The sequence below is a fragment of the Oreochromis aureus genome, linkage group 13 (genome assembly GCF_013358895.1).
Source record: "Oreochromis aureus strain Israel breed Guangdong linkage group 13, ZZ_aureus, whole genome shotgun sequence".
NCBI lineage: Eukaryota > Metazoa > Chordata > Actinopteri > Cichliformes > Cichlidae > Oreochromis > Oreochromis aureus.
The window spans coordinates 1,858,962-2,003,140 of record NC_052954.1 but is presented as its reverse complement, the minus strand read 5'-3'; the positions used below and the strand labels follow the sequence as shown (position 1 = coordinate 2,003,140).

General features: G+C 43.0%; 4 protein-coding genes across 13 annotated transcripts in view; 2 read left to right on the top strand and 2 right to left on the bottom strand.

The window, feature by feature from the left end:
* Positions 1–3,518, top strand: part of galm (galactose mutarotase) — a 9,726-nt gene extending 6,208 nt beyond the window's left edge. For all 5 annotated transcript variants that reach the window (XM_031742091.2, XM_031742094.2, XM_031742096.2 and 2 more), the window contains exons 7-9: positions 1,201–1,351; positions 1,470–1,644; positions 3,228–3,518. In XM_031742091.2, the coding sequence (XP_031597951.1) occupies positions 1,201–1,351; positions 1,470–1,644; positions 3,228–3,305 (404 nt within the window). In that variant the 3' untranslated portion in view covers positions 3,306–3,518. The remainder of the gene's footprint in view (positions 1–1,200; positions 1,352–1,469; positions 1,645–3,227) is intronic.
* A 36,860-nt stretch (positions 3,519–40,378) lies between these two features.
* On the top strand, positions 40,379–107,634 carry LOC116320351 (heterogeneous nuclear ribonucleoprotein L-like). 2 transcript variants are annotated; one of them, XM_031739942.2, is made up of 14 exons: positions 40,379–40,734; positions 63,399–63,517; positions 68,476–68,585; positions 68,697–68,824; positions 69,885–69,970; positions 73,714–73,810; positions 75,067–75,139; positions 87,339–87,410; positions 99,229–99,446; positions 100,371–100,492; positions 102,106–102,307; positions 102,844–102,901; positions 102,984–103,082; positions 104,749–107,634. In XM_031739942.2, the coding sequence occupies exons 1-14, from the start codon at positions 40,513–40,515 to the stop codon at positions 104,802–104,804; spliced, it is 1,662 nt and encodes a 553-aa protein (XP_031595802.1). In that variant the 5' UTR covers positions 40,379–40,512; the 3' UTR covers positions 104,805–107,634. The 2 variants fall into 2 exon arrangements, with proteins under 2 accessions (XP_031595802.1, XP_039477939.1); XM_039622005.1 differs by lacking the exons at positions 69,885–69,970; positions 73,714–73,810 and having other exon boundaries at positions 104,749–104,804.
* A 5,099-nt stretch (positions 107,635–112,733) lies between these two features.
* On the bottom strand, positions 112,734–126,475 carry hells (helicase, lymphoid specific). 4 transcript variants are annotated; one of them, XM_039622027.1, is made up of 23 exons: positions 126,059–126,475; positions 125,000–125,097; positions 124,620–124,738; positions 124,142–124,264; positions 124,010–124,051; positions 123,894–123,924; positions 122,820–122,881; positions 122,701–122,742; positions 122,361–122,588; positions 120,653–120,835; positions 120,364–120,507; positions 119,688–119,884; positions 118,905–118,998; positions 116,512–116,673; positions 115,904–116,046; positions 115,564–115,708; positions 115,354–115,437; positions 114,457–114,576; positions 114,182–114,298; positions 113,937–114,096; positions 113,725–113,821; positions 113,557–113,633; positions 112,734–113,315 (listed from the first exon to the last, which is right to left on the bottom strand). In XM_039622027.1, exons 1-23 carry the CDS (start codon positions 126,064–126,066, stop codon positions 113,227–113,229), a joined length of 2,565 nt encoding a protein of 854 aa, XP_039477961.1. In that variant the 5' UTR covers positions 126,067–126,475; the 3' UTR covers positions 112,734–113,226. The 4 variants fall into 4 exon arrangements, with proteins under 4 accessions (XP_039477961.1, XP_039477962.1, XP_031595814.1 ...); XM_039622028.1 differs by having other exon boundaries at positions 122,820–122,878; positions 126,059–126,474; XM_031739954.2 differs by having other exon boundaries at positions 123,894–123,927; positions 126,059–126,473.
* A 4,328-nt stretch (positions 126,476–130,803) lies between these two features.
* Positions 130,804–139,747, bottom strand: LOC116320375 (ras-related protein ORAB-1-like). 2 transcript variants are annotated; one of them, XM_031739982.2, is made up of 7 exons: positions 139,337–139,747; positions 134,645–134,717; positions 133,553–133,648; positions 132,917–133,012; positions 132,388–132,519; positions 131,629–131,877; positions 130,804–131,483 (listed from the first exon to the last, which is right to left on the bottom strand). In XM_031739982.2, exons 1-6 carry the CDS (start codon positions 139,348–139,350, stop codon positions 131,677–131,679), a joined length of 612 nt encoding a protein of 203 aa, XP_031595842.1. In that variant the 5' UTR covers positions 139,351–139,747; the 3' UTR covers positions 130,804–131,483; positions 131,629–131,676. The 2 variants fall into 2 exon arrangements, with proteins under 2 accessions (XP_031595842.1, XP_031595833.1); XM_031739973.2 differs by having other exon boundaries at positions 130,992–131,877; positions 139,337–139,746.
* Between the last annotated feature and the right edge of the window lie 4,432 nt (positions 139,748–144,179).

The window sequence follows — 144,179 nt, the reverse complement described above, 5'->3', positions numbered from 1 at the left end:
CTTGACTGCATGCTGAGGTGGCAGTTCGACACCTATGGGTTAGAGTGAGACAGGCAGAAAATCTCGGCTGAAATTTTTCTCTTTAACCTGCCTCTGTGACCAGTTTTCACCCTACAGTGATCATTTTACCCTCAAGATGTAGCTACATGTGTCTTCTTTTCAACAAGTGCTTCCTCAAAGCCCAGAGATGTATAACTTTTAAACTGGAGCCATTAGTTTCACTGGAATGCCATCCTCTGCTCCCATTTACTCCCTGTTTAATTTTTCCAACCAGTTTTAGAAAGAAAAAGACATCAGTTTTGAACTCGCTCTCCTGACCTCAGTTCAGCATAGAGCTATGTGCTGCATGGAATGTTACTGACATTAAAAGAACACTGTGCCTAATTGTTAGGTACACTTTTGTTCACTCTACAGCAACAAGCTATTTTGTACTACAGGGTGCAACGCTGCTCTCACAGACTGACAGAGAGAAAAGTGGGTCTTTTCTGATGTCATGCCTCCCTCACTTGAGTTTCATTTGTGGATTGGTTCGTCTGTGTCTCACCATAGTGTGGCTCTCGATGTTTGTGGCACACTCACAACTGTCCCATCTGGTACATGCAAGCTTGAATTTTTACAATCCCACTGCAGTCTCTCCAGAAATGGCAAATTCTAGTTGTTTTTCTCTTTAGTATGCAGGTGGTTAACTATATAAACCAAACCCACCGTTCCTGACCTAATGTGAAAGCCACATAAGGTTTGGAGGTCTTTGCCGATTGACTCTAGGACTCTTGGACTTGTTGTATGGGTGGCATTCTATCACAGTAATTCAGAGAGCTCCCAGAGGTCAGTGTGGGGATATGATGAATGATGATGAAGCTAAGATCCTGTGGGATTTTCAGATACAGACAGACAAGCTCCTGATGGAAACCAGAGCAGAGGAAAGTGCCTGTAGTGCCCGATGTAGCTAAGTAATGACAGCCGAGATCTCTTTCCAGAATGCGCAGTACTAGGAACAGCAAAGATACTGTGCAGAACTCTCACTAGCAAATGATTTAATTTGCTAAACTTGTTATTAATGGATTTTTTGTCATTTAATATATCTTAGTGCTCCAGTAAATAATTCATAACTGCAATAATTCACCTTTATAGAAATGATTGTGTGACATTATTTAACGTTCCTGATACGAAATCATGAATTAATTAGCTAACTAATAACAGGAGAGATCAGAGAGGTGAAAGGCACACCCTTTGACCTCAGAGAACCAGTTCTCATTGGCCCTCATCTGAAGGAACTTCAAGGCCCAGGGTTTGACCACAACTTCTGTTTGTCATCACCCAGAGAACCATGGACAGAGAAACGCGCTGCCAGGTTTGATACAGAAGTCGTTTTCTAAAACATAGACACATGTAACATCCACTGAAGTTAAGGAGGACAAATAAGTCTTACCTTATTTGTTTATTTATTTATTTATTTATTTATTTTAAAGAGTCTGTCACCCGGCAAGTGGGCGTGTCTTAGAGGTTTCTACTAACCAGCCAGGAGTCCAGTTCTACACTGCCAACTTCCTGGATGGCTCCATCGCAGGAAAGGGTGGTTGTAGGTACAGGAAGCACAGCTCCTTCTGTCTGGAGACGCAGAACTGGCCTGATGCTGTTAACCAGGTATGATGAATAGAAACTCAGTGTTGTTTTTTTTCTCTTGTAGATGGAAGTTAACCTTTGGTCAGTTCACTTTCTGGTCCATGGTCTTGTTAAACCGACATGGATAGGCATGTAACATATCATTCACCTTAATCTGCAGAGCTCTCTACAGACTCATCTGTCTGAGACTCTTTGATTGCTCCCATCTCCAGAATAGTTTTTAATTCCTTCACTCCTACTTTTCATTGACTTCTAAACTCTTGAATGCATTGTCACACCTTGGCAAGTCTCGGCATGATGCTATAGGTTTATATAGGTTTATGCATCCTGGTAGGGTAGACAGCAAAATGCTGTTGTGGCATACAAACATGCTCTCTTGGATGGTATAAGCTGGTCATCACAAATGAGCAAAATGCAATTGGCAATCTGGCACCTGAGGCCCCAACTTATCAGATACCAAAGTCATTCAGCAGGCTCCTCGGAGGAACGGGCTTTGCCTCTCCACACTTTTAGGAGGTTGAAATCTGTGTTGCTACACCTCTGTCAGAGAAGACAAGCTCATAATTATCACATGCATACATACATATAATCACTTTTCCCTGATTGCATCCATTGTCATGTATGATCTTTCAAAGTCTTCCTCAGAACTCGACCAGACCGTCTGTGTGGTCCTAACAGTTATCTAAACAGACTTAATTAACTATTAGTTTGTGTGTGACATGAATGAGGTACACTCTTTTGTCATTCCAGCTCTGAGGATAACCTGAAATAGTGTCCATTTAACTCCCTCTGCAGAAATGTTGTGTGGTTGCATTACTTAACATTAGGCCTGTGAACTACAGTTATATGGCTCAATGAGGTCTGTACCCATACGGACAAAGAGCACCTCCATTGATGACAGAAGGTGCACAGACGCTTAAAATGGCTGGCTGACAAAACAAAACAAAACAAAAGAAAGAAAACGGTGGCATTGAGGGTGGGCTAGACATTAGCAGCTCAGATCCCTTGAACACCTGACCAGTGCGTCCATGATCTGGTCCATACTTTTATCACATCCCATCTGACCACCAATTTGGTATAATGACCTGCCTGGAAATTAATTTCCTGCTTTTCTTTTCACCAACAACTGAGTAATATCTGATTGTAATTTCCTGATTTAATCCGTAAGTCTATCCTTAATCAATTGCTTATGTCTACATGGTGACCATTTTTTGTTTTTGTTTTTATTACTTGGTCAAAGACAAAGTGAAGACTGCTGAAACAACACTGTGGAAAGTATTCTTTGGGATGTGTTATAGGGAGTTGCAGAGCCTCCTGTCACACCGCTGATTCTTTCTATCTCTCATGCTGCAACTGAGCACATCTCTGATGGCTATGGTTGCACATCTACCCCACCAGTCCATCAAATCCTGGCCAATCTATACCCAAAATCAAACAGTATGCAAACAATCATTAACTGCTTACTGAACAGCAGTGAAAACAAGTTTCCTCGTTATTGTTTGGTTGTATTAAACAGACTAATGAGAATTCAAATACACTAAGAATGAGCTTGAGTACAAATTGTTTGTGTGTGTGTGTGTGTGTGTGTGTCTGTGTATATTCAGCCTTCATTTCCTGACTGCCTTCTGCATCCTGGAGAGAACTACCATCACATAACTCGCTACACCTTCACAACTGTCTGATCTGACAGACAGAAAAGAAGAAAATTTCATCATTTGCAGCAGAATGTTTCATTTCCTAAAAGTCTTAATTATGAATATAATTTTTGTTAACATTTTACAATATTTTGTTAAGCTTGAAAAAAACCTTCATAGTTCAACATGACCAAACTCTGTTATGATTTGATTTACGATGATGTGCCATACTTGTCATATTAAACACAATATTGATCAAGAGTTTTCTCTCGTGCTGGTGCTTTGTTTCAATGTGTTCTCTGAAGAGGCTGGCATCGTGGCTGGTTACCGCTGTCACCTCGCACCAAGAATGTCCTGTGTTTAAATTCACTGGTAGGCTGGTGCCGTTCTGTGTAGATGTATTAATGCAGACTCAGTCATCCAGGTTAGGAAATCCCAAAACGGTTGATTCTGTTCATCTGGACGTAGAGTTTTCAGTGGGAGAAACATTTCCTGACTCATCCAGGTGACTTCTTCAATCTCAGCTGACTGCAGGTTTCCCCAACCTTATGAACAGACAATTTGCATAATGACAGAAATCAGCACCAATAGTTAACGATGGGCTGCGAAGTCAGTTTGATTATTGATATGCAAATTGCTATTGATCAACAACAATTGATTAATGGCCATGAGTACCATTCACAGAGATTTGGGGAATGGCTGCAATCACAGTATTGTAAGATGTACCCTTAGGCCCCCTCCTCCATTCCCCTTTTGCGTAAATCGCCTTCTTGACTCTGCGCTCAAACCAGCATCCCTCCCTGTCCAGGATGTGTACACCCTCATCACTGAAAGAGTGTCCACTGGCCTGTAGGTGTAAATAGACTGCAGAGTCATTTGTGTCTAACCGTTTTTCCCCACTCGGCGACACACCCGCCAGGATCAAACTCTGGAGGGGAGTGACATACACAAGCCCCCACACGAAAACTGAGTAAAATAAAAGGTTTTATTGCCAACTTTTAACAGAAAACCGACAGGGCTGTTCAGCAGACCACTGGGAAACCAATTAACACATGTAAAGCAATAACACAAGCAAACATAAAAGCTAAGGGATAACTAAGGCAAGCTAGCATCACAAAACTCTAATCAGGCTAAGTTCAAGCATGCACTGAGGTTAACAAACAAAGTTCAGCGTTATGAACAAGTTCAACAAACAAAGTTCAAAGAGGGAGGCACAAAGGGCAAACTGCATGTTCAGTCCTAAGCAGCCACTGAGTGAAGGACCTCCAGCCTTTTGCAGCCACAAGTGAGCACGATCAGCCACTGATTGCCTCTTGAAGTATCACGGGATCCCCGGGCAGCCAATCGTCTGCATGGACTGTCACACTGCAATTTGCATAGAAGAGGGCCGGCACAGGTCTCAAAGTACCCAATCATCCACAAGTCCCAGCACACTTGGATTTGCATGAACAAAAAAAAGGCAGTCTCACTCCCTCCAAGGCCCAGGGCCGTAACACTGGTGATTCTGTTCTCAGACGTGAAGCTAGAGACACCACCAACCATAGTCAGTTGTCTTCCAGGGGCCAGAGCAGGCAACATTGAGGGAAATTTAAAACTGCTGGCTAAGGGTAAACGTAAATTAGAATTCACGTTGGCAGTAATGACACCCAGTTATGTCAGTCAAATGTCACTAAAATCAATATTGAATCGGTGTGTAACTTTGCCAAAACAATATCGGACTCGGTAGTTTTCTCTGGTCCCCTCCCCAATCAGACCAGGAGTGACATGTTTAGCCGCATGTTCTCCTTAAATTGTTGTGTCAGCTCTCAAACAGACAAAAAACAAACTAAAACCCAGCAACAAACAACTTAAACATAAAAAATCACAAAGAAAGAACAATACAGTATCCACATCTGAACCAAAGAGTAAAACAGTGAAATGTGGATTATTAAATATTAGGTCTCTCTCCTCCAAGTCTCTGTTAGTACATGACTTAATAATTGATCAACAAATCGATTTACTCTGCCTTACAGAAACCTGGTTGCAGCAGGATGAGTATGTTAGTTTAAATGAATCAACACCCCGAGTCATTCTAACTACCAGAAACCTCGAAGCACAGGCCGAGGGGCGGTGTGGCAGCAATTTTTCACACCAGCCTATTAATTAACGAAAGACCCAGACAGACTTTTAATTCATTTGAAAGCCTGATGCTTAGCCTCGTCCACCCCAGCTGTAAAACTCAGAAACCAGTCTTACTTGTTATCATCTATCGTCCACCTGGGCCTTACACAGAGTTTCTCTCTGATTTCTCAGACTTTTTATCTGATTTAGTGCTCAGCTCAGATAAAATAATTATTGTGGGTGATTTTAACATCCATGTAGATGCTAAAAATGACAGCCTCAACATCGCATTTAATCTGTTATTAGACTCAATTGGCTTCTCTCAAAATGTAAAAGAACCCACCCACCACTTTAATCACACTCTAGATCTTGTTTTAACATATGACATAGAAACTGAACATTTAACAGTGTTTCCTGAAAACCCTCTGCTGTCTGATCATTTCCTGATGACATTTACATTTACATATCAAACAAATATGTAAGACTGCTTTCTTCCATTTGCGCAACATCTCTAAAATTAGAAATATCCTGTCTCAGAGTGATGCTGAAAAACTAGTTCATGCATTTATTACTTCCAGGCTGGACTACTGTAATTCATTATTATCAGGATGTCCTAAAAACTCCCTGAAAAGCCTTCAGCTGATCCAAAATGCTGCAGCAAGAGTCCTGACAGGGACTAGAAAGAGAGAGCAGATTTCTCCTGTTTTGGCTTCCCTTCATTGGCTTCCTGTTAAATCCAGAATTCAAAATCCTGCTCCTCACATACAAGGTCTTAAATAATCAGGCCCCTTTGATAGCAAGATGGCAGCATGCACAGACGCAAGGCTCACTGTTTCTCACGTTCGGTGCTTTGTCTTTTACTTTTTCTACGTGCATATGTGAATTTGTGTTTTTTTATTATTATACATCGAGTAGAATCCACTTACAGTTGTCAGGACCTTCTGAGTTTGGGATTACGCTGTGCAAGGAACATTACGTCGGACTATCACCACTTTCACGGCATTCCTGAGGACATAATAAGAACTCCAGGGTCTCCGTGGTTGGTTCTTCCCAACGGCAAGCCAAAGAGGAAACATAAACAAAGGAGGCAAAAGCGTGGCTGCAGGGCGGGCCCGCTAGCATGGCTAAAGAAACAACCATTTAACCCACCGCTTCCGAGTATCTTCCTCTCCCACGTCAGGTCCTTAACCAACAAAATTGACGAACTGAGATTACAGATTGCAGTCAACAAGTGTGTACGGGACAGCAGCACTGTACTACTCAGAGAGATTTGGCTGCAGCCATCAATTCTAGACTCGGCTATTGAGCTAGCAGGCCGCATGGTCCACCTTCACGACAGGAACAGCCACTCCGATAATGTTACGCGCCCACTAAGAGGTCTAGGGGGTGTGAGTGTGGGGACCGGTAACAAATGGGTCTGGAACGGAATGAAAAGGAAACCAGACAGAGGTGTTCAGTACATAATATAGTTTTATTACAAATAATCTTAACCTAAAGAGGCGGCAACGCCGTTTTATCAATAATGCCAAAGAAACAAAGGAAGTGGTCGCAGCAACAAAGGAAAAAACTACTAGGAGACACTTCCGAGGCCCACGGGCCCGTCTACGCACTCAACTCCTCACCACGGGCACGACAAACACGCAAAGGAGCCTTTCCAATGCCTAGGAGAAATGGTGTAGAGCAGGGGTGTCGAAGTCCAGGCCTCGAGGGCCGGTGTCCTGCAGGTTTTAGATAACACCCTGGGTGAACACACCTGAATCAAATGAGTAGTTCATTACCAGGCCTCTGGAGAACTACAAGACATGTTGAGGAGGTAATTTAGCCATTTGAATCAGCTGTGTTGGATCAAGGTCACATCCAAAACCTGCAGGACACCGGCCCTCGAGGCCTGGACTTCGACACCTGTGGTGTAGAGCCACAGGGGAAAAACCACCTCACACACAGTTCATCCCCAGCTTATATAACCTCAGAGAGGTGATTGCTGACTGGGCCCAGGTATCAAACGAGGCCAATGAACAGCAGCTGTGTCCTGGAGAAAGAGAAGAGTGAGAGAGAGACAAAGGGGTAGGAGTGGCAAGAGAGGAGGAGGCGGAGAGAGCGGGCAAACACCTCACCCACACACTCCCACAGCCTCACAGGATGTAACAGGTAAGAACAAAGGAGGGGGTTTATGCTTCTACATCAATGACAGCTGTTGCAAAAACACAAAGACTGTAGACAGCCATTGTTCCCCGGATTTGGAATATTTGACTGTGAAGTGCAGACCCATTTACATACCTTGCAAGTTTACTATTGTCATGGTAACGGCCGTGTATGTACCACCCGATGCTAATGCTAACTCGGCCATGGAGGAGCTGCACAAGACAATAAGCAGTCAGCAGAACTCCCATCCTGATGCAGTGCACATCATAGCTGGAGACTTCAACCATGCTGACTTAAGGTCAGTATTCCCCAGATTTGAACAGCATATTAAATGTGCAACAAGGCGGAAAAACACACTGGATAAAACCTACAGCAACATCCAAAAAGGCTACAGAGCAACCCCTCTACCACATCCCTGCGGATCCCTGCATACACTCCCGTTAGGAGGAGAGCCCCCCCAGTCACAAAGACTGTGAAAACATGGCCAGAAGGTGCATCACATCAGCTTCAGGACTGTTTTGAAAACACAGACTGGACTGTGTTTGAACAGCAGGACCTCCAAGAGCACACAACATCAGTGTTCTCATATATTAACTTCTGTGTCAACAGTGTCACTGTGGACAAATGTCTCCGGGTGTATTCCAACCAGAAAGGATGACTAAAGAGGTCCAGGTCCTGCTGAAGCAACATGACGCCACTTTCAGATCCGGTGATGGTATGCAGTACAGTGCAGCCTTATGTATGAATTCTGGCTGTGGTTACTAACTTAGAACCGATTTTATGTGGTACACGGCGCTCAAAACTCTGTGAAAAAATGTTTTAGTATGACTTTGGTAAGCTACGAAGCCGCACCGCTTGATGGATTGTTTGAGCATTACGGCTACCATAGTCAGGAGCCTCATGGAGTAATCTGGGTCCAAAACTCTGTCAGCTTCAGGTCCCAAAGTCAATGAACACTGCGGCATCACTGAGAGTTAAAAACTGTCTAGATTCTTTCATCTTTAATAAAATGATCAGCGTTGCTGCTTTACCAGGTGTAACAATTAAGTTTAACATCCAGGCATCCATGAAAACAGAATTTATTAAATTTAATGAAGTTAGAAGTTAGCAGGAAGTTAGCTTTCTAGTTTCCACCTAAACATGATATAGCATATTCTGACAGAGGTTTCAGAAAAATTCAAACGTACAGCTCTGCTATCACTTCCAACATAAATGAAGACAGAAAACTAAACAGCAGTGACGTTTGTAGGGTTACTGAAGTTGGGCTAGCTGGTATATAATGATGTGCTACGTGATCGCTAGAGACACAGCTATGTTAGCATAACATACACACAGTGAAGCTGGAGGATGAACGCTAACTTTTTTCCACTCAATAAAAAATAACTTGAGGGTTCCCGATGGTTAGGGACAAATGCAATCGCATGGCAGGATGCTGTAAACGGACCAAACTTCAGTCAGGAGAACAACTGAGATAATCCATCCACAATGAGGCTAGTCATTAATATACTGCAACAACATGGGAATAGAGCAGCTGCCAGAGAATTCAACATTAATGAATCAATGGTACGGAAATGGAGGAAGATGCAGTTTTTGGCTTTCCCCATATTCCAAAACGTGTTTCGTGTCTTCGCTATTACTGTCGCCCGGCATGATTCGCAGATGATATTGCTTGCAGCTGCTGCTATGATGCTTTCGACCAAAATAGGTGCAGCTTGATGCGCTATCGCGGTAGAGCAGTATAGTCAAAATCTCTACCGTTGGCCAAATTCATATTGTTTCTACCATATACTCTTTATACCACCCACCCCTACCAGGGAGTTCAGCACTTAACCAACCAACTACAAACCTTACAATACTACGTTGACTGAGGGTGATGCGGCATTTGTGGAGGAGCTGAACCACTTCTTGCACGCTTTGAGGGAAGGGACCAGAGGCAGCAGCAGCAAAAACATCGAACAGCAGCAGCAGCCCAAGCCTCATGGTGCAGGAATATGAGATGAGGTGCACACTGAGGGCAGTGAACCCCAAGAAGGTCACCAGTCCAGATAGGGACCAGAAGGGTTCTAAAAGAATGTGCAGACCAGCTGGCTGGAGTCTTTACTAAGATCTTCAACACTTCACTGTCCCAGTCCTGCATGCCGCCGTGCCTAAAGCCAGTCAGAATTGTGCCACTGCCTAAGGGGACCGACATTAGAAGCCTCAACGACTACCGACCAGTTGCTCTAATACCTGTTATAATGAAGTGATTCGAGAAACTGGTCAGACGTCACATCATGTCCTGCCTGCCACCCATACTCGACCCGCTCCAGTTCACATACAGGGAGTGCAGAATTATTAGGCAAATGAGTATTTTGTCCACATCATCCTCTTCATGCATGTTGTCTTACTCCAAGCTGTATAGGCTCGAAAGCCCACTACCAATTAAGCATATTAGGTGATGTGCATCTCTGTAATGAGAAGGGGTGTGGTCTAATGACATCAACACCCTATATCAGGTGTGCATAATTATTAGGCAACTTCCTTTCCTTTGGGAAAATGGGTCAAAAGAAGGACTTGACAGGCTCAGAAAAGTCAAAAATAGTGAGATATCTTGCAGAGGGATGCAGCAGTCTTAAAATTGCAAAGCTTCTGAAGCGTGATCATCGAACAATCAAGCGTTTCATTCAAAATAGTCAACAGGGTGCAAGAAGCGTGTGGAAAAACCAAGGCGCAAAATAACTGCCCATGAACTGAGAAAAGTCAAGCGTGCAGCTGCCAAGATGCCACTTGCCACCAGTTTGGCCATATTTCAGAGCTGCAACATCACTGAGTGCCCAAAAGCACAAGGTGTGCAATACTCAGAGACATGGCCAAGGTAAGAAAGGCTGAAAGACGACCACCACTGAACAAGACACACAAGCTGAAACGTCAAGACTGGGCCAAGAAATATCTCAAGACTGATTTTTCTAAGGTTTTATGGACTGATGAAATGAGAGTGAGTCTTGATGGGCCAGATGGATGGGCCCGTGGCTGGATTGGTAAAGGGCAGAGAGCTCCAGTCCCACTCAGACGCCAGCAAGGTGGAGGTGGAGTACTGGTTTGGGCTGGTATCATCAAAGATGAGCTTGTGGGGCCTTTTCGGGTTGAGGATGGAGTCAAGCTCAACTCCCAGTCCTACTGCCAGTTTCTGGAAGACACCTTCTTCAAGCAGTGGTACAGGAAGAAGTCTGCATCCTTCAAGAAAAACATGATTTTCATGCAGGACAATGCTCCATCACACGCGTCCAAGTACTCCACAGCGTGGCTGGCAAGAAAGGGTATAAAAGAAGAAAAACTAATGACATGGCCTCCTTGTTCACCTGATCTGAACCCCATTGAGAACCTGTGGTCCATCATCAAATGTGAGATTTACAAGGAGGAAAACAGTACACCTCTCTGAACAGTGTCTGGGAGGCTGTGGTTGCTGCTGCACGCATAATATTGATGGTGAACAGATCAAAACACTGACAGAATCCATGGATGGCAGGCTTTTGAGTGTCCTTGCAAAGAAAGGTGGCTATATTGGTCGCTGATTTGTTTTTGTTTTGTTTTGAATGTCAGAAATGTATATTTGTGAATGTGGAGATGTTATATTGGTTTCACTGGTAAAATAAATAATTGAAATGGGTATATATTTGTTTTTGTTAAGTTGCCTAATAATTATGCACAGTAATAGTCACCTGCACACACAGATATCCCCTAAAATAGCTAAAACTAAAACAAACTAAAAACTACTTCCAAAAACATTCAGCTTTGATATTAATGAGTTTTTTGGGTTCATTGAGAACATGGTTGTTGTTCAATAATAAAATTATTCCTCAAAAATACAACTTGCCTAATAATTCTGCACTCCCTGTAACAGAGCTAACAACTGAAGATGCCATTGTTACAACACTCCACAGCACCATCTCTCGCCTGGAACAACTGGGCCGTTACACCAGGCTGCTCTTTGTTGGCATTAGCTCTGTTTTCAATACGATACTCCCGGACAGACTAATAGTTAAATTGCTGGATATCGGACTTCCTTCTACCACCTGCCGCTGGATCAGAGACTTCCTGTCAGACCGTGTACAGAGAGCTAGAGTGGGGCCTCATCTTTCCTCGGCCCTCAGCCTTAACACCGGCTCTCCACAAGGCTGTATACTGAGTCCCCTACTGTACACTCTGTACACACATGACTGTGTTAGTTCCCACCCAGACAAAGCAGTCAATAAGTCCACAGATGATACCACTGTGGTGGGGCTCATCTCTGGGGGAGACAAGATGGCGTACAGAGCTGAGGTTCATTGGCTGTCAGATTGGTGTGTAGATAACAACCTGGACCTCAACACCACCAAGACAAAATAGCTGGTAGTCAACCTCAGAAGGAGGAAGTCTGAGCTGCAGCATTTCAGCATCAACATGGAGTGTGTGGAAAGGGTCTCCAGTTTCAAGTTTCTGGGTGTACACATAGACCCAGACCTCCAATGGAGCCCAAACACCTCGGCTGTTTTGAAGAAGGCCCAACAGCTTCTCCACTTTCTGAGAATCCTCAGAAAAATGGACCTGAAGAAGGAGCTGCTGATCGTCTTCTACCACTGCTCCATTGAAAGTCTGCTGACATACTGTATCTGTGTGTGGTTCTCCAGCTGCACCACAGCACACAAAAAGGCACTCCAGAGGGTCATCAATATGGTGCAAAAAATCCCTGGACATCCTCTTCCCTCCCTGAAGGACCTGTACAGCACTCGCTGTCTCAATAGGGACAGCATCCTTGGGACTGTACACACCCAGGACACCGGGTGTTTAAGCTGCTGCCGTCTGGCAGGAGGTTCAGGCTGCTGAGGTCCCGAACAAACAGACTCAAGGACAGCTTTTACAACAGGGCAACAGCCCTAATCAATACAAACAGTTGACCTGATTGGCTACCTCCCTGGACCTCTTTTTAGGGGGTAACATCAATAACAATAATAATATTTATATTTATAACAAGGTGCAATAATAATCGATATGAAATAATAACAGTGTGCAATACACATACACTTATCCTTCATTTTATTACTAAGTTAAGTTACTGTGTCGTGTCGTGTTGCATTGTGTTGTTATGTACGTAGTTCCGACGTGGGACAGTTTTCAAATTTCATTGTACTGTTGTACTATTGTATGACTGCGCAATGACAATAAAGAGTTATCTTATCTTATCTTATCTTATCTTCTTATCTTAATGACCTTGTAGTACCATATCACCCTATTAGAGCACTTCGCTCTTGCACTGCAGGCCTACTTGTTGTTCCTAGAGTATTTAAAAGTAGAATGGGAGGCAGAGCCTTCAGTTTTCAGGCCCCTCTTCTGTGGAACCAGCTTCCAGTTTGGATTCAGGAGACAGACACTATCTCTACTTTCAAGATTAGCCTCACGTTGGCACTACGTACACTAGTACTCCCTTAGTTATGCTGCAATAGGTGTAGACTGCTGGGCGATTCCCATGATGCACTGTGTATTTCTTCTTCAGTCACCTTTCTCACTCACTATGTGTTAATAGACCTCTCTGCACTGAATCATACTTGTTATTCATCTCTATCTCTCTTCCACAGCATGTCTTTATCCTGTCTTCCTTCTCTCACCCCAACCGGTCACAGCAGATGGCCCCGCCCCTCCCTGAGCCTGGTTCTGACAGAGGTTTCTTCCGGTTAAAAGGAACCACATAATAAAAAAACACAAAACACTGAGTCACCTGACTCAGGACCACGACACTATCTTTCACAGGAGCTACAGTATCCAGAGTTGTACGTAGTGAGGAGGTAAAATTATTAACAAGATAATCGACCTCTGTTGGAGTAGCGTTCAGATAGCTGCTCTGCTCTATGTTGGTACAGGGCACTGAAGATGATAACAGTGGGTGGATTATATTCTTAAACTTAGTTACAGCACTTTCAGAAAGACATCTACTGTGATAAAGTCTACTCTCCACTGTTGTGTAATCAATTATTGTAAATGTGAATGTTATCAGGAAATGATCAGACAGCAGAGGGTTTTCAGGAAACACTGTTAAATGTTCAGTTTCTATGCCATATGTTAAAACAAGATCTAGAGTGTGATTAAAGTGGTGGGTGGGTTCTTTTACATTTTGAGAGAAGCCAATTGAGTCTAATAACAGATTAAATGTGATGTTGAGGCTGTCATTTTTAGCATCTGCATGATTGTTAAAATCACCCACAATAATTATTTTATCTGAGCTGAGCACTAAATCAGATAAAAAGTCTGAGAAATCAGAGAGAAACTCTGTGTAAGGCCCAGGTGGACGATAGATGGTAACGAATAAGACTGAATGAATGAATTAAAAGTCTGTCTTGGTCTTTGGTTGATTAATAGGCTGGTGTGAAAAATTGCTGCCACACCGCCCCCTCGGCCTGTGTTTCGAGGTTTCTGATCATTAGAATAACTCAGGTTAAGAGCCTTGGTGTCATCCTAGACAGCTCACTATCATATAAATCTCACATCAGTAATCTCACCCGTTCTGCCTCTTTCCATCTACGCAACTCAGATTACGTCCTTCTCTTCCCACTCAGTCTGCATCCATTCTTATTCATACTCTTGTTACTTCCTGCACTGACTATTGCAAATCTCTTTTGCATGGTCTTCTCCAAACATCCCTCCATCAGCTTCAACTGGTTCAAAACTCTGCTGCCCGGATTATTACCAGAAACCCCTCCTACTAGCACATATTCCCTATCCTTTGGGAACTTCACTGGCTCCCTGTGAAATTAGTATACAAGCTTCTGCTCACCTTCAAGGCCCTTCATAACCTTGCTCCTCCTTACCTTTCTGACCTGTTAAGCACTACCTCTTTTGCCCGCTCACTTTGATCTTCTTCTTCTATCCAACTTGCTGTGCCTTCTTTCTGCCTCACCACAATGGGAAGCAGACCTTTCAGTTGCTCTGCTCCCAGGCTGTGGAACTCTCTATCCCCGGATATAAGAAACACTGGTTTTCTCCCCCAGTTTAAATTTGAACTCAAACCTATCTGTTCAAGTCTGCATATTCACTGTGAACTTATTGTTTATTTTATCTTGTTTTTGATTGTTTTTGTTTTGTCATTTTTCTACTATGTATTTTACTCTATTTTTAGGTTTCCTTGGGTGTCTTAAAATGAACTTTTGAATAAAATTTATTATTATCCTATCTTATTTTATTATCTTATCTTTGTCTTAAAGGGCAGGATTAACTCTGTAAAAATGATGCTATTTCCAAAATTTTTATATGTATTTTAATGCCTTCCCATCCTGAGTCCCAAATCCTTTTGAAATCTTTTGTGGACTTATATGTAGATGGACAATTTGCACATTTTTCTCAACTATCTACCAAATTTGGCATTGCAGCTGCTCAGTTTTTACAGGTCAGACACTGTGTGCTGACTATGACAGTACAATTCCCCCCCAAAACCTCCAGAGGATATTTTTAATGGTCAAAACAACCTCTAGGGACACAATATCAGTTCTGTGCAATTTAATTTACAATTTACAATGTTCTTCAGTAGCTGCATCAAATCTAAACAAACAAGACCTTACTGTGATGTGTGATGAACTGTGGGATTCTGTCATTGACCAAGTTCATAATATATCAAGTGTGTGCTCGCTACACACTTGATATTATTCAATTTAAGATAGTGCATCGTGTGCACTGGACCAGGGCTAAGTCGGCGCGCATATATCCAGAGATGGGTCCAACCTGTAGAAGGTGTAGGGGTGCTCCTAGTGCATTGTAGTGGTCCTGTCCTTCATTGGCTAACTTTTGGAACTAACTATTGGCCAGATGAGTTAGCTTACTCAAGTGGAAATATTCTTCTATCCCTCGCATGCACAATGGGTAAAAGATATAATGACTTGTATGGATTTAGAAAAAAATTGATATACAGTTCTTGGACTAAAAAATTTTTTTATGAATTGTGGTCTCCTTTTCTGGACTTCTTTAAAAGGCCGACAACTATTGCCTCTCAGTAGCCAGCAGGGGCTTTGTTTTTTGTTTGTTTTTACATTATATATAATATAGTAAAGCATACTGTGACAATGTATAAGCTGACAGGCAGGAGAATACGAATTGGGAGAAAATAAATATAAATCTATAATAAAAGGAGCTGCACCAACCTCCTAGAAAATAGCTGAGGAGAGCCCAAGATGGGGTGGTCACCCAGCAGCCACGGTGCAGAAGCCACAGGGGGCTGCAGCGTTGGGCCCACAGGCTCTGCTGGCTACACCAGGACTGAGCCCCAGGCCCAGAGGCCCGAGGTCCAAGGGTCCTCCACACCCCGGAAGGGGCCTGATGGAGCCACGGGCACCAGGCCTCGCCAAGCAGCCACACACCCGAGCACCCAGCCCCTGACACTGAGAACCACCTATGTAATGATGGGTGAGGGCTGACACCAGTAGGTACCCCCGTTCCCTAGAATCCACCAGGGGGGGCCCGGGCCCACAGTAGCAGCACCACCGAGCCCTACAGAGCCCGGGGCGGCCTACCTGACCCCACTGCAGAGGAAAATTGTCACGGCCTGGAGGTTCAGCTGGTCGCTGATCAGCTGTTTCTCTCTCTATCTCTATCTCTCGCTCTCTCTCGCTCTCTCTCTCTCACCAGGGCGGAACTCATTACGGGTTCACGCCCTTGGCCCATGCCCTCGGAGGAAGAAACACCTGTGCCTCATCAGTGTGGATGGTATTTAAGTCAGGAAGCAATGGCTGTTCTTCGCTGGATCGTTGTGAGAATCGCGTCAGTGAAAATCAAGCGTCTAGCAAGTGTTTTTCCGTGTCGTTGTGTGTTTGAAACTAACAAGCGTTTCTTTGTGCGCAGACCCTCTGGACTGTTTCCCCTGGTGTTCCCTGAGCGGCGAGTGTTCGAGTGGATTCGTGTGTGGATTGTTTGGAGAGAGACGAGAGTGTTCACCTGGATTTCCCCCGGAGCCCTGCCCCTCTCACCTTTTGTATATAGTACTGCCCCGCACCTTTTGTATATAGTACTGCCCCGCACCTTTTGTATATAGTACTGCCCCGCACCTTTTGTATATAGTACTGCCCCGCACCTTTTGTATATACACTCGTTGGACATTGTACGTCAATAAATTCTCTTGTGTGCATCAATCCCTGGAGTCCAGCGCGTGAGTCCACCTTGTACACCGTGACAATAACGATCCAGCCCCATCATGGACTCAGCGGACTCAGCCCCCACCCAGCAGCCGGTCATCTCCACGGAAGCTATCTTGGATCGGCACGAACAAATGTTACAGCACATTAATCAGCAGCTGGCAGCACTAACTCAAGCCATCGCTCAACGGATACCGCTGGTATGCCCGCCCACTCCTTCTCCACCTGTCGCTTCACAGTTACCAGCTCATGAGCCCTCTGTGCCTGGGTCCTCCGCTACTTCAACATCTGCCCGTTCGGAGCCTCCGGAGCGGTCGCTGCCCGTACCGGAGCTATTCTCAGGTGAGTTCCGCAAGACTGCTACGGAGGACTTATGAGACCGATGAGGCTAAAATCGCTTTTTTCGTTCAGTTGTTAAGTGGTCAAGTATTAAATTGGGCGCAGGCTGTATTAAGAACTGACCCCGAAATAACCTATGCTGATTTTCTCGCTAAGTTTAAAAATGTCTTTGAGAGAGGCACCGGGGCCAAAGCAGCGGCTCACCGACTGCTTAATTTGAAGCAGGGAAGACGGAGCATGGCCGACTACTCAATTGAGTTTTGGACTCTGGCTGAGGAGACCGGGTGGAGGCAATCGGCACTAATAAGTACTCTGCTGAATAACCTGTGTGATGAGCTAAAAAGGGAGCTAGTAATGAGGGAATTGCCTGTGACTCTTTCTGATGTTATGACCCTGTGTGTAAAGGTGGATGAAAACATGCAAGCGCGTCGCGGCGCTAGAGACTACAACTCCCAGAAGCCTCTAGGACAAGAGGAGATGGCCTCTGGCGGAGGTACGGCTAGTGGAATGGGAAATCGGGACAGGAATTATGAAGACGAGGGTGAGCAACCCATGCAAATAGGACGCTCCAGATTGACGCCGGAGGAGCGACAGTGGCGTTGGAGAGCTGGTGAGTGCTTCTACTGTGGCCGTAAGGGCCATATGGCCGTTTCCTGTCCTAACCAGCCAAAAGACTGCGCCCGCCAGTAGAGGGGAGAGTACAGGTGGGCGAGGTTTCCTGTTCACCATCTCCTCCATGCTTGATGCTTGCTTGATTGATTCAGGTGCAGAGCAGAATTTCATTGATGAGTCACTCGCTCAAGAATTAAAGCTAAACACTAAACCACTACCACACTCACTCCAAGCCCTCAGTGGGCAGCGTCTTCCGGATATCACCCACATTACGGAGCCAATAGGGCTTTGGAGTTGACATCACGCCGCAATGCATTGTGGGAGCGCGGCGCCATTTTCGGGGTCTACAAATCAAAACAAACACACTGTGTTGGAACAACGACTACAAGAAAGATGCTTAAAAGCAGCTCAAAAGAGAATGGACTATATATAGACCGATTGCGTCCAGAGGCGAAGTGGCGGTACTTGCAGAAAATAGCGTGCATTGGAAATGTGGACCCGTATGAAATACGGCCGTGGAGTAGAAACTCTGAAGACCAACCGCTATTGACGTAGCCTGACATGTTTTCGTACCTTGTCTGTGGAGTCAGCGCATACAAGTCGTCATTCAAACAAAGGTAAGTCAGCTTGAGTACTGCGAGTGAAATGCGTTTGATTTTCCTCCAAACATTCAGATTAGTGCAGCATAAATTCATTCATGAGGGGAAATTACAGTGAGAACATGTGGAGGCTGTTAGATGGATAAAATAGTGAGTTCAGTGCATTGATGTGACATTGTCCTGAAGGATTTAGTTATTCTTTATGGTTAAAGAAATTGCACTGATTTATTCATATTTATTATAAATAATTCTAATTATACATCTTGCTTCAATATTTGTATCCTGTGTCACTAAAAATACATTTTATTTTAATTTTATATATTGATTAATGACCTGCAGAATCTCCTTATCATTTTAAGTGATTCATAATTGTCACTTTATGCTTTCTCCATCTCTAAAGTGATGACATCCTTGCATTACATACTTTAGGTTCATTTTCTGCAGGCAGGTTTCTGACAGAGAACAGGCTGATTTAGAATACAACATGCAGCGTTCTATAGATGGACACATAAAGAAATGAAAAATTACATGTATGTGCTAACTTTCTAAACACTGTTACATTTATGATAAAGTAGATAAAACACATTTGTGTCGGCCTTGGCTCATAGTTCTTGTCTTTAAATGAACTTTGTTTGTGTTTCAGGTACTGCACTCTCAAAGACTGAATGAACCAGCATTGCAGCCATGGGTCACTGTGAGCATCACAGGGAAGGTTGAAGCTGCCCACTGCACCTGTATGGCCGGAGTCGTGAAGACCTGCAGCCATGTCGCTGCTCTTCTGTTTAATGTAGAAGCAACACTGCGGATCTGTGGCACAAGGACTGTTACAGATGAACCTGCATACTGGGTTTTGCTGGGTAATGTGACCAAGATACAGCCAGAGGTTGGCCATAAGATAGACTTCTCCTCTTCAGCTGCCCAAAAAAAGGCTCTTGATCAAAACATAAACAGACCATCCGTATTGAAAGGTAAAAGGAGTCGTCCTCAAAAAAGAAAAATCCCACCTGCTACTGTGGAGGAGTTGTCACTGCTATTGGATACTTTGCTGGAGCACAGTAAAGCTGTGGGTTGTGGGAATGACCCATAATGTTTTATCTAGGGGTCTAGATTTATGCCTGAAGTGCACTGCCATGTAAATAATTTGCATTTACTGAATATGTACTGACTGAGTACCACTGTTCAAAAATTGAATAAAGAAACAAACAAATTTTTGCCTCTTTTGTTTTTTTTATTAAAACCACTTATAGAACATCTCATCAGTTACAGTGTAGAATCCATGTCATTTATAGTTTACAAATGACAAAATGTTTACACAAAATCATGACAGTGTTTACATGATATCACCCACTACTAACATTACTTTATTTACTGTATCTTTTGAAAAATTACCGCTATTTATACAGCACAAGACTTAAGAATATTTAACAGGAGCAAGTTTCATTTTTCCCTGGTTTTACTACCACACTGTTCACCAAACGCAGCAAACCTTCACCATCTTATCCTGAAGGGTCACCTCTTCACCCTCACATGGAAGAAGTAATCTGATTGGCATGGTGGTATGTTTGAAGCAGGTCCCTTGTGTAGCGCTGGAACCCAGTCACGATGTGTTTCATCCATTTCATAGGCTGGTTTGCTGCAATAATGCCAAATAATTAGCAACTCTATAAATAGAAGGTAGTTCTGCAAAATCACTCAGGATGTTTGTTCTAATTTGCTATGACCTCAGAGTGCATCGGAAATAAAACTAATAGGCTATAAAGAGTGATTTGAACATATTTAGAACTTACCGAAATGAAAATGTCTGGAGCACCAACAGATATTTGGAGATGGAAGAGAACTGGATATCAGCTCCTCTCACAGCTGCTATCCAGACTAGACGCCTTCGTTTGGTAACATCGATGCACGAGCTGCCTCATGTTGCTTCCAGGTTGGGAAAGAATGAAAAGATAAACCATTTTCAAGCTTATTCTCTTGCCGGTTGTGCGATCGAACATTGCAGCCGACCACACAGCAAGTACGAACCATGGCTGTTGTGTGTGCCTTCGCTCTTTTTTCACTTGCGCTTTGTTTTGACCCCGAAAATGGCGGATCAGGCCAAAATCCTTTCCACGCCCACTAACGTGACATCACGCTCCAAAGCCCTATATCATTAACCCTCTCTGGTAATCATTCTGAGACGTTGCAGTTGTTTGTGTTTGCGGCTCCTCTCACACCGCTAGTCTTAGGGTTGCCCTGGTTACGTCAACACAACCCAGTCCTGGATTGGAGGAAGGAAAGCATTCTGGGGTGAGGAGAGGAATGTCATATGTCTTGTCTAAAAGCCGCAACTCCACCCGCGAACCCTCAGAGTAACCCCCCACCATCGGAGCCACCCGATCTCTCGTCTGTGCCTTCAGTCTGTCACGATCTTAAGCAGGATTTTTGTAAAGATAGAGCACGTTCTCTTCCCCCTCACCAGCCATACGACTGCGGAATTGATCTTCTCCCAGGCGCCCCACTTCTTACCAGCTGATTATACAGTCTTTCACAGCCTGAACAGGACAGCATGGAAAAGTACATTAACGAGTCTCTCGCCGCAGGTCTGATTCGCTCGTCATCATTCCCTGTTGCGGCAGGTTTCTTTTTTGCTGCTAAGAAGGACAAGAGCCTACGGCCGTGCATAGATTATCAAGGCCTCAACAATATCACCATTAAAAACAAATACCCGCTACCGCTACTGACCTCAGCCTATGAACTGCTCCAGGGGCCACAGTTTTTACAAAGCTGGATCTGCGAAACGCGTACCATCTTGTTAGGATACGGGAGGGGGACGAATGGAAGATGGCTTTTAACACACACTTATGCCATTTTGAGTACCTCGTCATGCCATTTGGTCTAACCAATGCCCCAGCTGTGTTCCAGGCCTTTGTCAACGACGTGCTCCGAGATTTCCTTAACCACTTTGTGTTCGTCTATCTTGATGACATTCTCGTCTTTTCACGCTCCATCTTTGAACATGAACGTCTGGCTGGTTTTGCAACGTCTCCTTGAAAACCGTCTCTTCGTGAAAGGTGAGAAGTGTGAATTTCATGTGACCACTGTTTCGTTTCTGGGCTATATCATTGAACAGGGTAATCTCAGGCCCGACCAAGCTAAGGTTCAAGCTGTTATTAATTGGCCCGTCCCGTCAAACCGTAAGCAACTCCAAAGTTTCCTGGGTTTTGCTAATTTCTACAGACGTTTCATCCATGACTATAGTAAGCTAGCTCTCCCACTAACCCATCTCACGTCTCCTAAGGTTCCCTTCTGCTGGGAGGAGTCAGCACAAAAGGCTTTTAGCCTCCTGAAAAATCGTTTCGCCTCCGCACCCATCCTGGTTCAACCTGACCTCAGCCTGCAGTTTGTCGTGGAGGTGGATGCCTCGGACACAGGGGTGGGGGCCATTCTATCCCAGCAGCAGAAGGGTAAGCTTCATCCCTGTGCCTTCTACTCTCGCCGTCCCTCGTTTGCTGATCAAAATTATGATGTTGGGGACAGGGAACTGTTAGCCATTAAGCTTGCCCTAGAGGAATGGCGTCACTGGCTGGAGGGCGCTGCCCAGCCGTTTGTAGTTTGGACAGACCATAAAAATTTGGAATATATCCGGTCAGCGAAGTGGCTTAATACCCGACAGGCTAGGTGGGCCCTGTTTTTCACAAGATTTCAGTTTACTATAACCTACAGGCCAGGTTCCCGCAACACCAAACCCGACGCTCTCTCTTGCCAATTTACTGCCTCCGAGGAGACTGCTCAAGACTCTCCCATCATTCCCCCCTCGTGTGTCATTGGGGTCCTGATGTGGGAGGTCGAATCCGCCATTAGGGAGACCCAACGAACAGAACCAGACCCAGGAACGGGTCCTCCTGGACTACTCTTTGTGCCCTCCTCTGTCCGGTCACAGGTGCTACACTGGGAACACACAGCAAAATTCACGTGTCACCCGGGGGTCCACCGCACTGTCTCACTCCTTCAACGCTTCGCTTGGTGGCCCTCCCTCATCAAGGATGTTCGTGAGTACATAGCGGCCTGTCCAGTCTGCGCTCAGAACAAAGGTGTTAATCAGCCATCCTCTGGTCTCCTTCAGCCCCTGCCTACGCCAAGCCGCCCCTGGTCCCACATCGCTGTCGACTTTGTCACGGGTTTGCCACCTTCGTCAGGTAACTCTGTCATTCTGACTATCATTGATCGTTTTTCTAAAGCAGCTCACTTTGTTGCCCTTCCCAAGCTTCCCACGGCCCTGGAAACCGCCCAGCTCCTGACAAACCACGTCTTCCGCCTCCATGGAATTCCCGCGGATATAGTCTCGGACAGGGGTCCGCAATTCACGTCTCGCGGATGGAAGGAGTTTTGTTCCTCCCTGGGAGCTCAGGTCAGTCTTTCCTCTGGCTTTCATCCGTAGACTAACGGCCAAACGGAGCGAGCCAATCAGGAGCTTGAGGCGGCCCTCCGATGCATGGCGTCCACCCATCAGACCACCTGGAGCGAGCAGCTCCCTTGGATTGAGTACGCCCACAATAGCCTCACCTCCTCGGCCACCGGAGTGTCCCCTTTTGAGGCATCTCTGGGTTTCCAACCACCTCTGTTTCCGGCTGTAGAGGGTGAGCATTTCGTACCTTCTGTCCAGCAGCACATCTGGAGGTGTCGGCGCGCTTGGAGGGCCACACGGGCTGCCCTTCTCCGCACGGCTGAGCGGAACAAGCACCTGGCGGACCGCCATAGGACCCCGGCACCAGTTTACGCACGAAACGGACGAAAGGTTTGGCTGTCAACCAGATTCATTCCGCTTAGAGCTGAGTCAAAGAAACTGTCTCCTACCTTTATTGGTCCCTTTGTGATTGACTCTCTGGTGAACCCGGTGTCTGTCCGTCTTAAGCTGCCCCAGAACATGCGGATCCACAATGTCTTTCACGTCTCTCAGGTGAAACCCTGTCTTTCCAGCCCCCTGTGCCCACCCGGGTCATCAATGGCCATCCGGCCTTCACCATCTCACGCATCATGGATGTAAGGCGCAGGGGGCGTGGTTTAAGATAAGATAAGATAAGATAAGATGGCCTTTATTAGTCCCACAGGTGGGAAATTTGTTTTGTTACAGCAAAAGTGCAAAGTTATGTAGCAGAAATTAGAAAACACTGGAATGCAATAAAATAAAATAAAATAAAATAAAATAAAATACTATGTACAATAGAATAAAATAGAATAGAATAATATATACAATAGAATAAAATAGAAATACAAATACTATATACAACTGAGTAGGAAAATACAAAAACACAACTTCGTCAGAAGAAGAATTGCACATATAGCAGTCTTATTGCACATGTGTGGGTTTGTCTGTTTGATCAGCTGCAAAAGTCTTTATTGTGGAGTCTGACAGCAGTGGGGAGGAAAGACCTGCGAAATCTCTCCGTCCCACACCGTGTGGTGCCATGATCTCCACTGAAGGAGCTGCTCAGTGCCTTCACAGTCTCATGCATGGGGTGGGAGATGTTGTCCATCAGGGATGACAGCTTAGCCACCATTCTCCTGTCACTCACCACCTCCACTGGGTCCAGAGGGCCTCCCAGAACAGAGCTGGCCCTTCGGATCAGCCTGTTCAGTCTCTTCCTGTCCCCGGCGGAGATGTTGCCACCCCAGCAGACCACACCATAAAAGATGGCTGAGGCCACCACAGAGTCATAGAAGGTCTTCAGAGTGGGCCCTCCACTCCAAGCGACCTGAGTCTCCGCAGCAGGTACAGCCTGCTCTGCCCTTTCCTGTAGAGGGCGTCTGAGTTATGAGTCCAGTCCAGTTTGCTGTTCAGATGAACACCAAGGTACCTGTAGCTGTCCACAGCCTCAATGTCCATACCTTGGATGTTCAGTGGTTGCAGTGGAGGATGCTTGTGCCTGCGGAAGTCTACCACCAGCTCCCTGGTTTTACTGGCATTGATCTGGAGGTAGTTCAGCTGGCACCAGTCCACAAAGTCTTGAGTCAGTCCTCTGTACTCCTTGTCGTCCCCATCAGTGATGAGGCCGACTATAGCAGAGTCATCAGAGAACTTCTGCAGGAAGCACTGGGTGGAGTTGTGGGAGAAGTCTGCAGTGTAGATGGTGAAGAGGAACGGAGCCAGAACCGTTCCCTGTGGGGCCCCCGTACTGCAGACGACCCTGTCCGACACACAGCCCTGAGTCCTCACATACTGTGGTCGGTCGGTGAGGTAGTCCAGAATCCAGGTAGTGAGGTGATGGTCCACTCCAGAGTTCTCCAGCTTGTCCTTCAGAACCGAGGGAAGAATGGTGTTGAAGGCACTGGAGAAATCAAAGAACATGATTCTCACAGTGCTCCCAGCGGTCTCCAGGTGAGAGAGGGAACGATGTAGGAGATGAATGACGGCATCATCCGGCTCCAATGCCAGGCTGGTAGGCAAACTGAAGTGGGTCCAGTGATGAGCTCACAAGGGCGCGAAGCTGAGCCAGGACCAGCCGCTCCAGGGTCTTCATCAGGTGGGATGTCAGAGCTACCGGCCTGTAGCTGTTGAGGTCCTTGGGGCGTGAAGTCTTTGGCACTGGAACAACACAGGAAGTTTTTCAGAGCTGTGGGACTCTTCCCAGCCTCAGGCTCAGGTTGAAGAGGTGCTCCATCACCCCACACAGTTGGTCCGCGCAGGACCTGACGACCCTCGAGCTGATGCCATCTGGACCCGCTGCCTTCTTGGCTTTAATCCTCCTCAGTTCCCCTCCTAACCTGGGTGGTTGAGAGAGACAGGCTGGAGCCTTGTGTTGAGTGTGTATTGGATGCTGTTGTTGGGGTGGGAGGAGTGAGCAGGGTGAATAGAGGAGGTGTGAAGTGTCTGAGGTGTCAGAGGTGGAACAGCAGCAGTGGGGTGGGTGAGTCTGCAGCCGATGTTGGAGACTGCCTCATGGCTGAATCAAATCTGTTGAAGAAATGATTCAGTTCATTTGCCCACCTCACATCCCTCCCAGGCAGAGAGTTCTGATGTTTGTGGCCTGAGATGGTTCTGAGGCCTCTCCAGACTTCACCAACGTTATTTTGCTGAAGCTGGTTCTCCATCTTTTGCCTGTAGCTATCCTTCCCATTCCTTATCAGTCCCCTCAGCTCTCTCTGCACCCTTTTCAACTCCTCTTTGTCTCTGGATTTGAAGGCCCTCCTCTTCTGCTTGAGGACGGCTTTAATTTCTGGGGTAATCCAAGGTTTGTTGTTGGAGAAACACCGCACAGTCCTGGTAGGTACGGTATTATCCACACAGAAATTAATATAGTCAGTAATGCATGTAGTAAGGCTGTCGATGTCCTCTCCGTGGTCGTCACAGATCACCTCCCACACAGTGGACTCAAAACAATCCTTAAGAGCCTCCTCGCTCTCCTCCGACCATCTCTGTACTGTGCGGGTGGCTGGTGGCTCCCTGCGCACTAAGGGCTCATACACAGGGACAAGGTGCACCAGGTTGTGATCAGATCTGCCCAGGGGAGGGAGAGGTGATGAACTGTATGCCTCTTCAGCATTGGCATACAGTAAGTCCAGTGTTTTATTGTCTCTGGTTGTCTCTGGTTTGCAGTACCTGGTGGATTGGGAGGGCTACGGGATGGAGGAGTGGTCCTGGATCCCGCGTGCGGCCCTTCTGGACAGGAACATGGTGCGTATGGAGGACCACAAGAGCCACGCGCATCGAAATAAAAAAATTCAGTGTTTAATTAATGAATTGTAGTATAAAATCTGCATTTGTAAATTCATTTTTGAATTCCAATTTAATAAACTGATTTTTAAAATGCTTTTTAAGTCTTCATTTCAAAAAACATTTTCGAATTGCACTTTAATAAACTTCATTTCAAAAACCTTTTTTAAATTGCACTTTAATAAACTTCATTTCAAAATCCTTTTTCGAATTGCACTTTAATAAACTTCATTTCAAAATCCATTTCCCTTTCCTGTTCGCTCAGGGATTAACATGTGGATTAGCAGTTGGGTTAGGGTTAGGGTGGAGGAAGGTGCTGGTTTTCCAGTGTGTGCATCTAATGGCCTAAAGCTGACTCAGAGCTGTAACACCATCCATGGCTGCAGTATGGAACAGATGTGGGTGTGTCCTCATCTCCCAGAGGAGTCCAAATCGTCATCAAACAGCCCTACAGACACAAAAACGTGAAAATATAAACAACCAGACTATCAGCAGTGATTTAAGTACTTTAAGACCTCTGTGAAAATCATTTACAGTATATATCACAGAATTTAAGGCCTTTATAATCACAGAGCATACAGAGAAAAGTACTAAACTGATTCAATTTCAGCTTTCGTTTTTCATGATGTATATTGTATTAATTATTAAATTTCATTATCTGTATCTTTACCACACATTTGCCACACAGGTGTAGATACTATAGGTTCAGTGAATGCTTACATTGCACTGATTAGAATATACTGGACATTCAAAGCTAAGATTCAGCGCACTGTGTTAGAGGCTGGGATTTGATGAATTCATCATATATACAACCTTTGATCATCATTTATGTCCAGTTGAGAATGAATCTGTGCGCTCACATATTAAATGAACTGAAATCAGTAGTGTGATCTCCAGTCTTGATATAAGGAATGAGAGAACTGACAGGTGTTATTTTAATCAGCCTGTCTCAGTCGTTTTAACTCTAAGTACCATAGAGTAATGTGGTAACAGCTGGACTGACGAGTTTACTGTCAGCATTGTAATCGCTAGTTTAAAGGCTGTAGGTTGCAGCCATTGCTCTAACACCGTATAAATGTAACAGGCCTCAGTGCTGGTTCTAACAGTCTGAGCTGCTTCCAGCTTTATTTGTGAAGAGCACAGCAGCTTACAAAACACGTAGCTAGCTCGTACAGCTGCGACGTAAAACTTTCATTAGCTAAGATGATCTTAAAATAACGGGGCTACGTGAGGTGATGCTAGCGTTAGCCACGTTAGCACGTTACCTTCAACAGGTGGTCAGACTGAGTAAACGGGCACTCAGTCAGAGGTTGGGCTCTCCGTTTCGCTGCAGGGTCCCTTCATTCTTCACATATCCGTGTCAAGCCGAGTGTAAATCCCGAGGCTGAACGGCCTTTGTACAAGCACACACGCTTCTTAGCAGGGCGAAGCTATGAGCTAGAAAAATCCAGGCCAGTGTCTGTCCAACCAATCAGAGAGCTCCTTACATACCACGGTGTGGCTAATTTGAATAGCAGCAGGATTTTTAAAATGAAGTTGTTAATCCAACTGCTAATCCAACTGCTAATCCACATGTTAATCCGTGAGCGAACAGGAAAGGGAAATGGATTTTGAAATGCAGTTTATTAAAGTGGAATTCGAAAAAGGTTTTTGAAATGCAGTTTATTAAAGTGGAATTCGAAAAAGGTTTTTGAAATGCAGTTTATTAAACTGCAATTCGAAAATGTTTTTTGAAATGAAGACTGGAAAAGCATTTTAAAAATCAGTTTATTAAAATTAAGCACAGAATTTTTTATTTCGATGCGCGTGGCTCTTGTGGTCCTCCATAGGTGCGGGCGTTCCATGAGGCGCATCCTGAGAAGCCTGGGGGTTGCCGGGAGGCTCCCGTTGGGGGGGGGTACTGTCACGGCCTGGAGGTTCAGCTGGTCGCTGATCAGCTATTTCTCTCTCTCTCTCTCTCGCTCTCTCTCTCTCACCAGGGCGGAACTCATTACGGGTTCACGCCCTTGGCCCACGCCCTCGGAGGAAGAAACACCTGTGCCTCATCAGTGTGGATGGCATTTAAGCTAGGAAGCAATGGCTGTTCTTCACTGGATCGTTGTGAGAATCACGTCAGTGAAAGTCAAGCGTCTAGCAAGTGTTTTTCTGTGTCGTTGTGTGTTTGAAACTAACAAGCGTTTCTTTGTGCACAGACCCTCTGGACTGTTTCCCCTGGTGTTCCCTGAGCGGCGAGTATTCGAGTGGATTCGTGTGTGGATTGTTTGGAGAGAGACGAGAGTGTTCACCTGGATTTCCCCCGGAGCCTTGCCCCTCTCACCTATTGTATATAGCACTGCCCTGCACCTTTTGTATATACACTCGTTGGACATTGTACGTTAATAGAGACCTCCTGCAAGGATGTAACAACCTCCCCACCAGTTGAAGTTCTGCCAACGCACCAGACGCCCCCCAGGCCAGGGCTGGCGCCCCGCGCATGCAACCCACCCACAATCCAGGGACACACCAACTAGGACCCAAGCTCCTGAGGCCCAGCCAGAGCCCCGGCGCTGGCCCGGCGCACCCCCAGAACCCCAAGGCCTGCCCTGCACCCACCTAAGGGCAGTTAGGCTACCAGACCGGTAACCTAGCAGCACAGACCCTCCACCAGCCCTGCTGCACACCACCCAAGAGCCACCAGAGCCACATCCAGGTCACCTAGTGGCTGTAGCCACAGCTACAGCCACTAGGTGATAGAGCCATCACCTAGTGGCCCGAAGGCCAGGACACTCCACCATTGCCTGAGAGACATCCAACTTCCTCACCTTGAACAAGCATTGTGTGAAACAGGGGCCAAGCTAGGGAAGTGACCTGAGGATCCGTCCCCAAAGCCGTGGAGCCACCCCGCGCTGTCCACAATCAGGGGAGAGGGGTTGGCCACCTCTAGCATCCGAGATCTCTGTCCAGAAGAGCGCAATCCTAGGAATAGCAAAGATACTGCGCATGACCTTTGGTAGAGGACTTAAGCTTGAAGGGCACATATATATATTTGTGATGTGTTCGGTATCAAACGTACTGGTCATTTATTCTAATAGTTTTACATTTTAATTAATATCCAATGCAGCTAAATTGTTGTGACCAATATGTTCTGCGGCCATCTGCCACAGGATGGAGCATTGTTGTAGAGAAACAATTATTGTAAGTTCTTTTACATGCGTAAGAATAAGACATACAAACATACAAAGGGCAAAATGAGCTTTGTATGAGGGGTGGATGAGCTTTTCAATAGGGTGAGGAGTTCAGTCATTAAGGAGGGGCTGCTCCTCCACATTGAAAGCATCCAGCTGTACAGTTAATTTCAAATTCTGGTTAATAGTGATTTTGCTGCAGACATCCTCATTACATTTATGATTTGAAGTCTGGATGTAAGGTGTGAATGCAGAAAAACGCTAAATTAACTGAAAGCATACCTTTAATGCAAATGAATGCGAATGCAAAGTCCATGAAGAAAAATGCAAAGAATCCAAACAACTTACTAAGCATGAGTAGGCCAACGTACAATGAAACAAAGACTCACAGGAAGATGGCAGTATGTATACACATGAGGGAAATTAGAAGTAGATAGGCACCAGGGCAATGAGATGCACAGGCATGTGCATCTCATTGCCCTGTGTGCATGTAGAGTCCTGTCTGTGCCCTTCAACAATAACGTTTAAGTATTAATCACAATTTTGCTAAATACAAGGATCTGGCTTGCATCAGTCACATGATGAATAATAACCGATGCTCGCCCTTGACGGCAGAGCAAGGTGGTTATGAGCCGGGAATGAGCTCGCAAGGACTACATTCAGTTTTTGCCACCTGAGCGGTGCAGATATGTAGGGGAAACACAAATTAAGTGGGAGACGCAGACTGATGCAAAGGAAACCTCTAAGTAAGTGTACAGTGTACACTGGAGTCTATAGCACACAGGAGTATTAGGGTAATGCAATTCAATTCAATTTTATTTATACAGTGGCAAATCACAACAACAGTCGCCTCAAGGTGCTTTATATTGTAAGGTAGACCCTACAATAATACATACAGAGAAAAAACCCAATAATCATATGACCCCCTATGAGCAAGCACTTTGGCAACAGTGGGGAGTAAAAACTCCCTTTTAACAGGAAGAAACCTCCGGCAGAACCAGGCTCAGGGAGGGGCGGGGCCATCTGCTGCGACCGGTTGGAGTGAGCGAAGGAAGACAGGAACAACATATAAACTTTCCTACTCATACTAAGGGCCATTCTTTGGACCTAGTTTGTTGCTCTGGACTTACTCCTTTTAACTGCAAAGCTGATGAACTACTAACTTCTGATCACTTGCTTCTTTCTTTCAATGTCAAAATGACCTTTTCTATAACCAAGAACCTTCGTACCATTTCTTTTCAGAATATTAAGAAAATCAATCCTGATACTCTTTCTTTTGCTTTCTCTAGTCATTTGCATTTTCATAACCTGCTCACCCAAGACGACTTGGTTTCCTATTGTAACTCTAGTCTCAATAGTATCCTAAACTCTGTTGCCCCACTCAAAACCAAATCTGTATCATTCTCTCAGTCAGCACCCTGGTTTACAGCTGAACTTCGGCTCCTGAAAGCAAAAGGCCGATGGCTTGAACGCCTTTATAAGAAAACTGGTCTGAATATCCACAAGGAAGTGTTTAATAATCATATTATGTATTATAAGGAGTGTATTAATCAAACAAAATCTGCATACTACTCCACCATTATCTGTTCAAATGATGACTCAACCAAGATATTGTTTTCACTGTTCAATTCTTCTTTCAGGTCTCCAGATTTTTTACCGGCTCACCTTTACTCATCCTCCTTCTGTGATTCTCTAATGTTATTTTTCATTGAGAAAATTCACAAAATACACCAAGACCTGGTTTCCAGTGTTCCATGTTGCTCTTCCTTTGTAATTCCTCTCCCATCACACTGTTTTTCTGCCTTCCAACTTCCCTATGTTACTGATATTTCAGCTCTCATCTGTAAGTCAAAACCTTCTACTTGTCAGCTAGACCCCATTCCTACAGTTTTGGTTAAGGCATGTCTACCTTCTTTGCTTCCCCTCATATCTTCTATCATCTGCTCTTCACTTATCACTGGAACTGTTCCTGCTTCCCTCAAAATTGCCGCCATCACCCCAATATTGAAAAAAACTGGTCTAGATCCCAATAATTTTGAAAATTTTCATCCTATTTCCAATCTACCATTCCTTTCAAAAATTCTTGAGAAGATAGTTGCCACACAACTCCACTCACATTTAACTAATAATAATCTGTATGAACAGTTCCAGTCTGGTTTTCGCCCCTCCCATAGCACTGAAACAGCACTTATAAAAATAACCAATGATCTTCTTATGGCAGCTGACTCCGGTTTACTTTCCATTCTTATTCTCCTCGATCCGAGTGCTGCTTTCGACACTATCTCTCACTCTGTTCTCCTCTGTAAGCTAGCCTCCATCAGTCTCTCCCATACTCCACTAGCCTGGTTTAAATCATACTTGTCTAATCACACTCAGTTTGTTCCACAAAAATCCTTTACTTCTCAGCCCTTTCCTCTGACCACTGGCGTGCCCCAGGGATCTGTCCTGGGGCCCCTTCTTTTCATTATCTACCTTCTTCCGCTTGGACACATTTTTCGTAAATATAATATCCAGTTTCACTGTTATGCTGATGACACCCAGCTTTATCTGTCCACTCAACCTGATTCTGCTCTCCCCCCATCCTCCCTCACCCTCTGCTAAATTCATGGTTCTCTTCCAATTTTCTTAAAGTCAATAGTAACAAATACGAGCTCCTCTTGGTAGGCAATAAATCAACATTATCCAGAACCAACAGTTTCTCTATTACTATTACTATTACTATTACTATTTCTTCCTCTGTGAAAAGTTTGGGTGTCATCCTCGACAGTACTCTATCTTTCAATTCACACATTAATAATGTCACTCGGTCTGCATATTTTCAATTGCGCAACATTAATCGTCTCCGTCCTTTTCTCACCTCACATGCCACTGCCATTCTTGTTCATAGCCTTGTTACTTCCCGGATCGATTACTGCAACTCTCTTCTTTTTGGTCTTACTCAAAAATCCATCCACAAGCTCCAACGCGTCCACAACTCTGCTGCCCGGATTATCACCAGAACTCCTTCTATCCATCACATCACTCCTGTCCTGCAGCAGCTTCACTGGCTCCGGGTCAAATATCGCATCAATTTCAAAATACTCTTGTACACATTTAAGGCTATTCATCATCTCTCTCCTCCATATCTCTCTGATCTGGTTCAGATCACCATCCCATCTCGGTGTCTCAGATCTTCTTCTTCTCTTTCTCTCTCTGTCCCCTCTCCTCGTCTTGCCACCATGGGGAGCAGGGCTTTCAGCTGCTCTGCTCATCGACTCTGGACTTCCCTACCTGCTGATCTAAGAAATATCACTTCCTTCTCTCTGTTTAAGTCCCAACTCAAAACTCACTTGTTCAAAATAGCTTATCCCACATAACCTCTCCACTCTGCTATTTTAAATTACTTTTATTTCTTATGCTTTTATGATTGTGTAAACTGTTTCCTTTATGTTGCTTTTATTATTCTGCTGAGCGCAGTGTCCTTGAGTGTTTTGAAAGTCGCTTTCAAATAAAATGTATTATTATTATTATTATTATTATTATTAGAAGACATGCTGTGGAAGAGAGACACGGATTAATAACAGATATGATTCGATGCAGAGAGGTCTCTTAACACATACTGAGTGAGAAAGGTGACTGGAAAGGAAAAACTCAATGCATCATGGGAATCCCCGGCAGCCTACGTCTATTGCAGCATAACTAAGGGAGGATTCAGGGTCACCTGGTCCAGCCCTAACTATATGCTTTAGCAAAAAGGAAAGTTTGAAGCCTAATCTTGAAAGTAGAGATAGTGTCTGTCTCCTGAATCCAAACTGGAAGCTGGTTCCACAGAAGAGGGGCCTGAAAACTGAAGGCTCTGCCTCCCATTCTACTTTTAAATACTCTAGGAACAACAAGTAAGCCTGCAGTGTGAGAGCGAAGTGCTCTAATAGGGTGATATGGTACTACAAGGTCATTAAGATAAGATGGGGCCTGATTATTTAAGACCTTGTATGTGAGGAGCAGGATTTTGAATTCAATTCTGGATTTAACAGGAAGCCAATGAAGGAAGCCAAAACAGGAGAAATCTGCTCTCTCTTTCTAGTCCCTGTCAGGACTCTTGCTGCAGCATTTTGGATCAGCTGAAGGCTTTTCAGCGAGTTTTAGGACATCCTGATAATAAAGAATTACAGTAGTCCAGCCTGGAAGTAATGAATGCATGAACTAGTTTTTCAGCATCACTCTGAGACAGGATATTTCTAATTTTAGAGATGTTGCGCAAATGGAAGAAAGCAGTCTTACATATTTGTTTAATATGTGCATTGAAGGACATGTCCTGGTCAAAAATGACTCCAAGGTTCCTCACAGTGTTACTGGAGGCCAAGGTAATGCCATCCAGAGTAAGAATCTGCTTAGATACCATATTTCTAAGATTTTCAGGGCCGAGTACAATAACCTCAGTTTTATCTGAATTAAGAAGCAGAAAGTTAGCGGCCATCCAGGTCTTTATGTCTTTAAGACATTCCTGCAGTTTAACTAATTGGTGTGTGTTACCTGGCTTCATGGATAGATAGAGCTGCGTGTCATCTGCATAGCAGTGAAAATTTATGCTATGTCTTCTGATGATGCTGCCTAAGGGAAGCATGTACAATGTAAACAGAATTGGTCCTAGCACTGAAAAGGTTTTTATGTACACATTGGTCAGTTGTCTTGTTGCAATGGACGAATTGAAACAAATGAGCGTGACAAACATTACCTGTCCTTTTATTAACTGCACATATAGTGCTGGTCATTAACTGCTAGCTAACTGGGTAAGGCTGTCAGGGGTCTGTAGCGCTGTCCACATATTTAGTTTAAAGGCACAGGTTACAATAACACATGTACCAGTCATTGCATTACAGAGGTATTCAAGTATAAAAACAATAAGAAACACAATTGCTGTGTTTTGGATCTATAAAATTTTTCTATTATTACTTTGTCATGGATTAGGTGTGAGAGTTGTTAAGTATGGAAAATGAAATAATAGATCAATGCAATAGCAAACTGTGACTTGTTCTCAGATGGACAGCAAGTGGAGAGTGATAGATCAGATGAGGAGATGGAAGGAGGAAGAGTCACAGGCAGAGCCTAGTTTATTTCCTCCAGTTTTTTTAATCTGTTGCCTTGTGGTTCCAAGCGCTGTCACCAGCGCTGCATTTTATTATTATCTAAAACACTTGTTTAGTGTTTTGAGATCGTCCTGCCCTCCAGCACTATCAGGAGCAAGAGCAGCAGCAACCGCTCAACAGCAACATTGTACCCCAGATTGTACCAGAATCAACAGGTTCTGGTTACTCACTTGATTCTGGATCTGTTAAGAGGCAGAAAGAGAATGGGCTCCAAGACTCCATGTTCTTCTTCATGATCTATCTCTAAGCTATATTTAGGCTAGTTGCTAGGCTTCAGAATTATTTTGTTTTTATTTGGAAATGTCTGATCAGCATCATATTTTCATGTTGTGTATTATATTTGATGCACTGTACACAGATAACAGATTAGCATTCTCAGGTACGCAGGGGTCGTAGGGGGGCAAAGGCAGGGTACCCCATGGACATAGTGGCGTTCATGCTAATTTTTACCCATATGTCCAATTTAGAAATACCAATTAACCTAACCTACACGTCTTTGCACATCTTTGGCCCCACCTCTCCCTCCACCTCTCCCCCTCACTGTCACTCAACACCGGATCCCCACAGGCCTGTTTTCTCTTTCACTTACTTTACGCCATATACACCTGTGACTGCCACCTGCCTAACATCGTCAAGTGTGCCGATGACACCTCTGTGGTTGGGCTCATCTCTGATGGAGATGAAACAGAAAATGCTCAGAAAATGGCCTGAAAATAAACATGCTTAAAACAAAAGAACTCATCGTGGACTTCAGGAGGCACAGACAGGTCCAGTCCCCTCTCATTTCTGGGCACCCACATCTCCGCCAACCTCATCTGGACCCACAACACCATCACCCTGGTAAAGAAGGCCCAGCAGCTGCTGCACTTCCACCGTGTCCTGAGGAAAAATAACTTGGACCAAAAGCTGCTGCTGGCCTTCAACCACTGCTTGGATGTTTAGTATGCTGGGGCCACAACTTAGAACAGGAAGGCTGCAAAGAGGGTAATTAACACTGGTCAAAAAAACACTGCCTGTCCTCTGCCACCCCTGGAGGCCATTGGTAGCTCCTCGTTTTTCACGAAAACCGGGGCTATCATAGATGACCCTTTGCACCCTGCTCACCAAGTACTTGTTCCGCTGCTGGATGGCACCTCAGGTCAGTCAGGTTCCTCAGGTCCAGACTCACAAACCACTTCTTCCCCTAGGTCATTCAGCCTATAATCAAACATCTATGAAGGGAATCTGTACAATCACAGTTTTTAACCCAGGACCATCTTGCTGTGAGGGAACAGTGCAAACCTCGGTCTACTTTTGAGAAATTGTCGTAAAAACCACAATATTCTAAAATTACTGATACTTAGTGCTTTTCTACTCTGACTGAGCACCCAAACCCAACTTTTCACTACAAACATTCACCTTTGTCGTCTGCCCTGAGCAGGCAGGCTTTAGCACAAATGTGTAGCAAGTTTATTCTCATGTATCTCATGTATAGTCTGTACTTGGACAAAAAATCAAATCATATCAACATATCAATTAAAGCTTAAACTAGCTGTGCCACAACCAACCAACATGTTAATGAGAATAATTAAAATTATGCATGTAACATTTTGTATTTATGTAAGCTAACTGATATAGTTACTGAACCCATTAATCTCTCCTCTTCCCATCTATTATTAATGTGTGTGTCTGTATGTGATCAAGTGAATCACACCCTTTTAAAAGTATTAAGTGAAAGGATCATATTAACAGTCTCGTCTTTCAGCTTTAGTCTTGTCCAGCAGGCTGAATTGCCTGAAAGCTGATCTGAATCACAGCATGAGTGTGAAAACAGGCTGCATGAAGGACCACACACTTATGATTAAGCGTGTCTACAAGGAGGAACAGGAAATTGCTCGGCTATATTGCGTTATTCTGGTTGTGACATTAGTTTCAGACCTCACAGGCAAGCAGCCAAGCACACTCACACACATGTAGTAAGAGAGGAATTACAAACCGCAACGCAGCAGGGCAGCAGGGTTGTGCATGGGCCTTTAACCAGCAACTTGTCAGATAAAACAACTTTTTCAAGGTTCATTCAGTCTCACACCTTTTAAACATTAGGATCACAATTAATGCACAACCTCTGTGGTGCAGAGTAGAGAACTTCATGAAATTAAACTAGTAGTTTCATTAGATTTTTAGTAGCTTGCCAGTAGTACACTTTGGTATTAGCAGAGTGATTCAAGTAGTTATTTATTTTGCCTTAATTGTTTAGTTAATTATGAAAACCATAAATAAGTTGCACATAATGTGACCACTGGTTCTTAAATGTAACTGAAACCCTTTCACAAGTCTGCCCCACTTTATACTTTCTGTCATAAACCAGTATGCTGTGAAGGCATGCACAGGCAATGCATCACTCAGACAGACAGACCATGGACAGAGGGTGGTTTATGGTTTTTGCTCACATAGCGAAAATCACCATGCATACAAAAAATACTGACCATAGCAGAAATACTGTTCTAGCAGACTTCATAGTCAAGATCAGCTAGCAACCCTGCAGACCAGCTCATCTCAGTCCCAATCCATTTTCTCAGTTTGCTCAACTGGTACTCTTCTGTGCATCCCATTGCCAAATCCCAAATGGGATGTGCTATTTAAGTTGTTGTCCATTGGACTACGTCAAACACTTTGTTCTCCAAAGTGCCTGCACAGTTGGCATGGAGCACCCGTAATTTTGTTGTACATGCACAATGACAATAAATGGCTATTCTCTTCTCTTCTCTTCTCTTCTCTTCTCTTCTCTTCTATTCTATCTATACATTGTAGGATGTTTGGGGTAATTGTCGTGTTGGTGTATGGAGCTTTGTCCAGTGACATTGGAGGAATGACAAATGATCCCATTTCAGATGTTATATTTCATGCAGGAAGCAAGATCCAAATGCAGGCTTCTCAAAGCATATGTGATTAAATAAAAAGAAAACAACTTTTTATTAGGTGGAAAGGAGAAGTCCATCAAAAATGCAAATGTCTAAAAAAAGAACACAAGTTTGAATCCTGTAAGGCTGAACAAACTAACAAATTCTGTTAACACACAGATAAGAAACATGAATGAATTGAAAGAGGATATCTCTGTGTGTGCATGTGTGTTGTGTGTGTGTTGTGTGTTGTGTGTGTGTGCTTATTTCCAGCAGTAGGCCAACAGGTTCTGCAGAATTTGACCTACAAATCCTCTACAAATTTACTTGTTACACTTTGTGCAGTTGGTAAAAGACTTCGTTTTTAGGCCTGTGCAGAACCAGCAGTGTCTGTGTTTACTGTGAAGGCAGGAGCAGTGGTCTGTAACTCTACTGCTATAGCAGCAGCAGATACTGAGCACGGGAGGTGTTTTCTCTGCACGATCCCAGAGGACACCATGGATATCCACAGCTCCTCTAAGAAAACCTTCATCTGTATGTTCTTTGAGGGTTTCAGGAGGGATCTACAGCAGTGAACAGCATGAAAGCATTGAAGGTGGAGACATCAATGCGATTGAAGAGCAGGTCAAGAGGCACACATGCGGTCTGCCTCCTACAGCTGTAGGTGCTGTCCCATCTACAGCCAAAAGTATTACCAACTCAAAAAAAGACAAAAACCAAAACGTAGAAAAAATGCCAGGATGAGAAGTTCCATGTATCATATCTCTTGGGCATCAGGAGTGAAATAAAGGTCAAGATAGAACGCCACATCATAAAGTCTTGATAGAGAACATCTCATAGACTCTCAGATCAACTATCTGGACATGAGATGTCGACTCACTGTTAGGATGGGCAGGATCCTCTGTGTCCTCTCCACTTTCATGGGAAGTGTCAGAGCCACTCACATCTCCACTGAGCATTTTGCATCCTCCATTTAAGCTTGTGTCTTATTCAGATGAGTCCTGCAGCTCCCTGACAGGTAAAGGCTGCATGACCGTCTCTAAACCCGCTGCTGGACTAAACTGTTGCTTCACTTTTTCTCCTTTTCTTTGCTGCAGGTCTTTCTTCTTCTCTGCTCACTAATGAAATGACCCCTCAGCCAAGCTGCATGCTAGAGTACAGCAAAGGCAGGAGGCCATGTTGCTGGTCGAGCGCCACTTCAAAACACATCAAACACATCCCTCCAAGATGACCTTTGTTCACCCCTGAATTGATCAGCGCTTTGAGGGTCTCGAAAAGTGCTATATAAATGCAATCCATTATTATGTTTACAGATTTACACAGTGTCACATGCACGCACACATGCACGTATGTTCCCACTGATTCAGACACGCATCAATACAAGTCTGCTGGTCGCACGACTCAATAATATAACTGGCAAAAATACAGGAATTTCCTGCATTGGCCTACAATGGGGAAATGGTTGAATCTAGTGGTTTACAGTAAAAATGTCAAATATCACTAGTTTTCTTCAAAATGAAATGCTGACATTACAGAATCTATGGTTTTATACTAGAATGGCAGAAAGATTCAAACATTTGGTTTCAATGTAGCAGTTTTGGCCATGAAGGTGTTGAGAGGGAGTATCTGCTACAAAAAATAATAATCCAATCATCGGTGGCTAATCTTTAACATGTCCAAGACTCTAATCACCACCAATGTGTCATCCCTATACTATTTATTATATGTAAAATAATTAGTTTGTTGTGTTTTTTAAAAAAAATAAATAAATTAAAAAATATAGTTGTTCAAATGTTTAAATGCCATTTAAAGGGTTAAAATCCTGAAAATGATTGAATGTTCAAGAGAGATTCAAGATTCCAAGTGTTTATTGTCAAGTGTACAAAGAAAAGCATTTCTCTGTACGATGAAATTCTTTCACTGCTGTCCACACACAGATGCCAGTTAATATGTACAAATAGATAAATACAAATAGCATGAATAAATAGTATTAAGCATTAAATAGATTTATGTGCAAAAGAGCTATGGATGTTGGTTCATTTTGACAAGGGCTCAGGTTTGTTAAATGTCTTATGAGAGTTTGTGCGTTTCCATTTTTGTCCACGAAAGTATCGAAAGGCTACAAAGCAGTTACTGTCATGCTAGTTTATCGGCACTCTTGAATAGAATGGAGCCTATAACAGCAAATGCTTTTTGTAAAAACTCATTTCTTCTTTTCTTTCCAAAACAGTGTGTAAGTGACTGCTGCAGAGAAAGACTAATGTTTCTTTCTACTTCTTTATCTGTCTTTATCAGTTACATCAGACACAAATTAAAGTGGGGGTTGAGACTACGCACTAAAATACCTGTGACTGTTGGTGACTGTACATTCCCATGCAACAACAGGAAATAAGCTGCTGACCACATCGATGCATCAAGCAATGCTGATGTAATGTTATGATTTGATAATATCTCTGTATAAGACCATCAGTTTCTACTATCTAGTTTTTCTGTTATGTTCAAGATATACTGACAGAAAACTTGCAGTTAAAAATAAAATAGCAGACTGAGTTTAGCATAAAAATTAGAATCTTTGTAATTAAGACAAATAGTTTGGAAAATGTGTTCAAAAGTGTTACTACTACTAATAATGGTAATTATTATTATTATTATTGTCATTACTATTGAAATGGAAAAGGAACAAAACCAGAACTATGTGCAGAAAGGATACCCAAGATAGGAACTGAGAAGATCCGCTTTTTGCTCTTGTTTAGAGGAACTAACCCTTACGTGTGAACTTCGACAGATTGAACTGGGAAAGTGCGTCTAACAAAAAGGCTATTCAGTTGGATTTGGGGGTTTCAGTTAGTACCTGTGCTAGAGACCAAGTCAGGATAGGTTACGCTGGTCTCGGAGGGCTACATAAGGGTTAGCGTTAACCCTTTACCTGTCTAAATTTAAATGTAATGTAAGGAAATTAAAAACATATTTATGCAACAGTGAGCTGTTTTCCCAAATCCCACCATGTTTCTGGATAATCCGGGCATGACAGAAGATGAAGATGACTTTTCCTTTCATGATGCTGCAAATTCACACTCACAGTGATGTTCTCTCTCTCCCCCTCTCTCTGCTTTTTCCAGCCCTCTGTGATTTTTAGTCTGCCTCTCCCTGCATTGTATGTTACCCACCATTCCTCTCCGCTCCCTCCATGCACTCCTCTGCATAGCCTGGAGAGAGAGCCTATCGGTTGACGACCCGATTCCGACCAATGACACGCCGTGTCTGTAAGGCGCAGGACCAGTTTCACCAATAACAGAAGGCACTGGGCGGGACGTACATATAGAAAATCACTGGCGCTGGAGAGAGACAGAAAGACAGACGGATCCGGAGAGGACCCGTGAGACGAGGCAGGTACCAAAGGATCATTCTCAGCATGGACGTATCAGCGTGACCAGCTGCAGACACTGTCGCTTCGTCCACCAGATCCACCACCGAGCATGTCTACTCCAGAAGAAGCCGGCCAGCGGGAGGAAGGGGAGTACGGAAGGGCGGCTAAACGGCTCAAAACAGAGGAGACGGAGGCGGATGAGAGAGAGGAGGGGGAAGAGGAGCTGGAGGAAGGAGAGGATTCGGACTCCGGATCGCTACCCGGTAACGGAGAGTCGGAGACAGATAATCGGGCCCGGTGGAGCGCGAGCCAATTCGGAGCAGGACTGAGGGTAAGGAGAGCGAAAATGTTACCTAACGGTACCCTGCGGCACAGCATCGCGCGGCACAGCATCGCACACCAAGCCGGGCGAGCACGCGCGCGTGCGCGCGCGCTGTCATGCAGTCTGTGCCAATAGACATCTACCTGTCACACATATGTCGGCGCCGACATCACCGACACAGTGTAGCCTGAGCTGTAAGTCCAGGCCGATTTTTCAATGTAACACCTCTGTTCATTCTACCAAAGCAATTATCCGATATAATGTGTGTGGTGATAAATGTGCAAAATGTCCCGTTTTATTTTTGATGTTGAATATTCGGTTCGTTCCACTCTATGGTGTCTGTTATTAGGGCTTGTGTATTTCCTTGCAACGCTGTGGTTTCCTCTCAGGTCACTGAATTAACAAACACAGCAGGGTTTTCAGTGCAACTCATCGACTTGGTAACATTTCCCACACGAAACTCAGAAGCCTTAATTTGGTTTTAACACAGATGTCCTGGTTTCTCTTTGGTTATTCACAATTACCCAGTGTCTCTGGTATTTGCTAATGTTGAGTCCATCTGATATTTACAGTGCCATGAAAAAGTATTTACCCCTTTGTTTCAAGTGATGCTGATAACTGGAAAGACTTTCATTTCACTCTGAAGAATTTTGGCCCATTTTTCTTTGCACAATTGTATGAATTCAGACAAATTTGATGTTTTTCAAGTATGAACGGCCACTTTAAGCACCTTACTAACCCTAACTGTTATTGTGATTTGGCACTATATAAATAAAACCGAATGGAATTGTTTATGGTCATGCTAAAGCATCTCAGTTGGATTTAAGTCTGGACTTTTCACTAGATCACTCCAAAGCCTTAATTTTTATTTTTAAGCCATTCAAAGGTGGAGTTTCTGATGTGTTTCAGATCATGCTGCATAACCAAAATGCTCTTGATCATCAGGCCACGAACTGATTGCTGGCGCTTCTCCTTCAGGATTTTCAGAGTAGAATTCATGATTCCAAGCAAAGCAGCCCCAGGCCATCACACTATTACCTCGATGTTTGATTGTTGGTACGATGTTCTTGTTATGACATGCTGTGGTAGTTTTATGCTAGCTGTAACGGGACTCAAACCTTCCAAAAGGTTCTGATTTTCTCTAATTAGTCCACCAAAAACTTTCCCCAAACTCTTTAGGAGCAAGATGGGTTTTTTTGAATATGTTTTTGTTTTTTATGGTCAGTATTGGTTTCCTCCCCCATGGATGCAGTTTTTGCCCAGTTTCTTTCTTATGGTGGAGTCCTGAACACTGACACTGACTGAGTTCTTCAGATGTTGTTCTTCTGTGACCTCCTGGGTGATTTGGTGAGGGGCTCTTGGGGTCAGACACTCCTGGGAAGGTTTTCTTGATAATGTCTCTCACTGTGGTTCTTTGAAGTTACAAAGCCTTAGAAATGGATTTGTAACATTTTCCTGACTAATAGACGTCATGATTCTTTTCTTATTTGTTCTTGAATTATTTTTAGATCATGACATGATGTGTTGCTTTTTGAGATTGTTTAGCCTACTTCACTTTGTCAAATTAGGCTTGTAGCTAATTAAATTTGAACTTAGCATTTCAAAATATATGGTTAATCAGTTCATTCAAAATGTAACATAGTGTTTCTTTTTCACATGAGGCCGGGTAGGTTTGGATGGCTTTTCCCCTTTAGTAAATAAAATCATTATTTAAAATTGCATTTAGCATTTACTCTGGTTACTTTAGTCTAATAATATATTTTTTTGATCTGAAACATGTGATGATAAATATGCAAGAAACAAGACATCAGGAACGGTACAAACCTTTGCAGTCACACATGGCCACGGTCACCGCGACGCGCAACATTTCCTTCAATTCAATTCAATTCAATTCAATTCAATTTTATTTACCCCCTGAGCCGCGGGGCGACCGTGGCTCAGGGGGTTGGGAAGCGTATCTGCAACCGGAAGGTCGCTGGTTCGATCCCTGGGCTCTCTGTCCTGGTCGCTGTGTCCTTGGGCAAGACACTTTACCCTACCGCCTACTGGTGTTGGCCAGAGGGGCTGATGGCGTGATATGGCAGTCTCGCCTCTGTCAGTCTGCCCCAGGGCAGCTGTGGCTACAACTGTAGCTCCCTCCACCAGTGAGTGAATGTGAGAGTGAATGAATAGTGGAATTGTAAAGCGCTTTGGGTGCCTTGAAAAGCGCTATATAAATCCAATCTATCATTATTATTATTATTATTATTATTTATATGCAGAGATGCAGAGAGGTCTATTAACACATAGTGAGTGAGAAAGGTGACTGGAAAGGAAAAACTCAATGCATCATGGGAATCCCCGGCAGCCTACGTCTATTGCAGCATAACTAAGGGAGGATTCAGGGTCACCTGGTCCAGCCCTAACTATATGCTTTAGCAAAAAGGAAAGTTTGAAGCCTAATCTTGAAAGTAGAGATAGTGTCTGTCTCCTGAATCCAAACTGGAAGCTGGTTCCACAGAAGAGGGGCCTGAAAACTGAAGGCTCTGCCTCCCATTCTACTTTTAAATACTCTAGGAACAACAAGTAGGCCTGCAGAGCGAGAGCGAAGTGCTCTAATAGGGTGATATGGTACTACAAGGTCATTAAGATAAGATGGGGCCTGATTATTTAAGACCTTGTATGTGAGGAGCAGGATTTTGAATTCAATTCTGGATTTAACAGGAAGCCAATGAAGGAAGCCAAAACAGGAGAAATCTGCTCTCTCTTTCTAGTCCCTGTCAGGACTCTTGCTGCAGCATTTTGGATCAGCTGAAGACTTTTCAGCGAGTTTTTAGGACATCCTGATAATAATGAATTACAGTAGTCCAGCCTGGAAGTAATAAATGCATGAACTAGTTTTTCAGCATCACTCTGAGACAGGATATTTCTAATTTTAGAGATGTTGCACAAATGGAAGAAAGCAGTCTTACATATTTGTTTAATATGTGCGCTGAAGGACATGTCCTGGTCAAAAAATGACTCAAGGTTCCTCACAGTGTTACTGGAGGCCAAGGTAATGCCATCCAGAGTAAGAATCTGCTTAGATACCATATTTCTAAGATTTTCAGGGCCGAGTACAATAACCTCAGTTTGATCTGAATTAAGAAGCAGAAAGTTAGCGTGCCATCCAGGTCTTTATGTCTTTAAGACATTCCTGCAGTTTAACTAATTGGTGTGTGTTACCTGGCTTCATGGATAGATAGAGCTGCGTGTCATCTGCATAGCAGTGAAAATTTATGCTATGTCTTCTAATGATGCTGCCTAAGGGAAGCATGTATAATGTAAATAGAATTGGTCCTAGCACTGAACCCTGTGGAACACCATAATTGACCTTAGTGGGTGAAGAGGACTCTCCATTTACATGTACAAACTGGAGTCTATTAGATAGATATGATACAAACCACTGCAGTGCAGTACCTGTAATACCTACAGCATGTTCTAATCACTCTAATAGGATATTATGGTCAACAGTATCGAACGCAGTACTCATGACCATGTGAACATCATTTATTAAATTCTACTGTCCCAGTCTCCACCTTTTGCCTGCAGATGACTGTTTTGAACTAATGCGTTTTAAGTAAAAACCAAATGAAACTGAATTGACTTCCAGTATTTGAGTTTGGTAGGTGTCTCGTACCTTAACTTGATCAAATCTGATTTGAAGACTGGCTCTCGCCAATTTACAAGTTTGCAGATTCTGTGTTTTACTTCCAAATGGCTGTGTCCCCTCATCTATCAACAATAATAAATACCTGCAGTATCACACACCGTGCAGGAAATTAAAAATTAATATGCACAAATACATATGTGCCACAACTACAGTACCTTTATTGAGCCTGGGTCGGTCAGGATCGGATCCTGAATCTGACAGGAAATGTTCTTCTGCAAGTTACACAGACTTCAGGTTTATACAGTGACTGTTAGGCCATACAGCTAAAAAAAGTGATTTAGCACAATATTTCAAGACAATTTCCAATAACTATATTTTTGACAACACAGTATTTAAAAAATATTGTATGCTTTGTCAACGCTTGCAGGCAGCAGCACTTACAAGTAAATGAACTGCTCCTTCCTTTCCATATGAAATACATACGTAGAGTGCTCGCTTACTCAGAATTATTTTTGGTATATTGCACATAACAGGCTGTACCCATATTAGTAGATCACTCATTATCTCGTCACTTCTGTATGTTTTCGATCTGCTACATTGCACTGTTCTTGGTAGATTGTACGTGTTGTTATCACCATTTACAAGTCGGTCCATTATTGTTGAATTTTGCAGTTACATCTGCATTTAGTGAGACTGATAATTTGGCCTGCTTACTAAGTCTGGCCTTTGATGTATCTGCTGATTGAGGAGCCAGCGTTGCAGCCGTATCGTCTGTGACATTGTGATAAGGCCAGATTATATTAGTTTCTCTCCTATTTGAAACATTATATTTGTAGGGAACCTGTTGCTAAGGAAGACTTGACTTTGTTATAGGCTTTGCAGTTGAAATATATTTAAAATTCAAGGAAATTTACTTTTTTTTTTTTAACATCAGTTCAGTCACTAGTCATGTCAGTGAGTAATAGTGTGAAATAACTATGATGTAATTATTGACCAAACTTTTTTTAAATAATTGAGTAACTCTAGTGTTTATCATTTCATGTAAATCTCACTGTTGCAACACTAGTTTTTAAAATGTTTAAAAACAAAACAAACAAACATTTTTCTGCATTAGCTGTGTGTAAGCTAAAGGACTCCCAGCAAGCTGACAAATGTTATTAAAGTGGGTCTGTGGTCTGCTGACTGTGTGGGCTGGGTAGCTGGGTTAGAAGAATGCAGCTCTCTGCTGAGATAAATAACCAACAGAGTAAATAGAGAAGTGAGAAGGGCTTTTTTTTTAATTGGGTAGAAGGATGTAATGTATATGACTGTTTCCTTTCTCGTTGTCTCACCATTACAGCGTGCAGGGGTATTAGAGCGGAACATTCACACACACGCATTCTGGGTTCTGAGTGAAGGTGGGATCACCTTGCATGTAATCAGCATTACATGCTTGTAGTCTAGTTTCCGAATACTTAGGTATGCATGCACGTACACGGTTACACATACGTCATTTCATCATTAGAGGGTGATTAAGAAAATGGATGCACTGCTACTGTGTGTTTCTTCAGCCATTAATTAGAGTCAAAACAGAGCACATGTATACAGTGGAAGTCTAAATATAGGATCCCAGTAAAAGAAACAATAAATGAAATAAGAAAAAGTTCAAACAGAAAAGTAACAAGTATACAAAAGATCCATCGAACATCCAATTTCTATGGTTGCTGAGTCCAGGTTGTTGGTTTTTCAGAATCAGAATCAGAAATAGGGGAAATTATGTTGGTTACAGTGCTCCAGTACAAACAGTAACAAAAACAGACAATACAAGAAGTAAGAAATGGCACAATATATACAATATATATACACATATATAAGTCACTTACTAATAAATAAGAGCATGTGCAAAAAGGGTGTAGTTATTGCAGTAAACAGTGTGTTAGGTGGATGAGTTGTACAGGGAGATGGCCACAGGCAGGAATGATTTCCTGTGTCGTTCAGTGGTGCTTTTCGGTAATCTCTGTCTCTCACTGAGCGTGCTCCTGTGACTGACCAGCATGTCATGGAGTGGGTGGGAGGTATTGTCCAACATTGTCTTTATCCTGGACAACATCCGCCTCTCCGACACCACCCTAAGAGAGTCCAGCTCCACAACATTACCGGCCTTGTGGATCAGTTTATCGAGTCTGTTGGCATCTGCGACCCTCAGCCTGCTCCCCCAGCATGCAACAGCATAGAGGATCGCACTGGCCACAACAGACTCGTAGAAAATCCTAAGGACCTCAGCTGCCTCAGAAAATAGAGACGACTCTGGCCCTTCCTGTAAAGTGCTGTGGTGTTTTTAGCCCAGTTCAGTTTATTGTCAATGTGTACTCCAAGGTATTTATAGTAATCCACAATGTCAACACTGACCCCCTGGATTGAAACAGGGGTCAAGTGTTTCCTGGTCTTCCTGAAGTCCACAACCAATTCCTTGGTCTTTGTCACGCTGAGCTGCAGATGATTCTGCTCACACCACGTGACAAAGGAGTCGACCACAGCCCGGTACTCTGTCTCATCATCCCTGCTGATGCATCCAACCACCGCAGAGTCATCAGGAAACTTCTGAAGATGTCAGGTCTCTGTGCAGTGGCTGAAGTCTGTGGTGTAGAGGGTGAAGAGGAAGGGGGAGAGGACCCTTGTGGTGCCCCTGTGTTGCTGATTACCTTTTCAAATGCACACTGTGGGAGACGTACATATTGTGGTCTTCCTGTCAGGTAATCAACAATCCAGGACACCAGAGAAGCATCCACCTGCATCGCTGTTAGCTTATCACCCAGGAGGGTCGGCCTGATGGTGTTGAAAGCACTGGAAAAGTCAACAAAAAAAAAGACCCTCACAGTGCTCACCGGCTGGTCCAGATGAGTGTAGACATGATGGTGTCCTCAGTTCCGAGACGAGGTCGGTAAGCAAATTGAAGGGGATCCTGATGTGGTCTAACTATTGCGCGGAGCTGATCCAGGATGAGCCTTTCCACGGTCTTCATGATGTGGGAGGTCAGTGCCACGGGCCTGTAATCCTGGGGGCCACTGGGACATGGAGTCTTTTATCCCTCAGCATGAACAGTTTATGGAAGACTCCACACAGCTGGGGGGCACAGGCCTTGAGGACGCGGGGACTCACCCGTCTGGTCCAGCAGACTTGCCTCTTTCTGTCAGTAAAGGTGAGGGTCACCTATAACTGATTACAAAAATCCTTATTTCCCTGATACTGAAAGTAATTTGTTCATTTTGTTGATTAACAGCCTGCAGTTGTTTGTAGTTTTCAACAAGTCTCACATCTCCTGACCAATCCCAGCCCATTCTTCTTCAATTCTCTCAGGCTCTCTAGATGTGATGGTCTTCTGGCATGGACCTTCAGCTTCAGTTCACCCTACAGATTTTCAGTAAGATCTAGTTGACAACATTCACTTTGGTCTTCTGGAGGTAGTTCTTAATGAAAAGCAGTGTATGTTTGGGGTTTTTGTTGGAAGACAAAGCAAGTACCCAGAAAACTATAGCTGTGCAGTGTACTTTAACTTTTCAATCTTCAAACTGATGGTTATCTTCCAATTTACAAACAGTATAAAAACCTCTGCAAGGGCTTAAGAAAAATGAGAAATCATCATGTCATAAGCAAAAAAAATTTTTTATCCCAAGGACAAAACTCCCAAAAACAAGCTAAGCAACTCAGTGTGTGCTATGCAGTGCAATGAAGAGTGCTCAGACTTCCACATTGGAGAATATCAGACTGATATCCTCTATAGGACTGTTCTAGGCTTACAAACCAAAGAACACCATTCCCAAAGTGAAACACATTGGTGGGAGTGTTATGCTGTCGGGACACTTCAGTGCTTCTGGAACTGTGAATTTAGTCAAGGTGGAAGTAATCATGAAGAAAAGATATGTGAACATTTTAACCTCCAATAATCTTGTTCTTTTCTCTGCATGTGTGGCAATGTAAAGAAATGCCCTTTCTCAGTGAATGTTTTTTCTTTATTTTCATGACTTTTTACATTGTAGATTCTCACTGAAGGCATCAAAACTGTGAATGAACACAGATGGAATTATGTAGCAAACAAAAAAGTGTAACTGCTTTGCTCACTCTTGGCATTCTCTCCATGAGCTTCATGAGGTCGTCACCTGAAATGGTTTTCCAACAGTCTTGAAGGAGTTCCCAGAGATGCTGAGCACTTGTTGGCCCTGTTGCCTTCACTCTGCGGTCCATCTCACCCCAAACCATCTCCATTGGGTTTAGGTCAGCTGACTGTGGAGGCCAGGCCATCTGGTGCAGCACTCCATCACTCTCCTTCTTGGTCACATAGCCCTTACACAGCCCTTTCCACTGGTCTAATGTCCATTCCTTGTGTTTCTTGGCCCAAACAAATCTCTTCTGCTTGTTGCTTTTCCTTAGTCGTGGTCTCACACTGCTGTGTACTAATCTTTTACACTCTTCTTTACAACTACAACATTGTTTCAGTTCATTAAGGTTTGTCAGGATTTGGTCATGTGTATCTCTCTTACAGTATTTCAATCAGGTGGAGGTCTGGACTGTGACTGGACCATTGCAACACTTTTAATGGTTTTTAGGAGCTTGAGAAAAAAAAGGCAACTGCACTTCTTTAAGTTGTGATGACACTCACCTCTCATTCAGTCCTAAAGCCGTAAGGTTGAGAATCCTAAGTATTTAAATACCTGATATAACTTGTTGGTTCTTACTATAGAAAGTCGGACTTCACATTGTTTGGAAATGGCCTTATATCCCCTCCCCAGACTGACTGACATCGACAATAGATTACTTTTTGAAGGAGTGTAAAGTGTGTGGGTGGAAGTGAGTATTCTGTAGCCTTTTGTTATGGCCTTGAATCATCACTTGGTGTAGTATTGTTCAAGTTTTTATTCTTAGTAACAGGAGTTACAAATTTTACATTAAAACTACTCATTCGCTTTCCGTTAAAGACAAAACACTTTCAATTCCCAAAGCCAGGGGAATTAAAAGTGTGTGTGTGTGTGCGTGTGTGTGTGCTGATGACTAAGAGCATGATTTGTCAGGCTGAGAGCAGCAAGAAGATGGCGGCTTTTAGTGGGAGTTGTGCAGGCTGCAGCACAGAGACTGCAGTACAGAAGAAAAGGGTTGTAATGAAATTGTTGGATAAAAACATTAATTATACACAAACAGATAAGAGTCACAGATGAAAAATACAAACATGTCTGCACTTTGTGCTGTAGTCTGCTTTAGGTTGATGTTTGAAGCAGTTTTGTCCAGGAAGCATTATCTTTACTTTGTAAATATACAATATTCAAATATGTTAAAAACACATATAAACTGTACCAGAGGAATAGGTTAATCTCATGTAGTTAAACAGTAATCAGCCTCTCTATATGCTGTGTCTCCCCAAGTGTACTTGGCAAAGACATTAACCTCTGTTTCACTGGATGGAGTTCCAGTATCTTGTTCCACAGCTCTGCTGCCACTGCTAAAAATCTTGGTGTAGCTTTGAAAATTAAAAGGTGTTATACAAGAGCAGGCTGTTTGCTATCTACATGTGTAATGTTGTAATAAAAGTCCACAGTACTAATCGTTCAAGAGCAAAAGAGTGAACGTTCTCAGAAGGACAGCCTGGCAGTAGGAGGACGGGGTAACTGCCAAACCTGTGCAGGTGGGAGGGTAAAAACAGAGAATCTGAGGACGATGGCCTGTTAGCAAGGCCGGTGAGGCCACTCTAGATAGGAGTCAGAGACCAGTCTTGGTGGCTGACCAGGGACACTGAAGTCAGCTGACAGTGACTCAGGATATGGTGAAACACCAACTGATTCAGAAACTACAACTGATCTGTGAACAACCTTTATGGCTCTTCTTAGACTGGAGAACCTTCAGGGATGGTCCTCGTACTGACTAGATAAGAAGCTTCCGCTTTGGGTCGGGTGCAAATAGGTATTACATTACTGTTTAAAAAAAATACAATATTTAAGTAAAATTTGCCTTTTTGGCCATATTTACACTTAGCTAGTAATCCACAGTTTAAGAACAACATTTTCACACTAGAAGAATTTGTATTTGTAGTGGAAATTATCTGCCGAAAAATGCAGAAGAAGCAGAACTATCTGCTGAAAAGAGGTGTAGAAGCTGAAGTGTTTGCTGAAGACAGCTTTATTTGAAAGGGTATACTGAAGAGTGTCAAGAAAGCAGACTGAGTGTGAGTGGGGAAGATGTGCGGTAACAGCCACGGGTAGGATTCAAACCTGCGCCGCTCTGCCTCAGGGAGGCTGCTCATCTCAGTGAGCCAAACGGGCAATAGCTCAGAGACTGGAAATGGAGGTGAAGAAGCTGAAGTGGATATTGGAAAAGTTGCTGAAATCATAAAAACTTTGCAGAATTGTAATCATTTAGCAGAAATATTGACCAAGCAAAACAGTCAGCTGAAAAAAGCAGCAGGAGCTGAAGTTCTGTCAGCTTGAACTGTCTGCTGAAAACATGCTGCCACGGGCGAGATTTGAACCCGGGCCTCCCGCTCTCAGAACGGCTGCTCATCTCACTGAGCTAAAACATGGCTCACCCCGGCGAGCTAAACCAGCGATCACACTTGTAGTGTGGCCCCATTCATTTCAAAGCTAAATATTTCCAAAAGTATAAAAGTTATGAGCACAAAAAGATGTAGCTGGCATTAGCAGAAAGAGCAGAGCAGTTTAAATTTGAATGGTGAAAAACTAGAATGAGGCTGAAGAATAAAGTATAAAGAGAAACAGGAACACAATAAGAACACATTACACAAAAACTTGCACATAAACATTTGGGTATTTATTGGTTATGTATTACATATTTCAGTGTGTGTGAGTGTGTGATTGTGTCTTCAAGGGGCTTGAACAGCTATGCAGCACATGGTGAACAAAGCCTGTAAGAAACAGTTGCAGTGTTAGCCACAGCAATGGAGGTGGTTAACAAGTGGCTCAAAGTGTTGGTAAATGTTACACTACATTGTCAAAAGCATTCACTGACCCATCCAAATCATTGAGTTGAGGCATTCCAGTCACTTCTGTGGCCACAGGTGTACACTGTCAAGCACCTGGGCATGCAGACTGCTGCTGCAAACATCTGTGAAGAATGGGTCAGTCTCAGGAGCTCAGTGAAAACTGTTTGAAGGTTCTGCAGGGTATAAAGGGTTAAACTCAATAATAGTATAAGTCTTATACCTAAATGCAGCAGCTCAGGTTCGACTGAGACATAAGGCCCTTTGCTGCATATCTTCCTCCAATTTCTCGCCCTACTTTCCTGTTAATCATCAATGCACTATCAAATAAAGGTGAAGAGCCCAAAATAAAATAAAAAAATATTGAATTACCAAACAAAATCAGTTGGAGTAAAGGAGAGGAACATTAGGAAAGACCAGGTAGCTTAGCTGCTAAGTACAAAAGCGTACAGATATACAGAAAAGGCTGGTTGAATTAACTAGGGATAAGTCGTGCACAAAACTGACATTAAATTGAAAAAAGGGTTGAAGTAGAACTAACTAAAGTACATGACATACTAGGAAAAGCATGATCCAAATCACCTGAACCCTGCCAGTGACTGGGGCTAAACTTGTTGGTACAGTAAACATGGTGCCTGCTTTAAAAACACAAACACAATATTGTTAAATGTGCTGTTTATCTGATAAACTAAATTATTATTACAACATCATTGTTATAGATGCCATTTGCTATTGTGTTGCTCATCTGAGCTTTATTTAAAGTTGAACAAAAACGTTGTCGTAATCATTGAACAATTATAGCCGTACGTCTAAAGTTCCCTAAGACAGTTCACTTAGAACCTGTAACACGGACGGCCGTGGGGTGGTGTTTAATTATTTCTTCATCAGCTAAGCTAATAGAAAGCTCTGGAGTTGATTTCAGATATGGCAGCTGAATCTGGAAGCTGTTGCTGTGAACAGAGTGCAGTCAGAGATCGTAAAGCAAGTGAACCAGGCTGTCAAGGAAGTTAAGTTTTTTTATAGATCTTGTTTAAAATTTTATAACTATTTAATAGTACACGGGGCATTTAACAGCAACATTATTGAGTATTCAGTTTGGACAGTACTTTTTATTTAACAGATCATAATCATAGCTCAGAACAGTTAGGTTTGAGTATAAGGAGATTGGATGGATAGCAGAGACTATATAAAGATAAGATAAGATAAGATAACCTTTATTAGTCCCACACGTGGGAAATTTGTTTTGTCACAGCAGGAAGTGGACAGTGCAAAAGTTATGAAGCAAAAATTAGAATAAAATAAAATAAGAATAAATACAGTACACAACTGTACAGAATAGAATAAAATAAAATACTATATACAGTAGAATAAAATAGAATAAAATATACAATAAGATAAAAATAGAATACAAATGCTATATACAACTGAGTAAAAATACAACGATGCCAGAAAAGATTATTGCACATGTGTGGATGTGTGTGTTTGATCAGTTGAAGTCTTTGTTGTGGAGTCTGACAGCAGTGGGGAGGAAAGACCTGCGAAATCTCTCCGTCCCACACCGTGGGTGCCGCAGCCACTGAAGGAGCTGCTCAGTGCTGTCACAGTCTCATGCATGGGGTGGGAGATGTTGTCCATCAGGGATGACAGCTTAGCCGCCATTCTCCTGTCACTCACCACCTCCACTGGGTCCAGAGGGCATCCTAGAACAGAGCTGGCCCTTCGGATCAGCCTGTTCAGTCTCTTCCTGTCCCCGGCGGAGATGTTGCCACCCCAGCAGACCACACCATAAAAGATGGCTGAGGCCACCACAGAGTCATAGAAGGTCTTCAGGAGTGGGCCCTCCACTCCAAACGACCTGAGTCTCCGCAGCAGGTACAGCCTGCTCTGCCCTTTCCTGTAGAGGGCGTCTGAGTTATGAGTCCAGTCCAGTTTGTTGTTCAGATGAACACCAAGGTACCTGTAGCTGTCCACAGCCTTGATGTCCATACCTTGGATGTTCAGTGGTTGCAGTGGAGGATGTTTGTGCCTCATGGAAGTCTACCACCAGCTCCTTGGTTTTACTGGCATTGATCTGGAGGTAGTTCAGCTGGCACCAGTCCACAAAGTCTTGAGTCAGTCCTCTGTACTCCTTGTCGTCCCCATCAGTGATGAGGCCGACTATTGCAGAGTCATCAGAGAACTTCTGCAGGAAGCACTGGGTGGAGCTGTGGGAGAAGTCTGCAGTGTAGATGGTGAAGAGGAACGGAGCCAGAACCGTTCCCTGTGGGGCCCCCGTACTGCAGACGACCCTGTCCGACACACAGCCCTGAGTCCTCACATACTGTGGTCGGTCGGTGAGGTAGTCCAAAATCCAGGTAGTGAGGTGATGGTCCACTCCAGAGTTCTCCAGCTTGTCCTTCAGAACCGAGGGAAGAATAGTGTTGAAGGCACTGGAGAAATCAAAGAACATGATTCTCACAGTGCTCCCAGCGGTCTCCAGGTGAGCGAGGGAACGATGTAGGAGGTGAATGACAGCATCATCCGCTCCAATGCCAGGCTGGTAGGCAAACTGAAGTGGGTCCAGTGATGAGCTCACCAGGCGCGAAGCTGAGCCAGGACCAACCGCTCCAGGGTCTTCATCAGGTGGGATGTCAGAGCCACCGGCCTGTAGCTGTTGAGGTCCTTGGGCGTGAAGTCTTTGGCACTGGAACAACACAGGAGGTTTTCCAGAGCTGTGGGACTCTTCCCAGCCTCAGGCTCAGGTTGAAGAGGTGCTCCATCACCCGCACAGTTGGTCGCGCAGGACCTGGCGACCCTCGAGCTGATGCCATCTGGACCCGCTGCCTTCTTGGCTTTAATTCTCCTCAGTTCCCTCCTAACCTGGGTGGTTGAGAGAGACAGGCTGGAGCCTTGTGTTGAGTGTGTATTGGATGCTGTTGTTGGGGGTGGGGAGGGGTGAGCAGGGTGAATAGAGGAGGTGTGAAGTGTCTGAGGTGGAACAGCAGCAGTGGGGGTGGGTGAGTCTGCAGCCGATGTTGGAGACTGCCTCATGGCTGAATCAAATCTGTTGAAGAAATGATTCAGTTCATTTGCCCACCTCACATCCCTCCCAGGCAGAGAGTTCTGATGTTTGTGGCCTGAGATGGTTCTGAGGCCTCTCCAGACTTCACCAACGTTGTTTTGCTGAAGCTGGTTCTCCATCTTCTGCCTGTAGCTATCCTTCCCATTCCTTATCAGTCCCCTCAGCTCTCTCTGCACCCTTTTCAACTCCTCTTTGTCTTTGGATTTGAAGGCCCTCCTCTTCTGCTTGAGGACAGCTTTAATTTCTGGGGTAATCCAAGGTTTGTTGGTGGAGAAACACCGTACAGTCCTGGTAGGTACGGTGTTATCCACACAGAAATTAATATAGTCAGTAATGCATGTAGTAAGGCTGTCGATGTCACAGATCACCTCCCACACAGTGGACTCAAAACAATCCTTAAGAGCCTAAAGGTAGGCTACAAAGGTAATTATCAAGAAAACCCACTGAAGGAAAATGTATATGTGTGAATTATTAAGACTTCATGCAGTCACTAAAGCAATGAAGCATTTTGTATCTCAATAATAATCTGAACGTCTTTGTTAGAGTAGTTGGGAAATAAAACAATTATGGGAACGTCAACCTTAAATGCTGTATGCTTTCTCCTACCAAGACGTGGGAGGATAACCTGGAAAGTTATTCTTAGTAAATGGTAAAAATGGTAAATGGCCTGTATTTGTATAGCACTTTACTAGTCCCTAAGGACCCCAAAGCGCTTTACACAACCAGTCATCCACCCATTCACACACTGGTGATGGCAAGCTACATTGTAGCCACAGCTGCCCTGGGGCGCACTGACAGAGGCGAGGCTGCCAGACATTGGCACCACCGGGCCCTCTGACCACCACCAGTAGGCAATGGGTGAAGTGTCTTGCCCAAGGACACAACGACCGAGACTGTCCAAGCCAGGGCTCAAACCGGCAACCTTCCGATTACAAGGCGAACTCCCAACTCTTGAGCCACGATCGCCTAGCATATTTAGCTTTGTTGCTACAAACAGGAGTTAGAGTTCATCCACAGGGTTAGAGACTCATTGGAGAGCAGCTGATTTACTTGGCAACTGGTACTGATTGGTATTTGGCAAAATCATTGCAGAGGAGAAACTTATAGTTATTTCATATTTTATTTAAACAAGCTGCAGGTGTGCATATAATCCTGTATCAAAGTACTTTACAGCTATGGATACTGCAGTTTAGAAATGCTAATTCTGTGTTTTTCTTCATAAAAGCCTTAACAGTGCACATGCCATGCAGTTAAAGACATAATAGCATCATTGTTCAAATGCCTGAAAGAAAGAAGCCAGCAGCCTGGTCAACAGAAAGAAAATTTAGTCTCATGCCCTGTTTTTCCTCTCCAAACACTTAGATGAGCCATCTGCCTCTATAAATAGATTAAAAGGAATGTCAATGTGAATGAGAAGGACAGAAAGAGGAAGAACGGGGGATGGGTTGGATAGTAGAAAGATAATGATATAAATATAGCAGGGAGCAGATTAAAATTTAAAAGAGAATCTCTGAGGAAATATAAAAGATACAAAAAAGTTGAGAAAACTGAACATGTGAGTAGAATTTCCTGTCTCTCTCTCTCTGTCCTCTGGTTTTGACTTACCTCTAATTCAGCACTGACAGCAAAACCTTTCTTCCATGATTGGTTTAAGCCAGTGCTGCTGCCCTTCACTGACCCGTGATTTCCTGATTGACATCTTGTGTATTCAAACTGAAACATAAAGATATTTCCAACTGTTTCAAACTTCCACTGAATAGTTTTCTTAAAGGCAGCACTGACTGGTTTTGCATGTAGATTCATCCATTATAAACTGACACACTGAAGCACTCGCTGTGTGCAAATGTACAAACCTGTGAAAGTGTTTTGTGGAATCAGACACCTCTGACAGGTGAGACATTTAAGTTTGTTACATTTACATTGTTTTTTCAAGCATTCCACACACGCACTGTGAGAATAAACCTTATATATTCCAGGCCTTATACCATTGTTGAGTAATATTATTAGCTTCATCTTTGAACAGTCAGATTTTTTTCTTTAGTTGTTAGATCTACAATGGAGCCTATCCTAATGAACCCTAATAGGTCTAACTTTTTCAGCAGACTGATTTACGCAACTTTGCTCAGAATCAGTTCCAGGCTAATCGACTCTGTCAGACGAGTTGTAGGTAGGGCTGGGCGATATGGCCCAAAATTCATATCTCGATATTCTTTAGCTGGATGGCGATATATGATATATTCAATTCAATTCAATTTTATTTATATAGCGCCAAATCACAACAAAAGTCGCCTCAAGGTGCTTCACAGGTACAGAGAAAAGCCCAACAATCATATGACGCCCTATGAGCAAGCACTTTGGCGACAGTGGGAAGGACAAACTCCCTTTTAACAGGAAGAAACCTCCGGCAGAACCAGGCTCAGGGAGGGGCGGGGCCATCTGCTGCGACCGGTTGGGGTGAGAGAAGGAAGACGGGATAAAGACATGCTGTGGAAGAGAGACAGAGATTAATAACAGATATGATTCGATGCAGAGGTCTATTAACACATAGTGAGTGAGAAAGGTGACTGGAAAGGAAAAACTCAATGCATCATGGGAATCCCCGGCAGCCACGTCTATTGCAGCATAACTAAGGGAGGATTCAGGGTCACCTGGTCCAGCCCTAACTATATGCTTTAGCAAAAGGAAAGTTTGAAGCCTAATCTTGAAAGTAGAGATAGTGTCTGTCTCCCGAATCCAAACTGGAAGCTGGTTCCACAGAAGAGGGGCCTGAAAACTGAAGGCTCTGCCTCCCATTCTACTTTTAAATACTCTAGGAACAACAAGTAGGCCTGCAGTGTGAGAGCGAAGTGCTCTAATAGGGTGATATGGCACTACAAGGTCATTAAGATAAGATGGGGCCTGATTATTTAAGACCTTGTATGTGAGGAGCAGGATTTTGAATTCAATTCTGGATTTAACAGGAAGCCAATGAAGAGAAGCCAAAACAGGAGAAATCTGCTCTCTCTTTCTAGTCCCTGTCAGGACTCTTGCTGCAGCATTTTGGAACAGCTGAAGGCTTTTCAGGGAGTTTTAGGACATCCTGATAATAATGAATTACAGTAGTCCAGCCTGGAAGTAATAAATGCATGAACTAGTTTTTCAGCATCACTCTGAGACAGGATATTTCTAACTTTAGAGATGTTGCACAAATGGAAGAAAGCAGTCTTACATATTTGTTTAATATGTGCATTGAAGGACATGTCCTGGTCAAAAATGACTCAAGGTTCCTCACAGCATTACTGGAGGCCAAGGTAATGCCATCCAGAGTAAGAATCTGCTTAGATACCATATTTCTAAGATTTTCAGGGCCGAGTACAATAACCTCAGTTTGATCTGAATTAAGAAGCAGAAAGTTAGCGGCCATCCAGGTCTTTATGTCTTTAAGACATTCCTGCAGTTTAACTAATTGGTGTGTGTTACCTGGCTTCATGGACAGATAGAGCTGCGTGTCATCTGCATAGCAGTGAAAATTTATGCTATGTCTTCTAATGATGCTGCCTAAGGGAAGCATGTACAATGTAAATAGAATTGGTCCTAGCACTGAACCCTGTGGAACTCCATAATTGACCTTAGTGTGTGAAGAGGACTCTCCATTTACTTGAACAAATTGGAGTCTATTAGATAGATATGATACAAACCACTGCAGTGCAGTACCTGTAATACCTACAGCATGTTCTAATCGCTCTAATAGGATATTATGGTCAACAGTATCGAACGCAGCACTGAGGTCTAGCAGGACAAGCACAGAGATGAGTCCACTGTCAGAGGCCATAAGAAGATCATTTGTAACCTTCACTAAAGCTGTTTCTGTGCTGTGATGAGCTCTGAAACCTGACTGAAACTCTTCAAATAAGCCATTCCTCTGCAGATGATCTGTTAGCTGTTTGACAACTACTCTTTCAAGGATGAAAGCAAGGTTGGAGATATATAGAATAGAATTCAACTTTATTGTCATTGCACATGTCACAGGTACAGGGCAACGAAATGCAGTTTGCATCCATCCAGAAGTGCTTTAGCCGTGATATAGATATATTACAATATATATTAGCAATAATATAGATATGTAAGTATATTACAGAAATGGGTCTATTATGGTATGTTATAATGTACACGGTATGAAGTATGTTATGAATATTCTATAAGTATGTACAGGCTATGAACAGAATATGAAATAAAAAACTATACAGAAATGTGAGATATACAGTTATACAGAAATGTGAACTATGTAAGTTATAAACAGTTGTAGGATTAAAAATTATTGTATGTACAGAATGATTATTTACACAGAACTATACAGTAGTGCAGTTAGGATAAGTGAGATATGTGGATAATTTCTACAGAGGCTATATAAAGTGCTAGTGGTTGTGAGTGGTGGTTCAGTCCATGTTATTATTGTGTGTATGAGGGTACAGTTGTCCATTCTGTGTGTGTGTGTGTGTGTGTGTGTGTGTGTGTGTGTGTGTGTAGGTGGTTGTGGGTGTGTGTATGTTCAGTCCATGAGTTTAACGTGGGTCAGATGTCAGGAGGCAGAGTTCAGGAGTCTGACAGCTGTGGGGAAGAAGCTGTTCCGGTACCTGGTGGTCTTAGTCCGGAGGATCCTGTAGCGCCTCCCAGAGGGCAGGAGGGTGAAGAGTCCATGTGATGGGTGACTGGGGTCTCTGATGATTTTCCCAGCCCTTTTCAGACACCGCTTCCTGTAGATGTCCTTTATGGCAGGAAGTGGTGCTCCGGCGATGCGCTGGGCAGTTTTCAGGACCCTCTGCAACGCCTTCCGGTCCGAGGCGGAGCAGTTCCCGTACCAGACTGTTATACAGTTGGTCAGGATGCTCTCGATGGTGCAGCGATAGAAGTTCACCAGGATGTCTGAGGACAGGTGGTTCTTCCTCAGAGTCCTCAAGAAGAAGAGGTGCTGGTGAGCCTTCTTGACCAGCTTGGAGCAGTTGGTCGTCCAGGTGAGATCCTCAGAGATGTGGACACCCAGGAACTTGAAGCTGCTCACACGCTCCACAGCCGTCCCCTTAATGTGGATGGGTGGATGTGGGTCAGCATTCCTCCTGTAGTCCACGATGAGCTCCTTAGTCTTCTCAGTGTTAAGCAGCAGGTTGTTTGTGTCGCACCACTCAGCCAGACGATCCACCTCCTCCCTGTAGGCGGTCTCATCGTTGTCGCTGATGAGGCCAATCACCGTGGTGTCATCTGCAAACATAATGATGGTGTTGGAACCATTGGCAGGTCTGCAGTTGTGGGTGAAGTAGAGGAAAGGGCTCATCACACAGCCTTGTGGTACACCGGTGTTCATTGTGATTGTAGATGAGCAGCGGTTATCCAGCCGGACATGCTGGGGCCGGTTGGTCAGGAAGTCCAGTAACCATTTGCAGATGAGGGAACTGATGCCCAGGTCTGTCAGTTTCCTGATGAGTTGTGAGGGGTGGATTGTGTTGAATGCTGAACTGAAGTCTATAAACAGCATTCTGGCGTAGGTGTTGTTGTTGTCCAGGTGTGAGAGGACAGAGTGCAGTGCGATGGAGACTGCATCCTCTGTGCTCCTGTTCTGGCAGTATGCAAATTGGTGGGGGTCCAGGGTGGGGGGGAGACAGGATTTGAAGTGTGCTAAGACCAGCTGCTCTAAGCACTTAGTGATGATGGGGGTGAGTGCTACTGGGCGGTATCGGGACGATGGAGGTGGATTTGAAGCAGGCCGGTACCACAGCGTGGGCCAAAGACAGATTGAATATGTCTGTCAGGACTCCTGCAAGCTCCCCAGAACACGCTCTGAGAACACGCCCGGGGATGCCATCAGGACCTGCAGCCTTGTGGACATTGATCCTGCTCAGCACCGCTCCTACATCGGTGGGGGAGAGAGTTAGAGGTTGGTGGTCGAGATATATATATTGGATATATATCTCGATTTTTTTTTTTTTTTTAAGCCATAAAGTAAGAACAAAAAGAGAGTTCTTAGTCAAAGCTGTGTCCCAGATCTCACACAGGCACTTTTATTAACATATAGCGTAGATGTACATGAAAAAATTACTCAGAAATAAATTATCAGCATTTATTAAATAATAATGCTCCATAAATAAAATAAAACAATGTTGTTTTTGTGCATAACAAAAAGCTCACAATTGTGCAGTCAAAATGTAATCTAAAAGACGCTGAACATAATAACAAAGACAGTCAGATTTCGCAGCTGTATCGATATATATCGATATAAATGATATTGTCACATCTCATATCTCATATAAAAATATATCGATATATTTTAAAAATTCGATATATCGCCCAGCCCTAGTTGTAGGTGTGGATGCATTTTGTTACAGCAAGGCAAAAAGTGAAGTGCAGACTTTGCAGAATGGTAGGCGTGTCTTTGTTAGAGTTTTACTACAACTTTTGCTCATGAACAGCTTTTTTGTTAATTCCCTATTTTCCATTGTGCCTCTGAAAATAATGGACTGCATATAAAAATGGCTGTAATTCATCATTTTGATACAAAACCCTTTTGAAAAAAGTTTTTATTTTAGGTGATTTATACACTTATATACACGACTGTGTAAAAGTCTTAAGTTCTCATTTTTATGTATATTTTCCTTCCAAGAAGCCAGACTGTCTTGTAATTTTTAAACTGGTCTTGAGCGATACTTCTCCAGACTTTCTGATCTTTTAAAGTTTGTCTTTGCCGTGGAGGCCTAGGGCACGACCCGCTCTGCAAACAACAGAGGGTCTAAGCAACATTCCCAATTGTGTTGATCCTTGTGAATGAACTTACGAATCATGGATTTTAAAAGTTGTATCCAGCCACTCCACCAACCCGTCAGTCTGAGGCTGGTGGATGCTGGTTTGAACAGGTTTAATGCCAGTAATTCGTACAGTCTTGTAGTGGTTGAGACATGAACGATGTGCCCTGGTCAGTCAGTATCTCTGTCGGGATCCAGACTTGGGAGATTATCTGAAATAGGGCCTGCACCCCACTCTTTGCAGAAAAGGTGCACAGTGACACATCTTAAAGATATCCACTAGAACTAATACAAAGCGATATCACTGTGCACTCTGGGGAAATGGCACTATAAGTGCCATGCCAATGTGCTCAAAGGAATCTCCATTAACAGTAGTGGGCGCAAAGTCTCTTTTGAAATGGCCTCAGGGCAGGATGTGCACCATCGATGCACGTCCTGCCAAATGCTTGTCCAATAAAATCAAGCCATTATTCGCTACAAAGTTTTAATATATGCCATATGCCCCTCCATGGGGTTATATATGTTGAGGTGCCTGGAAAGTCGTTGTCAGTGTCACTGTCTGAACTGGTCACGGGTCTGTCATCGAATCAGTGGGTTTTCAGCAACACTGTAACACAAAAGACCTGACATGTAAACACCATTGCAGGGTTGGTGATGTTTATTTGCGGTGTTCTTTCTTTCCGGATTTCTTTCAATCTCCAACCTTCCTTTCATATCAAACATCCTTGAAAGAGTAGTTGTCAAACAGCTAACAGATCATCTGCAGAGGAATGGCTTATTTGAAGAGTTTCAGTCAGGTTTCAGAGCTCATCACAGCACAGAAACAGCTTTAGTGAAGGTTACAAATGATCTTCTTATGGCCTCTGACAGTGGACTCATCTCTGTGCTTGTCCTGCTAGACCTCAGTGCTGCGTTCGATACTGTTGACCATAATATCCTATTAGAGCGATTAGAGCACGCTGTAGGTATTACAGGTACTGCACTGCAGTGGTTTTAATCACATCTATTCGGTAGACTCCTTTTTTCATGTAGAGTCACATATTGAGGTTAATTATGGAGTTCCACAGGGTTCAGTGCTAGGCCCAGTTTTGTTTACATTATACATGCTTTCTTTAGGCAGTGTCATTAGAAGGCGTAGCATACATTTTCACTGGTATGCAGATGACACCCAGCTTTATCGGTCTATAAATTCAGATAACACATAGCTATTAGCAGGTATGTGTTACCTCCTAATTGGAGAAATGTATTAAAGACAAAGACCTGGAAAACCTCTAATTTGGGCTTCTAAATTGAGACTTTATAGTACTCTATCACCCAAGAGAACACTTCACTCGTGCACTGCAGGCTTACTTGTTGTTCCTAAGGTATTTAAAAGTAGAATGGGAGGCAGAGTCTTCAGATTTCAGACTCATCTTCTGTGGAACTACCTCCCAGTTTGGATTCAGGAGACAGACACTATCTCTACTTTTAAGATTAGGCTTAAAACTTTCCTTTTTGCTAAAGCATATAGTTAGGGCTGGACCAGGTGACCCTGAATCCTCCCTTAGTTATGCTCCAACAAGTGTAGGCTGCTGGGGGATTCCCATGACGCATTGAGTGTTTTTCTTCAGTCACCTTTCTCACTCTGTGTTAATAGACTTTTTCTACGCAAATAAAATTTAATTTGAATTTAATTTGTTGTAGTTCATTATTCAATTTGGTAACAGGGCTGTATTGACTAAATAATGGACAAAATAATCAGCAACAAGACCAACGAATTTTACTTACTCATATCATTCTTCAGTCTTTTACTTCCAGAAAGGAAACACATGTGAAATGTTCAACCTGGTCTCACAGCAGTTTGTGAAGTTGTATTTAATCTTTATATTCGTGTCCCTGAAAATGACATTTCATATGTACTGATTCATGTCCATGTGCATAAACTTACATAATCACAGATTTCCACACATCATTTAAAAAAAAAAAAAGATGTGTGGATTTGTTAAGTTTGGACATTAAAAACAGTTTGGTCAGGTTTCGACACTAAATGCAGGATGTCTCTGTCAGATGATAAATTGTAAATTTTTACACAACGTCTGCGGTATTTGAAGGTTCATCAGATACAGAATTTTTAATTGTGTTCCTCTAGATGAGCTATTCCCAAAGTATGCTGAGGCTCATTTAAATACCAGAAAAATTAGAATAGCAGTATATAAGAACCAGTCCATTTATCATTGAATAACTGTGGCTGACTGGCTGTATGTGTTCCAGGATAATGGCGAGGACTCCCATCGTATCTCTCCCAGTCCCGTGGTGCACGTTCGGGGTCTGTGTGAGGCCGTGGTGGAAGCAGACCTGATAGATGCCCTGGAAAAGTTTGGACCCATATGGTGAGACAGCAACTAGTGTGTACAGTATTCGAGTGTTTCTGCTTTGTAGATATGTGAAACTTGAAAGTATCCTTGAATGCATTAAATGATTGGTGGTGTACATCAGATCTAGGGTTGAAGGTATCGATTATTTTAGTCATTGAGTATTCTAATGATTTCTCCATTGATTAATCGAGTAATCAGATAAGAAATACTTTTGTGTAATTAATGAGCAATAATAAATATTCAACAAATCTTTTTTAAAGAAAACATTTTCTTAAATGCATAAATAAAGAAATGATCTTAAGTACAGTCTGAGACAGGACTGTATTGAGGCACAGATCTTGGGAAGGGTACAGAAAAATATCTGCAGCATAGACAGTCTCAGTGAGGATAGTGGCCTACATTATCTGTAAATGGAAGCAGTTAGGGACCACCATGACTCTTCCTAAGGCTGACTGCTCAGCCAATCTGAGCAAACAGGGTAGAGGGGTCTTAGTCAAGGAAGTGACCAAGAATCTAATGGTCACTTTGATGGGGCTCCAGCATTGCTCTGGATAGTGACTGGATGTGTTCATGCAACATCTTGAGACCTTTCTTTTTTCAGCCATTCTCTATTTACAGCAGTAACATATCTGTTGTTCTTCTGCATGACCCAATTTTGACTAAACTTCAGCTATTGGTCAGATGGCCTTTTATTCGATTATACAATACTTTGACATACAGAGGAGGTTTTGTGGTTGTCTCAGTTATTCCAAATTGCTCAGGTCCTGTGGTTGCAAAAGTTGCCCAAATCATCACTCCTTCCCAGCAAGCTATAATTATACAGTCTGAGATGTAGCCCTTGGGTTTTTGCAGTTTCTCTGAGAACTGCACAGTCTGCCCTGGGGGTGAGTTTGCAGATAGATCTGGAAGACTGGAAAGACTGCCAGTCGTCTTGAATTTTTCAATTTGTGAATAATTTTTCTGATTGTTGGATGTTCCTCAAACAGCATCAATTACTTCTTTTAAATCAGACCTTCCCAAAGTGTGGGGCCCAGCCCAGAGCCATTGCAAGGGGGACGCGGCATGAAAAGGAAAAAACAAAACAAAAAAACCGATGCTTGGACACTGCTAGCACAGGGCGCCTCCACAAACGCAAAGCAGGAGATGAAGCATAGCTGAATATGTCTCCAAACCAACTTCATTCTAAGCCAAAGACTAGAAAATATGGTGAAGCATATCTGCCCTTTGGTTTCACCTGCACAAGTGCCAAGGTAGGTCTCCACTGCAGAATTGGTTTTCCCTGCGTCAGGAGCACGTGCTGGGCTGTTCAAATCAAGGACAAACAGGATCCCACATTCTTGATTTTTAGTTCACAAACACTTGTTGTAATGACTAACTACTCCTGACATTTTGGAGATGTTAGCTCTTTATGCAGTAAAGTTACAGTGGGATACAAATAACATCATCAAATAACAATCACGATTTGTTCCCCCTGTTCAAATCACGGACAAACAGCATCCAACAGTTGTTTATGTTTTTGAACCCATTTTGCAGAGGGATTGAAAAATGTATTGATAGCAATGTTAAATATTATTACACAGGAAAAAAACAACTACATGTAAAATAATTACACTGTGACACCTCTGCCTTTCTGAATGGAGGGACAGTAACTGCGTGCGTGTATGCAAGCGTGTAAAACCTGAAGACTATTTCGTCTCTATCTGCTATTCTGCAATTAATCTCATGTAAACAACGTGGCGCACAGCGTGACGTGAAAAGAGGCACATCCCTTTGACGTTGCGTGACGAACTCCGTATTCCTCGTCCACACGTAAACGCAAAAGACTTTTAAAAAATCTCCATTTTCGGTGATTCCAAACGCCGTTTACGTGTGGACGAAACAGCTGCGTTTTCAAAAATACCCGTGTAGGTGCGGATGTAGCATAAAAGAGTTAGTAGTTTATTTCGTTACTGCCTGTAATTTATTGCTGTTTACTTGTATTTGCTTAATTGTTTACTAAATGTTTGAGGTGTGAAATAAACTGCAATGGAGCAAAATATGGGTGGGTGTGTTTGGAGGATGTGTTTGTGCGTGCGCGCGGGGGGGGGGACATTTTTCTTGTAAAACAAAGGGGGGCCCAGCAAAAAAAAGTTTGGGAACTACTGTTTTAGATCATTAATGATACCTAAGTAATGATAGCAGCAATTCTGGCCTTTGTTCTTTTTGAGTATCAAGGTAAAACGTTGTCATAACTATTTCTGGGCAGTTTCTGTGAATATTCTTTCCAGAATCCCAGAAAGTTGATTCTGGATGTTGCATTTGCAGTGGGAGAAATGCTTCATCACTCATTTAAATGACACAAACCATACTCAAAATCAACCCAAGAGGATATTCTTCCATGGTCAAGCCTGTCACCTGGTCTCCGCCAATTGGACCATGATTTGCTTTTCATGTAACTGAAGGCTATGGATGGAGGAAAACTGAAGATAAAGAAAGCCGCAAACAAGCAGCATCTAAAGGCAGCTTCAATAAAGGCCTGACAGAGCATCTCAAGGAAGGAAATGCAGCAATTGCTGATGTCCATGGTTCTAGACTTCAGGATCATTGAGTGCAAAGGAGCATTAAAAACAAACTTTGTATTTAAGTTATGTTCATTTGTCCATTGACATTTGAGCTTTTAAAACTTCAGTTGAATTGATTTGATTTATATAGTGCCAAATCACAACAATAGTTGCCTCTTGGCATTTTCTATTGTAAGGTAAAGACCATAAAATACCCCCTACAATCAGATCTAATTAGACCTGTGAGCAAGCACTTGGTGACACTGGGAAGTAAAACTCTATCTAAACAGGAAGAATCCTCCAACAGATCCAGGCTCGGGGAGGGGCGTCCATCTGCCATGACCAGTTAGGGTTGATGGGAGGAAGACAGGACAAAAGACACACTGTGGAAGAGAGCCAGAGATTAGTAATAATGTAATAATGATTAAATATAAACACATAGTGAGTAAAAAGTTGAGTCAAGAAGAAACTGTGTATCATGGGAATCCCCCAGCAGCCTACACTTATTGGAGCATAACTAAGGGAGGATTCAGGGTCACCTGGTCCAGCCCTAACTATATGCTTTAGCAAAAAAGAAAGTTTGAAGCCTAATCTTAAAAGTAGAGACGTGCCTGTCTCCTCAATCCAAACTGGGAGGTAGTTCCACAGAAGATGAGTCTGAAAGCTGAAAACTCTGCCTCCCATTCTACTTTCAAACTTTACTTTAGGGACCACAACTAAACCAGCAGTCTGAGAGCAAAGTACTTGGAATTGCCAAGGTAACGCCATCCAGAGGAAGCATTTGGTTAAGATTTTGGGTGTCAAGTACAATAACGTCCATGTTATCTGAATTTGAAAGCAGGATATTAGAGGTCACCCATCTCATTATGACCATTCTTCAGTTTAACTGATAGATGTGTATTATCTAGCCGAATGGATAGATAAAGCTAGGTATCATCTTCGTACTAGTGAAGATATATGCTATGCCTTCTAATGATACTGTCGTGGGGAAACTTGAAGCTTACAGTGTATTGATGCATGCTTAGTCATCCAGGTAAGTAAATCTCAAAAGGTTGATTATGTTCATCTGGACGTAGAGTTTTCAGTGGGAGAAACATTTTGCCACTCATCCAAGTGACTTCTTCAGGCTCAGCTGACTGCAAGTTTCCCCAACCTTTGCTAAACCAGACAAAGTGACAAAATGTTCCTGAGAAAATTTTGTCACTGCTCAGTGACAAAAATACTTATCAGCTCCTGAAAGAAGACCCAGGAAGTGGTTACAGGAAGAGGGAGATGGACTGTCTGAAGCAGTTAGAACAAGACGATGCTATTGACCGGACCTCATACTACAGGCTATACCCAGGGGAATCTACACAAAGTCTGTATGGTTTACCGAAGATACATAAACAGGGTGCACCTTTAAGACCGATTGTCTGTAACTCGCCTATACTCACCTATTTCTGGCTTCAATCCTCAACCCGTTGGTAGGCAGCTCTGAAAACCACATCCAGAATACTTCGGATTTTAATGAGAAGGTGAGAGATGTCATTATGGAGGCAGATGAAACAATGGTCTTGTACGATGTTACATCTCTCTTCACTTACGTTCCTGCCCCTGAACCACCACTGTGTTGGAGGTAGTCCGTAAGAGATTACAGGATGACCCCAACCTCAGCAACAGGACCACTCTCAGCATCGACCAAGTGTGTTTGCTTTTGGAACTGTGTCTTCATGCCACCTATTTCACATACAAGGGTCAGTTCTACAGGCAGAAACATGGGTGTGCCATGGGCTCCCCAGTTTCACCCATCGTGGCCAACTTGTGGGGGCACATCTAAAAGCTGATGTGTACCATAAACCTATACGGATCAGTATTTAAGGTTTGACTCTCATCATCCACTGGAGCAAAAATTGGGTGTCATCAGGATGCTACAACACAGAGCATCAGGCCAGGACTCTGCAGTCTATTTACACCTACAGGCCAGTGGACACTCTTTCAATAATGAGGATGTACACATCCTGGACAGGGAGGAACGCTGGTTTGAGCGCGGAGTCAAGGAGGCCATTTACGTGAAAAGGGAAAGACCATCTCTGAATGAAGGAGGGGGCCTAAGGGTACATCGGTCACCATCTTACAATGCTGTGATTGCAGTCATTCCCCAACTCTCTGTGAATGGGACTCATGGCCATTGATCAATGAGCTTTGGTCAGTGGTTAGTGATCAATGGTCATGAGAATGTGCATATTAAATGTCAAGGAACTGACCTCACAGCCCATTGTTCATTCAGTGGGCTGGTTTCAGTCATTGTGCAAATGTGGCCCTGGGGAAACCTGCAGTGGAGTTGGAGTGCAGCTGACTGAGGAGTGACCCATCAAATTAACACCTATAAAGTGGAGACAGTTTTCAGCAGTTCATGTCCATGTTTTATCCAGGTGTTTGTGCATATGTTTTCAGTTATGTGATGATGATGCCATTCAAGCGTCAGGCCTTGGTGGAATTCTCTGCAGTGGAGAGTGCAGACCGCTGTGTGTCCTGTGGAGCCAAGGAGCCAGTATACATCGCAGGTTTTTGATTTCTGTCCTTTTTACTGTGATAAATTATTTATGAAATTGATCGGTAACATATACTCAAATGTAGCATACTGTTTGTGTTTGTATTTTTCATTTTTTCACCAGGTCAACAAGCATACTTTAATTATTCCACATCCAAAAGAATCACCAGGCCAACAAATGCTGACAACCCCAACAGTGGTAACAAAGTCCTCCTGCTGTCCATACAGAACCCACTCTACCCAATAACAACGGTAAACACACATGCAGGTCCAGAGGGACGTCTGAGCTCTCTCTTTTGTTAAGTGTACCTTCTTCTTCGAGCAATAACTCAGTCTTTATGATATGCTGATGGATGTGGTTTATACCTTGCGTGATTTTTAGGCTTCATGTCTCTTAATAATGTATAACTGATAATTAAGTTGTACCATCTGTCTTCTTTAAATGGACAGGAAATCCGAACAGAACTTTGCACAAACATCAATTCTTTAGCTAAACTGTAGCTTGCCTCCACCAGTGTGTGAATGTGAGAGTGAATGAGTAGTGGAATTGTACAGCGCTTTGAGGGCCTGAAAAGCGCTATATAAATGCAATCCATTATTATTATTATTATCATTATTATTATTATTATTATTTTTGTATTCATCATCCCCTGCAAGTGCGATGTTACGATCTCCATTTGCATATATTTTTTAAATTTATGTTCAACATATGTCGCCTGTACCTAACTTAACCGTCACCAGAATTTTACACCAGAACGTGTTTGTGTAATTCCTGCTACATCGGGTGTCTCAGTTATATTTGTCATGATTGCCATTGTGAGTTGGCTCTAAAGCAATATATATGTAAAAGTGAATGGAGTTGAAAATACAAAAACAAAACTGCTCCTGTTACATGGCTGTCTTAGCCTTCATACATGAAGGTCTCAACATTAGAAACTCATAGATTAACGGGGCGATCGTGGCTCAAGAGTTGGGAGTTCGCCTTGTAATTGGAAGGTTGCTGGTTCGAGCCCCGGCTTGGACAGTCTTGGTCGTTGTGTCCTTGGGCAAGACACTTCACCCATTGCCTACTGGTGGTGGTCAGAGGGCCCGGTGGCGCCAGTGTCCGGCAGCCTCGCCTCTGTCAGTGCGCCCCAGGGTGGCTGTGGCTACAATGTAGCTTGCCATCACCAGTGTGTGAATGGGTGGATGACTGGATATGTAAAAGCGCTATTTAAATACAGGCCATTTACCATTAACCCTAATGCTGCAGTGTGTGTGTGTGTGTGTGTGTGTGTGTGTGTGTGTGTGTGTGTGTCCCCAATTGATGCAGGATGTTCTGTACACTGTATGTAACCCGATTGGCAGTGTGCTAAGGATCGTCATCTTTAAACGAAATGGAATCCAAGCCATGGTGGAGTATCCTTACTGAATGGGTGAATTTGTGTGTGTACAGTATACCCCTGCAAAGTTGCGGTTCAAGGTTTGTGGCCTCACTCGTTCCTCACATCTGCATCATAACAGTTTACCACATGTACACCTTCAGTGTTTCACCGAGTGTTCTCATGGGGGGTGACCAAATTCATGGGCTGCATCCTCCCGAGGCCGCATTTTTAGGCTGACTATGTCACAGCAATGCAACAAAGGCTGTCCCAATTCATAGACTCCTATGAATCCGGCCGACAAATGCGTCCTGCTTTTCCCCAGATTTGAAGGATGGGTCGGGTGTATCCTTCATGGCCCACCATATCCCAGAATTCATAGCGCGGCCCAGCCAATTTCAGTTTCCAACAATGGCGGCAGCTACTTAGTGTTAATATTACTCTTATTACTTATTCTGGGTCACAAAATAAACGTTTAAGATATTTTCAGAATGTAGCTGTGTAAACTTCAAATATCTGCTCGGTTTATCAAGACATCACATATTTGCAAAAGTGCTCCGATGTTTTTGGAGACGTCTGTTACCCACCAGCTCGATAGCTGACCGGGAGGTCGAGGCTCACTAGAGCTGGCGAGAACAGCAATCTCCCGTCATTTTCAGATCCCCGCGGTCTTTCACTATGCAGGTTAAACATGATATATAAGTCACTTAGATAACTTAAAAATGTTATTGTTTGGCTTTTTCAGTGTTTTATGTGTTCCTAAATAAATCGGTTTGGCTGAGATTAAAGTTATAGTTTTCACTAGAGATGGCACGATACCACTTTTTTATGTCCGATACCGATATCATAAATTTGGATATCTGCCGATACCGATATGAATCCGATATAGTGTGTTTTTTAATCAATAAAACAGTTTTGTTAATATCTTGCTGCTTTTTGTATAAGTTCATACTCAAGTTAAAACAAAACAAAACACTAAAACTATTCTGTTATACCTGTATGCAAAAAATACACTGTGCCCAAAATATTTCATAGTTCAGCAACACTGATCAATCTAATAAACTTAAACCTGCTCCATCCTCCCTATTCTGGTATTTTAAAGAGTACTTAGCAGAAATATTAAGCAACCTAACTAATAGGGTTGCAAACTCCCAGCAAAAAAAAAATAGGGAACCACCCCCCACCCTCTGGCTGTAGCTCAGGTGGCAGAGCAGGTCAGCCACTAATCAGAAGGTCGGTGGTTCGATCCCAGGCTGCATCCTGGCTGCATGCCAAATATCCTTGGGCAAGATACTAACCCCATGTTTGCCTACTGGTGGTGGTCAGAGGGCCCGGTGGCGCCTGTGTCCGGCAGCCTCGCCTCTGTCAGTGCGCCCCAGGGCAGCTGTGGCTACAATGTAGCTTGCTATCGCCAGTGTGTGAATGTGTGTGTGAATGGGTGAATGACTGAATGTAGTGTAAAGCGCTTTGGGGTCCTATGGACTAGAAAAGCGCTATACAAATGCAGGCCATTTACCATTTACCATCCACCTCGTGATGCTTAATCGATGTAATCAACTTTAATTTGATGCAGTGTGAAAAAAAAGCACAGAAATAAATTATTTTTCAAGAATAATTAAATAGATTCAACATCTTTCTTCAACAGAATTGCAGACTGCACAGATGGTACCTTCCCAAAGGAAAAAGTACTATAGCTTACTAGGGTATATTAGACTTAACAGTTACTATATACAGTAATGGACTTCTATACATTTTACATCAGATTAAAACTTTGGGTGTAAGATTCAGATAATTATTTATTAAAAGCTCGACATTTTAAATGAGAATAAGAAAGAAAAGTATGTCTTTGTGCCCCCTTTTCCCTGTTCATGCCCTATCGGCCCCCCTGGCTACACTTTGCTAGATCCGCCCCTGCACAGTTACCAGCCGTCAGCTACATAGAAAAGGATCCTGGTGTAGAAAGTAATATTAAATACATTCTAACAACAGCTTATCAAGCTTAAACGTGCTGCTGTTGTTCAGCCGCTGGTTTCCTCTTTCTGGTGCAAAGTGGGCCAAAAACAAAGAAGAGAGACGGACTCGCGACAGAAAAGCCGATCAGCTGATCATTGATCAGTTTCATGATTGAAGTAGCGGCAGGAAGGTGAGGGAGAGAGAGAGAGGCAGTCGCTCCATATATCGGTTGTTAAGGTTAACGTGGGAACGCTTTACAAACATTCAGAGATGAACTTACACACTTGCTTTACTTCTCTCTGGGATAACTTCCTCGGAGATGAAATGCTGGTTTGGTAGCAGGCTACAAATACACACAGCCGCTCAATCACGTGAGCACACTGCTCCGACGTGCTACGGTTATGAGCCGAGTTACGCCGTGTCGCAAGTTTTGTGAGACGTTTTTCTGATATTTAATGGATCGGATTACATTTTTTATTTCTCTCCGATATCCGATCCAGTAATTTACGTCAGTATCGAACCGATACCGATACGTAATATCGGATGGGTCCATCTCTAGTTTTCACACAGCTGAATAAACATCACACAGAAAACTGATTAAACAGAAGTGTGAGACGGTCGAGAGTTTAATCCAGTGTCCTATTATATTTTAGATAGCAAGGAGCAGACGGCTGAGGTTATTAAACTCCACCGAGACAGCGGTGACACAGACCTGAAGGCTAGATCATCCAATTTCACAGCCGCTCACTTCCGGCCTACCCGGTCCTCAGGAGGATGCAGCCTATGAATTTGGACACGGCAATGTTTCTGTTTTAAAGCTGTGGGAGTGTGTGTCAGTCTCCAATGGTAGAAGTCACGACTCTTAGAAACATCACAGAAACCCATGTGCAAGTGTCTGTCTCTCTGTGTTAGCACTGTAAAGGACTGGAACCAGTCAGGGGTGTATCCTGCCTTTTGTCCTACAGTAACTGGTCTGATTTTTTTCTACTCAGAATCCTCAAAGCACTTGATACAACATTCACAAGCACTTTCTTCTATGATTTTAAGTACTCATATTTGGCATGCAGGCCAGGGGGAACCAGGGATCGAACCACCAACCTTCCGATCAGTAGATGACCTGCTCCACCCCCACCCAAGCTTACAGCACCTGGTTTTCCCAGGTGGTCTCCCATCCAAGTACTAACCAGACCCAACCCTGCTTAGCTTCCCAGATCAAACAAGAGCAGGAGTCCTCATACCACCCTGGATAGGTTTTAACTTGGGTAGGCTGGGCTGGACCGGTAATCTGGCATACTGGGCATTTGACTGGTGGGGTGACACACTTTTGGTCAGATGTGTAAATTGACACACTGGCCCTACACGCTACAGCAGCCCATTCTTTCATTTTCATTACTGACACTGTGTTTCCCACTTAAATCTCTTAACACTACCATGCCCTCCCCTACCTTCGCTGTGCACTCACACAACTTGTGGAACAGAGTTTAATTTGGAAGATGTTGCAAAAAGGTGGAGCTGAAAAGCCAGAAAAGGAGAAAGAAACAACAAATAAATGCAGCAAAATGTGTCTAATTAACTGGCAGGTTAGTCCTCACAGTCACAAAAGGCTGCTGTTGCTAGCACCAGCCATGGAGAAGTGCAGGATGAACCACAGTCCCAACAAGAGTGTGAGGAAGATATAGAGGAAGGAATAATGTATGTATTTTTACCTGTGCTTCTACCCATGGTTTCATTGCGATTATTGAATGTAGCTATGCATAAGTATCTGTAATGTATGTATTTTATATATCTCTGTGTATGAACGTCCTCTCCTTAACCAAGCTCCTGCAGATTTGAGTCAGTTCAGTGTGCTCAGAAGGCGAAAGCAGCTCTGAACGGAGCTGACATCTATGCAGGTTGCTGTACACTAAAGATTGAATATGCAAGGGTAAGAGAAACATCAGCAGCATCAGCATCCACAGAGTGTTTTTGTGCTATGTAGACAGCACTGATTTACCCTGACTGCAAGGTTTGCTGTGGCAAACGATACCTCCAGAAAAGGTTTTAACAACTTTCTTATGCTATATTAGGTCTTTTGGAACTGTTTGCTGCAGTGATACAATATATACTGAAAGTCCAACAACCTTTCAGTACATCAAAAGGACATTATTTAGGTATGATAGTTAGTTATCTTTTATATCCTCTCTGATGAGAGCTTAGAAACTGTGTCACAAAAGTCACGTTTTAAAATTGCCAATAATGTTAATAATGTGCGCCTTAAATAGTAAACACTATCTTTATTACAACAAACAGCTGAAATCTGTTTTGATAGCTTACAGGACTGAAAAAATCAGTAGCAAACTTTCCAGATGTAGAAGAAAAATGTTGTGACAGTCAGCTGAGGTTCAGTAAAATCCTGTTCTAGGTGTGTGTGTGTGTGTGTGTGTGTGTGTGTGTGTGTGTGTGTGTGTGTGTGTGTGTGAGCAAATTCATTATGAAACCATTAAAAGTATACCCGTCTACAAACAACTGTCAGTAGCTCACAGGAGGCTCTGAGAGATTATATTAACATTTAATTAAATTCATGTTTAAAAGACATTTTTATTCTTGTTCTATTAGGCTTGGTGGTGTTAAATGGTCTGACAGCAAGTGACGCACTGCAACTTAAGAAAACAAAATTCAGAGTTGAGACTAGCTGTACTAATTCTGGAATAGCCTTGGTGGAACTGGACGCTCAGTTTAGGTTTATACTCCGAATGTGTTAAATCTACTTTCTTGGAACAGGGTCCAGTAAAAATAGTCATTGGTGAGACTAGATCTACCAACCTGAATTAGTTTTATATAACAAATAAATCAAGTGCACTGAACCTGTTTACATCCTCAGTATAACCAGTAACAGATCCTTACTCGTAGGATGAACACCAGAAATAATCTCTAATGTTACTCTTAAATTCTGCACATTTAAAAATACATTTTAAAATTTAATGAATACATTTAATTGGTTAGTTTCTTTTTTGTGCACCTTTTGCTTTGTGTCATGAAATGACTGTACAGGTATACAAATACACGACAAACTCATAAACTGTTGCTCTACACAGTGTTTGGAGTTTTCTTCAGTGATTTCTCCGAGACTCTCCCTGCTATCACAGATCCATCCAGCTCGATCCTGAATCTTTTTCTTTTTTTTATGTTTCTTTTCAACAGCCAACACGTCTGAATGTTATTAAGAATGACAACGAGAGCTGGGACTACACAAAACCATACCTGGTCAGACGAGGTAGGTCAAAGTCTCACTTTAAACTTCAGTCGTACAGTCAGACTCAGACAGGTGGACTGTTTGAGGTGCTCCTGTCTTTTTGCAATACTGTAGATGCTGTAATGTTGAAGGTAGGACTGTTTTCAGCATGAATTCTTTGTGGGGACATATTCACCTTCACTACAGCTCTTTTAGGAAACCTTTTAGTGATTTGTGAAACCGTGGCCAAATCTTCAGTTGTTATTTGCCAGTTTCTGACTGTGGATTCAGTGTAGTCCTGAAAAATTGGCCCGGAACGTAGTTCTCCATCACACCGCGACTCCTACGCCTCCTGCCTCTCCATCTCCAATCAAAACACTCTCATATCAGCCAATTACCGACCTCTGACAATCTTGCACCTCTGCCTACTGTGGGGAAAGAGAGAGACACATTGAGGGACAGTGAGAGAGAGCAGAGAACGTCAGGCTGGCCATGCACAGCAACTTTCTTCCATCTACACCTTTGCAACCCAGCAAAGAGAGAAAGAGAGGGAGAAAAAGAGATGGATCTCACTCCTGCTGACCACCATGCAGCTGCTGCTTCAACATGCCCAGGAGCCACCTTCCCTGCCACTCGCTGCAGGATAGCACTGCCTTCTTTCTACCTATTTTACCCTGTGTTCTTAATCTCCTGTTTTGTCTGCAGAAGTAGTCTCACATAGCCCGACATCTGGTCCGCACAACGTCTTTTGTTCTCCAGAGCCTCAACATATTAGATTTTACTTTCAGTGTTGCTTTTTTATAGCAATCTTGCATGTTTTTTTGTTTTTTTTACCAAACATCGACATAACAAGTGAAAACAAATCCTTGTTTCATCTTCAAAATCTGATGAAAACACCTGATTGGGTAATAAGTTCAGTCTCTGGCTATGTGATTCTACATTATGAATATCAAAACTCTGCTCTCTGTTACTTTATTTTATCTGAATTGGAGTTGTCACAATATCAGATTTTTAATGACACCTTGCTGCAAAAGTGGTATCCAAAAACGATAAACTAAGAACTATCGTTAAAATGTTGCTTAGAATTAAGATAAAACATTAAATTGAGGATTTCATTGGCTGTTACAGGTCTGAAAAACAGAGATAGGCAGGTACAGTAGCTATTCACAGTAGCTATTCAGTACAGTAGCTATTCAGATGACGGCTAAATATTCTAGTAGATGGGCATGTAAATAAATAAAGACAGTGGTGCTGTGTTTACGCGTGTCAGCTTCCTTCACATGTGTATCTGGGTTCAAGTCTCTAAATTTGCCATTTAGTCAAAAAAAGCAGTGTTGATGTTATTGCAGATGTTCATAGTGTTTGCAGATCCTCAAATATGAAACGTTAAACAAAAAATCTCAAACAAGACTAAAAGACTTTAAATCAGTATTAATGTGAACAGCCGGTTAAGTAACTCGAGAACTACCAAAGGATTTAGGTTAGCTAGCATGAACATGCTCTTACCAAAGAAAGCCTCTAGTGTATCTGAGAAAGAGTTAACTGTTGACTGCCAAGCCTTTTAATTCTTGGTGCAAAGAAACAAACAGGTGAAAAAGTGCTGACTCACCATCAATCACACGGCCCAGTTCTGGTACCAGCCAACCAGCAAAGGTACACAAATCTGTAAACTCTAAGAAAAACTTCATTTTTTAAATATTTAAACTGTGAAAGCCAGTATATTGTGACAGCCCTAATCAGGAGCTCTACATTTAGCCATCTAAATTTCCTTGATTGGTATATTATCATAGAAAGATTAATTACTATGTATCAGTGACTTGTTTAAAGCCAAAAGTTGTTACGTTGTATTACTGCATGAGTGTGTTGTCTGATCGCAGTCCTGTGTGGTCCATAGCTACGTTATCTCAAACTGTGTGGTGAGACTGATGTTGGAGTCAGTTCATCCTGAATTCACTCAATTCAAAAAACTGTTGTTGTTTTTTTTTTTCAGACAGCACTGAATAAAAAATTGCCCGACATCTGAAAGTGGTAAGCTCACAGCCCCTGGCTTTGGTCAATGGCAACATGTAATTAACAGCTACTGCCCAGAGTACCAGATTCACCGTGAAATGTTCTTTTGATATCCACAGAGCATTATTTATCATTTGTTACAGTCTCGGTGACACTCTGACCTTCCCCGAACTGCCATGAACGACCAATGAATATTTTAGTTTTGGCTGCCTAATATAACCTTAAACAGCCTTGTTTTAAAATGATTCATTAAATGATTGTTTTTGTGATGAACTGGTCCCAACTCTGTTTAGTTGAAATAATCACTAAATACATTTTTATCTGCTGTGTTATATGATTTCATGGGGGTGCACTGCATTGACACAGACTGGGGCAGTCACAAGTGAGCACTTGGGCTGGGGTCTGTTGGGGTCCACTGGTGGAGTATGAAAATGTATTTATTTATTTATCCCATTAGCTTCCACAATAGTGGTTGCTAGTATCTTTACTGCTCAGTAGGGCTGTTCGATATAACGATATATATCGGATGACGATATAAAAACGTCTATCGTTTCATTTTACGCTATCGTTTGTTTCGTGGTGTCGCAAAATAAACTGTTTACGGCAATATTTTTTCATTATTTTGATGGTCACTGTAGTGGCTATATGAATTTCCTAAAGTTCTCTCTTTCTCTTATATTTAATATAACAACACTACAGATGGGCAAGCGCTTGTTTGTATGCGTTGTCTAGCAACAACGACGTTAAGACCACCGCATGTCTGCTTGTTTATTTTCCACATAAACCTTTCACAATAAAGCTCAAGATCCTGTTGAGACTTTTCAAAATAAACTGAATCACGTGAAAGATGCAGAGTATTTATGGATGAGAAGCAAAAAAGAGCCGTCAGGTGCTAAAAAATAAACCTTAGACTCAAACGTTAGAACAGGCTTTTCCCCGCAGCACGCTGTGTAATAAATACTCACAAAGAAAACAGCGGCCGTTACAACTTATGTCTAAAAATGTATCGTTTTGTGCATCAGTTAAAACACTGGACTCCAGGTACGCGACGCCCAGCTGGAAACACTTCACGCAAGTCGAGCTGCCCGAGATTCACAGAATTTACAGAAAATGTTACATTTTTGTGATTTATATTGTTATCGGACGATAGATGTCTTAATATCGGGATATGAGATTTTGGTCATATCGCACAGCCCTACTGCTCAGTTTTAGTTTGCCCGACATTCCCTCCTTACTAGCTGCTCATCCGGCCACTACGTGAATGAATTTGTGTTCCCTTTGATAGAAGTTATATATTTGCAGATAAAGTTATCTGAATTTCAGGAGCGGGACCACGCCTCCAAACACGCTCCTTGCGGTTCTCATCTATATATGTTCCCCCAGTTCTACAAGCTGTTCGTTCTCGTTTACATGCCCCTCCCTCCCCTTTTCAATTCTTTAACTTCTTAACTTCTATTTAGTACATGATGAGCCACCAGTCCCCTTTGAGGCCATACCCAAACCACAGCTCAATTCATGTCCAAGCCTTTCACCATTATCTACTAAAACGCTGTCAAACCTCAAATGAGGACGTGGGCCCAGCTAGTGAACTATATTTTTATATATACACTTATGTATGTATGTATGTATGTATGTATATATATATATGTATTTCATATTTGAATGTGTATATAATTTATTTATTTTGAGGGAAAAGGGAGAGCGTATTTAAACATGACTGATACAGAAAACCATCACTGGGGAAAATACTTTGGACCTTCTCTAAATGAGGCACTTTGGGAAAGATTCACATAAATGTTAAGTATTATCTTGGCATGAGATACATTTTTAGCTGATCAAACAAATCATGTTTTAAAAGGTTTTATTTTTATCTTTAGAACCTTACAGGTTTTACCAGAATGTCCGGTCCTTGGCCCAGACCTAGATTTGTTTTTGCCACAGGCTGTAATATATAGTGTCAGGTAAAACAGGTTAGAATACTAGCCCAAAATACCGATGCAGTTCCGCACATTACTGGCAGCAGCCAGGTGGTGTGAATGGCCTCTAAAACTGGGTAAAGCCACAGAGCAGTTTAGGTCCCACCCACACCACAGAAGAAGACCAGTCATGCTATTACAGTGACTGTGCACTGCTTTGTTAGCTACTTGTGCTAGTGAAAAAATGCAACAGTGTTTCAAGCTGCAGTGTTCTGAGGAGCACCACCAGCACATTAAGGAACCCAGAATATCAGTCGTCTGAAACTCTGTTCAAGTAAAAGATCCCCAGTTTGGTTCGAGAAGGAGGTTATGTCAGGAAGAGCACCCACTGTAAACTCTGCCAAATCAAACATGCAAAGTTGCCCTCTGTGGCATTCCCTTGTGATAAGGGAGCAGCTGGAAGTAGCACAGAGGGCTTTTTCCCTGCACTGCTGATAAAATAAACCTACTCATCAGCCACAGGTTTTGTTGCTTTTGGCTTAAATTACAGAGCCGTTCATAGATATGGTTAAACTACCCCATCACAAAACAAGGTCACCGTGGCTACACAGGGGGAAGTGGTTGATATTGTGAAAGGGTACGTTACCAGAGGAGAGCATATAGCTATGGGCTCATAGACTGACCTGCATATGACTTGTACCTTTTACTTTAGTAGCTGCGTTTAGCATTAGGTTATTAACCTTATGGAAATAGAAGTGGACTGGTACTTATGTGATACTTTTCTACTTTAAATGATCATCACTTTAGACAGCAAGTCACTTTTAACCATACATTCATACAGAACTCTATCTACCTTTCATCCACGGACAGCTGAGTGCATCTTTGAACTCAACGTCATTCGTCTCTGACTTTCTCTGCTTCTCTGTGCCAATGTGCATTTACATCAACCTGCCCCTTTTTTTTCTACCCTGTCATACTCTGCTGCTTTCGCTCCTCCATGTTTTGCACGTTCATCATTTTGTTCCTGCAGAGTTTTTGGGTGAATATGAATATGAATGTTAATCCCGGACGTGTTCCTGTGAAAGAACGCTTCTGTGAGGTTGGGTATTGATAGCTGTTGGAATACATACAGTAGAATACCTCTGGCAAGTATCAATAGTATGTCTGTTGTCCCACCTGAGAAGATGGGGTGCTAGAGCTGCTCTATGCTTATGCAAGCAGCGCCACTGCCCTGCACTGGAAGGTCTGACCATAGTGTAGTCCTCTCGTTAAACAACAACCTGGAGCAACCAGACTTGTTGCAAAGGTAGACAAATGAGGCTATGCACACTTTGCATGTTTGATTTGTGTCTACAAACTGCAGTGCACTTAATGAACCACACACCTAAGCTTAATGACTGCTGACCACTTGCCCTCACATCCTGTATAATGAATGTGCTGGAGAGACCATTCTTGGCTCACCTGAGACCACAAGTGAAAATGTCTCTTCACCTTCTTCGTTTTGTATTCAGGAGTGTATGATACAATTATTAACAGCTTCACTCCCATGCAGATGGTATCCGATGCATGTTGAGAATCCCCTTCTTCAGTTTCTGAAGTGCATTCATCCAATAACTGCTGCTACTATTAATCGATCATAAAGAGGACATGATGTCAGAGGGATTTGCTTTGATTCGTATTTGTGAGATCACACGATTGTAAAAATATACTGTCAATGAAAGAAATTGGATCATAGCACAGTGGTTAGCATCCAGTGGATCCTCTATCCTGGGAGGAGGTGCAGCTCCGTTGGAGAGCTGCATCAGGAAAAGCATCCAGTGGAAAAATCAGTGTCAAATCAAACATGCGGATCCCTCTGCTGTGAATAAGGGAACAACAAAAGCAGCTTCACTCACTATAAAAATGTCAGTACCATATATTTTTGTCGCTAGCAGCACTTTAAAAAATTCTTCATTCCGTATTTAAAAGAGTTGAACAAAATTCAATCACAGACAGAAATTTGGGTGACTCTTATGTTACGTGTGGGTGACGTGCATATAATGTAAGCTGAACATTTAACAAATGCAAACAGAACAAAACATCAGCAGCTGTAGGTTTGATGATGTTCATGTAAGGTTTTATTCTGATTGGCCCACCGGTTAAGGAGGAGGAGGGTACAGACAGATATTTAAACATACAGAAGCTGCAATCAATACAGTCAGATGTTTGACAGGTTTGTTTTGGCTTGTCAGCTACAGATCCTCTCAGAACATCTTTGCCTGGTGTCAGACGACCCAAAATCATGCAATCAGTGTCACCCTCAGCAAAGATGCACACTGAGCTTATCATTATCATCATAGCAGATACTTTAATACACAAGCAGGCTCAGAGTGCAAAACAAAACCATCTAAATCTGGTCTCAAATACAAAACTTGCCTCTCTTGATGGACTGTGAGACTCATATCTGAGGGTGGCTGTGGCTCAGGTGGTACAGCAGATCAGCTACTGATCGGAAGGTTGGTGGTTCGATCCCAGGCTGTCTGCATGCCAAATATCCTTGGGCAAGATACTAACCCCGAGTTGCCCTCCGATGTGTTCATCGGAGTGTGAATGTAGTTTAGGTTGCACTTGAGTTTAGAAGTGCTTGTATGAGTGGGTGAATGTGGCATGTTGTATAGAGCGCTTTGAGTACTCCGGGAGAGTAGAAAAGTGCTATATAAGAATCAGTCCATTTACCATTTATTCTCACTATTTCAGTGGTAACAAACTTGGTGTGGGTTCAAGGACTGGGGTCTGTTCTTCGTACCTCGCTCACTACATCCAAGATCAAATGACACATCCGAGATCAAATCATCGCGCTAACTTTGAGCTCGCTAATCCGGTTCTCCGAACACACCTGTTGTTGACGATTAGTATAGCTGGATGAAGTAATCTGAGATCACTGGGTGGCTTAAAAGGGGCTACGCATCGATAGTAGAAACATTGATCGGCAACCCTGTGATTGGTCGGCGAAGATGTCGAAGGAGCGCGCTCAGTATTTTTCGGCAGCAGAGCAAGAACTCTTGATTGAGGGATTTCAGGAGTTTCAGAGTTTAATTAAAACGCAGGGGAACACTGCAAAGGCTGCAAAAGCAAGGAGAGAGGGCTGGCAGAAAGTTGCTGACAAATTAAACTAGTAAAGTAATTTATTATATTATATTACATTATATCCTCTTTCACATTAGAGCCACAACAGGACCCACTAGAACATGGGAACAAGTAAAAGTGAAATATAAGAATATTCTACAGAATGGTAATATTTATCACTTATATTGCTTTTAGTCTCCTGAAAAGAGACCCTGAAATAATCTGTGCCAGGGTGCTGGAAAGGAGAGTTCGTCCGCTAGTCGAACCTCGGATACAGGAGGAACAATGTGGTTTTCGTCCTGGTCGCGGAACACTGGACCAGCTCTTTATCCTCTCAAGGATACTTGAGGGTGCATGGGAGTTTGCCCAACCAGTCTACATGTGTTTTGTGGACTTGGAGAAGGCATTCGACCGTGTCCCTCGGGGTGTCCTGTGGGAGGTGTTGCGGGAGTATGGGGTGTCTGGCCCATTGCTACGGGCCATTCGATCCCTATAGAACCATTGCAAGAGTTTGGTTCGCATTGCCGGCAATAAGTCGGACTCGTTCCCGGTGGGTGATGGGCTCCGCCAGGGCTGCCCTTTGTCACCGGATTTCTAGGCGCAGCCAAGTGGCGGAGGGCTTTCACTTCGGTGGCCTCAGAATCTCATCTCTGCTTTTTGCGGATGATGTGGTTCTGTTGGCTTCATCAGGTGAGGGCCTCCAGCTCGCACTGGAGCAGTTCGCAGCCGAGTGTGAAGCAGCGGGAATGAGGATCAGCACCTCCAAATCTGAGGCCATGGTTCTCAGCCGGAAAAGGGTGGAGTGCCCACTCTGGGTCGGGGATGAGTTCCTGCCCCAAGTGGAGGAGTTCAAGTATCTCGGGGTCTTGTTCGCGAGTGATGGGAGAAGGGAGCCGGAGGTCGACAGACGGATTGGTGCTGCGGCTGCAGTGATGTGGATGCTGCACCGGTCCGTCGTGGCGAAGAGGGAGCTGAGTGTAAAAGCGAAGCTCTCAATTTACCGGTCGATCACGTCCCTACCCTCACCTATGGCCACGAGCTGTGGGTAGTGACCGAAAGAACGAGATCGCGGATACAAGCGGCAGAGATGAGCTTCCTCCGAAGGGTGGCTGGCCTCTCCCTTAGAGATAGGGTGAGAAGTTCGGCCATCCGGGAGGGGCTCAGAGTAGAGCCGCTGCTCCTCTACATCGAAAGGAGCCAGTTGAGGTGGTTCGGGCATCTGACAAGGATGCCTCCTGGGCGCCTCCTGGGTGAGGTGTTCGGGCATGTCCCACGAGGAGGCCCAGGGCAGACCCAGGACGCGCTGGAGAGATTATATCTCTCGGCTGGCCTGGGAACGCCTTGGTGTTCCCCCGGATAAGCTGGAGGAGGTGGCTGGGGAGAGGGAGGTCTGGGCTTCTCTGCTTAGGCTGCTGCCCCCGCGACCTGGCCTCGGATAAAGCGGATGAAGATGGATGGATGGAAATAATCTGTTTGTTTGTTTATAACAGCAACCAAGAAAAGGGCAGAGCAAATAAAGACAGGTGGTGGTCCTGCACCCCTCGTCACACCCGGCTTTTTGTACTGTGACATTTATTGACATTGTGGGTTTTTGTGTGTAGTTTTACATAACACTCCATCACTTTTACCTGTTCCCATGCAAGGGGTGACTGAAGCATGCACAGTAAGTTGGGAGATATAGATATATATATATCCATATATATATATCTATATATATAGAGAGAGAGAGAGAGAGAGAGAGAGAGAGAGAGTGTGTGAGAGAGAGAGAGAGTGTTAAGTAAATAATACCCTCATGGGAAAATCGATATCTCTCTATGAGCACACTGTCGCGCTGAGCTAAAGGATCCCGTCTATCCCGCAATATCCGCTGAATTCTGAAAACTCTCCTTATCAATCTTGCACCTTCCTTGCTCGCGTACAAACGGACAGGACATGGCTGCGACAGACTTCCCAAATCCACCTTCGCTTTTATAGCCGTGGTCTCTCATCTTGATTACACGAAGTGTTTTACTATTACTACTCTAAAATATGAATTACATCTGAAATAATCAAATACATGAAATAGAATGATTAATAGTACATTTTGCTTTTTTTAGGAAATGACCTGTATGTATCTGTATGAAATCAATAAAAGAATCAAATACTGCATTATAGTTACATTGATAATATTTATTTATGGAAAAACAGTGGCGACATATCGCTCTTGCTTTCATATAACTGCAGCGGACATACCTGAGTGGCCGCGATCTAATCCTGTTTACATAAAGTAAGCCTGCTCCCGAGCAGGTTCACGCTTACGGATCTGTTGCTATGACAGCAAGTCCCGGATGAGCTTCGGAGAACCGAACGATCCAAGATCACGCGAAATCGTCAACAATCAAATCCAGCTAACTTACTTAGCGAGGTACGAAGAACGGACCCCAGGACTGTAATGTGGGTTGTTTAGGACACCAGCTATGCTCCAGTAAGCTTAGCAGGGAAAAGCAAAAAGAATATTTTACTGTTAAATTATTGCCAGAAGACAAAAATAGTTAGTGAATTACTTATATTATAAATTTGACACCATTCCATCCAGGATCTGAGAATTTATTCTTTGTTTTAAGTCAAAGGAAAGTTGCAATGAAACGTGTTGTATGTTGCTTTAATGATCTGATAGGTCACACAATACTGTGAACCCTGTTTGTCACCTACTTGACTTCACTGAAATGTTTCAGATCGTCGAGCAAATTTTAGCCATTGACAAAAATACAAAAATAGATATAAAATGATGATTTCATTTATTCATGGAAAGAAAGATATCCACACCTACCTGGCCTCATGTGAAAAGTAAACGTAAAACTCAGTTTGGTTCACTGACACAGAAATGCAGTCCAGTTTTTCCCCACTATCCTGAGTGGGTGTATATTTCAGCCATGTGACGCAGTGATTGATACACAGCACTGCAGACAGACGTGTCGTGAATAAGACGCTATCCTGGCGGTACGTATGGGACCGCTCATTAAAGAAAGTCTGTGCCATGTCAGTGCGCCTCCAACATGTATGTAGTACATACAGTATGTAATGCTTTGATGGATGAGAGCCAGTGACTCATTCTGTTTTGATAATGGTCATGTTTTTATCATTGTGATGATAATGTAATGCAGGTTGATGTTCTTTTGTGCTGAGGGGGGAAAAAGAGAAAGCTTGATGCCTCACAGGTACTGTCTCTTTCTTATCTCTGTTCACATGTTTTTGTATTGTTATTCCTGCTTTTCTCTGAATAAAACCACCACAAAACTGTTTTTCTTATTTTTTCACCTCCATTACCACCATAAGTAGTTTTGTTATTTTTTGGGAGCAGCTGGGATTAAATAAATGGAAATAAATGTGCACAAACACACACAAAAAAACTACTATAGAAAATCAGCAGCCGCTCTTCATTTCACTTTGAAACCTCACATTTCCTCAGGGCGGACATTTCTGATCTTTTTCATTTGTTTTTGAAATTCTGATCTCTGCATGACAGATGACCTCGTTCAAATATTCTTCTTTTTCATGAGTTGTCATGTGCAAAGCATGACCGTTTTAATTTGGCCAACTCAACTCAACCGCAAACAAAATGAAGGCATATAAAGGATATTAATAACCTTCACATGTAGACAGCCACTGAGCATGCTTGTGGTGCTCGTGTGGATTTACAGCTGTTAAAACTGCGAGTTTATCTGATGTATTAAAAACTGACCATGTTAAGCAGCAGCATTCTTGTTGTCTGTGTTATTCTCAGCCCAAGAAAATGTCATAATGATATTTATTGTAATACTGTAATATAATGTAATATTTAGGAAAGCCAGGGCAATATTTCAGTGAATCTGTATGGCAGAGATTTGTACCACAGGAGTGGCATGTTAGTGTCTCAGATCTCAGCTATTAGCAACATCTGCCATGGCCGTAGGGATTGTGTGTCGTTCTCTTTCATGGACACAGTATCAGATAGAAGCTACCCCTCAGTTCCGAATGAATCCCACAATAAACATAAATGGAGGAAATAGATTTCCTTGGTGATGTTTCTGCAGGAATTTGAACTCTGGCAGAAACAGGACACCTTTTTTTCGAACTGTAAATCCTTCTTTAAAAAAAGAGTTCAGCTGAATTGTTTCATGAATGCTCCAGATGTGAGTCTTGATTGATCAAACTCAAAATTGCAGCACATCATTTAAATGTAGCGCTGTTAATAACCGGCTCTGATTTTTAAAGATATAGTCAAGAATCCAAAATACTGTCTCCTCCCTTCAGACGCTCTGTGAGGCCTTTAAAGCAGCCAACGTCAGCTGCTGCTTTTTTGTTGGTCTCTTTTCCTTCAGTAACTGAAAAGTATGCTCTGTTGGGTGGAGATCAGGTGACTGACTTGACCACTGAAAAGTTTCCCATTTCTTTACTTTGAGAAACTCTTGGGTTTCTTTGGCAGGATCCATTTGTACTGTGAAGTGCTGTGTAGATTCATTTGACTGAACCTGAGCAGAGAATCTAGCACCATACAATTCAGACTTTTACCAGCAGACACACCAGTCACCCTGTTCCACCGGCGGTCATTCATTGCTGCCTTCCACCATGTCTGATAGAAGATGTGGTACACTTTCCATTTCTTCTGCATTCTTTACTATTTTCATCATTCTGGTGCATTTATTTGGGTTTCATCTGAAACCCGGCTCTTTTAGAGGGTTTCTGATTCTGGTTTCTAATCTGGCCTTCCTGCTCTTGAATTATGGTTTCCACCTTGTTGTTAACCTCCTGTATTTCCGTTTTTTAGGATTAACTTGCTTGTTTGGAGCTGGGAACTGAACTGTCAGCCTTCTGATTAGTGGAGGACACTTTGTCTTGTCTTCTGGTTGTGTTTTTTTTACTTTGTGACTGTCTGTCAAACAGTATAATGAAGTAGAGTATTATTTATTTGTCACAGATTTTTGTCACACATTAAGACTTTAATCATCAAGTTAATCGCTGAGATCTGGGAGCACATAAGCACTGCCAAACATAGGCTCAGTCAGACCCAGCCCGTTCAAGCATTCAGCCTTAATGGACCATTTGATTGGTACTAACAGATCTCTAAAGAGGCAGTGAATGAATGAAACACTTTCCCAGTGTTCTTTAATGTCATTTAAATCAGTATGTGTAAAATCTTCTCGCATTCAGATAATTTGTTTGTGTGTTATCTGTATTTGTATGTATTTCAGACCGTGGAAAGGGAAGACAGAGACAGGCCATTTTAGGTGAACACCCATCGTCCTACGGTGATAATGGTTATGGTAAGTAAGGATTTTTTATAAAGCACTTTTCACAAGCAGGAAGACACAGGAAGTACAAAGATAGGAATAATCACAATTATATAGAAAATAAAAACTCATTTGATGGCAAAAAAAAGACAGTTAACTCTATGCCTTCTTTCTCTCGTAGTTGATGTTTTATCTTTCTGTCATCTGCCAGGTGTCTGACCTGGTTCTGCTGAAGACAGCTTTTTGTTTTTAAGTTCTTCCTTTCGAGTGTTGTAAAGTTCTTGGCAAAGCACATGGCAACAGTGACCTGGTTTCTCTCTTTGGTGCTTCGAAATCTACCTGTTTTGAACTCCCACTATGTCAATACATCCACAGGGCTAAAAAAGTTGGAACACTGTGTAAAATGTAAAACAAAAAAACAGAACGTAATGATTTACAAATCTCGTAAAGCCATAATATATTCTTATATACACATAAAGTTAGAAATATCCTGTCTCAGAGTGACGCTGAAAAACTAGTTCATGCATTCATTACTTCCAGGCTGGACTACTGCAATTCATTATTATCAGGATGTCCTAAAAACTCGCTGAAAAGCCTTCAGCTGATCCAAAATGCTGCAGCAAGAGTACTGACAGGGACTAGAAAGAGAGAGCAGATTTCTCCTGTATTGGCTTCCCTTCATTGGCTTCCTGTTAAATCCAGAATTCCGGCTTCCCGTTTGGATTCAGGAAACAAACACTTTCTCTATTTTTAAGATTAGGTTTCAAACTAAATTAAAACTTTAGATGCACTTAGAACAACACTCATCAACACCACACAGGAGCGAGCAGAGTGAGGTATGCGGTCTTCACACACCTCCGTTCTCTGTTCACCATGTGGGGTGGGGGACCGGGAGGAGGATCTGGCCGTCTGAGCAGGGTCTGTGCTGGTGGGTTTCCCTGCTGATGCAGGGGCCAGTCTGTTCGTCTCCACCCCATCTCCTGGGTCTGGGGGTGGATTTCCACTCCGGGGGTGCTGGTGCCTGGACCCTGGAGTATAGTGTTTTTATGGGGAGTGTGAGTGTGTGTACTGCATACAGTTCTGTGTGTCTCCATGTTGTGTGAGTGTGTGAGGGTGGGAATGCGTGTTTGTATCTATGTGTCAGGTCGGGTCTTAGACTCCACCTCTCTCAGAACATATTTCCCCCGACCACACTCCCTGCCTGTGGCTGGTGCCCCCACCCGCTGGCGGCTGGTTCTCTATGTCTGGGGCTGGGTGCTCAGGTATGTAGTGGCTCACTCCCAGACTCCATGGTCTGCCGGGCCCCTTCTGGGGAGTGGACGGCCCTTGGGTCTCTGGGCCCGAGACTTGGTGGAGCCTGCAGGCTAGTCGCTGCAGCCCCCTGTGGCTTCTGCACAGTGGCTGCTAGGTGACGCCCATCCAGGGCTCTCCTCAGCTCTTTTATGGGTAGATGGCATGATTGCCCCTGCGGTGGTCCTCCTTGGGCTTTCGTGCTCTGGGGGGGGGCTCTGGATGTCTGGGGCCCGGGTCTCCCTCCATGGATGCTTGAATGACCCAGGGGGCAGGGCTATGGCTCCCCATACCCACACTTACATAGAGAAAGTGTGGGTAAGGTGAGCACTCATAAGCGCACACCTACGCAGGTGTACACACAGGTGTACAAACAAGTACCCACAGACACAAACTATCTTGGTTGGCTGCTGCCTCTAAACATCCATCCATCCATCCATCCTCATCCGCTTTATCCGAAGTCGGGTCGCGGGGGCAGCAGCCTAAGCAGAGAAGCCCAGACCTCCCTCTCCCCAGCCACCTCCTCCAGCTCATCCGGGGGAACACCAAGGCGTTCCCAGGCCAGCCGAGAGATATAATCTCTCCAGCGCGTCCTGGGTCTGCCCTGGGCCTCCCCGGTGGGACATGCCCGAACACCTCACCCAGGAGGCGCCCAGGGGCATCCTTGTCAGATGCCCGAACCACCTCAACTGGCTCCTTTCGATGTGGAGGAGCAGCGGCTCTACTCTGAGCCCCTCCCGGATGGCCGAACTTCTCACCCTATCTCTAAGGGAGAGGCCAGCCACCCTTCGGAGGAAGCTCATTTCTGCCGCTTGTACCCGCGATCTCGTTCTTTCGGTCACTACCCACAGCTCGTGGCCATAGGTGAGGGTCGGGACGTAGATCGACCGGTAAATTGAGAGCTTCGCTTTTACACTCAGCTCCCTCTTCACCACGACGGACCGGTGCAGCGTCCGCATCACTGCAGCCGCAGCACCAATCCGTCTGTCGATCTCCGGCTCCCTTCTCCCATCACTCGCGAACAAGACCCCGAGATACTTGAACTCCTCCACTTGGGGCAGGAACTCATCCCGACCGGAGTGGGCACTCCACCCTTTTCGGCTGAGAACCATGGCCTCAGATTTGGAGGTGCTGATCCTCATTCCCGCTGCTTCACACTCGGCTGCGAACTGCCAGTGCGAGCTGGAGGCCCCACCGATGAAGCCATCAGAACCACATCATCCGCAAAAAGCAGAGATGAGATTCTGAGGCCACCAAGTGAAAGCCCTCCGCCACTTGGCTGCGCCTAGAAATCCTGTCCATAAAATTATGAACAGAATCGGTGACAAAGGGCAGCCCTGGCGGAGCCCATCACCCACCGGAAACAAGTCCGACTTATTGCCGGCAATGCGAACCAAACTCTCGCAAGCGGTTGTATAGGGATCGAATGGCCCGTAACAGTGGGCCAGACACCCCATACTCCCGCAACACCTCCCACAGGACACCCGAGGGACACGGTCGAATGCCTTCTCCAAGTCCACAAAACACATGTAGACTGGTTGGGCAAACTCCCATGCACCCTCAAGTATCCTCGAGAGGATAAAGAGCTGGTCCAGTGTTCCGCGACCAGGGACGAAAAACCGCATTGTTCCTCCTGTATCCGAGGTTCGACTAACGGACGAACTCTCCTTTCCAGCACCCTGGCATAGACTTTCCGGGAGGCTGAGGAGTGTGATCCCCTATAGTTGGAACACACCCTCCGGTCTCCCTTCTTAAAGATGGGGACCACCACCCGGTCTGCCAGTCCAGGGTACTGCCCCTGATCTCCACGCAACATTGTAGAGGCGTGTCAACCAGGACAGCCCTACAACGTCCAGAGCCTTCAGGAACTCGGGCGGACCTCATCAACACCAGGGGCTCTGCCACCGAGGAGTTGTTTAACTGCCTCAGTGACCTCGACCCCAGAAATTGGCGGGTCATTCCCTCATCCCCAGACTCTGCTTCCTCCTCGGAAGACGTGTCAGTGGGATTAAGGAGGTCCTCAAGTATTCCTTCCACCGTCTGACAATTTTCTCAGTCGGCGTCAGCAGCGCTCCGCCAGCACTATACACAGTGCAGGTAGAGCACCGCTTTCCCCTCCTGAGGACGCCTGACGGTTTGCCAGAATCTCTTGAGGCAGTCCGAAAGTCTTTTTCCATGGCCTCTCGAACTCCTCCCACACCCGAGTTTTTGCTTCAGCCACTGCCTGAGCCGCATTCCGCTTGGCCTGTCGATACCTGTCAGCTGCCTCTGGAGTCCCACAGGCTAACCAAGCCCGATGGGACTCCTTCTTCAGCCTGGTGGCTCCCTTCACCTCTGGTGTCCACCATTTGGTTGGGGATTACCACCACGGCAGGCACCAACCACCTTGCGGCCGCAGCTCAATGCAGCAAGCCGGCAATGGAGACGCTGAACATGGTCCATTCGGACTCAATGTCCCCAGTCTCCCTCGGAATGTTGTTGAAGCTCTGCCGGAGGTGTGCGTTGAAGATCTCGCGGACTGGGGCCTCTGCTAGACGTTCCCAGCACACCCTCACTACGCGTTTAGGTGCACCGGGTCTGTCCAGCGTCCTCCCCGCCACCTGATCCAACTCACCACCAGGTGGTGATCAGTTGACAGCTCAGCCCCTCTCTTTACCCAGTGTCCAGAACATATGGTCGCAGGTCTGGTGATACGATTACAAAATCGATCATCGACCTGCGGCCTAGAGCATCCTGGTGCCACGTGCACTTATGGACACTCTTATGTTTGAACAAGGTGTTCGTTATGGCCAAACTGTGATTTGCACAGAAGTCCAATAACAAAACACCACTCGGGTTCAGATCAGGGAGGCCGTTCCTCCCAATCACGCCCCTCCAGGTCTCGCTGTCGTTACCCACGTGAGCATTGAAGTCTCCCAGTAGGACAACAGAGTCTCCAGGTGGGGCACCTTCCAGCACCCCCAGGGACTCTAAGAAAGCTGGGTACTCTGAACTGCCACTCGGCGCATAAGCGCAGATGACAGTCAGGACCCGTTCCCTGACCCTGAGGCGCAGGGAACAAACCCTCTCATCCACCGGGAAAAACCCCAACGCACCGGCAGCAAGCCGGGGGATATTAGAATACCCACCCCAGCCCGCCGCCCTCACCAGGGGCAACTCCAGACTGAGACAGAGTCCAGCCCTCTCCAGGAGACTAGTTCCAGAGCCCAAGCCATGCGTGAGGTGAGCCCGACTATATCTAGCCGGTACTTCTCAACCTCACGCACTAACTCAGGCTCCTTCCCCACCAGAGAGGTGACATTCCATGTCCCTATTGCCAGTCTTGGCAGCCGGGGATCGGTCCGCCAGGGCCTCCGCTCCTGGCCGCCGCCCGACACACATTGCACCCGACCCCTATGGCGCCTCCTGCGGGTGGTGGGCCTGCGGGAGGATGGGCCCATGTCTCCTCTTCGGGCTGTGCCTCTAAACATATCATGCATTATTAGTACTGTGTGCTGCTCGGTATCATCCAATATTTATTATTTACTGTTACTGATGCTGAGGTTGGTTGTTGCTATGGTTTCCCTTATGTGTTGTCGTCTTCTTGCTTGTTTTTTTTTTCTCTCAGCAGGTGATCAAGCAGATTTTCAGTATCTTTTCTCTCTCTATCAGTTCAGTTCAATTTTATTTATACAGCACCAAATCACAACAACAGTCTCCTCAAGGCGCTTTATATTGTAAGGTAGCTCGGTGGCAAGTAGCCTTCAGTAATAGTAATAAATCACACAGCAATAGTACATCAAAGATACTGAAGTGGTACATAACCCAGGTAGCTATCACAACTAAAACAAGGTAGTTGGAGTAGGCTAACATTATTTCTTAAAAAAGAACTTACTTCCAGATGTTTCTTTAGGTTGGAGTCTTTTGACGCTGAGAGCAGCTTGGTTGCGGGCAAACAGAGTTTGTATTGCACGGTCAGATTTCGCCCTTCATCCCTTTCTTCATATAATGTGAAGTGGTGTTGGGATTTCCAAGTTAGAAATCCATTCCAGCCTGTACACTGCTGGCTCTGTTGCACTGGCTCTGGGTCCATTGTGTAACTGATGCCACCAACATTAACAGGACGCCGACATTAGAGACTCTTAGTTCGTGTTTTGTTTGGGTTTCTGGCAATGCGTGGAATTACCAAAAATAGAAAGGAGATAGAGAGGGGATAGCCTAGCATATGAAACATGAAAATACCGCTGTGTAATTCATTTATTTCAACAAAATAACTGTATTCTAATTATCACCTTTTTAAACGATAACTGTAACAGAATACAGTTACTCATATTTTGTATTTTAAATATGTAACGCCGGTACATGTATTCTGTTACTCCCCAACACAGTTGACCCCAGATACTTAAACTTACTTGCCATTATCACCTCTGCTCCTTGCATCTTCACAGTTACACATAAAAAGCATATCTAATGTTTAAAATGAGAAAATGTACCATTTTAAGAGAAATATTACCGCATTTGGGATTTCATAGTAGCAACATATTAAAAAAATTGGGATGGGGCAATAAAATGCTAAAAGGAACAGCTGGAGGAATATTTTGCAACCAATTAGGTTCACTGATAACAGGTCAGTAACATGACTGGGTTTGGATTACGACTCTTGCCCATCTTTACTTCTCAGAAGTAAAGATCAACAAAATCAATAAATTTTAAAAAGCACTCTGTAGAGCACACAGACAAAAATTGATTTCAAATCAAGCTGAGATGTTTTCAGTACAGTTCTTCTCTGGGTTTTTGTTCTTTGCTGCAATTTAACAACAAATAGCCTCAAATTACCTAGAGAAATATTTCGAGAAACATTAAATATGTCTAACTTTATAACATTACTTTTTTTGTCATTGGAATGATATACTCAGTTCACAGTCAGTGGTTTCATCTACAGGTGGACGAAATGCGCCTAGCTAATTCAGCTACTTTCAAGGACAAAGAACGTAGCTGGCCACTGACCACTCACAAGTGTGTTGCAAGTTGAGGTTGCATCAATTCCCAGATGCAGTAGTAGTAGATGAATTTGCCAAGATCCCCCAAAAATTACAGAAGCTCTGTCTATAGCCCAGCAGCACAACTCTGAAAATAGAATAGCTTTTGCTACCTTTGGGAGGAAGACCTCTAAGAACAGTGCTTGGTTTGAAGCCAGGTCCGGCACAATGACTCTTGTTTTCAAAGCTGAGCTCCTCTAGCTAAATATGAACGCTCTCCAAACAAGAAGTCCCTCCAAGCACTTAGTGGTGCCAGAATTACAGTAGAGCAGTCAGTAGGAAAATGTCCAAGTAAATATCTTGATGCATGCTCAATCATCCAGGTAAGGAAATCCCCAAAAGTATATTCTCTTCATCTCTATGTAACGTTTTCAGTGGGAGAAGTGACTTCTTCAGTCTCAGCTGACTGCAGGTTTCCCCAACCTTAGAAACGGTACATTTGCATAATGACCGACACTAGCACCACTGACTAACAATGGGCCGTAAGGTCAGTTTCATGGTTATTATTTTGTAAATTGTCATTGGCAAAATGGGCAACTGATCAATGGCCATGAGTACCATTCACAAAGAGTTAGACCAGGGGTCGGCAACCTGCGGCTCCGGAGCCGCATGCGGCTCTTTAGTCCTTATACTGCGGCTCCGCGTGGTTTGGGCAAATAAATTAGAAGTATTTAGCTGAGGTGTATTTTATTTATGTTAGTTCTTTTTAACTCGTAGTTCTAAATTGGAAGATTATTGTGATATTGAAATATAAAAATAAAATTATATTCTATTATTTTTTCATCGCTCAAAATAAGCGTCACACTCGCAGAAGCCGGTGTACCCACCGAAACGCCGTGCATTTATCGAGACTTTCAACCCCAGGTAGGCCAATTATGGATCTTCGGATCCACATTATGTCAGCAGCTGTTCTCCACCGTGAACTATGTTAAAGACAAACACCGCTCACGCCTGACAGATGACGGCTTACAGTCCTGCGTAAACTGACTTCGTATAGCCCCGATTTGCGGACTCTGTGTGCAGAGGTTCAGGAGCAGAAGTCCCATTGTAAACAAATCACGGCAGACCCGACGATGTTTCCATGAGCATGCTTTTGAGCATCTCTTTATTGAGCAGTTTTCACACACGGTTGCTGTACGCATACAGCCGGCTGTAGCTTTTCAGCTCACAGCCCGACATACACCACCAACAACACAACAGCACAGATAGCACAGACGTAAAGGCAGCGAGGCGTGATTGCGGGTGTCGCTCAGGTGCGTCCGCCTCCCCTGCAGCGGCGCTGCAGACCACGCCCCGCCGCACACATTAACCAGGTAAAATACATAATTTTGCAAATATCTATTTTTCATTTTCAGCAGCATAGTGCTTTTTTCCAATTATTTTTTAAGAGTCAGGTCAAGGCTCCAACAGCCCAAAGGAGATATAAGGGAGGCGGCTCACAACAGTTTTTGTTTGCTACATGGATCATTTTAGTTCAGCTGGGTGTCTTTCCTTTTGTTATATTTCTTTAAGAGTTCAAAATGTGTTGATTACATAAATAGAATTTAATTTTCTCTGTAGCACTTCATGGATTTCATAAGCAACACACCTTAGTTGTTCACACAAAGCATAAAGATAAAAAACAATATATACAGTGTTATCTTCATTTTAGATGTCAAAAAGTATTTGCGGCTCCCAGTGTTTTCTTTTGCGTGGAAACCGGGTCAAATGGCTCTTTGGGTGTAAAAGGTTGCAGACCCCTGAGTTAGGGAATGGCTGCAATCACAGCATTGTAAGATGGTGAAAGATGTATCCTTTGAAAGCCATAGAGATGCAGTGTTTAGAGAACATGCACCTCAGCTGTTCCGATACTTCTGACAAACAAGAGATTACTCAAGGTTTTACCATAGCCAGCGGTTGTCCTTCTCTCCTGGATCAGCTGGAGCTTTCTTTAGGAGCTTTCTCTGCTTTGACAAATGTCCAGCTGGGATAACCACATTTATTCAGGGCCTTCTTGATGTGATGTTCTTCTGCTTCCTTGCCCACTGTGTCTGTTGGGATGGTGTTTGCTCTGTGTTGTGGCGTCCTAATGACACCCAGTTTATGCTCCAGTGGATGATGAGAGTCAAACGTTAAATACTGATCCGTATGCGTAGGTTTCCGGTACACATCAGCTTTTAGATGTCCCCCATTACTGATGGAAATCTCAAAGGCTAACAAGGCTAACCTGTCAGTTTTCATATCCTCCCTGGTGAACTTGATTTGTTGGTCCACCGTGTAATGTGGTCCGTGGTAAAATTCACTGAGATTCACCTAAGATTTGATTTTCACCCTGGTGTCATTCACATACCTGAACCAGTGACTCTGTGGTGTACCAGGGTAGGATACCAAAGCTTCTTTTGGACTTTTTCCATGTACAAGTTGGCCACAATTGGTGAAACTTGGGAACCCATGGCACACCCATGTTTCTGGGTGTAGTACTGACCTTTGTTGGTGCTGAAGGTGATCCTGTTGTTGAGGTCAGGGTCATCCTGTAATCTCTTACGAACGACGTCAGGTGTCCCTTGACATCCTGCATATGAGCCGGTCTAAATTTCAGAAGGCTGCCAAAATGGCAAAAACTTCTTTTTTGTCGAACATTATTGCAACTAATAGTCACAATCCTCGAGTTCTGTTTAAAATCTTTAACTCAATGGTTAATCCCTGCTCTGATGTTTCGATGGGTGCCTCCCCGGCCCTCTGCGAGAAATTTCTAAATTATTTTATAGATAAAATCTCAGTGTTAAGGGCCCCACATTCTCTGGTAGTAAATCAAGCCCCAGTTTCCAAATGTTCAACGGTCTTTCAACAGTTTGAACCTGTGTCATTCTCGACTTTAAAGGAAATAATTAATAACCAGAGAAGCTCAAATTCTCTGCATGACATTATTCCTTCTCGTATCATTAAGGATGCATTGAATACAATCGGGTCCTATATCTTATTTTTAATGAACTCATCACTGTTATCTGGCTGTGCTCCGACTGTCTTTAAACATGCAGTCGTGCAACCTGTTATCAAGAAAAGCAGCCTTGATCGTAACACACTAGCAAATTACAGGCCGATTTCTAAACTCCCTTTCATGTCAAAAATTTTAGAGAAAATAGTGCTTCAGCAACTACAGACCCACTTAGAGAGAAATGGTATAAGTGATAAATTCCAGTCTGGATTTAGACCGCGTCACAGCACCGAAACTGCCCTACTAAGAGTTTTCAATGACCTTCTTCTAATCGCTGACTCTGGGCGCTCTGCGGTCTTAGTTCTATTGGATTTGACTTCAGCCTTTGACACGGTTGACCATGATATCCTTTTGGCAAGGTTGGAACAAATAGTAGGCCTTAAAGGAAATGTTCTATCATGGTTTAAATCATATTTCTCTGAGAGGTCGTTCTCTGTCATGATGGGAAAATATTCCTCTTCTTCTGCCACTTTTTGCTGTGGTGTGCCCCAGGGCTCAGTATTGGGTCCTGTGTTGTTTTCTCTGTACATGCTGCCCTTGGGCTCCATCTTTGAAAAACATAATGTCTCTTTTCACTGCTATGCTGATGATATTCAAATCTACCTCCACCTGACTGGGGATGTTTCATCTTCACTACATCCTCTGTTTGATTGTCTGAGGGATGTTAAAGACTGGTTATCACGTAACTTTCTTACTTTAAATGAAAAGAAGACAGAAATTATCGTTTTTGATAGAAATATGCCTCTGGGACAACTGACTGGCACACTCGGGCCTGTTGCTAATCACCTTACTGAAGCTGCTAGGAATCTTGGAGTTTTCATGGATAGTTCCTTCAAACTAGATAAACAGGTCTCTGTGGTAAAAACCAGCTTTCACCAACTACGCCTAATTTCTAAGGCTAAACCATATATACCACACAAAGATCTGGAGAAACTCATTCATGCTTTCATCACTTCAAGACTGGATTATTGTAATTCTCTTTACTTGGGCCTACAATCTTCTCTTCTTCAGCGATTGCAGCTCGTCCAAAATGCCGCAGCACGTCTCTTGACCGGCACTAGAAAGTATGATTCTATCACCCCTGTTCTGGCCAACTTACATTGGCTTCCTATTAAATATCGAATCGATTTTAAAATTTTATTGTTTACCTATAAAATCCAATATGGCACCTGACTACCTAGCTGATCTCCTCTGTCTGTATAGCCCTAAGAGAGCACTAAGATCATCGGGCCAACTGCTCTTAGTGCAACCTAGGTCTCGGCTGAAGACCAGAGGAGACCGTGCCTTTGCCGTTGCCGCACCCAGGTTATGGAATACCCTTCCTCTTCATATTCGCGCATCAGATTCCATTCAGTCTTTTAAATCACGTCTAAAAACGTATTTGTTTAACCTGGCATTCAAGGCTAATTAGGGTAATTTACATCTGGCTTTGCATTTAGATTATGTAATTATTTTATATTCTATTTATTTTATTTATATCTGTAATTTATATTTTATATTGTGATTTTTATCTGTATCATGATTTTACTGGAAAGCACTTTGGTGTACTTCGGTCTTTAAAATGTGCTATATAAATAAAATTTGATTGATTTGATTGATTGACCTCCAACAGAGGACAGAGTTGATCATACAGACAATTGGGCTTAAAGGTGCACCCTGTTTATCTGTCTTCAGTAAACCATACAGCCTTGGTGTAGCTTCCCAAGGATAAAGCCTTTGGTATGAGGTCCAGTCAATAGCATCGTCCTGTTCTTCCTGTTTCAGACAATCAATCACCCTCTTCTGAGACCACTACCTGGGCTCATAAGTATTTTTGTCACTGAGCAGTGACAAAATTTTCTCATGATAGTCTTTCTGGTTTAGCAAAATCTTGCACCTACACATGTCTGCCTGAAGGGTGACAATGTTGTTGTCATTACTAAGCAATGAGAGTAGCTTCCTCTTCTTTATGCTGATGTTGGAAGCTGGAGGCTTTGCATTGCTGAGACAGGCTGAAACTTTTGTCCACAGATGTTGGATCTTGTTATACATTTGCTGCTTTTATAACAAGACCCAGGCTACAGCTAAGGAAAAAGGAGCCAAACAGAGGGTGCACACTTGTGGAGGCGCCATACCTGTATCTGATGTAGCAGACTGACATTCCCACATCACCATCACTAGCCTAAGCCAACACTGATCCAGAGATGATGACACGTCTCAAAACTAGGCCACATCATCCAAAGTCATAACAGGGCATCAATCCTTTTCTCATTTTCAGTTGTCCTTCTATGTTGCTGCTTGGTTGGGGGTGAGTTAAGTGTCTGATTAGTTTTGTTCATACATTTGTCGTTGTGGTGGTCACCCCACAGTTTACTTTGGCGTACTTTGGTTCATCACTCACAGTAAAGAGCTTCCATGCCAATGACATGTTGGCTGTGAGTGTGCGAATGCACTGCGGTGCATGAAATGGTTCCGAATCTGACATACGTGAGACTGACTTTGGTCGACAGTGCTGGTAATTTGCCAATCCTGGATTGGTGCAGACAGCCTTTCATTGAGACAGTGACTGTTTCGATGTGTGCCTTCCCAGGTCCACCATGTCCCCTGCTGCCACTGCCTGGCAACAGCAGGTACAAGCTCACCTCATTGGACGTTCCAGACATGGTGTCTTATCCACTACCACAGTCATCCTCTTCATACTCTGGCCATGCCCCCAGTTCTGTTGCCATGGTAAGTGGCCTCCATCCATCCAAGATGAACTGCACCCGCATCTTCAACCTCTTCTGCCTCTACGGCAACATTGAAAAGGTAAGTGTTTGTTTGTGTATTCTTCATGTGTCTTTAGCGTGTTTTTATAGAAACATATAGAAACATATATAGAAACAGCTGTTAATTTTATTTCCATAATTAGGTTGTAGAAATTGGGCTGCATGGGAAAAGCTATTAAAAACAATAAAAAGCTTCGAGTGGAAGCAAACTCAGAAATTGTGTGTTTGTGTCTATCATATCCTGGCCCTTCACTTTGCTGGGAATTATTCCTACTCACAAGTAAATGACAGTATATTGAATGGGACTAGACCTCTGTACATCAACACCTACTGCATTATTTAGAAATGTACTTCTTTTTGTCACTCATGTGCCTGTGTGTCATTGAATTCTGTTTAATGTCAGGACATGTGATGTACCCCTGCAAACTAAACCAAACCAAACCAAACATAGGTCTGATTCTCCTTTTTTAATGTGATGTCAGAGATTGTTTATGTTGTTTTCTCATACATTTAAAATTTTAACTTTAGAATTTAATTATCTGACTCCTCCTGTTTGCTTTCAGTATGCTATAAATTACTTCCAGCACTTGAATGATATTTTCATGATCTCCTCATCCCTACATTATACGAATAGATTCTGCTGCTCAGGTAACACTTAGAGAACTTCCCCAAACATCAAACCCATTCAGTGTTCTCATAGAATATGTTGATTTCATGACACAGTCAGAATGGCTATATTCTCCAATGTGGAATGTGCAAATTACTACCTGATGTCACAAAAAAGCACAAGCATAAAATATCCTCCTTAGGTCTGACTTTAGATTGACTTCCAAATGTCCTCTAATGTATACTGTGTCTTCTAATGGTTAACATGAAGGAAAGTTTACATCACTAAAACATGTACACTGCTTTCACAATGTATGTTACCTCTTTAGAACAGCTGTTATGTATGTGCTTGTTATAGGTTAAGTTTATGAAGAGTGTTCCTGGCACAGCGTTGGTTGAGATGGGAGATGAGTATGCTGTGGACAGGGCCATCACACACCTCAACAGCATTAAGGTGTTTGGTAAAAGACTGAATGTCTGGTAAGAAGTCCATTAATATACAGACAATGTGCATATCTTTAATAATGTGTGCAAGTGTAGAATTGCTAATACACTTTACTTCTAACATCAAGATTCAATCTTAAATATGATCAACCTATCTCTAATAATCGGCTATGTACCACAGGCCTTCAAGGTGGCTGTAGTTAAACCTTTACTTAAAAAGCATCTCTAGACCCAGCAGTCTTAGCTAATTATAGGCCAATCTCCAACCTTCCTTTCATATCAAACATCCTTGAAAGAGTAGTTGTCAAACAGCTAACAGATCATCTGCAGAGGAATGGCTTATTTGAAGAGTTTCAGTCAGGTTTCAGAGCTCATCACAGCACAGAAACAGCTTTAGTGAAGGTTACAAATGATCTTCTTATGGCCTCTGACAGTGGACTCATCTCTGTGCTTGTCCTGCTAGACCTCAGTGCTGCGTTTGATACTGTTGACCATAATATCCTATTAGAGTGATTAGAACATGCTGTAGGTATTACAGGTACTGCACTGCAGTGGTTTGTATCATATCTATCTAATAGACTCATATTTGTACATGTAAATGGAGAGTCCTCTTCACACACTAATGTCAATTATGGTGTTCCACAGGGTTCAGTGCTAGGACCAATTCTATTTACATTATACATGCTTCCCTTAGGCAGCATCATTAGAAGACACATCCATGCATAACCAAGGTAATGCCATCCAAAGTAAGCATCTGGTCAGAAACCATGCTCCCAAGATTTTTTGGCCCAAGAACATCATTTTCAGTTTGATCTGAATTTAGAAGCAGAAAGTTAGCGGCCATCCAGGTCTTTATGTCTTTAAGATATTCCTGCAGTTTAACTAATTGATGTGTGTTACCTGGCTTCGTGGACAGATAGAGTTGGGTGTCATCTGCATAGCAGTGAAAATTTATGCTAAAATTTTCAGTAACACTGTGAGGAACCTTGGAGTCATTTTTGACCAGGACATGTCCTTCAACGCACATATTAAACAAATATGTAAGACTGCTTTCTTCCATTTGTGCAACATCTCTAAAATTAGAAATATCCTGTCTCAGAATGATGCTGAAAAACTAGTTTATTAGTTTATCACTTCTAAGCTGGACTACTGTAATTCATATGGAAGAGGATTAGGGCTACTGGAAAAAAAAAAGTGGTTTTTTTTCTTCTTTTCCAGAATTCTGAGATTAAAGTCAGAATCTCAGAATTCTGGTATCACCCCAATAGAGCGCCTCACTGTCAGACTGCTGGTTTACTTGTGGTACCTCAGTTTGTCTTTGTGCTGTTTTCCTCCCCTCACCCCCAGATGGTCGTAGCAGAGGGCCACCCTCCCTGAGCCTGGTTCTGCCGGAGGTTTCTTCCTGTTAAAAGGGAGTTTTTCCTTCCCACTGTCACCAAAGCGCTTCCTCATAGTGGGTCATATGATTGTTGGGGGGTTTTCTTTATTTTTTTGTGTTTATCTTACAAAATAAAGCGCACTGAGGCAATTTGGCACCATATACTTCTTTACTTCTGTGTATATTATCTTGACTATTTTATGATCAGTAATTTGTTATGCATGGATTTGATAAGATAAGTAACACAGTTGATGTTTTTGGATTTTTGCAGTGTGTCGAAGCAGCACGCAGTAATCCCCAGCCAGGTTTTTGAGTTAGAGGATGGCAGCAGCAGCTATAAGGACTTTGCTATGACCAGAAACAATCGCTTTAGCAGTGCTGGACAAGCCTCCAAAAACATCATTCAGCCTCCATCTGCAGTGTTACACTACTATAATGTTCCTCCGTGCATATCACAGGATCATTTACTGAGGGTAAAGTACTTCTGTCTGTTCACTGTCCGTCTTTTCTGTGTCACTATAAAAATACCTTGATCCAACGTATCGGTCCTTTGCCTCTTGTGTTTGAGGATTTGAGGAAATTTGCATCTTGGAAGATTTATCAGGACAGGGGTAAACTGTTTATCTGTCTTCAGAAGAGCTAAAGCTTTGTAAAGAACTGTTTAAAGGTATTCCAAACCTCCAAAAAATATTTTCTATCCCATCATACAGAGATGTATCCAGAAGGGTAATCCATCTACTTCATAATTTCTTGTTTTTTTCCTGAATTAATATGATTATTATCTTGGAAATTCAAAAAAACCCCTTTCTATTAAGAAGACTGCCCTGTTTTTCTGAATTAACAAGATATCCTTAAATGCCCAAAAAGCGTCTCTTTAAGCCTGATTTCTTGAGCAGTCTTTGCCATAAAGAAATCCACTCCCAGATTGTACAACAAATGCTGATAAGTTGTATATTTAATTGTTGCCTAGTGCAGAACTGCTCACACGCTGCTGTCTGTGTTTCTGTAGCTGTGCACGGAGCATGATCTGCCTGGCTTTGTCAAATTTAAGATGTTTGATGCCAAACGTAAGTACACATTTGATTGAACAGATGAAGTCTCATGAATGTGGTCATCGCCTGCCTTTTAATGTTCAGTCTCATTTTTCAGCCTCTTCTAAGACCATCTCCGGCTTGTTGGAGTTTGACAGTAAGACAGAGGCTGTGGAGGTTCTTACTGTTCTCAACCACTACCAGATTAGGATTCCCAGTAAGTCCATGAGAAAAACATCCATCACTGTCTACTCTGTCAGTGTCATGCTGTGAACTTCACAAATAATTCCTGAATGTGGAGCTGGAAAATACATCTAAGGTAGAAAAAAATCTTTTGTAAACATGACTTTGTGACATTTAAACAGTTAATGCAGTTAATGTTAGTTTAAGTCCTTGAGGATGAAAGTCTGCACTGTAGTGGTGCACAGAGCAAAATGACAAAACTATGTCATTGTCCCAATTACCGTATTTTTCGGACTATAAGGCGCACCGGATTATAAGGCACATTAAGCGAAACAACAGTCAGATAAATCAAACTTTATTCAACTCTTTCTTCTTGCTTCCTCCACTTCTGTACCATTGATTCATTAATGCTGAATTCTCTAGCAGCTGCTCTATTCCCATGTTGTTGCAGTATATTAATGACTAACCTGGTATTGTGGATGGATTATCTCAGTTGTTCTCCTGACTGAAGTTTGGTCCGTTTACAGCATCCTGCCATGCGATTGCATTTGTCCCTAACCATCGGGAACCCTCACGTTAACTTTTATCGAGTGGAAAAAAGTTAGCGTTCATCCTCCAGCTTCACTGTGCTAATGTTATGCTAACATAGCTGTGTCGCTAGCGATCACGTAGCACATCATTATATAGCAGCTAGCCCAACTTCAGTAACCCTACAAACGTCACTGCTGTTTAGTTTTCTGTCTTCATTTATGTTGGAAGTGATTGCAGAGCTGTACGTTTGAATTTTTTCTGAAATCTCTCAGTCAGAACATGCTATATCATGCTTAGGTGGAAACTACAAGCTAACTTCTAACTCCGTTAAATGTAATAAATTCTATTTTCATGGATGCCTGGATGTTAAACTTAATTGTTACACCTGGTAAAGCAGCAACGCTGATCATTTTATTAAAGATGAAAGAATTTAGACAGTTTTTAACTCTCAGTGATGCCGCAGTGATCGTGTGACTTTGGGACCTGAAGCAGACGGAATTTAGGACCCAGATTACTCCGTGAGGCTCCTGACTAGCTGTAATGCTCAAACAATCCATCAGGCAGTGCGGCTTCATAGCTTACCAAAGTCGTAGTAAAACATTTTTGACAGATTCTTGAGCACCGTGTACCACATAACATCGGTTCGAGGTCAGTAAGCACAACCAGAATTCATACATAAGGCGCACTGTAGATTTTTGAGAAAATTAAAGGATTTTAAGTGCGCCTTATAGTGCAGAAAATACAGTATTAACCATGCTTTACATTTTGTACTGCACTGTCACATCCTCAAATTAATGTAATTTTATTTACATGGAAATAAATCTTAAACTGTCCTCCAGGACACTTGCCATAGTAAAGTGAAGAGCTAAGACTGTCCTTTTAGCAGTGCGTGGCTCTCTTTTAATATGAAGAGCTCTCAGACCTATTCTTAGATGAGCTACCATTGTCCTCACTTGGTCTGAGAAGAGAAAGTTAATTTTTGACCCTGTTCCTCCCCCCCCCCATATTTCATTTCAGTTTTCCAGCTATATGCAAATACATGGAAGGGAGCCTTATCAAGCCAAACCCGTACCTTTCTTTATGCCCTTACATCTTTATCAGGGCACAGTTAATGTACCAGCCAGGCTGTTATGCTAAGTATGCATTTGTTCGTGTATTTCTTATTTCAGATGGGTCCAACCCATACACACTCAAACTGTGTTTTTCCACCTCATCACATCTATAAAGAGCTACCGAGCTTACAGAGAGCTGCTGGACCTGCTGATAGCTGACCTCTGACCCAAGTGAGGGAGCATGAAAGGCAGACGCGAAGAGGAGTGCAGCAGAGAGAAACACAGATGAGAATAATAAAGGATGGAAATGGACGGGTATTTATAGAGTGCTTTTCTAGTTTTACTGACCAATCAAAGCACTTTGAGTTTGATGGCCATCAAAGAAGAACGTGGTAATGGACACTCTGAGGAATCCACTCTACATTTAGACATCTGTAAAGGCAACTGAAGTCACATTTTATGTTTAAAACATAAAAAAAAAAAAAATGGAAACAATTTTAACTTGCTATCATTTAAGGTTTCTTAGTGTTACGTGTCCTGCCCTGTGGCAGCCAAGTTTACACTGCAGTGCTTGGTCAGCATGAGATGCGTAGCTAATTTATGAGTTTACTATCAAAATAATAACACATGACATCTGGAGGAATCATGTTAGGAATCTCATTAAGGTTCCCATGACTATTTACGTTTATCAGAAACAAAACTTTATTGTTCATTTAAAAAATCAGAACCACGTCTGGTTTATTTTAGCCTGACTTAAAGAAATGAATCCAATATGTAGACTAAGTTGTAGAGAAGAAACACTCTCTGTCATGATATTTGCTAAGAAACTTCAGAGGATGATGCACATTTTACATACACCCCAAGGGTCCCAAAGCAACCCACGTCAGAAACCTGTCTAATGACATATTAATAAGCAGACAGACACTTGGAATGAGTTTCCATGTCCTTCTGGGCATGTTAAAAAATACTTTGTTGACATTGATCGAATGAAAACATTTTTCTTACATTTTAAAGTGGATCAAAGTTATTTTCCCCACTTAATGTGAGCTTAAAATGAGTCTACTGATGTTTTCCCCAGAATTCTGTGCATATATCTGTAGATCTTTTAATATATCAGTATTTGAATTACTGTACACAGAAAAATTGTAGTGGGTTTTATTAGAGTCAGCTGCAACCTCTTGTGTTTTCTGTATAAATAGAAATCTATTGCGTGCTGTGTCCATTTGAGGTCATTTTAGAATCAAAATGTATGTTATTGTCACAGAGTTGCTGGATCTCCTTTATTGTAACAGTGACATAGATGTGAACTGAAAACAAATCCACAATCCAGAGATCAGAATATGATTCTTGTTTATCTGATTCAGGACTTTTTTGATCTGTAGCAAGCTGAAAACAACATTAGCCATGAGTCTGAGAGGAGACTTCTATCTGCATGTAACTGCACTCACTGCTTCTTAGATGATTAAACTGGGGATAGTGGACACATTGCATCAACTTGTCAGTATTTGCGTACGATCTTTAAAGAATGTCCCTGCTGTTACTTATCACCTTAAGATGACATGTTTTCAGTTGTAACAGGATGTGAACTACCTGTGTTGATATATATGGAAATGGCAATTTTATTTATACAGCACATGTGCTAAAACCCGTGTACGTTTACAATGCCTTAAGGCAATGAGAACCACTGGTTGTAGACTGGTTGTAAAGAGCGGGACATCAAAAATAGAAAATAGCATACTGAGATCTAATATTGTGATCGAACAGTTAAAAGATGTGAACCTGAAGACCTGAGCTTTAACATGAAATGGGCTGTAGCTCATTCCAGTATAAAATGCATCGATTTTGAAAAAAAGATAACAAAAGTACCATTTGTCAAAGCAGAAAATCCAGGTGGGTGAAAAGAAAAACGTAAATGTTGGAATCCGACACTTTTACAACAGGAGAGGGATCACATCTAACTTGGGATGAAACATTTCCTGATGGTTGTGGTCTTTTCCAGGATCACAGCAGCTCCATCCGTGGACATAAGGGCTTACTGTGTGAGTCATGTGACATTTCACCCACAGTCACATGATCTCAACCCATCTTTAACACCTGTGGGGGATTTTGGACCTTTGAGTTAGACATTGCTCTCCTGCATTATGCTACTAACAATGATGAAATAAGATTTGAGGAATGCTCTTCATCACTTATGCTGGATTTTAGCGATCTGGAGAATAAATATCAGGGAGAGTTTGAATCTCTGGCATTAAGTGTCCCAAACTCAATCTCTTAATTGCATCTGCATCATACAAATATGTAACCTGTTTGCACTGCACAACAGTTACTGAGGACAGAATTCAAGGAATAACTCGTATTGAAAAGCATTTTAATTTGTGCAATATTCCATCTGTTAATCTCAAATCTAAGGTAAAAAATTTAAAACTGTTTTGGATAATATACAAATGATAAAGAGCCAAGTGTCTCTGTTTAATCCTATACAGACTCACTGATTCTAGAACTTATTGTAAGTAATATTTAAACATAAGCAATAATAACAGACGAGTTATTGCTTATGTACTTGCTGTGTAACAGTTGTAAATGGGCACTGAGAGGTTTGTATGTAATGTGCTGTTTCTAAAGTGGTTTTATTTATGTTTTTTGGTTATTTGGGGGGTGTTTTGGACAAATGAGGGCCTTTATTATGAAGCTATTTGAGTTCTTCACCCTCTGAGCACTGAAATAACAGAAATGTTATATTTTTGTTACTAAACATAGTTACATGGGTTACTTGTGTTCAAAGTGTTAAATTCAGATGATTGAATTCGCTGTTACATACTAACTTTTATCTTTTAGATCTAAATTTGTTCATTTGTAAAATGTAAACAGTGGCAAAGGCCTGAGTGTTAATCACATAACTGATGGTTTGAGACAACGAAGCAGGTATAAGTTATGTATGATTTTAAGGCAGTAAGTGTTTAATATTGTTAATAGTTTGTTGTCATTAAAAAAATCATAAAACAATGTTGCTTTATTTCAAGATATTCTGTGGTCTAAATTCATTCTAAATGATACCTGTTCAAACTGAATAAACTCTGTTTGAGGCTGTAAAGTCGCACATAGAGCAAGAAGTCTTTGCACATTTTGTTTCCATATTTAGGGTCTCTGCTGTTTCTGTACAGCCTGTAATGAGCTACAGTCATAAGCGTAGTTCTCTTTAAAACCATGGACATGAACTGGGAAAAATGAATTATTCCACGAAACACCCAATGAGAAAGCAACAGTAACAGTTTGTACAATGCTAATATAAGAGAAAGTACATGCCTCCATAGAGTACACTGGTCAATTATTCAATCAATTATATTCAGTAATATAAATCTATCACTAGTTTTTATGTTAATTCATTTTTGTCTCACTATACATTCTGCCTCCACCCTTTTCATGAAATCTTTTAAAGATGTTGGTGTGCTTGTATTAACTGAAACGTCATCAAAGTGAGCTGCTTAGTCACTCCTCCAGGATGTGATGATGTCACACCTCTCTTTAAAATTAAAGACAATGTCTACACATAAGAATAGACACTGGGGAAACTTGGTATTGGTGTGGTATGAGGCTTTGGGTAAATCACATCACGCTTCTAACTGGAGATCTGAATGGAAGAACGGGAATTTAACCTAATGTAACTGGCCAACAAAACAACAAACGTGTTTGGTAACACTTCCCTGTTTACTGCACCAACCATCCCCCACTGAAACAATCTTGAATCTGAAATATAATAATGTGACAACGAGGTGGTGTATCTGTGGCCTAACATTAGGAATACGTATAATTAAAGGCAGGCTCAGAGGGGGCTGTAGGGAGATACACCTTCTCCTCAGTTCTTGCATCTAGTTTAGTAAACTGTTACTGATCAGCCCAAACAGTGGAGACAAATTTATTAAAGGCTTGAATTCGCCTGATCTTGTAATTGATATATTAATATATTCGGGGTCTCCTAATCCAGCCCTAACTATATGCATCCTCCTTGGGGGGCTCAACCCGGGGTAGCGGTCATGGCCAATTAAGGGCTCTGTTGGCTCTTGGGTGACGGTTTCCTCGTGGCTGCGTGCAGCAGGGCTAGGGGAGGGTCTGTGCTGACGGACGTGGGTTACTGACCTGGTAGCCTGGCTGCCCCTGGGTGGGTCCGGGACGGGCGTGAGGTTCTGGGGGCGCTCCGTCTCTGGGCCGGGGCCCTGGCCGGGCCTCAGGGGCTGGGTCCTGGTTGGTGTGTTGCCGGGGTTGTGGGCGGGTGGGTGTATGGGGGCCCGGCCCTGGCGCAGGGTGCCGCCGGTGCATCGAGCCACCTGGGGGGCTCTTCAACTGGTGGGGGAGGTTGTCACATCTTGCAGGAGCTTTCCTCTCTTCAGGAACTCTCTCTGCAGGAGGGGGAGATACAGGAGAGGTGGAGGAAGATCTCAGCCTGGGCGTCTATTGTCTAGTGTAGTCTGGAAGATGAGTGGATGATGGGATGGGTGCAGTTTTCTCTGTGGTGGGGTCGGGTGGACTGTCCCGGGCTCTGTGGGGCCGGGCAGCGCTGCCGCGCTGGCGGGTTGCAGAGTATGGGGGTGCCTACTGGGGTCAGCGGGGGAGCTGGCCCCAGGGAGGGGTTACTTGCCCCTCCCTTCCTTCCCTCCCCATCTCAAGCTGCCTCCCTCTTCCCGCTCCACCACAATCACCCACACATGCAGGGCCTTGGGGTAGGGGTGTGTCACCAGGGTGCAGGGAGGCATGCCCCCCTCTGTCCCCTCTGGCTTACACCGCTGCTACCACCTCAATTATATCCCACCCTTATTTTAAAGGGCTAGCAGGAGGGGCTATGCGCTTACCTGCTGCTCTGGCAGGTAGCTCCATGCCCTCCTGGGTTTTAAATGCACCTTAGAACACACATACATCAACACTACATATGAGCGGGCGGAGGGAGGTTTGGAGTCTTCACACACCCTGTTCTCTGCGGCCTGCTGGAGCGGGGGCTGGGAGGAGGAGTTGGCCGTCCGACTGGGGTCTGGAATGTGGGGCCTCCTGCTGCTGCGGAGTCGGGCGGTCTGCTTCTCCCACCGCAGGGAAAAGGGTAACACCACCTGGGTCTGGGTGCAGTTTCCCCTCCAGGGGCAAGGGTACCTAGACCCGGGGCTTAGAGTACGCTTGGGGAGAGTGATTGTGTGTACAGCGTCTCTTTATGTCTGTCTCCACGTTGGTTGAGTGTGGAATAATTGCCTATGAGAGCATGAGGGTGGGAATGGATGTTTGTATCTGTGTGTGCCTGTATGTCTGTGTCTATATGTCAGGTTGGGTATCAGACGCCACCTCTCTGGGGACATCTCAGGCCCTCCAAGGTTTGAGGCCTATCTCCCCCACCACTTCCCCTGCCGGTGGCGGACGCCCTCAGACATCGGTGCGTTGGTGGTTCTGTGTGTCCGGGGTGGGCGCCCAGGTACACACCGCTCACTCCTTGGCGGCTGCTTATTGGGGCATGGAGCCTGGGGCTCGCCGGGCCACTTTGGGATGGGGTGCCCTCGGCCTCACGGCCCGGGGCTCGCCACTCAGGCACAGCTGGCTGCCGGGCGGAGCTCACGGGCACGTCACTGCAACCCCCTGGCTTCTGCTCGCGGCTGCTGAGTGACCCCTCATCTGGGACTCTCCTCAGCTCTTTCTGGGATAGTGGCGCGGCTGCCCCTCTGTTGGTCTTCCTTGGTCTCTTGTGTTCTGGGGGCCTCTGGATGTCTGGAGTCTTGATCTCCTCCATACCTGCTTCATGCCCTGGAGGACGGGGCAGTGGCCCCCCACACCCTCTAGCAGATCATTACATGAAGGAACCTTTTAAAAAAAAACAAGCGCGTCCATGCTCACAGGTGTACACACGGGTGATCACACACACAAACTACACCCTTTTTGGCTCCTACCTCAAAGCACACTGTGCGCTGTCGATCTCACGTGCTGCACAATAATGTTTAATATTTAGTATTTACTGTCATATTCCCATAGATCATTGTGATCTTGTTTATTACTCTCGTTTTCTTCTGCTTGCTTTCTTCTTTCTTTCTCAACAGGTGATCCAGGTGATCGATATATGTATTTTTTGTCTGCTTATTCTGTTGGTTTTTTGCCCTTTTTCCCCGTCCCTCTTCCCCGCTGTTTTTCTTTCCCTCTTTCTTTCTCCCCTTTCTTTCCTCCAGTTAAGTCTGTCCCGTATTCAGCAAGTGAAAATAAAATAAACAATAAAAGGTGAATCAGATGGACCATTATGGCAAGGCTGGGATGGTCCATTTGGTAAAGTAAATCCGTTGGGCATCTTTCTTCGCCTTTAGACAATAATTCTGATGGCAAAAGAACCAAACGGGCCAGGTTAAAAAAAAAGAAAAAAAAAAACTATATGCATCCTCAACCAGGAAAGTTACAAGGAAACAAGGAAAGCCTAATCTTAAAATTAAAAAAGGCGTCTGTCTCCCAAATCCAACCTGACAACCGGCTCCACAGAAAAGAGTCCTGAAAGCTGAAGGCTCTGCCTCCCATACTATTTTTAACACCATAGGACCCAGAAGTAAGAGCGAAGCACTTTACTGGGGTGATATGGTCCTATAAGCTTGTTAAGATAAAATGGGGCCTGATCATACAAGCCTGACCAGGACTTTAAATTAAATTCTGGATTTAACAGGGAGCCAATGAAGGGAAGTCAATATAGGAGAAATATGCTCTCGCTTTCTAGTCCCTGTCAGGACTCTTGCTGTAGCATTTTGGATTAACTGAAGGCTTTTCAGGGCATTTTTTAAAATGTTTTCTGATAAGCACAAACTACAGTGGTACTGGAGGTCAAGGTAATGGCATCCAGAGTAAGCGTCTGTTAGATACCATATTAAATTAGCGGCCATCCAGATCTTTATGTCTTTAAGACATTCCGGCAGTTTAACTAATTGGTGACAGGTAACAGGTGTTACCTGGCTTCATAGATAGATAGAGTTGGGTGTCATCTGCATAGCAGTAAAAGTGTATGCTATGTCTTCTGATGATACTGGCTAAGGGAAGCATGTATAATGTAAACAGAATTGGTCCTAGCACTGAACCCTGTGGAACTCTATAATTAACCTGTGTGAAGAAGACTCTCCATTTACATGAACAGACTGGAGCTGCTAATAACGGGTGTGACTGAGGGGAAAGTTAGGCACAGGCCCACCCTGGCAGGTATGCCTTGAGAGGAAGCAGGATCAAAATCTGGAGGGATTGAGTAGCAGCTGAACCAGTCTCCTGGCTCCATCTAAGCTCTGCTTTGCCTAGTGATTAATACTGTCCAGATCAGGGATTAGGGGTGCGTTCCATTAGTCCACTTTGCTTAGGAAGGTTCCTGACAGATAGACGCTTAAGGTTCTGAACTGTCTGTGTTCATCAGCAATATTGATGACATTACTAATGAAGACTGCTTGATGTGTGCAGTGCTGAGACAATGAAGCTACTTTCAGTTCATTTCCGCTGTGTCAGTAAAATCCCAGCACTATTGAGGAATAACGAGGGGGCCTCGAAACACTGTGAGTGAAGAGTTTTCGGCCAAAGTTTTAGCACCGTGCTGACTTGTTCTGAGAGGACACCGCCCTCCTAACCTAGTAACAACTATCACAACCACAACAGGGTTAGGACGGCTTTTGTTTTTTCAGTGGTACATTTTATGCATTTTTGTTGTTCACATTTACCTGCTGGATTTACCTCTTTAATAAATCCAGCAGCATTTTGACGTCAGGATTCGGCTGCTGAAGACGTTTCTTCTCCTTTGAAATGCCAGCCTTTGTAATGAACGGATACTTTTCACAGCTCCTTTTGTTTACATGACCTCCGTAGAACAGGGTTGAAACACATTGTAAATATGTTCTGTAGTCCATCTCCCACACAGGGCGCCTGGTTGAAATTCCACATTTGAAGACGAAATCCCAGGAAAAAAAAAAATGAAATTAACAAGCAGTTATTTAACACCAAAGCAGCTGAAACTGTTTAACAACCCCAGCCTGCTACTTACCTGACAGATCAATATCCCAGAGGTTTACCTGACTTGATGCATTTTTTTGATTAACAAAAACTTTTAATCAGAAACTTAATAACCATTTTATTTTCATTCAGTCTCTTTATTTATTTCCAGACATGAGAACATATCCAACTCCAGCTGCATCAAAGTGTTTTAAGTACAATACTGGGAATGATGATAAACGGCTTTTAAAGGGGGCCTTAAAGAAAATCAACCCTTGTCAGTGACCTTGTCACCGTTTTGTTAACGAGCAGCAGAGTATTTCAGTGAAATATTTCTCTGTAAAAATCCGCACAGTGACACTAAAGTGCGTGAATTAGCTTCTTGTGGCAGTTTTATTGGCTCAGCTGGAGAGAATCTGGTTTTTCTTGATGAAGTTAAAAGTTAACTTCAGTCGTAGATGGGCCATCACAACAAAAGTAAAACAAACTTCACTCCATGAGACTACAGGGAAGCACCTTACATAAAAAACAAAGTCAAACTGTACAAACAGCAGTTTCAGGTTTTCAGTGGCTGTAAGTGATGGCAACACATGGCTGCAGCTTTGCTGTTTTAGTGAAGCGTCAGCGTTCTCAGCCCAGTGTGATCTCCGATGACTCTTTGGCGTCGATCACTCTGAAGACTCCCATTTTCTCCTTCTTCATGCCGTCCTTTTCTTTGGCTGAAAAATGCAAAAAAACAAAAAACAGAAACCGTCACATTTCTTGTCTCACAAGTTAAACTGGTTTTAACAAAAGAGTCGAGATGAATCAGAAGGGCTTTTGTGTCTTGAGCAACACTAAATGCGACTCCCGTGAACTTCAAATATTTTGGGGTTACTGAAGGGACAGTTTTAAAACGAGGTTATGATTGAATAGTCACTTGGTTTTTGTTGGTACTGATGAAATGATGCGTTTCCTCACCCAGCAAGTCGCTGCGATCGAGGAGAATCTCCAGGTCCTTGTCACTGATGACGTTCCCTTTCGAAGCTTTAACCTCCCTGAGTGGGACAAACATTACAGCCTAAGTTAGCCTCCAGTTACGGTTCCAAGGCTCATTCACGGTACTTCGATTCGGAGGTCAGTGCTTACTTCTCAGTGCCTCGAGCTTTGAGCAGCTCCCGCAGCTCATCCAGATCAATGCAGCTTTTATTTTGGTTCAGCTCTGCCTTCCCACCTTTAAATTTGTCTGTGGAGGAAAGACACCATCAATAGACCACAGTTAAAGACATTTCAGCACAATGACTTGAAAACTAGGTGCGAGGTTTGAACAGCTGCCATCCCATCACGGTGAAGACACTCACTCTTGTGGATGACCATCTGCTCCAGCTTCCTCTTGGCAGACGCCCTCTCCAGGATCTTCTGGTCGATGGTGTTGGCTGTGACCAGGCGGTACACCACTACTGGTTTTGTCTGTCCTATGCGGTGACAGCGGTCCTGAGCTTGCAGGTCTGCCTGTGGGTTCTTGAGAGATGACAGAAGCATCAAACATGGACTCAACGAGATATGTACAAGAAACTGCTGTTGTAGATTTGTCATCAGCACCAACCCAGTCGCTGTCAAAGATGATGACGGTGTCAGCAGCTGTCAGATTGATTCCCAGTCCTCCTGCTCGGGTGCTCAACAGGAAGATGAACACCTCTGGATCTTTGGAAAACCTGGCCATCTGTCAGAGACCAAGAATGACTCAGTGATCTACTCAGAGAGGCAGTTTGGGTGCTAAACATTTCTGGAGTTAAGAGAATATTGCACCATCAAGTTAAAAAAGTGGTTTTTATGCAGGAGGTTGTTACCTTTGTAACATGTTCACAATCTAAAACTCACGTTTTCGTCTCTCTCAGCATACGACATGCTGCCGTCCAGGCGGCTGTATTGGAAGCCCCGCAGGTAGCAGTAATCCATGAGAATATCCAGGATAGATGTCATCTGACTGAAGATTAGAACCTAAAGAAAAGTGACAAGTAAATGAGCAATATATCCCACATGTGTGGAGAGAGCAGAACAATGTCTGAAATGTTTCTCTGAACAAAGGTCACAAACTACTTTGCTGCCTGTATCTCACACCAACTCTCTGCACTACATCCATAAACTTCCTCTGTGGCAGTTCTCTGTTCCTCCTGCCCGGCATGAGGACATTCTCTCATGTTTTGAGAATGTTTTTTTAAATGTAGATTTTATTTTGATGCAAAGATTTGTAAAATAAAAACCATTTGAATGTAAAAACCAATTGTAATTCAGTATATTCAGCAGTTTAGATTACCACAGAAGTCAGCGATCACGGTTCTTGTGTATTTTCTGAACTTTGTTAACTCCAACTACGCCCGTTCGTCCATATTCACTGTAACAACATGTACTCGTCCTACAGTTGCGCAGCTCCGACATCCTGTAACTGAACAAGTTCTGTCACAGGTCGATTTTTGTCACCTCTGGCTCCTGGAGCCAAAACTGTAGAGTCCTTATTTTCACACAGAGCTAGTGCACCAGTGCTTGTCCAGAAGCTAGAGCATGCCAGCAGGATTGGCCTTGAAAGGACTCGCCTGTAATCTTTACTAAATACGTACGACATGCATTCCTGTCTGTGTCCTTTAGCTGATCATTTAATAGGTTCATGAATATGTTGCACTTTTCTTAACAGATATTTCCTGTTTGTAGCACAACCTTTTTCCTCATATACATTTCTGTCCCAGCTCTACATCACATGCAGCTCTGCGTTCCTTTCACCTTATGACCCCTTCTCTTCAGTGCTGGCAGCAGTCTGTCCAGTATGAGAAACTTCCCAGAGCTCTGCACCAGCTGCTCATCAATCTGCAGGAAGATTGGGATGAATATGTTATCCAACCATGAGGCTTTTCTTCATCAAGCTTATTCTATTTAACTGTAAGACATCGAGTTGAACTATTAGTGCTTCTAACTGAGCACAGGCAACATTACCTTGAACTCCCCTGTGGCGGGGTCAAGGGGGTACTCCACCAGATACGGGTGGTTACAGCATCTCTTTAACAGCATGAGGATGTTCTGCAGCTTCAGACTGACCTGAGCATCCAGCGGGCTTTGGACATCCAGCACTGGATGGAAGCTGAAGCAGAGCGGAGAACAAAAGATGTGAGCAAACCTCTGTAAAAGGAGGATTTGTTACCTGCTGTGGTGGGGATAACAGGCAGATAACTCCAAATGCAATTAAATAACGCTGAACATAGTAACATTGTTTTTCCTCTCCTAAAAAAAGTAAAAGAATGTCACAGTAGCATTCGCTGGTTGGAGGCGGTCTCACCTCGGCTCCAGCTCCTTGCGAACCCTCTCCAGATATTTCTCCAGGTCATATGGAGTGTCTGTATCCGTTTCCTTGTAGTCCACTACCTTCCGGCTGCGACGCTTCGGCCTGCCGCTGGATGTCAGGGCTACAGGAGCCTCTGTCTAAATACACCAGGAGAACCAACAATTTTCACCACTTGGTTTTCACCTTAGGATCAAACTGAAACCAGAAATGATGAATCCACCACAGTCTTGTTCTTGGGAAGGTCAAAGCTACAGCCAGTGGTTCAGTACTTTATATTAGAGACATCGAGGGGGTCTATGATGACATACACAGGGGAAAAGGTCACAGTTCTCACAGTTTTTCAGCTGGTAGCTATATTCTGACAAGCAGGCATGTTCAAGTGACTCATTTCCTAGTTTGTTAATGTTTAAAAAAAATTACACTAATCAGCAGATTCTAAAGCATAATGATATAGAAATGCTGCTGAAATATGTGGCGCTTTAAACAACGTCACGAGCTGACCGGGACGTGTGGTGTCCAATAATGAGGGTATCAATGCATATCCCAAGCCTGCTACAGAAACCTTTAACTCTAACATGTTCCCTGTTCTGGTTTTTTGTTACCTTTTCCTGGCCCAGCATCTTGGCAATGGTCTTGTTGACTACAGCAGTATAGAAAGCCTCCTGCTTGGCTGTCAGAGGAGCGTACACAATGATCTCCTTTTTAGGAGGAACCTCCAGCGTCACGTCTGACTTTAGCCTCCTCAGCAGGAATGGAGTCAGAATCTGAAACAAAGGACAACCTTTAATAGCACTTACTTCTGCTTACCTACAGTGTCTATATACAGACAACAGAGATCTAATATTTTAGAGATAATTTATATTATCTATATATAATGTAGGGCTACAACTATTGATTTACATAAATAAAAAGATGAGAAATTTGTATCAGTGGGAACTACCAAATATTCAAGAGAAAAAACAAAACAGGTCTTTCAAAATATGGGGTTTCCATAGTTCATCCACAGGTAAATCCTGTGGTGATCCAAAATATGACGTCAACAGACCATCCCACCTATTGGTTAGTTGGTGGTGTCACCCGATGAGTCACGAGAAGGTCTCCTTCTGCTATTTTTCAAACCCAGGAACAAGAGAAGTGAATACACTGGAACAACACAGTGGTCCCTGAGCCTGATGAAGAGCCACAGACCGAGCAGCAGGTACAGCATCGCCTCAACGTCCACCTTTGTTGCAGCGTTCATGTTGCATACACATGACGTCACGGGACGTTCGGCCGCTTTGCTATAAGAACCCGCCCACTGATACTGTCCCGAGTCCTGCCTCAAGGTTGGCGTTTTCTGCAGTGGACCAGAGGCTTGTTTCCTTGCACCTTTGGTTTGGGGAAAAGTCCCTGACTGGCATTTGCACTTACGCAGCCAACAACTAGGGCTGGGCCATATCATACCGTACACGGTAATACCGGTATAATGTCGGGCAACGATAGGAAAATGAAATATCGCGATAGAATATGGGTAAAACGCGCATGCGCAGTGCCTTTGTTTACATACGCACATGGCGGCGACGCAGAATGAGAAGAGCGAAAGTGGATCGTTAAATGAAACGGATGAACCAGAACTGGTTTGTAAAAATGCTGCAACTTCAGTGGTGTGGAACTGGTTTAGCTTTCGTCCGTCAGATACACAACAAAGCACTATTTTTGGTAGCGCATGCTAGCGGGCCGTCGTTATTACCGTGTTGTTTGGAAAATACAGCACACTTAAAATCAATGCTTTGATTTTTCTGAAAATCGACCTTATAATCCCGTGGGCCTTATGTATGAATTCTGGTTGTGTTTACTGACCTCGAAACGATTTTATGTACACGGCGCTCGAAAATCTGTCAAATGTTTCAGTTCGACTTTGCTAAGCTACGAAGCCGCACCGCTTGATGGATTGTTGGAGCATTACGGCTATCGTAGGCAGGAGCCTCGCGGAGTGATACGTACTGTGCTTCAACGTAATATTACCGTACTGTGTGTGTATAAGGACCATAAATGGCTCCTGTTCAGAGACATGGTTACGAAGCGGATTTCAAACTCCAGGCTGTCAGTCACGCAGTAGAAGTTGGGAACAGAGCAGCTGTGAAATCTGTCTTTGTTATTATGCTCAGCGTCTGTTAGTTTACATTTTGACTGCACAATTGTGAGCTCTTTGTTATGCACAAAACAACATTGTTTTCTTTTATTTATAGAACATCATTATTTAATAAATGCTCATAATTTATTTTTGAGTAGTTGTTTTCATGTACATCTATGCTGTATGTTAATAAAAGTGCCTGTGTGACATCTGGGACACAGCTTTGACTAAGAACTCTCTTTTTGTTCTTACTTTATGGCTTTAAAAAGATATCGAGATATATATCTTATATCGCCATCCAGCTAAAAAATATCGAGATATGAATTTTGGGTCATATCGCCCAGCTCTACTGGTGGTAAAAGGGGGTTCATGGCTGTGTTCAACGAACTGAAGAGTTGCACTGTCACGTCAGGGCTTGATTAACTTAAGGCCATTTTAAACACTGAATTAGTTTGAGTGCTCCCCACTGAAGAACTGTGCTAATTGTTTTAGGGATCACAAACTCTTTGGCCCCAGGTAAGTAATGAATGAAGGGATGGATGTAAGATTAACATTGCTTATCCCTTAAAACAACTGGTTATGCTTTAGCTTCATGCGCTGTATTTCATTATTAAAAACTTAAACATCCAGGTAAACCTGCTGCTCTTTAACAGACAAAACCTTAAACTTAACACTGGACTGGTTTACACCAAATTTACCTTCAACTAATCACAGGAACCCAAATGTTCCTTGCTGGCCAAGTTTAAACTTTGTCCCTAATTGCTTTTGTTAAGTGTGGTTATGTTCTCAGTATCTCTGTGGATGAAGTTTAACACCAGATAAATGAGACTGTCACAGTCCACAGACGGCCGTGAAACACAGTAAGAATGTGGACGGACTGACCTGGTGCAGCATACTCAGGATGTTCTGCTCACGTTCAGCAACCACCATACTGTCGGCCTCACCAAGGGTGTTAATGTCGAACCACGACTCAAAGCTGTGAGGCAAATATGTCAAAGGTCAAAGCCGAGCAATCAGAAACATCGAGCACAGATATCAGCTGTGTCTGCTGTTAATGCAGATACACTGTAACGAATGAGGTTCTATTTTGGTAACAAAATAAAGTCGTGAGCCTCTTTTCTTTATTTTGCTTCTAAAGTACCAGACGTGGCTTCATAAGTAGTCTTGAGGAATATTGCGGAATTTTTCCTTTAGGCATCAAGTGCTTTTTAAACCATCTCTACTCCTGTTTTCAAAAGAACGTTTTGTTCATTAAGCCGGTTAAAAATGACCAACAGAGTCATTCAAGCACCTGTTAATGAACCAGTGTTCCACCTACACTTAACAGACAACTTAACAAAGACACAATTTTACAGTATTTGTTACTACCAGTCTGCTGCAAAAATGATTTGTTCGGATTTCTTTAGTTAAAACTATGGAAAATGCCAAAGATAACACAATACTTTTGCACAACAAGATGATTCCCAAACAGCTTCAAACTTGGCATATATAGGATGATGCTCACAACTTTGCCCAGTTTTTGTTCACTACGATGTTAAACACAGTTATGCCTGTGGAGGCAAAGTCCTGCTTCTCCCCCACAGACACACATTTCTGTGCATATCACAGTAGATGATTAGCTGTTACTTAATCAGAATCCAGAGACAGAAAGCAGAAAAACATCACCTTTTGAGGTCATCAAAGACCTCTGGCAGGAGGAAGTTAAGCAGGGACCAGAGCTCAGCCAAGTTGTTCTGCAGCGGTGTGCCTGTCAGCAGCAGCTTGTTGTCCGTGGGCAGCATCTTCAGCTCCCGCACCAGCCGACAGTTAAGGTTTTTGATCCTGTGGCCTTCGTCCACTATTAGGTACTTCCACTGGAAGCGCTATTGCAGAACACAAACACACGTCAAGTTATTATCCAAAACTTTGAGAACGATTTATTAGCTAAGAAAATAAGTTTTGATATAAAGGAATCAAAATCTTTAATTACACAATTCATTCCATTGGTTGCTTTGATTTAAGGTATCCACTATTATTTCCTGGAGATTTGTCACACATTTTCACGTCCCCTCTGCCCGTCACCTCACTCTATGTGCTGGCTGTATTATCTATTATCGAGTATTTTGTTGTTGTAGGGCAGGTACAGGTAGAGCAGCTCATCTGATAAGTGGCTGCTCCAGTATGCATGCCAAATGTCCTCGAGTAAGATACTAACCCCAAGTTGCTTGCATCCATTGTTCCATCCATCAGAGTGGGAATGTTATAGAGATACCACTTCAGCAGAAAAAGCTCTTGTGTGAGTGGGTGACTGGGTGCTTAGATTGCTCAGGTAGAGCCATTTAAGAAGCAGCAGGAATCCTACCTGTAATAATTTTCTGTCAATCATGGAGATCTCAAAGGAGGTGATGACCACAGGACACATGCTAAGAGGCCCCTGAGGCCGGCAGATCTGTTTCAGCACCTTGGTCCTCTCCAGCTGAGAGCCATGGTAAAGCAGCACAGACACCTAGGACAAACAAGATTCAGTGTCAGCGAGTGTCATTCACCACTGACACTTTTCTAGGTTTTCTATTCTATATTTCAATTTCTATTTGTAAATCAGACTTTGTGTTTCAGGGTCCTGTCAGACGCAGAGTAGCTTGCTGTCTAACCTCTGGTGTGAAGCGTTTGAATTCATTGATCCAGTTGGGCAGAGTGGAGAGAGGAGCCACCACCAAGAAGGGGCCCAACACTTTCTTTTCTATCATCATGGCAATGTGACCGATGCACTGGATGGTCTTTCCCAGGCCCATCTCATCAGCCAGGATCCCGTTGATGCCGTTCTCCCACAACATCTGACAGCACAGAGGAACAACACAGACTGATGATACACAGTAGCATTAACAGTAAACATTGAGGTTTTCAGTCTGTTTTCAAAGCACATGCCTGCATGATATCCAGGTGAACTGGTGAGAATAGTGCAGTTAACTGGTGAACTTCTGGTTTAGGGAAAACTGTGGGACCCGTCTGTTCAGACACTATCCCTTCATCTAAACCGAACACTGGCGCTGTGTGACACATGTTACAAAAGGACAACTTTGCACAACGTCCCTCGTGAATCTCTCTTCTGCCATGTGCGTAGCAGCCCTTTTTTTGTAAAAACAAATATTTTTTAAATAATTGTTTTTCCCAGTGGGGTGGCCATTAAGGCAGCAACTAAAATTACTGGGGCGGCACACCGAAAGCAGAATTTCCAGTTTTATTATGCTGTTGTTAAATATATGTCTAGTTCACTTCCTGCTTTAAAGCTGGTATATCACTGAAAACAGGTACATATGAAAACCTACTAAGACTCAGTGCATGGCGTCTTCCTTATTATTACTAACATAGGACAGTCTAGTGCTATGTCGCCTCGTTCTCAAGTTACTGCATTCACAAGATTTTCAGAAGCCTTGACCTTTGACCTTGAGGTCAAGGTCAATGAGATGTTCAAGTAGATACGTCTATGATGTCTATTTAAAAACTCGCACGTCGCTTCATTTTTAAGTCTTTGTATTCACAAACTTGGGTCCACGTTGCTTGGCAGCCACCCGCCCAGCAGGGTGATGACACCCATCAGCCTTTTACGACTGAGGGGTAAAAAAAATCCTTACTGGTCCTGCGCCATACTGATAGCATCTAGCCGACTAATCGTTGTTGTTGTCACATGTCAGTACCACACTTGCTGGTTGTTTAATCTAATTGTTAAAACTTTGATTGATTGGCTGCAGCTGCTGTTTCGGGGCATCTGCGTGTCTGCCTCTGTTAGCACTGGAGCTGGGTGGCTGCAGCAGCTCCAATCCCTAATTGGTACATTATTGTGGTCTAGAGCAGCGGTCCCCAAACCCCGGGCCATGGACCGGTACCGGTCCGTGAGTCGTTTGGTACCGGGCCGCGATAGTTGAGGCTCAGGTTGGAAATTTATGGATTTCAGGGTTTTTATTGTTAACTCGGTCTCCCTGGGTCTTATTTTGAAAGAAATATTTACGCGTTACCATAGCGACCAGAGAGCATTAAGGGGCAGAGAGGAGGATGTTACTCTCAGTGTTGTTGGTGCATTTCAGGAGGACGCTGCTAATAAAGTTACACAATCACACTGTGAATTCACGTTTATTATTATATTTACAAAATCCCACAGCTTTTGTCTCGGTCGTATCATTTATTTCGTTGTACTTATCTGCCACACCTTAAAGGCCGGTCCGTGAAAATATTGTCTGACATTAAACCGTCTGTGGAGCAACAAAGGTTGGGGACGGCTGATCAAGACGTCATTTGTTGTGCCAAGATCACATACAATAGATAATCTGCTCCCACAATGCCATTTGGTGCCTCTCTTCTTACCCTCAGCCACTCGATGCCTTCGATCTGGTACCACCTCATGACGCCTCCAGTGAAGAGCTGTGGTTGCTGAACAGGAACTGGCTGCCCGTTCACCTTCCTATGAGGATGCAGGAGGTGCTTAGCGTTGTCACGCACCGTCTCCGACAGGCGGTTCTTTATATCTTGGTTGGAATCGCTCATGTTCTCAATATCCTCAGCTTCTAGTTTCTTCTGGGCAGGTGCCGCTTCCTGGAATCAGATATATGACATGCGTGTGTATGGCACAGTCGTACATTGGCTTCATCATGTGCAAATACTTCTTTTGCTTTTCAACCAAGGCGGGGAAAAACATTATCCTTACCACTTCTTCCACTTTTGCTTTCTTTGCCTGCGACATAATTTCCTGAAAGAGAAACGTGAGAGAAGATGAAGATAAACAGATAAAAGTTAAAGCTACACACAAACTAAAGTGAGACTTACTTCTTTTGACATCACATCTGCTATTTTATAGTCTTCATCTCTTCTCCTTTTCTTCTTATCTGCTTTGACAGAAAATACAGTCACACTTCATTAGGATCATAGATACTCACCAACCACTTAATTAGGTACACATGTTCAACTGCTTGTAAACCACATTTCTCATCTGCCAGTCGCATAACAGCACTTTATGGCATTTAGACAATGTGGTGACGTATGTGACTTTGAATGTGGAACGGCTAAATAATGCAGATCTACTGGGATTTTACCTCACAACCATCTCAAAGGTTTAAAAAGAAAGGTCCAAAAAACCCAAAAAATAACCCCCTATTTCACTAAAGTATGCAAAAGAACCAGGCCAGCATGTCAAACCTTGAAGCAGCAGCAATTAACACACTTCTTGCCCACCAAGAACGGGAAACTGAGACTACAATTTGCATGGGCTCACCAAAATGACACAACACAAGACTGGAGAAGCATTGTTGGTCTGCTAAGTCTCAATGTCTGCTGCCACATTTGAATGGTACGGTTGGGATCTGGCATAGAAATACATGAAGGCCCCATCCTCACTTCTATTAATGGTTTAGGTTGGTTGTGGTGATGTAGCAGAGGTGGGGCCATCTTCTTGACACATCCCTTTGTCCCCACTGTACATCGTTTAAACTGCACAGGCTGAGTATTGTGGATGACCACATTCACGCCTTTATGAACACAGTGTACCCACAGTGTGATTAAAGTGCCATGCCACAAATCTCAGATTGGTTTCTCCAGCATGACAGAAGTTTACTGTACTCAGATCGTCTCCACAGTCACCAGATCTCAATCCAATCTTTGGGTTGTGGTGGACCAGGAGAGCTGCTTTGTGGATATGCAGCCATCAAATCTGCAAACTGTATGATGGTAAAATGCCAGTATGGACTGTTTCCAACACCTATGCTAGAATTATGACAGAAAGCACAACAGGGTCCCAGTACTAGCAAGGTGTACCTAATAAAGTGTGCATAGAGAGTAAATGCTACTAAACAACTGACATTTGAGCTCCATACTGTAAGTTTAAATATTAGAATACTGGCTCACCTCTGTCAGCTTCTGCACCGTTGGCATTTTGCTTCTAAAAGGAAACAAACTGCCGTGAGTATGGCTGGAAACATGATTGTAACTGTAAATGATGACTTTTTCAATAAATCTATCACCTTCTTGGCTTTCTTCTCAAGTTTCTCCTTCCTGAGTCTCTCCTGAGATGGTCATTAGCAGAGCAGAAGTGACGTGTTAGCCTTGAGTGAACAGGTGCAAAAAGTCTGTACGGTCCAAATTTTACACCATACCTCATTCTGTTGTTGCTCCATTTTTGTCAGCAGAAACTTTGAATAGATGTTGCTCTTCTGAAGCAAATGCTGGAGCCTCTTGAACCGCATGTCATGCGAGTCCCTCTCCCAAGACTCCCTGGCCTTATGGGAAAGGTTGAAAGCAATTACATTAACATGAGTGGGCTCGAAAGCGTCCAGCACATCAGTGATGTAGAAACATCTCAATTGTGGCTCATCATCACATGAACTCCCTGATCTTGTGGACCGGTGAGCTACAGACACACATCTATACGCTTTTTACTCCCTAAAATCTGTACCAGCATCGCACCCACACAAACAACCCAACTAAAACTAATGTTTTACTTTTACTAATGTTTTAAAACTAATGAGTTTAATAATGAGAAGTTATTAATTTCAACATTTAATCTGATAAAATATGCCAGTTTTGGATAGTTTAAAAAATACAACTCCCACGTTGAGAAATTAAACGACATACCTTTTTCATCATCTCCTTCTCTTTCCTCTCGCCTTGCTCCATTAGCTTCTTCTCTTCTTCCTCCATTTCCTTAGTAATCACCACTTCAGGTGTTATTCTCTCAGACTTCATACTCTCATCTTAAAAAACAACAACAACACTGACAGTGACACGACCTGAACAAGTCTATGTGCACAGCATCTTTTCAGTAACACAAGTGTAAGATAATTAGCCTTTACTAGTTAATGAGCATGTGATATGGAGCCCTGTTCCTAATGAACTGGCCACATCTCATCAGTGTCACCTGAGAATTAAGCAACATGACAGCAAAGCACATGCCTCATCAAACTGGCTCTATCTCAGCTTGCTTTGCAGCTCTGTAGGTCAAAAATGGAACTTACCTTCAGTAGCACCAGTTTCAATGGCTGTGCCCAGCGGCTCCTCAGACTCGTCAGGTTTGGGGCAGTGAGGGGAGACACTTCGAGTTTCTTCTTTTAGGCTATCAGCAGAAAAATGAAATCTACTCAGTAAAACTTTTCCTGCCATTTTTCAGAGGTGAGTAAACACCATTTAGACCCTTCCTAGGCCCTGTAACCGAGGTGAAATGATACATTTGATTTGAAGGGATGAAATACAACACGAGTATTTCAATACTCTGCATATAACTTTGGTGCTAAGCTAATGTAGATACTATACTTTACCATACAGGATGCAGTTTCAGACAGTTTTTCTGTGCTGTCTGAAACGTGATAATCGGTGAACATCTGTGACTCAGAATATTGCAAATTGTTGTTATAACTTCTGGTTAATTAATGGTGATAAAAAAAAATCTTCCAGATCGCTACAGAAAAGGGATGCATGCTATTTATTTATTTTTTCTCTGGGTGGGAGTTGTAAGGGTGCATTTGTCCAACACACGGTGGCCTTGGTAACAGTAAACGTGCACTGAAGCTTTACAGAGAAAAAAATGATACTTTATCGGAAATTGTAATTATTATGTTAGGAACGAGGAGACTCAGGGCTGCAGTATTACAGCGGGCATACTGCCGCCTTTGCGTTCACCTGTACAGGTCTTTGAGCCGAGTTATTACAGTGCACGTATGCTCCACGCGTCACACATGTGTCGCGTACCTCTCGAGTTTTGTTACTGGCGCGAGTGTACGATCGTGTCGGATTTAATGATATTCCAGCACAGCAGCTCAGAGACATACACATATACAGAAGGAGATGTTGGCGTAGGTGAAAACTTTAGTGGGGGTTTTTTTTTGGGGGGGGGGGGACACACTGGACAAAGTCTTGGCTTCCGGTCTTGCATTCTCCTAAAAAACGCTTAGTGTCTGAGGGGCGACACCTACCGACGCATATCGTTCAGAGCCGTACTGCAGCGACTTCCTGCACCGTAAATAAAAGTTTCTGTGAAACGCGGTAGCTGCGGTGAGTGAAGCGACCATTACACTTACCAGCTCATCGTTGTTGGCAGCGATGCAGACAGTCCAAATTATGCGGGTTCTTCGAGCTTTCTGTGAAGCTTTTCAAAGCGTTCCGTTTCTGCTCAAAACAGCAGAGCTTCGTCAATTACACAAGCAAGTTATCCAAACAGTCATACAACTCACTCTACCTAGCCTAGCTGACTGCTTGTATTTATGATAGCTGTGCAATGTCGGAGCAGTATGTCCGAAAATGTTCCTTTCTCTAAAACGTGAAAAAACATTCAACGAAAAGAGTTTGACGTGAGTACTCTGCAGCCCGAATAACGTGTTTTTTATTAAGCAGACAGAAATATGAAATGTACTTCCGACAGCAGCCTTTCAAACAAAAAGTGCGTCCGCGAAAAAGCTACGTTGAAGTTACGATTGTATTTTATTTTGAAGGCAAATTCATCTAGTTTCCGCCATTTGTCTCTACAGTCCTGAAGCTAAGATTTTTATAATGGGCGGAGCTTTCCAATTTCGCGCCATTTCGGAGGAAACCACTATTTGTGAAACGGGGTGGTGTGTGATTTAAGGTAGAAGATAATAACATTTTGGTTCACATTAATCGAAACGTAGCAAAAAAAAAAATGTAATTAATTAATTAATTAACTAATAATTAAAAGGTTGTCTGATTTATACATTACAGAATATCGTATGTATAGACAAAACTATTTTAAGAGGATGGTCACCCCTCTGAGTGGAAAGATGTTTTATAACTGATGTGATTTTTCCCGCGAATGTAAGGCTGTGCAGTGAGCAAATGACAAAAAAAAACCCCTCTCTCTCAGTCGGGAAACTAGACGGTTGCTTGTTTGCTGGCACCAGCTGTTTTTTATTAATAGTTTTAATCCCTCAGACTCAGGATTAAATAGAAGCCTTCAACAGTAATGATGGGAAATATTTTCTGCAGAATAACTATTTATTTTGGATACAACCTGTCCATAATACATTGTGTAGTGAAGTATCTTCATAGTGTTTTAGCTATTCTTTTGCAAATGGAATGGTTTGCAAAAATATCCTCCACAACCTGTTGAAGCCGCTATGGTTGCCTGACATCCAAAACCAGGCCTCCCTACGCCTGGTTCTGCTTGAGGTTTCTTCCTTTTAAAAGGGATTTTTTTTTTCCCTTCCAAGGAAAAGCACTTGCTCACCTGGGTCGTCTGATTGTAGGGTCCTAACCTTACAATAGAAACCACCTTGAGGCAACTGTTACTGTGACTTGTCACTATATAAATAAAATTGAATTTAAAAATTGAATAGTTGTATGAAACCAGTGACTTCAAGAATCAGGATTGGCCGCCCTTCAGTTAGCCATTCAAGGTGTGTGTCATACATTAGCAGCTGGTTCATTTGTGCTTTCTTTAGCCAGTAGGTGTGAATCATGTCAGGACATGATATGATTTATACTCATTTATACTCACTGCAATGCAAATAGTTATAATTCTGAACAGCCCTCAACTGTTTGTATGACCAGCACCTTTTTATTAATGGTTAAGAGCATGAAAGTTATGTCTCTGACTAATTCATGCTGCAGACTTCAGATAAGTGACACAACCATGTAATATATACTCATTATTGATGAGCTCGGTATAAAACAGCAGTCCACGTGTAAATATTCAGCTACCCCAGGCTGTGTTGTTTTGCAGCCATACTGAAGTGGACAGTAGCTTTCAACACCATTCTTCCCTCGGTTCTGAAGGACAAGCTGGAGAACTCGGGAGTGGACCATCACCTCACAGCATGGATACTGGACTACCTCACCGACCGACCACAGTATGTGAGGACTCAGGGCTGTGTGTCGGACAGGGTCGTCTGCAGTACGGGGGCCCCACAGGGAACGGTTCTGGCTCCGTTCCTCTTCACCATCTACACTGCAGACTTCTCCCACAACTCCACCCAGTGCTTCCTGCAGAAGTTCTCTGATGACTCTCCAATAGTCGGCCTTATCACTGATGGGGACGACAAGGAGTACAGAGGACTGACCCAAGACTTTGTGGACTGGTGCCAGCTGAACTACCTCCAGATCAATGCCAGTAAAACCAAGGAGCTGGTGGTAGACTTCCATGAGGCACAAACATCCTCCACTGCAACCACTGAACATCCAAGGTATGGACATTGAGGCTGTGGACAGCTACAGGTACCTTGGTGTTCATCTGAACAACAAACTGGACTGGACTCATAACTCAGGACGCCCTCTACAGGAAAGGGCAGAGCAGGCTGTACCTGCTGCTATGGAGACTCAGGTCGTTTGGAGTGGAGGGCCCACTCCTGAAGACCTTCTATGACTCTGTGGTGGCCTCTGCCATCTTCTATGGTGTGGTCTGCTGGGGCGGCAACATCTCCGCCGGGGACAGGAAGAGACTGAACAGGCTGATCCGCAGGGCCAGCTCTGTTCTAGGATGCCCTCTGGACCCAGTGGAGGTGGTGAGTGACAGGAGAATGGTGGCTAAGCTGTCATCCCTGATGGACAACATCTCCCACCCCATGCATGAGACTGTGACAGCACTGAGCAGCTCCTTCAGTGGCAGGCTGCGGCACCCACGGTGTGGGACGGAGAGATTTCGCAGGTCTTTCCTCCCCACTGCTGTCAGACTCCACAACAAAGACTTCAACTGATCAAACACACACATCCACACATGTGCAATAAGACTAAGTGCAATACTCCTTTCTGGCATCGTTGTATTTTTACTCAGTTGTATATAGCATTTGTATTCTATTTTTATCTTATTGTATATTTTATTCTACTGTATATAGTATTTTATTTTATTTTATTCTATTCTGTACAGTTGTGTACTGTATTTATTCTTATTGTATTCTAATTTTTGCTTCATAACTTTTGCACTGTCCACTTCCTGCTGTGACAAAACAAATTTCCCACGTGTGGGACTAATAAAGGTTATCTTATGTTTAACATTCACACAAAATCGCAGCATACAAAGATTGCTGGATGAACACAGCAACTAAATCCCAAACATAATTCACTTCATCTATCAGTGGCGGCTGCAAATATAGGCGTTTTAATTAAAACATGTTTAGCCATTACATATAATTATACCTGGTGACACTGCTCCTGTGTAAATAAGCAGCTGATAAATGAACTTTGGTCCTTGAAGGTCTGACAGTTTGTGACTAGAGGCTTTAATCTGCATTGCTGCAGGATTTAGACCTGAACTAAACTTTCAGAGATTTACAGAAATCAGCAGACTAAATTCTGAGAATTTAGAGAACCATTTTTAGTTTTTATCTCCTACTACTGTAATTATCCTTTTCTCATTTTCTTGTTTTTAACCTTGGTTACTTTTGTTCATTTTTCTTCCATTTATCTTATTCTTTCATCTGGATTATATTTTGTTCATTCCCATTGTGCTTTTGAAATCCAGCTATTTCCCTCTTCATGTAAACTAGCAGTCAAAAGTTTGGACAACACCTTTTTCTTTATTTTTACTACTTTGTACATTGTAGATACATACTGACGAAATCAGCTATATGAAGCAAGATACATGGAATTATGTATCAAAGAAAAAATGGATAAATAACTAAATAGATAGAAATATGTTTTATATTTTAGATTCCTGAAAGTAGCCACACTTTGCTTTGTTGACAGCGCTGCAAACCCTTTGCCTTCTCCCAATGAACTTCCTGATGTAGTCACCTGACATGGTTTCACTTCACAGGTGTGCCTGTCAGGGTTCATTTGTGGAATTTCTTGCCTTCTTAATGGAGTTGGGATTATCAGTTATGTTGTGCAGAAGTCGGGTTGGTACACAACTGACAGGTTGAGAGATTCAATCAGCTAAGTAAAGAGAAACAACAGTCCATCATGACTTTAACTGAAGGTCAGTCAGTCCTAAAAATTGCTAAAACTCTGAATGTGTCCCCAAGTGCAGTTGCAATACCCATCAAACACTAATAGCAAATAGCTGCTAAGCTATTTGACCATAAAACCACGACTAAGGAAAAGCAACTAGCAGAAGAGATTTGTTTGGGCCAAGAAACACAAGGAGTGGACATTAGACCAGTGGAAATCTGTGCTTTGGTCTGATGAGTCCTGGCCTCCACAGTCACCTGACCTAAACCCAATGGAGATGGTTTGGGATGAGATGGACCGCAGAGTGAAGGCAAAAGGACCAACAAGTGCTCAGCATCTGTGAGAACTCCTTCAAGACTGTTGGAAAACCATTTCAGGTGACGACCTCATGAAGCTCATGGAGAGAATGCCCAGAGTGTGAAAAGCAGTAATCAAAGCAAAGGGTGGATATTTGGAACAATCTACAATATGAAACATGTTGAGGTATTTCACACTTTTCTGTTTACATAATTCCATCTGTGTTCATTCATAGTTTTGATGCCTTCAGTGAGAATCTACAATGTAAATAGTCATGAAAATAAAGAAAAAACATTTAATGAGAAAGTGTGTCCAAACCTTTGACTGAGAGTGTATATTATCTTGGATTTTTCTCACCCCCCCTCCAGAGGGGCAGCTGAACCACAGTTGAGTCTGCAGATATTGCAAAGTCTGATCAGAAAGGCCTCAGTGTTCTTTTCTTTGCCGAGTATTTAAAATGACATGTTTTAGGGTTCAAATGCTTCAGCTCAGCTAATATTAACTGATGCTCCAGGGGTTCAGGCTACAGGTTATTTCAGGACAGCAAGTGGAATTCCTTACACTTTATGTGCATCCAGCGACACACACAATGACCATCGTGTTGTGACTTCTTCTTATCCAGAGTTTGTTTCAAACTGAATCCAGTCGCCTTTATTATGAAAAGAACATTGTATTTTATATATGCAACTCAGTGTTCAGTATTGTGGTTAGACGCAGAAATTTGCAGACCCTGTGTTATCTGACAGCGGATATGCCATAAAACTTAAATAAATACACTTTTTTTTTTACATCTTACTAAAACTCCCAGACACATCCTCCCATTTCATACAGTCCAGTAATACAATATTTATTTTCAATTTAAGTGTTACATTTTGAGCAACCAACTTACAGTTGTCTTCAGCCACAAATTTAATGCAGAGAAAGTGAAAACTGTTTCAATAATGGTTGGAACAAAACAGAACCAAATCTGATTTTACAGATATATACATAATGTTTATGTACATATACTGTTACACTACACTAAAGATGCTTAACAGTTGAGACACTGTTGTGCAGAGGTTTGTGAGAAAACCTGGAAAAAAACCAACAAAAAACAAAACAAACACCTTTGTATCGCAACAGACAAATTGTGTAAAAGAATGAAAAATTATCACTGAAGGAAGAGAAACAGAAAAGGTCGGTACAAACAGAAACCTTAATCATGTATCAACTTTGCTGTAGGAATGCAGAGAAAAAGACACGTCCACCCACACTGCTGTCATGAACTTGTATTCAGGTGACCAAATAAGAGAGAGTAGTCTCACAGCTCTGAAAGGGGGAATGATGGGGATCTTTAGAATTTGTTGTCAATAACTAGACAGTATGACAACAATTATGCACTTTTTGTTTTCTGGTAGTGTGGCTACATTATATACAGTACAAATACAGGCAACTTCATCTTGTTCTCACATACCAATTTTTTTTTCTCTTGGGGAGGGGGTTAAACAAAGTGGTTCCTTTCTCAGCAGCATCCACCTGATGAAGTCTTGACAGTAGTGCCTGGAGTCAGCTTGACATTGGGCTTTTCCCCTCCTCCGGCTGTGGCCCCAGGGCCCATCCTCTTCTTGATTTCAGCAGCCATGGTCATGAAGGCCTGCTCCACATTTGTGGCGTTCTTTGCACTGGTTTCCAAAAAGGGGATTCCCAAAGAGTCTGCAAATTCCTGGATACACCAAAAAGACAGATGACAGAGTTAGAGTCACTTACCTAAGAAAGTAGTGTGTGTGTCATTTATACATATATGTATATGACTGACACACACACACACACACACACACACACACACACACACACACACATACACACACCTGCTCTGCCTGTCAGGTGTCAAGCACACTTTATGCAATGACTGATTATGGGTCTGAAGGTAAGGTGGTTTGCCTGTTATCTCTGTGCACCATTAATGTAAACTATGACCCCAGGGGTTTAACCACGTTTCAGGGAAACCCTTATAAGTCACTTATTCATTTGGGATTTTGTTTATGCAGCTAAAAGCACCCAAACTACTTCGCTAAGGTTCACAGAGACAGTTCCGACCAAGGGCTCTCTGAAGTGCATTTCTCATTAGAGCCTTACCTTAATGGTAATCTTAAATAAGTAGTCATTCAATGAATGACCTGTATGTTACACTAACCTCAAGACGGTATTGGCAAGCTACGTGAGGAAACTTTACCTTTGCTGTTGTGTAGTCCACCACTTTCTTTGTCGTCAGGTCACACTTGTTCCCAACCAGTAGCTTGTTGACATTTTCACTGGCGTAGCGGTCAATCTCCTGGAGCCATTGTTTGACATTATTGAATGACTCCTGGGACAAGAAACAGATAAACCTGAGCAGTGAGGTTTGAACTTTGAACATTAGACAGAAGATAGGGATCTATTCACAGGCAACATGATTTCAACTTAGCCAGTCATCAAATGTGTATCAAAGAGGAATGCTTTCTCATTTCTCTGAGGACAGCGTGGCTACACTATATACTCTGATTAACCCCATCTTTAATGACATTCAGCTCATGAAATGGAAACACAGTGGTTGGCTTATTTCTTTGGACCTCAGGAACCCAGAAACAAACCAGTCAGATTGTGTTTTGTCATTTAGACAGTAGGATGATTAAACGTAATAGTTTATTCTAGGCAAATTATCATGTGCTGTTGAAAAACATGCAATTGTATTGCATGTGTGAATTATCTGTCGTTTGACTGACCTGATCTGTAACATCATACACTACGATGATACCATGAGCACCTCTGTAGTAGCTGGACGTGATTGTACGAAACCTTTCCTGTCCCGCTGTATCCCACTGTGAAAGGATAAAGAGTATCCGGTTGATAACTGACTTTGCATGAACACAGACACAGAGAACACACAAAATAACAATACAATTATCTCTACACTGAAGCACTCACTGGACAAGAATTTGTAATAGCAACAAAAATACAAGAATACAAGCTTCCTGAGTTGTTAGGTCATCCACTCTTCATGTGGTTTGTAATTAAAGTTGCCATGTTCTTGTTTTTCCTTCTTGTGAGTATGCATGCACAAAATGAAATGAAAAATAGTGTGTTTGTTCCTAATATAGATTTTTCCACTGTTGTCAGTAATCTAAAAAAGTACTGGGCAGCAGCTTGGAAACAAGACGTACCGGGTAAGTTGGACTAAAGAATGCACCGTCTTTCATACGATAAGAAAATAATAGGAAATTAACACACAGTTATGGCAGACTAATCTCTTAATGTTTCTTGTTGCACAAATTTCCAAACACAGACATGAAAATGAACTGAAAGATGGTGACTGAAGGACATGAACATAAGACACCTTTGTGTAGCAGGAGAGTACTTACAATCTGAAGTTTAATGGTCTTTCCATCTAATTCTATAGTTCGTATTTTGAAATCCACACCAATAGTGCTTATGTAACTTTCTGTGTATGTGTCATCCTGCCAAAAGAGACAAAGTTAATTAGATAATTCATACATCTTGGTCACTTTGTGCTTCACACATATATACACACCCATCCGTGGCTACTAACTCTAGGAAATAGTAGCCAAGGCGGGGCTGCTCAATTATGGCAAAAATCATAACTTGTTACTTGAGGCAATATTAGGATCACAATGAACAAACAAGACTTTCGTAGTAGGACAGAGGAAGCTCAGGTGTCCCAGTTTTAGACTGGAACATAAACACAGCTTACATTTTCAAAACCTTACACAGGCATGTGATGTGATCTGTGTGTATCAGGGGAATGGTGCACACAGGCTGAAGGTTTTGTAGTGAGAGAAATGTTACTTGTAGTCTTTGACATTTGCATGCATGGAGGAATTTCTGAGTCGTGAAGCTGAAGTTACTAAATTGTGCATAAACAGGTTGAAAGTACACATTTGTAAAAAAGTTTTATATGTGGTCAAAACACTTTGTGTTTGTGTACGAATTGGAACACTCACTTGTGAGTCCTCAAAAGTTACACACAAGTCAGTGTACACATGTGTAATCTTAGTTTATGTTTGTGGCTCATTTAGTGTGTGTTTGTAACACTTCTGAGGTAAATTTCTCCCCATAAGAAAAGGTTGCTAAATTTATCAACTAAAACCAGAGTTATAATCAATATGAATTCATCACATTCACTTTTTCATTCACTTTTTTATTTTTAGAAACGCTGGAAGCCAAAATCGTAACTTTGAGTAATGATTGCTCTACCCTAAAACTGCAGCATGTTACAATGAATGTTACAAACAAGACAGTTGTTTTCATTTTTAAATAAATACTTTTAAGAAACTGCAATAAGTTAATAAAACTACTATTGTGCAGAATGATTTAAGATTGTCCAAGTGAAAACATTTTTCAAAGGACTGCATGAAACCACTGTGACACTGAGACAGTTTAAATCACATGGACTTAAAGAAACACCCTTTATTTGCTATTGGGGCAAAACTTACTGCAAATCGAAGAAGAAGGCAGGACTTTCCAACACCAGAGTCACCAATCAGGAGTAGCTTGAATAAATAGTCACTGTAAGGGAAGGGCACAAATAAAACCTCTAGTTTGAAGATATTATTCATGCTGCCATAGTAAGGAAACACACAAGAACCATTCAGGATATCATGCTTCTTATTCATAAGGTTGCTCTGACCAATACTTCAGTGTCAGTTTCAGTTCCATCTAAACATCTTCTTAGATGAAAGGTTACATTTTATGAGCAAAGGGAAACAAACAAACAAACAAACAAACATACATGACAAGCAGCCCTGCTGAACTCACCCACATTTACAGAAGTAAGCGTGCTAACGCCTCTTCTCCATTAGTACCAACTCAGCTCGACTTAACTCGGTTTTAGGGTTTTCCTTTAGGTGCTAGGTTTTAGTTTTAGTTTCTACTCAACTGGGGTTCAAAGTGAACCAAGTCAACTTGAAAATGTGATGCCGACAGACTGTGTGCCACCGACTGGCCGATCACTGGTGTCATTCAATGAAACCACCTGTGGCGGGACGTGGTTTGCGATGCTGCTGCAGGTGCAATGGAAGCACCTGGGTGGCATCTGCAATCACGCCTCAGCCGGCTTAAAAGTTTGGAGTTTTGAGTCAACGTTGTTGTTATTTTGAGCCTGCAACGGGAGCGCTGCAGCTGCGTGTGTTTAGCAACCGTAACCGTGGGTTAATAAAGATGATCAAAATGCCACTGGGTCTATCATGCATGTTTACAGTGGTGCTGAAACCCAGGATGGGGGGCACAGCAGACCCACAACTGGGCCGGCAAGGCGAGGAGCTGGCCTGAATCGTGGCCGAACTGGCGGCCACCAAACGGGAGCAGGCGACCCGCAGGAAGAACCAGATTGAGCTCAACTTGCGGTGAGCTGCTTGCAGAAGATGGGGGCCTGGCTGCCCAGCTCCGGTCCTGGCTGGCACCACCACAAACCCTACCAGTGTGCTCTGACGGCGCGGGAGTGGAGGAGATCCGGTCGGATCCGGCGCCTGTGCCAGCCCCAAGGGTGCGACCAGCCAGCACGCAGCCTGCAGCAGCGCCCGTTCCCACCCCTTGCGTGGGAGCCGTTGGGGCTCGGCAGTGGCCAGTGCCCATTCCTGCGCCCCGGAAGAAGGCTGAGGAGCAACCGTGGGGCCAACCAACTCAGCCCGAGCCGGAGTGCAGAGCACCAGAAGCGCCATGGGAGGAGCTGGGAGTGACGGAAACGCCGCGCGGGGAGCTGCTCCAACCGGGAGAGGCAGTGGCGGAGGCGCCGTGGGAGGAGACTGAGGTGCCCGTGCCAGGGGAGTCTGCGCAACCTAAGCCCGAGGTCGGCAGGCTGAGTAGACCGGTGTCAAGCATGCTGGTGTGGTGCGGTGTGCTTGATGCCTGCCCAGCTGCCCGTGAGCCCCGGCTCACTGCCACGCCTGCTGCACCGCTGCTTGCCACATGGGTGGCCCCCGGTCCAGCTCCGGGGCTGCCGTTGGATACGTGGGCGACCCCCGGACCTACCTCAGCACCAGCGCCACTGGATGCGTGGGTGGCCACCAGAACGGACATCTCCCTGTCTCTGGGTAGATCCCCGGCCTCAGTCAGGCGATGGGGGTGTGTGGCGAGGCGTGGTTTGTGATGCTGCTGCAGGTGTGATGGACGCACCTGCGTGGCATCTGCAATCACGCCTTGCCGGCTTAAAAGTTTGGAGTTTGGAGTTAACGTTGTTGTTATGTTGAGCTGGCAGCGGTAGAGCTGCAGCTGCGTGTGTTTAGGAACCATAACCGTGGGTTAATAAAGATGGTCAAAACGCCACTGGGTCTATCATGCATGTTTACACCACCATTTTTGAAACCCAGCAATGAGAGACATGGCTGCACAAAAAGCCATACACCGAGCATCAGGTATATCATCGCCTCAACATCCTCAACTGTGTTGTGTTATTGCCACATACAAATTACGTCATGGGGCTGCGTTGCTTTAACAACCCCACACACACTGAGATGGTGTTCATTTGTAATGGTAAATGAGTGAAACCGAGTAGTGTAGCGTCAAGTAGGTACTAGTGGAAGAAGTACATCTAACTGTGTGACTTAACACATGAAGCCAACTCTCAGGATCGATAAATGGACTGGTTCTTAGATAGCTCTTTCTACTTTACCTGGGCTCTATACAACATTCCTCATTCACACAAGCACTTTTTTATATGCAAATGCTTTCACACACATTCACACTTTGACAGATGCATTGAAAAGCAACTTGGGCTTAGTATCTTGGCACAGCCAGTCATCGAACCACCCTGTGTGAAGTTAACTGTGGAGAGTGGGTAACAGACTCTCCATTTTCATTCGCCAACAGGCCAGCTGAGGCACAGGACAAACTACATACTATGGGTAGAGAATTCAACCCTTATCAACCAAATGAATCACCTTAAAAATGCAACAAAGGCAGGTTTGAAATCAAACTTTAAACTTCAGGCTTCAGTTTTTTTTTTGTTTCACCCATTTTAACAGAGACTCTCCAGTACCCTTCTTATACAGCACCAAATCACAAAAACAGTCCCCCAGGGTGTTTTATACTGCAAGCTAAAGACTCTCAATAACACAGAAAAAACCATCACAATCAGACAACCCCCTATGAGTAAGCACTTGACGACAGCGGGGAGAAAAATCTTCCTTTTAACAGGAAGAAACCTCCAGCAGAATCAGGATGAGGGAGGGGCGGCCATCTGTCAAGAGTGATTAGAGGAGAGGGCAGGAAGCCACTAGAAAAAGATATTCAAAAAGGGCCTATGTCTTATGTATCTATATACTAAGAAACTAAAAGAAGACGTTGGGTATGGGTGTGCTGCAACATTTATATCAAGTCAGGCATTAATTTTGTCAAACCAATAAATGTACTTTAAAAAAACAAAACACAACAAAACATTAGGTCTGTGCCATCTTGCCCACTTACAGGGGTACAGGTTTACCAGCTAAAGCTGTACTCTCCAAGTATCATCACATTTCCCTAAAGTCCCAAACAAACAGTTTGTTAGCATGATTAAAGTTATTAATGTATTCTTTTACTACTTTTCAGATTGCTTGTAACAACCGAACGTAAAGCAGTTACCCAGGGTGTAGCTGAAGAGCTGACGTTATATAGATCAGTGTTGAGAAATGCTCTTAACGGCTAAATTAGCTCATTTCTGAAATAAAATTTCTAATAATTTTCAATTATTATTTTCAATCTGTGGATTGTTGATGAGACACTTGCATTGGAACATAAAATTTAGCAAAGTTATTAACAATTAATAATTTACCAGTGAATAAAATCAATAATAACCACAGTCAGTCTGTCAAACAATTAGTAAACTTTTTGATATTTCATGAACAGCAACAGCAAAGCATAAATGCACAACTTTATTCTCTCAGTCAGTTTTATCCTGCTTTTGAAGACTTTCTCAGTTCTTTACTTTCTCATTGTAATAAATTCCAATCATTCCCTCTTCGTTAAGCCTGTGACTATGAACAATGGTGGTTCCTGTGAAAGGCTAACTGCCCTGCTCAACACAACTCTGGCAGCAAACTGACCAGAAAAAAGAATATGAAAAACTTTTGGGTTCAAACTATTAACTCCCATTACAATCAGTCTCCTTGCTTAAAAGAGTCAAACTGTGTAATTTAGACCTTCCTAAAGTAGTTGCTTGACATTTTAACCAGAAAGTCTGTATTCATGCAAAGAATTTCAAGTTTTCTTGTAACCTGGGGTGAAGATAAATTCTTATCATTTTTAAACAAATGAGCTTGACCCAAATATCTAGCCTATAACAAGAAAGTGAATTACAAGATTAAGGAATCAACTGAGGTGTACATAGTTATTACTTAACTGTCACTTTGAAAACTATACTTTTAAAATATTTAATAGAAGCTCTGTGTAACACCTTATTAGAAAGAGGAAAATCTCTACAATCAGCCCATGTGAACATTTACAAATGAAAAATATAAGACTGATCCAAAGCTTAAGGAACTAATACTCAAAATTGCAGTGTGGAAGTCTGTCCTGTATCATGTGACCAACACATGACTGGGACTGTGAAAGGAGCGTTAAAGCACAACTAGGCTATAAGACTGAAAACTGACTCGTAGACATCAAAGACGAAAACCAACAATTTGCACGTAAACAGTGGATGCATTCTGCCACAGCACCTGCTGTATACAATAACCAGATCAGCAACAGGTCATGTATGCTAAGGTAAATTATTTAGGGAAACGTAATGACAAGTTGATAAATTTAGCAAAAATACGGGTGATGGCTCGATAATATAATTTTAACCAGATTAAAGAAGCTGTTAAGCATAACAAAGTTGTTACTTTTTCCTTCCTGCATCTGAAACACCGGGAACCAACACCAGAGTCTCTGCGGGTGCTGGCCTAACAGCTGGCTAGCACTGTGAATATCTATAAGACCACTGCTTCATGTGAACATAGACTGTTAAGAGTACAGTATCGGCCTGGACACACATGGACATTTCGGCTAGGGTCAGCTGATGTTCCTAGCTAACCTAGCTCAACTGCTAGGTTACAACTCAACATCAAGTTATTTGCCAACGCCAACTTACTTGTTAGCGGAGCGCTAGTCTTAGCTAGCTGACCAAAATGTAACACAACTTTATGTTTACGTGTAAGTATGATACTTACTATTCTGGATTCATTGTTGACTCGTTGAATAGTGTATCTCTTCAAGTAAATGTCCCCTTTATTTCTGTCTACAGATAAACAGCGTTCGTTACGACTAGCTTACTCTGGTTCCCAAACCAAAACCGGTTAGCTGTTTCTCAGTAAAAATCCAAAATGGCTGCAACTTCCACCAGGAAACAGCTAACATTAGCCAACTGTGTCAGCCGAGTCAGGGGTAACACAAATTACGAAACCCGCTTTCACGACCTATATTTCGTTTTACAGCGGTAACGCCAAGGTGAACAAACAGGTGATATGGGCAGACGTCTGGCTAACCGGCCTTTTCTCTCCCTCCAGCTGAGTATGTGTCGTTACCGCAACAGCGAACTGTCAAGCTCCGTAGGAGGGATTACATCATTTAGTGAAACGTGGCAAAGAGGAGTCAACCTGTGCACCGTGTCAAACTACAAGTGATACACAACTTCCGGGAAAATACTTCAGTATAAACCATAAACCTGGATGTTGAAGTATTTGTTTATTTACGAAGAACTTATAATATTTTATGGAGTCAATAGACAGTGACCGGTCATGTATGCTGCATTCCAGCAGCTTCGCACTCTGCACCAACGCGCAGTGCTACATGCCTTGGTTTGGTTTGGCATTGTGTTGACGGTATTATCTGATTATTCTGTTAAGTACAATGAAAGCAAAGAATAAAACGATCTATATAAGTTTATTTATAACGATATGATTCGCTCTTCCGGTCACATACCGATTTATTGTATTTAACTTGACAATAAAATCGACTGTATGTTTCTTTCTGCTGTTACGTCCCAGACAGCACATTTATTTTATTGTTTCTTGCAGACAAACGCAACAGTGCTATTATTGTAAATAAAATACGAGTTCTATATTAGAAGTTAATAAACAACCACAGAAAGAAGACTTCCTTTATTCCAGAAACTTCTGTCCTCCTGAGTTCATGAGTGTGTCACGAGTCATGGCTGTGTCATCACTTCGCGCTGAGGAAATACATGTGATTAAAAAGACTGGTGATCATGTCAGCACATGCAGTTAGGCTACGAAGAGTCACTTGTTTAAGTTACAAACGTTTTTCCACGAGCAATAAGTAAACACTGTGTGTTTTGCTTGATCGTTAAGACCAATCGCTACCGAAAGTATCCACGTCAGCTGTTTCAGTTCTCTAAATATTAAGGAAATGAGGTTCAGCGCTTCCTTTATTTCTTCTTTAATCATAGGATACAGTGAGCTATCCTTGATGAAAGGGGAGGAGAAAACGCAGTCCCATAGTTCATTGCGGCGCACACTCGTCATAATGAACAAAGTGGCGCAGATGATGTAAATATTTATTGTAACCGCATTTTCTATTTAACGCCATATCAACCTGTTGATATGTTATGATAAGATTTGTTAAACGCACAGCTGAACTCTGACCAGCACACTGCTGGAGTAAAAACTGGTTGTTGAATTGAAAGATTATGATCTATACACTGATAACACTGGTTTTGTATAATCAGTTTTCATTACAGCTGAGCTTTGCAGTCTTCAGGATTCATTTGTACGTCGTTACAGGTCAGTTAGAATAAGTAATAAATGGAAGGAAATTTGACCTCAGTCATAGAAATCCAAAACAGGGAGAAGGAAAATGAGTTACACAGCAGGTAAATATAAGAAAATACGATGTATTTAATTTTCTAGGCTATGGGGCAGATTGTCCCAATAAACAGTCCTAGTAGCAACTATCAGAATCACAAGAGGCATAAAACGTGATTTTTTTTTGTGTTAAATTTTGTGCAGTTTGCAGTATTGTGTGCAACAGACTTTGTCATTCACATTTGTGTGACTCATTTCAATATTCTCTTCCTGAAAGTTAAACTCTTACAAATACATGTGCCATAAGACCAGCCACAAAAATATCGTTCACAGCCGACAGTCTCTTCTCTTTCCTAAGTCCTTAGCAATTCTCCTACTCACTCTTCTTTGACCTTCCAGACGTTTTCATTGAGGCCAAGGAAAAGACGTTAGGAATAGGAAATGGGAAGTACTTCTGGAACGCACCCTCAGTGTTCTTTCTGATCTGGATCACATGTTCAGATTACTAAAGTTCTTCATATGATTTGTGCACTTTAATTGAACATGCCTTTGGAAAATAATATTACCAGGGACAGATTCTTTATTTAGGAGTGCTTTAGAGATTGTTGCATTAAAGAAACATGATACATTCATATGGACCAACCTCTATATAAAGTATAGCAGTAGGTTATCACATAAAATGGAAAAAGCAGTCACAGTTAACATTTACATTTACTTGACCCATGCCAGCTGTGCTCAGATTGGTGACCTGTCCACAGGGTACCTCATCTCTCAGCCTATGCTAGCTGGGTAGGCTCCAGCCCCCCCGTGACTCTCATAAGGATAAGTGGAAGAGATGGATGATCGACACCATTTTGTGTATTATGTTGATTGTTTTCATTTCTCCTTTCATAACGGCTAGTCTGATGCTAAAGGAGGCAATAAAGGAAGCACTGGTGCGCCTTTCATTAGTAATTAGAGAACTGGAATAGCTTTTTTTATGGTCCCCAAGCAGATGGTCACTGGTCATGGCAGATGAACGCCTCCTCCCTGAGCCTGTTTCTTCCAGGGAGGTTTCTTCCTGTTAAAAGGATGTTTTTCCTTCCCAATGTTGCCAAAGTGCTTTTTGGGGTGGGGGTCATATGTTGGGGTTTTCACCATTTTCTTTGTATTATGTCAGGGTCTTTACCGTACAATATAGAGTGCCTTGAGTCACCTTTTGTTGTGATTTGGAGCTATATGAACAAAATCGGTCAGTACTCTTGCTGCAACATTTTGGATCAACTGACGGCTTTTCAGGGAGTTTTTAGTCCAGCCGAAAAGTAATATATACATTAATTAATTTCTCATCATCACTCTGAGACAGGGCATTTCTCATTTTAGAGATGTTGCACAAATGGAAGAACGCAGTCTCAGATATTTGTTTAATATGTGCAATGAAGGACATGTCCTGGTCAAAAATGACTCCAAGTTTCCTCACAGTGTTACTGGAGGCCAAGGTAATGCCATTGTTACGACCTGGCTCAGAAACCACAACATAAAAAAGGAGATGAATACCAGAGTGTTAGTGAGAAGAGGTTTTATCTCAAAATGGAATACCAGGTTGGCTAAAATGACTAGTGCCACCAAGGCAAAGACAACTGAGCTCCCTGGGAAGCTTGCCTCAGGTATGCCTTTATCCACACCTGACTAGGTGTGGCCAATTAGCACCAGCTGAACACACTGAGCAGATTAGAGGCTGCAGAGGGACATAACAGCCATCCAGAGTAAGAATCTGGTTAGATACCATATTTCTAAGATGTTTAGGGTCGAGTACAATAACTTCAGTTTGATCTGAACTTAAAAGCAGAAAATTAGAAGTCATCCCAAAAGGCCATCCCTTTATAACTTTAAGACATTCCTGCAGTTTAATTAATTTGTGTGTGTTATCTGGCTTTAAGATAGAATAGATAATGTTGGGTATCATTTGCATAGCAGTGAAAATGAATCAGAGAGATAAGGTGACTCCACCATCAGCAGCCATAAGAAGATCAGTTTTCACCTTCACTAAAGCTGAACGGACAACAGTGGGTGAACTGGTCCTGACTGTTGTCTGTGCTTATGCGTTTATGACAGTTCAGAGTACATGACCTCATTGGAATCCTTGATGGTACTTTAGAGTGGAAATGTTGTCTTAGTGGGAGACTTCAGTTCTCATAATGGCAACGACAGTAAGACCTGCAGGGCCAGTGAGGTGAATGACCTGCCAGATCTGAACCAGAGCGGTGTTCTGTTCCTGGACTTCAGTGCAAACCACAGTTGTCCATAAGGAACAGCATTGTCTCATCAGATCTGTGGTCACCTTGATGCTTTGGAGGAAGTAATTGCCGAAGTTAACTATCAATTGGAGAAAAAGACTCTAAATAAATATTAATGGTATTGAAAGTCGCTCTACATGTTACATATATGAAATGGTCATTTTTTCTCTAATGGTTAAAATTTTATTTGTGAAGAAGTTCATGAAGTCATTACTAGTTAACGTTAAAGGGATGGTTGGCTCAGTAGAGCTCTGAATGCACGGAGCTTTAAAGAGGCATGTATATGTTTACTTATTTATTATTGTTCAATAAGTGACTCAAACCCAGGCAGATTGCCTTGTTTTCTGGGTTTTTGGTGGGATGTGTCTTTGTGCATAGCTAGAGCATAACAGGTGACCACATGACATGAAAAATACAGTACATGCACCAATAAAAACACTTGTTTCCATACCTCATATTTGACCTGCCTATGCTGTGATTGGACACTGTTTTTGCATTGACCTTTCAGCAAATGTTCAGATGCGCCAGGTGTTTTTACCTGTCAGGTCAATTATTTTTCTAAAGTGTACAAATGTTCTCAAGGTGAATGGCAGGAGATAAAACTAATGACAGTGAATGTAAATGTAAAGATTCACTGGATCCTAACAGTGATATTATTCTGACAGTAACACGACCTGGAAGTTCGAGCCTTTAGTAATATCATAAAATGGTCATATGTTCCTAATCTTGTTCAATAAAGTTTTTCATTAACTATAACTGTACAAAACGCATGAACTGGATGTAAATCTATCTGCAGACCTTTTTTAAAAAATAATAATAATGATTAAAATGGTTTGGTAGAGATGTGGCATATATGCATAGCTCATATAAAACTCTCACACATTGTCACACATGAAAAGAAATAAAATCAATTCTAGTATTGTACATCTAACCATGGCTCAGCACTCCAATCTGGCTTTATTTTACAGGAAAAT

Coding starts and splice junctions, on each gene's coding strand:
- LOC116320375 (XM_031739982.2), bottom strand. Junction 132,520..132,916: donor TGTATGATGTTACAGATCAG/GTCAGTCAAACG, acceptor TTCTTGTCCCAG/GAGTCATTCAATAATGTCAA. Junction 131,878..132,387: donor TGGACTACACAACAGCAAAG/GTAAAGTTTCCT, acceptor TGGTGTATCCAG/GAATTTGCAGACTCTTTGGG.
- hells (XM_031739954.2), bottom strand. Junction 114,097..114,181: donor TCATCTTTGACAGCGACTGG/GTTGGTGCTGAT, acceptor TCATCTCTCAAG/AACCCACAGGCAGACCTGCA. Junction 113,634..113,724: donor AAAGCTCGAGGCACTGAGAA/GTAAGCACTGAC, acceptor TGTCCCACTCAG/GGAGGTTAAAGCTTCGAAAG.
- LOC116320351 (XM_031739942.2), top strand. CDS start 40,513: ATGTCTACTCCAGAAGAAGCCGGCCAGCGGGAGGAAGGGGAGTACGGA. Junction 63,518..68,475: donor GAAAAGTTTGGACCCATATG/GTGAGACAGCAA, acceptor ATATGTTTTCAG/TTATGTGATGATGATGCCAT. Junction 100,493..102,105: donor GGTAAAAGACTGAATGTCTG/GTAAGAAGTCCA, acceptor GGATTTTTGCAG/TGTGTCGAAGCAGCACGCAG.